The following is a 144,179-nucleotide window of genomic DNA, read 5'->3' as shown; positions in this document are numbered from 1 at the left end:
GAAATGTTACTGGGGCCTGCCCCTACTGATACTACTGAAATGTTACTGGGGCCTGTCCCTACTGATACTACTGAAATGTGACTGGGGTCTGTCATACTGCTGCCAATGAAATGTTACTGGAGTCAGACTGCACTGCTGGAACTGAAATGTTACTGGGTTCTCTCCCTACTCTGTGTACTGAAATGTTACTGGGGTCTGTCCCTACTAATACTACTGAAATGTTACTGGGGTCTGTATACACTGCTGCAACTGAAATGTTACTGGGGCCCGTACCAACTGATACTACTGAAATGTTACTGGGGTATGTCCCTAATGCTGGCAATGAAATGTTACTGGGGTCTGTCTGCACTGATGGAACTGAAATGTTACTGGGGCCTGTTGCTACTGATACAATTGAAATGTTACTGGGGACTGTCCCTTCTGCTGCCAAAGTAATGTTACTGGGGTCTCTCCCTACTGTTACTACCGAATTGTTACAGGGGTCTGCCTATTCTGTTGCTACTGAAATGTTACGGGGGTCTGCCTGTACTGATACAACTGAAATGTTACAGGGGTCTGTCTATACTGTTGCTACTGAAATGTTACTTTGGTCCTTCCCTACTGCTGCCAATGAAATGGTACTCGGGTCTCTCCCTAGTGTTACTACTGAACTGTTACTGGGGTCTGTCTATACTTATACTACTGAAATGTTACAGGGGTCTGTCTATACTGCTGCAAATGAAATGTTACTGTGGTCTGTCCCTACAAATACCACTGAAATGTTCCTGGGGGTCTGTCTATACAGCTGCAAATGAAATGTTACTTGGGTCTGTCTATACTGCTGCAAATGAAATGTTAATGGGGTCTGCCCCATCTGTTACTACTGAACTGTTACTGGGGTCTGTCTATACTTATTCTACTGAAATGTTACAGGGGTCTGTCTATACTGCTGCAAATGCAATAAAGAAAAAAGTTCCTCAGTGCTCACACCATGCAGTATATAAAAGTAAATGACTAAAGAGTTGTGAAATTTACTTTATGGAGGCCGCTATAGCAGAGGCGAATCCTAATCCAGGCTGACTTATCAGATGGCAATGGACACCAACGGCAATGGAGATATTTTCACGATTTTAATGTGTGCAATAAATAAATACACAACGCGTTTCGGTCGGATGGCCTTTTTCAAGTGTATTCTGCTGCAAATGAAATGTTACTGGGGTCTGTCCCTACTACTACTGAACTGTTACTGGGGTCTGTCTATACTTATACTACTGAAATGTTACAGGGGCCTGTCCCTACTGTTACTACTGAAATGTTACTGGGGTCTGTCCTACTGCTGCCAATGAAATGGTACTGGGGTCTGACTGCACTGCTGGAACTGAAATGTTACTGGGTTCTCTCCCTACTGTTTGTACTGAAATGTTACTGGGGTCTGTCCCTACTAATACTACTGAAATGTTACTGGGGTCTCTCTGCACTGCTGGAACTGAAATGTTACTGGGTTCTCTCCCTACTGTTACTACTGAAATGTCACTGGGGTCTGTCTGCACTGCTGGAACTGAAATGTTACTGGGGCCTGTCTGCACTGCTGCAACTGAAATGCTACTGGGGCCTGTCTCTACTGATACTACTGAAATGTTACTGGGGCCTGTCCCTACTGTTATTACTGAAATGTTACTGGGGTCTGTCCTACTGCTGCCAATGAAATGCTACTGGGGTCTGACTGCACTGCTGGAACTGAAATGTTACTGGGTTCTCTCCCTACTGTTTGTACTGAAATGTTACTGGGGTCTGCCTGTACTGCTGGTACTGAAATGTTACTGGGGCCTGTCTGCACTGCTGCAACTGAAATGTTACTGGGGCCTGTCCCTACTGATACTACTGAACTGTTACTGCGGTCTCTCTGAACTGCTGGAACTGAAATGTTACTCGGTTCTCTTCCTACTGTTTGTACTGAAATGTTACTGGGGTCTGTCTGCACTGCTGCAACTGAAATGTTACTGGGGCCTGTCCCTACTGATACTGCTGAAATGTAACTGGGGCCTGTCTGTACTGTTGCTACTGTAATGTTACTGGGGTATGTCCCTACTGATACAAGTGACATGTTACTGGGGCCTGTCTATACTGCTACTACTGAAATGTTACTAATACTGGGCTCTGCCCATACTGCTTCTTCAGAAATGTTACTGGGGCCAGTCTATACTACTACTACTGAAATGTTACTAATACTGGGCTCTGCCCATACTGCTGCTACAGAAATGTTACTGGGGCCTGTCCAAACTGCTACTACTGAAATGTAACAATTACTGGGCTCTGCCCATACTGCTTCTACGAAAATTTTACTGGGGTCTGTCTATACTGCTACTACTGAAATGTAACAAATACTGGGCTCTCCCTAAAATGCTGCTACGGAAACGTTAAACGGATCTGTCTATACAATTATTACTACTGAAATGTTACTGGGGTCTGTCAATACTGCTGTAAATGAAATGTTACTGGGGTCTGTTCCTACTGCTGCAAATGAAATGTTACTGGTGTCTGCCTATACTGTTACTACTGAAATGGTACTGGGCTCTGCCTAGACTGCTGCTACTGAAATGTTACTGGAGTCTGTCTATACTGTTGCATATGAAATGTTACTAGGGTCAGCCTACACTGCTGCTATAGAAATGTTAAAGGGGTCTGTCTATACTGTTACTACTACTGAAATGTTACTGGGCTCTGTCTGCACTGCTGGAACTGAAATGTTACTGTGGCCTGTTCCTACTGATACTACTGAAATGTTACTTGGGTCTGTCTCTACTGCTGCCAATGAAATGTTACTGGGGTCTGTCTGCACTGCTGGAACTGATATGTTACTGGGGCCTGTCGTACTGATACTACTGAAATGTTACAGGGGTCTGTACCTACTGCTGCCAATGCAATCTTACTGGGGTCTGTCTGCACTGCGGGAACTGAAATGTTACTGGGGCCTATCACTACTGATGCTATTGAAATATTAGTTTGGTCTGTCCCTACTAATACTACTGAAATGTTACTGGGGACTGTCTGCACTGCTGGTAAAAAAAAAGGTTACTGGGGCCTGTCACTACTGATACTACTGAAATGTTACTGAGGTCTGTCTGCACTGCTGGAGCTAAAATGTTACTGTCGTCTCTCCCTACTAATAGGACTGAAATGTTACTGGGGTCTGTCCCTACAAATAATACTGAAATCTTACTGGGTCTGTCTGCACTGCTGGAACTGAAAAGTTACTGAGGCCTGTTCCTACTAATACCACTGAAATGTTACTGGGGTCTGTCTCTACTGCTGCCAATGAAATGTCACTGGGGTCTGACTGCACTGCTGGAATACAAATGTTACTGGGGTCTCTCCCTACTGTTAGTACTGAAATGTTACTGGGGTTTGTACCTACTAATACTACTGAAATGTTACTGGGGTCTTTCTGCACTGCTGGAACTGAAATGTTACAGTCGCGTGTCTCTACTGATACTACTGAAATGTTACTGGGGTCTGTCAGTACTGCTGCCAACGAAATTTTACTGGGGTCTGAGTGCACTGCTAGAACTGAAATGTTACTGGGGCGTGTTCCTACTGATACTACTGAAATGTTACTGGGGTCTGTCCCTACTGCTGCCAATGAAATGTTACTGGGGTCTCTCCCTACTGTTACTACTGAACTGTTACTGGGGTCTGTCTATAATGTTGCTACTGAAATGTTACTTGGGTCTGTCTCTATTGATATAACTGAAATGTTACAGGGGTCTGTCTATACTGTTGCTACTCAAATGCTACTGGGGTCTGTTCCTACTGATACAACTGAAATGTTACAGGGGTCTGTCTATATTGTTGCTACTGAAATGTTACTGGAGTCTCTCCCTACTGTTAGTACTGAACTGTGACTCGGGTCTGTCTATACTTACACTACTGAAATGTTACAGGGGTCTGTCTATACTGCTGCAAATGAAATGTTACTGAGATCTGTCCCTAGTAATACTACTGAAATGCTACTGGGGTCTGTCTGCACTGCTGGAACTGAAATGTTACTGGGGCCTGCCCCTACTGATACTACTGAAATGTTACTGGGGCCTGTCCCTACTGATACTACTGAAATGTGACTGGGGTCTGTCATACTGCTGCCAATGAAATGTTACTGGAGTCAGACTGCACTGCTGGAACTGAAATGTTACTGGGTTCTCTCCCTACTCTGTGTACTGAAATGTTACTGGGGTCTGTCCCTACTAATACTACTGAAATGTTACTGGGGTCTGTATACACTGCTGCAACTGAAATGTTACTGGGGCCCGTACCAACTGATACTACTGAAATGTTACTGGGGTATGTCCCTAATGCTGGCAATGGAATGTTACTGGGGTCTGTCTGCACTGATGGAACTGAAATGTTACTGGGGCCTGTTGCTACTGATACAATTGAAATGTTACTGGGGACTGTCCCTTCTGCTGCCAAAGTAATGTTACTGGGGTCTCTCCCTACTGTTACTACCGAATTGTTACAGGGGTCTGCCTATTCTGTTGCTACTGAAATGTTACGGGGGTCTGCCTGTACTGATACAACTGAAATGTTACAGGGGTCTGTCTATACTGTTGCTACTGAAATGTTACTTTGGTCCTTCCCTACTGCTGCCAATGAAATGGTACTCGGGTCTCTCCCTAGTGTTACTACTGAACTGTTACTGGGGTCTGTCTATACTTATACTACTGAAATGTTACAGGGGTCTGTCTATACTGCTGCAAATGAAATGTTACTGTGGTCTGTCCCTACAAATACCACTGAAATGTTCCTGGGGGTCTGTCTATACAGCTGCAAATGAAATGTTACTTGGGTCTGTCTATACTGCTGCAAATGAAATGTTAATGGGGTCTGCCCCATCTGTTACTACTGAACTGTTACTGGGGTCTGTCTATACTTATTCTACTGAAATGTTACAGGGGTCTGTCTATACTGCTGCAAATGCAATAAAGAAAAAAGTTCCTCAGTGCTCACACCATGCAGTATATAAAAGTAAATGACTAAAGAGTTGTGAAATTTACTTTATGGAGGCCGCTATAGCAGAGGCGAATCCTAATCCAGGCTGACTTATCAGATGGTAATGGACACCAACGGCAATGGAGATATTTTCACGATTTTAATGTGTGCAATAAATAAATACACAACGCGTTTCGGTCGGATGGCCTTTTTCAAGTGTATTCTGCTGCAAATGAAATGTTACTGGGGTCTGTCCCTACTACTACTGAACTGTTACTGGGGTCTGTCTATACTTATACTACTGAAATGTTACAGGGGCCTGTCCCTACTGTTACTACTGAAATGTTACTGGGGTCTGTCCTACTGCTGCCAATGAAATGGTACTGGGGTCTGACTGCACTGCTGGAACTGAAATGTTACTGGGTTCTCTCCCTACTGTTTGTACTGAAATGTTACTGGGGTCTGTCCCTACTAATACTACTGAAATGTTACTGGGGTCTCTCTGCACTGCTGGAACTGAAATGTTACTGGGTTCTCTCCCTACTGTTACTACTGAAATGTCACTGGGGTCTATCTGCACTGCTGGAACTGAAATGTTACTGGGGCCTGTCTGCACTGCTGCAACTGAAATGCTACTGGGGCCTGTCTCTACTGATACTACTGAAATGTTACTGGGGCCTGTCCCTACTGTTATTACTGAAATGTTACTGGGGTCTGTCCTACTGCTGCCAATGAAATGCTACTGGGGTCTGACTGCACTGCTGGAACTGAAATGTTACTGGGTTCTCTCCCTACTGTTTGTACTGAAATGTTACTGGGGTCTGTCTGTACTGCTGGTACTGAAATGTTACTGGGGCCTGTCTGCACTGCTGCAACTGAAATGTTACTGGGGCCTGTCCCTACTGATACTACTGAACTGTTACTGCGGTCTCTCTGAACTGCTGGAACTGAAATGTTACTCGGTTCTCTTCCTACTGTTTGTACTGAAATGTTACTGGGGTCTGTCTGCACTGCTGCAACTGAAATGTTACTGGGGCCTGTCCCTACTGATACTGCTGAAATGTAACTGGGGCCTGTCTGTACTGTTGCTACTGTAATGTTACTGGGGTATGTCCCTACTGATACAAGTGACATGTTACTGGGGTCTGTCTATACTGTTGCTACTGAAATGTTGCTGGGGTCTGTCCCTACTGCTGCCAATGAAATGTTACTGGGGTCTCTCCCTACTGTTAGTACTGAACTGTTACTGCGGTCTGTTCATACTTATACTACTGAAATGTTACAGGGGTCTGTCTATACAGCTGCAAATGAAATGTTACTGGGGTTTGTCTATACTGCTGCAAATGAAATGCTACTGGGGTCTGTCTATACTTATACTACTGAAATGTTACAGGGGTCTGTCTATACTGTTGCTACTGAAATGTTACTGGGGTCTGTTCCTACTGATACAATTGAAATGTTACAGGGGTCTTTCTATACTGTTGCTACTGAAATGTTACTGGGGGTCTCTCCCTACTGCTGCCAATGAAATGTTACTGGGGTCGCTGCCTACTGTTAGTACTGAACTGTTACTGGGGTCTGTCTATACTTAGAGTACTGAAAGGTTACAGGGGTCTGTCTATATAGCTGCAAATTAAATGTTACCGGGGTCTGTCCCTACTGTTACTACTGAACTGTTACTAGGGCCTGTCTATACTTATACTACTGAAATGTTACTGGGGTCTGTCTATACTCCTGCAAATGAAATGTTACTGGAGTCTGTCCCTACTAATACTACTGAAATGTTACTGGGGTCTGTCTCTACTGCTGCCAATGAAATGTTACTTGGGTCTCTCCCTACTTTTACTACTGCACTGCTACTGGGGTCTGTCAATACTGTTGCTACTGAAATGTTACTGGGGTCTGTCTCTATTGATACAACTGAAATGTTACAGGGGTCTGTCAATACTTTTGCTACTGAAATGCTACTAGGGTCTGTTCCTACTGATACAACTGAATTGTTACAGGGGTCTGTCAGTGCTGTTGCTACTGAAATGTTACTTGGGTCAGTTAGTACTGAACTGTTACAGGGGTCTGTCTATACTTATACTACTGAAATGTTACAGGGGTCGGTCTATACAGCTGCAAATGAAATGTTACTGGGGTCTGTCTATACTGCTACAAATAAATGTTACTGGGTCTGCCATACTGTTACTACTGAGCTGTAACCGGTGTCTGTCTATACTTATACTACTGAAATGTTACAGGGGTCTGTCTTTACTGCTGCAAATGAAATGTTACTGGGGTCTGTCCCTACTAATACTACTTAAATGTTTCTGGGGTCTGTCTGCACTGCTGGAGCTGAAATGTTACTTGGGCCATTCCCTACTGATACCACTGATATGTTACTGGGGTCTGTCTCTACTGCTGCCAATGAAATGTTACTGGGGTCTGACTGCACGGCCTGAACTGAAATGTTACTGGGGCCTCTCCCTACTGTTAGTATTGAAATGTTACTGGTGTCTGTCCCTACTAATACTACTGAAATGTTACTGGGGTCTGTCTGCACTGCTGGGACTGAAATGTTACTGGGGCCTGTTCCTCTTAATACTACTGAAATGTTACTGGGGTCTGTCAGCACTGCTGGAACTGAAATGTTACTGGGGCCTGTTCCTACAGATACTACTGAAATGTAACTGTGGTCTGTCCTACTGCTGCCAATGAAATGTTACTGGGGTCTCTCCCTACTGTTACTACTTAACTGTTCCTGGGGTCTGTCTTTACGGTTGCTACTGAAATGTTACTGGGGTCTGTCCCAACTGATACAACTGAAAAGTTACTGGGGTCTGTCTATACTGTTGATATTGAAATGTTACTGGGGTCTGTTCCTACTGATACAACTGAAATGCTACAGGGGTCTGTCTATACTGTTGCTATTGAAATGTTACTGGGGTCTCTCCCTACTGCTGCCAATGAAACGTTATTGGGGTCTCCCCCTACTGTTAGTACTGAACTGTTACTGGGGTCTGTCTATACTGCTGTAAATGAAACGTTACTGGGGTCTGCCCCTACTGTTACTACTGAACTGCAACTGGGGTCTGTCTATACTTATACTACTGAAATGTTACAGGGGTCTGTCTATACTGCTGCAAATAAATTGTTACTGGGGTCTGTCCCTACTAATACTATTGAAATGTAACTAGGGTCTGTCTGCACTCCTGGAACTGAAATGTTACTGGGGCCTGTCCCTATTAATACTACTGAAATGTTACTAAGTTCTGTTCCTACTGCTGCCAATAAAATGTTACTGGGGTCTGACTGCACTGCTAGAACTGAAATGTTACTGGGGTCTCTCCCTACTGTTAGTACTGAAATTTTACTGGGGTCTGTCCCTACTAATACTACTGAAATGTTACTGGGGTCTGTCTGCACTGCTGAAACTTAAATGTTACTGGGCCTGACCCTACTGATACTACTGAAATGTTACTGGGGCCTGTCCTACTGCTGCCAATGAAATGTTACTGGGGCCTGACTGCACTGCTGGAACTGAAATGTTACTGGGTTCTTTCCGTACTGTTTGTACTGAAATGTTACTGGGGTCTGTCCCTACTAATACTACTGAAATGTTACTGGGGTCTCTCTGCACTGCTGGAACTAAAATGTTACTGGGTTCTCTCCCTACTGTTTGTACTGAAATGTTACTGGGGTCTGTCTGCACTGCTGGAACTGAAATGTTACTGGGGCCTGTCTGCACTGCTGGAACTGAAATGTTACTGGGTTCTCTCCCTACTGTTTGTACTGAAATGTTACAGGGGTCTGTCTATACTTACACTACTGAAATGTTACAGGGGTCTGTCTATACAGCTGCAAATGAAATGTTTCTGGGGTCTGTCTATTCTGCTGAAAATGAAATATTACTGGGATCTGCCCCTACTGTTACTACTGAACTGTTACTGGGGTCTGTCTATACCTATACTACTGAAATGTTACAGGGGTCTGTCTACACTGCTGCAAATGAAATGTTACTGTGGTCTGTCCCTACAAATACCACTGAAATGTTCCTGGGGTCTGTCTGCACTGCTGGAACTGAAATGTTACAGGGGCCTGTCCCTACTGATACTACTGAAATGTAACTGGGGACTGTCCCTTTTGCTGCCAATGAAATGTTACTGGGGTCTCTCCCTACTGTTACTACCAAATTGTTATAGGGGTCTGTCTATTCTGTTCCTACTGAAATTTTACTGGGGTCTGCCACTACTGTTACTACTGAACTGTTACTCGGCTATGTCTATACAAATTCTACTGAAATGTTACAGGGGTTTTCTCTATACTGCTGAAAATGAAATGTTACTGGAGTCTGTCCAAACTAATACTACTGAAATGTTACTGGTGTCTGTCTGCTCTGTTGGAACTGAAATACTACCGGGGCCTGCCCCTACTGTTACTGCTGAAATGTTACTGAGGCCTGTCACTACTGATACTACTGAAATGTTACTGGGGTCTGTATACACTGCTGCAACTGAAATGTTACAGGGGCCCGTACCTACTGATACTACTGAAATGTTACTAGGGTATGTCCCTACTGCTGGCAATGAAATGTTACTGGGGTCTGTCTGCACTGCTGGAACTGAAATGTTACTGGGGCCTGTTCCTACTGATACAATTGAAATGTTGCTGGGGAATGTCAATTCTGCTGCCAATGAAATGTTACTGGGGTCTCTCCCTACTGTTACTACCAAATTGTTACAGGGGTCTGTCTATTCTGTTGCTACGGAAATGTTACGAGGGTCTGCCTCTACTGATACAATTGAAATGTTACTGGGGTCTGTCTATACTGTTGCTACTGAAATGTTACAGGGGTCTGTCTATACAGCTGCAAATGAATTGTTTCAGGGTTCTGTCTATTCTGCTGAAAATGAAATATTACTGGGATCTGCCCCTACTGTTACTACTGAACTGTTACTGGGGTCTGTCTATACTTATACTACTGAAATGTTACAGGGGTCTGTCTATACTGCTGCAAATGAAATGTTACTGTGGTCTGTCCCTACAAATACCACTGAAATGCTCCTGGGGGTCTGTCTATACAGCTGCAAATGAAATGTTACTTGGGTCTGTCTATACTGCTGCAAATGAAATGTTAATGGGGTCTGCCCCATCTGTTACTACTGAACTGTTACTGGGGTCTGTCTATACTTATTCTACTGAAATGTTACAGGGGTCTGTCTATACTGCTGCAAATGCAATAAAGAAAAAAGTTCCTCAGCGCTCACACCATGCAGTATATAAAAGTAAATGACTAAAGAGTTGTGAAATTTACTTTATGGAGGCCGCTATAGCAGAGGCGAATCCTAATCCAGGCTGACTTATCAGATGGTAATGGACACCAACGGCAATGGAGATATTTTCACGATTTTAATGTGTGCAATAAATAAATACACAACGCGTTTCGGTCGGATGGCCTTTTTCAAGTGTATTCTGCTGCAAATGAAATGTTACTGGGGTCTGTCCCTACTACTACTGAACTGTTACTGGGGTCTGTCTATACGTATACTACTGAAATGTTACAGGGGCCTGTCCCTACTGTTACTACTGAAATGTTACTGGGGTCTGTCCTACTGCTGCCAATGAAATGGTACTGGGGTCTGACTGCACTGCTGGAACTGAAATGTTACTGGGTTCTCTCCCTACTGTTTGTACTGAAATGTTACTGGGGTCTGTCCCTACTAATACTACTGAAATGTTACTGGGGCCTGTCTGCACTGCTAGAACTGAAATGTTACTGGGGCCTGTCCCTATTAATACTATTGAAATGTTACTAAGTTCTGTTCCTACTGCTGCCAATAAAATGTTACTGGGGTCTGACTGCACTGCTAGAACTGAAATGATACTGGTGTCTCTCCCTACTGTTAGTACTAAAATTTTACTGGGGTCTGTCCCTACTAATACTACTGAAATGTTACTGGGGTCTGTCTGCACTGCTGGAACTTAAATGTTACTTGGGCCTGACGCTACTGATACTACTGAAATGTTACTGGGGCCTGTCCCTACTGTTACTACTGAAATGTTACTGGGGTCTGTGCTACTGCTGCCAATGGAATGTTACTGGGGTCTCTCTGCACTGCTGGAACTGAAATGTTACTGGGTTCTCTCCCTACTGTTTGTACTGAAATGTTACTGGGGTCTGTCTATACTTACACTACTGAAATGTTACATGGGTCTGTTTATACTACTGCAAATGAAATGTTACTGTGGTCTCTCCCTACAAATACCACTGAAATGTTCCTGGGAGTCTGTCTATACAGCTGCAAATGAAATGTTACTTGGGTCTGTCTATACTGCTGCAAATGAAATATTAATGGGGTCTGCCCCATCTGTTACTACTGAACTGTTACTGGGGTCTGTCTATACTTATTCTACTGAAATGTTACAGGGGTCTGTCTATACTGCTGCAAATGCAATAAAGAAAAAAGTTCCTCAGCGCTCACACCATGCAGTATATAAAAGTAAATGAATAAATAGTTGTGAAACTTACTTTATGGAGGCGCCTATAGCAAAGGCGACTCCTAATCCAGAATGACTTATCAGATGTTAATGGACACCAATGGCAATGGAGATATTTTCACGATTTTAATGTGTGCAATAAATAAATACACAACGCGTTTCGGCTGGATGGCCTTTTTCAAGTGTATCCTGCTGCAAATGAAATGTTACTGGGGTCTGTCCCTACTAATACTACTGAAATGTTACTGGGGTCTGTCTGCACTGCTGGAACTGAAATGTTACTGGGCCTGCCCCTACTGATAGTTCTGAAATGTTACTGGGTTCTGTTCTACTGCTGCCAATGAAATGTTACTGGGGTCTGACTGCACTGCTGGAACTGAAATGTTACTGGGTTCTCTCCCTACTGTTTGTACTGAAATGTTACTGGGGTCTGTCTGCACTGCTGGAACTGAAATGTTACTGGGGCCTGTCTGCACTGCTGCAACTTAAATGTTACTGGGTCCTGTCCCTACTGATACTACTGAAATGTTACTGGGGCCTGTCTGTACTGTTACAAATGAAATGTTACTGGGGTCTTTCCCTACTAATGCTACTGAAATGTTACTGGGGTCTGTCTGCACTGCTGGTACTGACATTTTACTGGGGTCTGTCCCTACTAATACTACTGAAATGTTACTGGGGTCTGTCTCCACTGCTGGAAATTAAATTTTACTTGGGCCTGACCCTATTGGTACTACTGAAATGTTACTGGGGCCTGTCCCTACTGTTACTACTCAAATGTTACTGGGGTCTGTCTGCACTGCTGGAACTGAAATGTTACTGGGGCCTGTCTGCACTGCTGCAACTGAAATGTTACTGGGGCCTGTCCCTACTGATACTACTGAAATGTTACTGGGGCCTGTCCCTACTGTTACTACTGAAATGTTACTGGGGTCTGTCCTACTGCTGCCAATGAAATGTTACTGGGGTCTGACTGCACTGCTGTAACTGAAATGTTACTGGGTTCTCTCCCTACTGTTTGTACTGAAATGTTACTGGGGTCTGTCCCTACTAATACTACTAAAATGCACTGGGGTCTATCTGCACTGCTGGAACTGAAATGCTAATGGGTTCTCTCCCTACTGTTTGTACTGAAATGTTACTGGGGTCTGTCTGCACTGCTGTAACTTAAATGTTACTGGGGCCTGCCTGCACTGCTGCAACTGAAATGTTACTGGGGCCTGTCCTACTGATACTACTGAAATGTTACTGGGGCCTGTCTGTACTGTTGCTACTGTAATGTTACTGGGGTCTGTCCCTACTGATACAACTGACATGTTACTGGGGTCTGTCTATACTGTTGCTACTGAAATGTTACTGGGGTTTGTCTATACTGCTGCAAATGAAATGCTACTGGGGTCTGTCCCTATCGTTACTACTGAACTGTTACTGGGGTCTGTCCATACTTATACTACTGAAATGTTACAGGGGTCTGTCTATACTGTTGCTACTGAAATGTTACTGGGGTCTGTTCCTACTGATACAATTGAAATGTTACAGGGGTCTTTCTATACTGTCGCTACTGAAATGTTACTGGGGGTCTCTCCCTACTGCTGCCAATGAAATGTTGCTGGGGTCCCTGCCGACTGTTGGTACTGAACTGCTACTGGGGTCTGTCTATACGTAGACTACTGAAATGTTACAGGGGTCTGTCTATTTAGCCGCAAATTAAATGTTACTGGGGTCTGTCCCTACCGTTACTACTGAACTGTTACTGGGGTCTGTCCATACTTATACTACTGAAATGTTACAGGGGTCTGTCTATACTGTTGCTACTGAAATGTTACTGGGGTCTGTTCCTACTGATACAATTGAAATGTTACAGGGGTCTTTCTATACTGTCGCTACTGAAATGTTACTGGGGGTCTCTCCCTACTGCTGCCAATGAAATGTTGCTGGGGTCCCTGCCGACTGTTGGTACTGAACTGCTACTGGGGTCTGTCTATACGTAGACTACTGAAATGTTACAGGGGTCTGTCTATTTAGCCGCAAATTAAATGTTACTGGGGTCTGTCCCTACTGTTACTACTGAACTGTTACTGGGGCCTGTCTATACTTATACCACTGAAATGTTACTGTGGTCTGTCTATACTCCTGCAAATAAAATGTTACTGGAGCCTGTCCCTACTACTACTACTACTGAAATGTTACTGGGGTCTGTCCCTATTGCTGCCAATGAATTGTTACTTGGGTCTCTCCCTACTTTTACTTCTGAACTGCTACTAGGGTCTGTCAATACTTTTGCTACTGAAATGTTACTGGGGTCTGTTCCTACTGATACAACTGAAATGTTACAGGGGTCTGTCTATACTTTTGCTACTGAAATGTTACTGGGGTCTGTCTATACTGCTGTAAATGAAACGTTACTGGGGTCTGCCCCTACTCTTACTACTGAACCGTTACTGGGGTCTGGCTATACTTATACTACTGAAATGTTACCGGGGTCTGTCTATACTGCTGCAAATAAATTGTTACTGGGGTCTGTCCCTACTAATACTATTGAAATGTAACTGGGGTCTGTCTGCACTGCTGGAACTGAAATGTTACTGGGGCCTGTCCCTACTAATACTACTGAAATGATACTAAGTTCTGTTCCTACTGCTGCCAATAAAATGTTACTGGGGTCTGACTGCACTGCTAGAACTGAAATGTTAGTGGGTTCTCTCCCTACTGTTAGTACTGAAATTTTACTGGGGTCTGTCCCTACTAATACTACTGAAATGTTAATGGGGTCTGTCTGCACTGCTGCAACTTAAATGTTCCTTGGGCCTGTCCCTACTGATAATACTGAAATTTTACTGGGGCCTGTCCCTACTGTTACTACTGAAATGTTACTGGGGTCTGTCCTACTGCTGCCAATGAAATGTTACTGGGGTTTGACTGCACTGCTGGAACTGAAATCTTACTGGGTTCTTTCCCTACTGTTTGTACTGAAATGTTACTGGGGTCTGTCCCTACTAATACTACTGAAATGTTACTGGAGTCTCTCTGCACTGCTGGAACTGAAATGTTACTGGGTTCTCTCCCTACTGTTTGTACTGAAATGTTACTGCGGTCTGTCTATACTTACACTACTTAAATGTTACAGGGGTCTGTCTATACAGCTGCAATGAAATGTTTCTGGGGTCTGTCTATTCTGCTGAAAATGAAATATTACTGGGATCTGCCCCTACTGTTACTACTGAACTGTTACTGGGGTCTGTCTATACCTATACTACTGAAATGTTACAGGGGTCTGTCTATACTGCTGCAAATGAAATGTTACTGTGGTCTGTCCCTACAAATACCACTGAAATGTTCCTGGGGTCTGTCTGCACTGCTGGAACTGAAATGTTACAGGGGCCTGTCCCTACTGATACTACAGAAATGTTACTTGGGTCTGTCCCTCCTGCTGCCAATGAAATGTTACTGGGGTCTGACTGCACTGCTGGAACTGAAATGTTACTGGGGCCTGTTCCTACTGATACTACTGAAATGTAACTGCGGACTGTCCCTTTTGCTGCCAATGAAATGTTACTGGGGTCTCTCCCTACTGTTACTACCAAATTGTTATAGGGGTCTGTCTATTCTGTTCCTACTGAAATTTTACTGGGGTCTGCCACTACTGTTACTACTGAACTGTTACTCGGCTATGTCTATACTTATTCTACTGAAATGTTACAGGGGTTTTCTCTATACTGCTGAAAATGAAATGTTACTGGAGTCTGTCCAAACTAATACTACTGAAATGTTACTGGTGTCTGTCTGCTCTGTTGGAACTGAAATACTACCGGGGCCTGCCCCTACTGTTACTGCTGAAATGTTACTGAGGCCTGTCACTACTGATACTACTGAAATGTTACTGGGGTCTGTATACACTGCTGCAACTGAAATGTTACAGGGGCCCGTACCTACTGATACTACTGAAATGTTACTAGGGTATGTCCCTACTGCTGGCAATGAAATGTTACTGGGGTCTGTCTGCACTGCTGGAACTGAAATGTTACTGGGGCCTGTTCCTACTGATACAATTGAAATGTTGCTGGGGAATGTCAATTCTGCTGCCAATGAAATGTTACTGGGGTCTCTCCCTACTGTTACTACCAAATTGTTACAGGGGTCTGTCTATTCTGTTGCTACGGAAATGTTACGAGGGTCTGCCTCTACTGATACAATTGAAATGTTACTGGGGTCTGTCTATACTGTTGCTACTGAAATGTTACAGGGGTCTGTCTATACAGCTGCAAATGAATTGTTTCAGGGTTCTGTCTATTCTGCTGAAAATGAAATATTACTGGGATCTGCCCCTACTGTTACTACTGAACTGTTACTGGGGTCTGTCTATACTTATACTACTGAAATGTTACAGGGGTCTGTCTATACTGCTGCAAATGAAATGTTACTGTGGTCTGTCCCTACAAATACCACTGAAATGCTCCTGGGGGTCTGTCTATACAGCTGCAAATGAAATGTTACTTGGGTCTGTCTATACTGCTGCAAATGAAATGTTAATGGGGTCTGCCCCATCTGTTACTACTGAACTGTTACTGGGGTCTGTCTATACTTATTCTACTGAAATGTTACAGGGGTCTGTCTATACTGCTGCAAATGCAATAAAGAAAAAAGTTCCTCAGCGCTCACACCATGCAGTATATAAAAGTAAATGACTAAAGAGTTGTGAAATTTACTTTATGGAGGCCGCTATAGCAGAGGCGAATCCTAATCCAGGCTGACTTATCAGATGGTAATGGACACCAACGGCAATGGAGATATTTTCACGATTTTAATGTGTGCAATAAATAAATACACAACGCGTTTCGGTCGGATGGCCTTTTTCAAGTGTATTCTGCTGCAAATGAAATGTTACTGGGGTCTGTCCCTACTACTACTGAACTGTTACTGGGGTCTGTCTATACGTATACTACTGAAATGTTACAGGGGCCTGTACCTACTGTTACTACTGAAATGTTACTGGGGTCTGTCCTACTGCTGCCAATGAAATGGTACTGGGGTCTGACTGCACTGCTGGAACTGAAATGTTACTGGGTTCTCTCCCTACTGTTTGTACTGAAATGTTACTGGGGTCTGCCCCTACTAATACTACTGAAATGTTACTGGGGCCTGTCTGCACTGCTAGAACTGAAATGTTACTGGGGCCTGTCCCTATTAATACTATTGAAATGTTACTAAGTTCTGTTCCTACTGCTGCCAATAAAATGTTACTGGGGTCTGACTGCACTGCTAGAACTGAAATGATACTGGTGTCTCTCCCTACTGTTAGTACTAAAATTTTACTGGGGTCTGTCCCTACTAATACTACTGAAATGTTACTGGGGTCTGTCTGCACTGCTGGAACTTAAATGTTACTTGGGCCTGACCCTACTGATACTACTGAAATGTTACTGGGGCCTGTCCCTACTGTTACTACTGAAATGTTACTGGGGTCTGTGCTACTGCTGCCAATGGAATGTTACTGGGGTCTCTCTGCACTGCTGGAACTGAAATGTTACTGGGTTCTCTCCCTACTGTTTGTACTGAAATGTTACTGGGGTCTGTCTATACTTACACTACTGAAATGTTACATGGGTCTGTTTATACTACTGCAAATGAAATGTTACTGTGGTCTCTCCCTACAAATACCACTGAAATGTTCCTGGGAGTCTGTCTATACAGCTGCAAATGAAATGTTACTTGGGTCTGTCTATACTGCTGCAAATGAAATATTAATGGGGTCTGCCCCATCTGTTACTACTGAACTGTTACTGGGGTCTGTCTATACTTATTCTACTGAAATGTTACAGGGGTCTGTCTATACTGCTGCAAATGCAATAAAGAAAAAAGTTCCTCAGCACTCACACCATGCAGTATATAAAAGTAAATGAATAAATAGTTGTGAAACTTACTTTATGGAGGCGCCTATAGCAAAGGCGACTCCTAATCCAGAATGACTTATCAGATGTTAATGGACACCAATGGCAATGGAGATATTTTCACGATTTTAATGTGTGCAATAAATAAATACACAACGCGTTTCGGCTGGATGGCCATTTTCAAGTGTATCCTGCTGCAAATGAAATGTTACTGGGGTCTGTCCCTACTAATACTACTGAAATGTTACTGGGGTCTGTCTGCACTGCTGGAACTGAAATGTTACTGGGCCTGCCCCTACTGATAGTTCTGAAATGTTACTGGGTTCTGTTCTACTGCTGCCAATGAAATGTTACTGGGGTCTGACTGCACTGCTGGAACTGAAATGTTACTGGGTTCTCTCCCTACTGTTTGTACTGAAATGTTACTGGGGTCTGTCTGCACTGCTGGAACTGAAATGTTACTGGGGCCTGTCTGCACTGCTGGTACTGACATTTTACTGGGGTCTGTCCCTACTAATACTACTGAAATGTTACTGGGGTCTGTCCACTGCTGGAAATTAAATTTTACTTGGGCCTGACCCTATTGGTACTACTGAAATGTTACTGGGGCCTGTCCCTACTGTTACTACTCAAATGTTACTGGGGTCTGTCTGCACTGCTGGAACTGAAATGTTACTGGGGCCTGTCTGCACTGCTGCAACTGAAATGTTACTGGGGCCTGTCCCTACTGATACTACTGAAATGTTACTGGGGCCTGTCCCTACTGTTACTACTGAAATGTTACTGGGGTCTGTCCTACTGCTGCCAATGAAATGTTACTGGGGTCTGACTGCACTGCTGTAACTGAAATGTTACTGGGTTCTCTCCCTACTGTTTGTACTGAAATGTTACTGGGGTCTGTCCCTACTAATACTACTAAAATGCACTGGGGTCTATCTGCACTGCTGGAACTGAAATGCTAATGGGTTCTCTCCCTACTGTTTGTACTGAAATGTTACTGGGGTCTGTCTGCACTGCTGTAACTTAAATGTTACTGGGGCCTGCCTGCACTGCTGCAACTGAAATGTTACTGGGGCCTGTCCTACTGATACTACTGAAATGTTACTGGGGCCTGTCTGTACTGTTGCTACTGTAATGTTACTGGGGTCTGTCCCTACTGATACAACTGACATGTTACTGGGGTCTGTCTATACTGTTGCTACTGAAATGTTACTGGGGTTTGTCTATACTGCTGCAAATGAAATGCTACTGGGGTCTGTCCCTACCGTTACTACTGAACTGTTACTGGGGTCTGTCCATACTTATACTACTGAAATGTTACAGGGGTCTGTCTATACTGTTGCTACTGAAATGTTACTGGGGTCTGTTCCTACTGATACAATTGAAATGTTACAGGGGTCTTTCTATACTGTCGCTACTGAAATGTTACTGGGGGTCTCTCCCTACTGCTGCCAATGAAATGTTGCTGGGGTCCCTGCCGACTGTTGGTACTGAACTGCTACTGGGGTCTGTCTATACGTAGACTACTGAAATGTTACAGGGGTCTGTCTATTTAGCCGCAAATTAAATGTTACTGGGGTCTGTCCCTACTGTTACTACTGAACTGTTACTGGGGCCTGTCTATACTTATACCACTGAAATGTTACTGTGGTCTGTCTATACTCCTGCAAATAAAATGTTACTGGAGCCTGTCCCTACTACTACTACTACTGAAATGTTACTGGGGTCTGTCCCTATTGCTGCCAATGAATTGTTACTTGGGTCTCTCCCTACTTTTACTTCTGAACTGCTACTAGGGTCTGTCAATACTTTTGCTACTGAAATGTTACTGGGGTCTGTTCCTACTGATACAACTGAAATGTTACAGGGGTCTGTCTATACTTTTGCTACTGAAATGTTACTGGGGTCTGTCTATACTGCTGTAAATGAAACGTTACTGGGGTCTGCCCCTACTCTTACTACTGAACCGTTACTGGGGTCTGTCTATACTTATACTACTGAAATGTTACCGGGGTCTGTCTATACTGCTGCAAATAAATTGTTACTGGGGTCTGTCCCTACTAATACTATTGAAATGTAACTGGGGTCTGTCTGCACTGCTGGAACTGAAATGTTACTGGGGCCTGTCCCTACTAATACTACTGAAATGTTAATGGGGTCTGTCTGCACTGCTGCAACTTAAATGTTCCTTGGGCCTGTCCCTACTGATAATACTGAAATTTTACTGGGGCCTGTCCCTACTGTTACTACTGAAATGTTACTGGGGTCTGTCCTACTGCTGCCAATGAAATGTTACTGGGGTTTGACTGCACTGCTGGAACTGAAATCTTACTGGGTTCTTTCCCTACTGTTTGTACTGAAATGTTACTGGGGTCTGTCCCTACTAATACTACTGAAATGTTACTGGAGTCTCTCTGCACTGCTGGAACTGAAATGTTACTGGGTTCTCTCCCTACTGTTTGTACTGAAATGTTACTGCGGTCTGTCTATACTTACACTACTTAAATGTTACAGGGGTCTGTCTATACAGCTGCAAATGAAATGTTTCTGGGGTCTGTTTATTCTGCTGAAAATGAAATATTACTTGGATCTGCCCCTACTGTTGCTACTGAACTGTTACTGGGGTCTGTCTATACTTATACTACTTAAATGTTACAGGGGTCTGTCTATACTGCTGCAAATGAAATGTTACTGTGGTCTGTCCCTACAAATACCACTGAAATGTTCCTGGGGGTCTGTCTATACAGCTGCAAATGAAATGTTACTTTGGTCTGTCTGTACTGCTGCCAATAAAAAATGCTACTGAGGTCTCTCCCTACTTTTACTACTGAACTATTCCTGGGGTCGGTCTATACTGCTGCTACTGAAATGTTACTGGAGTCTGTTTCTATTGCTGCCAATGAAATGTTACTGGGGTCTCTCCCTACTAATACTACTGAAATATTACTAGGGTCTGTCTGCACTGCTGCAACTGAAATGTTACAGGGGCCTGTCCCCACTGATTCTACTGAAATGTTACTGGGGTCTGTTCCTACTGCTGCCAATGAAATGTTTCTGGGGTCTGTCTGCACTGCTGGAACTGAAATGTTACTGGGGCCGGTCCATACTGATGCAAATGAAATGTTACCGGGGTCTGTCCCTACTGCTGCCAGTGAAATGTTACTGGGGTCTCTCCCAAATTTTACTACTGAATTGTTACTGGGGTCTGTCTATACTGTTGCTACTGAAATGTTACTGGGGTCTGTCCCTATTGATATAACTGAAACTTTATATGGGTCTGCCTATACTGTTGCTACTGAAATGTTACTTGGGTCTGTTCCTACTGTTAGTACTGAACTGTTACTGGGGTCTGTCCATACTTATACTACTGAAATGTTACAGGGGTCTGTCTAAACAGCTGCAAATGAAATGTTACTGGGGTGTGTCTATACTGCTGCAAATGGAATGTAACTGGGGCCTGTCCCTACTGTTACTACTGAAATGTTACTGGGGTCTGTTACTACTGCTGCCAATGAAATGTTACTGGGGTCTCTCCCTTTTTTTTACTACTAAACTGTTACTGGGGTCTGTCTCTACTGTTGCTACTGAAATATGACTGGGGTTTTTCTCTATTGATAAAACTGAAATGTTACTGGGGCCTGTCCCTACTGTTACTACTGAAATGTTACTGGGGTCTGTCCTACTGCTGCCAATGAAATGTTACTGGGGTCTGACTGCACTGCTGTAACTGAAATGTTACTGGGTTCTCTCCCTACTGTTTGTACTGAAATGTTACTGGGGTCTGTCCCTACTAATACTACTAAAATGCACTGGGGTCTATCTGCACTGCTGGAACTGAAATGCTAATGGGTTCTCTCCCTACTGTTTGTACTGAAATGTTACTGGGGTCTGTCTGCACTGCTGTAACTTAAATGTTACTGGGGCCTGCCTGCACTGCTGCAACTGAAATGTTACTGGGGCCTGTCCTACTGATACTACTGAAATGTTACTGGGGCCTGTCTGTACTGTTGCTACTGTAATGTTACTGGGGTCTGTCCCTACTGATACAACTGACATGTTACTGGGGTCTGTCTATACTGTTGCTACTGAAATGTTACTGGGGTTTGTCTATACTGCTGCAAATGAAATGCTACTGGGGTCTGTCCCTACCGTTACTACTGAACTGTTACTGGGGTCTGTCCATACTTATACTACTGAAATGTTACAGGGGTCTGTCTATACTGTTGCTACTGAAATGTTACTGGGGTCTGTTCCTACTGATACAATTGAAATGTTACAGGGGTCTTTCTATACTGTCGCTACTGAAATGTTACTGGGGGTCTCTCCCTACTGCTGCCAATGAAATGTTGCTGGGGTCCCTGCCGACTGTTGGTACTGAACTGCTACTGGGGTCTGTCTATACGTAGACTACTGAAATGTTACAGGGGTCTGTCTATTTAGCCGCAAATTAAATGTTACTGGGGTCTGTCCCTACTGTTACTACTGAACTGTTACTGGGGCCTGTCTATACTTATACCACTGAAATGTTACTGTGGTCTGTCTATACTCCTGCAAATAAAATGTTACTGGAGCCTGTCCCTACTACTACTACTACTGAAATGTTACTGGGGTCTGTCCCTATTGCTGCCAATGAATTGTTACTTGGGTCTCTCCCTACTTTTACTTCTGAACTGCTACTAGGGTCTGTCAATACTTTTGCTACTGAAATGTTACTGGGGTCTGTTCCTACTGATACAACTGAAATGTTACAGGGGTCTGTCTATACTTTTGCTACTGAAATGTTACTGGGGTCTGTCTATACTGCTGTAAATGAAACGTTACTGGGGTCTGCCCCTACTCTTACTACTGAACCGTTACTGGGGTCTGTCTATACTTATACTACTGAAATGTTACCGGGGTCTGTCTATACTGCTGCAAATAAATTGTTACTGGGGTCTGTCCCTACTAATACTATTGAAATGTAACTGGGGTCTGTCTGCACTGCTGGAACTGAAATGTTACTGGGGCCTGTCCCTACTAATACTACTGAAATGATACTAAGTTCTGTTCCTACTGCTGCCAATAAAATGTTACTGGGGTCTGACTGCACTGCTAGAACTGAAATGTTAGTGGGTTCTCTCCCTACTGTTAGTACTGAAATTTTACTGGGGTCTGTCCCTACTAATACTACTGAAATGTTAATGGGGTCTGTCTGCACTGCTGCAACTTAAATGTTCCTTGGGCCTGTCCCTACTGATAATACTGAAATTTTACTGGGGCCTGTCCCTACTGTTACTACTGAAATGTTACTGGGGTCTGTCCTACTGCTGCCAATGAAATGTTACTGGGGTTTGACTGCACTGCTGGAACTGAAATCTTACTGGGTTCTTTCCCTACTGTTTGTACTGAAATGTTACTGGGGTCTGTCCCTACTAATACTACTGAAATGTTACTGGAGTCTCTCTGCACTGCTGGAACTGAAATGTTACTGGGTTCTCTCCCTACTGTTTGTACTGAAATGTTACTGCGGTCTGTCTATACTTACACTACTTAAATGTTACAGGGGTCTGTCTATACAGCTGCAATGAAATGTTTCTGGGGTCTGTCTATTCTGCTGAAAATGAAATATTACTGGGATCTGCCCCTACTGTTACTACTGAACTGTTACTGGGGTCTGTCTATACCTATACTACTGAAATGTTACAGGGGTCTGTCTATACTGCTGCAAATGAAATGTTACTGTGGTCTGTCCCTACAAATACCACTGAAATGTTCCTGGGGTCTGTCTGCACTGCTGGAACTGAAATGTTACAGGGGCCTGTCCCTACTGATACTACAGAAATGTTACTTGGGTCTGTCCCTCCTGCTGCCAATGAAATGTTACTGGGGTCTGACTGCACTGCTGGAACTGAAATGTTACTGGGGCCTGTTCCTACTGATACTACTGAAATGTAACTGCGGACTGTCCCTTTTGCTGCCAATGAAATGTTACTGGGGTCTCTCCCTACTGTTACTACCAAATTGTTATAGGGGTCTGTCTATTCTGTTCCTACTGAAATTTTACTGGGGTCTGCCACTACTGATACAATTGAAATGTTACTGGGGTCTGTCTATACTGTTGCTACTGAAATGTTACAGGGGTCTGTCTATACAGCTGCAAATGAATTGTTTCAGGGTTCTGTCTATTCTGCTGAAAATGAAATATTACTGGGATCTGCCCCTACTGTTACTACTGAACTGTTACTGGGGTCTGTCTATACTTATACTACTGAAATGTTACAGGGGTCTGTCTATACTGCTGCAAATGAAATGTTACTGTGGTCTGTCCCTACAAATACCACTGAAATGCTCCTGGGGGTCTGTCTATACAGCTGCAAATGAAATGTTACTTGGGTCTGTCTATACTGCTGCAAATGAAATGTTAATGGGGTCTGCCCCATCTGTTACTACTGAACTGTTACTGGGGTCTGTCTATACTTATTCTACTGAAATGTTACAGGGGTCTGTCTATACTGCTGCAAATGCAATAAAGAAAAAAGTTCCTCAGCGCTCACACCATGCAGTATATAAAAGTAAATGACTAAAGAGTTGTGAAATTTACTTTATGGAGGCCGCTATAGCAGAGGCGAATCCTAATCCAGGCTGACTTATCAGATGGTAATGGACACCAACGGCAATGGAGATATTTTCACGATTTTAATGTGTGCAATAAATAAATACACAACGCGTTTCGGTCGGATGGCCTTTTTCAAGTGTATTCTGCTGCAAATGAAATGTTACTGGGGTCTGTCCCTACTACTACTGAACTGTTACTGGGGTCTGTCTATACGTATACTACTGAAATGTTACAGGGGCCTGTACCTACTGTTACTACTGAAATGTTACTGGGGTCTGTCCTACTGCTGCCAATGAAATGGTACTGGGGTCTGACTGCACTGCTGGAACTGAAATGTTACTGGGTTCTCTCCCTACTGTTTGTACTGAAATGTTACTGGGGTCTGTCCCTACTAATACTACTGAAATGTTACTGGGGCCTGTCTGCACTGCTAGAACTGAAATGTTACTGGGGCCTGTCCCTATTAATACTATTGAAATGTTACTAAGTTCTGTTCCTACTGCTGCCAATAAAATGTTACTGGGGTCTGACTGCACTGCTAGAACTGAAATGATACTGGTGTCTCTCCCTACTGTTAGTACTAAAATTTTACTGGGGTCTGTCCCTACTAATACTACTGAAATGTTACTGGGGTCTGTCTGCACTGCTGGAACTTAAATGTTACTTGGGCCTGACCCTACTGATACTACTGAAATGTTACTGGGGCCTGTCCCTACTGTTACTACTGAAATGTTACTGGGGTCTGTGCTACTGCTGCCAATGGAATGTTACTGGGGTCTCTCTGCACTGCTGGAACTGAAATGTTACTGGGTTCTCTCCCTACTGTTTGTACTGAAATGTTACTGGGGTCTGTCTATACTTACACTACTGAAATGTTACATGGGTCTGTTTATACTACTGCAAATGAAATGTTACTGTGGTCTCTCCCTACAAATACCACTGAAATGTTCCTGGGAGTCTGTCTATACAGCTGCAAATGAAATGTTACTTGGGTCTGTCTATACTGCTGCAAATGAAATATTAATGGGGTCTGCCCCATCTGTTACTACTGAACTGTTACTGGGGTCTGTCTATACTTATTCTACTGAAATGTTACAGGGGTCTGTCTATACTGCTGCAAATGCAATAAAGAAAAAAGTTCCTCAGCGCTCACACCATGCAGTATATAAAAGTAAATGAATAAATAGTTGTGAAACTTACTTTATGGAGGCGCCTATAGCAAAGGCGACTCCTAATCCAGAATGACTTATCAGATGTTAATGGACACCAATGGCAATGGAGATATTTTCACGATTTTAATGTGTGCAATAAATAAATACACAACGCGTTTCGGCTGGATGGCCTTTTTCAAGTGTATCCTGCTGCAAATGAAATGTTACTGGGGTCTGTCCCTACTAATACTACTGAAATGTTACTGGGGTCTGTCTGCACTGCTGGAACTGAAATGTTACTGGGCCTGCCCCTACTGATACTGCTGAAATGTTACTGGGGCCTGTCCCTACTGATAGTTCTGAAATGTTACTGGGTTCTGTTCTACTGCTGCCAATGAAATGTTACTGGGGTCTGACTGCACTGCTGGAACTGAAATGTTACTGGGTTCTCTCCCTACTGTTTGTACTGAAATGTTACTGGGGTCTGTCTGCACTGCTGGAACTGAAATGTTACTGGGGCCTGTCTGCACTGCTGCAACTTAAATGTTACTGGGTCCTGTCCCTACTGATACTACTGAAATGTTACTGGGGCCTGTCTGTACTGTTACAAATGAAATGTTACTGGGGTCTTTCCCTACTAATGCTACTGAAATGTTACTGGGGTCTGTCTGCACTGCTGGTACTGACATTTTACTGGGGTCTGTCCCTACTAATACTACTGAAATGTTACTGGGGTCTGTCTCCACTGCTGGAAATTAAATTTTACTTGGCCCTGACCCTATTGGTACTACTGAAATGTTACTGGGGCCTGTCCCTACTGTTACTACTCAAATGTTACTGGGGTCTGTCTGCACTGCTGGAACTGAAATGTTACTGGGGCCTGTCTGCACTGCTGCAACTGAAATGTTACTGGGGCCTGTCCCTACTGATACTACTGAAATGTTACTGGGGCCTGTCCCTACTGTTACTACTGAAATGTTACTGGGGTCTGTCCTACTGCTGCCAATGAAATGTTACTGGGGTCTGACTGCACTGCTGTAACTGAAATGTTACTGGGTTCTCTCCCTACTGTTTGTACTGAAATGTTACTGGGGTCTGTCCCTACTAATACTACTAAAATGCACTGGGGTCTATCTGCACTGCTGGAACTGAAATGCTAATGGGTTCTCTCCCTACTGTTTGTACTGAAATGTTACTGGGGTCTGTCTGCACTGCTGTAACTTAAATGTTACTGGGGCCTGCCTGCACTGCTGCAACTGAAATGTTACTGGGGCCTGTCCTACTGATACTACTGAAATGTTACTGGGGCCTGTCTGTACTGTTGCTACTGTAATGTTACTGGGGTCTGTCCCTACTGATACAACTGACATGTTACTGGGGTCTGTCTATACTGTTGCTACTGAAATGTTACTGGGGTTTGTCTATACTGCTGCAAATGAAATGCTACTGGGGTCTGTCCCTACCGTTACTACTGAACTGTTACTGGGGTCTGTCCATACTTATACTACTGAAATGTTACAGGGGTCTGTCTATACTGTTGCTACTGAAATGTTACTGGGGTCTGTTCCTACTGATACAATTGAAATGTTACAGGGGTCTTTCTATACTGTCGCTACTGAAATGTTACTGGGGGTCTCTCCCTACTGCTGCCAATGAAATGTTGCTGGGGTCCCTGCCGACTGTTGGTACTGAACTGCTACTGGGGTCTGTCTATACGTAGACTACTGAAATGTTACAGGGGTCTGTCTATTTAGCCGCAAATTAAATGTTACTGGGGTCTGTCCCTACTGTTACTACTGAACTGTTACTGGGGCCTGTCTATACTTATACCACTGAAATGTTACTGTGGTCTGTCTATACTCCTGCAAATAAAATGTTACTGGAGCCTGTCCCTACTACTACTACTACTGAAATGTTACTGGGGTCTGTCCCTATTGCTGCCAATGAATTGTTACTTGGGTCTCTCCCTACTTTTACTTCTGAACTGCTACTAGGGTCTGTCAATACTTTTGCTACTGAAATGTTACTGGGGTCTGTTCCTACTGATACAACTGAAATGTTACAGGGGTCTGTCTATACTTTTGCTACTGAAATGTTACTGGGGTCTGTCTATACTGCTGTAAATGAAACGTTACTGGGGTCTGCCCCTACTCTTACTACTGAACCGTTACTGGGGTCTGTCTATACTTATACTACTGAAATGTTACCGGGGTCTGTCTATACTGCTGCAAATAAATTGTTACTGGGGTCTGTCCCTACTAATACTATTGAAATGTAACTGGGGTCTGTCTGCACTGCTGGAACTGAAATGTTACTGGGGCCTGTCCCTACTAATACTACTGAAATGATACTAAGTTCTGTTCCTACTGCTGCCAATAAAATGTTACTGGGGTCTGACTGCACTGCTAGAACTGAAATGTTAGTGGGTTCTCTCCCTACTGTTAGTACTGAAATTTTACTGGGGTCTGTCCCTACTAATACTACTGAAATGTTAATGGGGTCTGTCTGCACTGCTGCAACTTAAATGTTCCTTGGGCCTGTCCCTACTGATAATACTGAAATTTTACTGGGGCCTGTCCCTACTGTTACTACTGAAATGTTACTGGGGTCTGTCCTACTGCTGCCAATGAAATGTTACTGGGGTTTGACTGCACTGCTGGAACTGAAATCTTACTGGGTTCTTTCCCTACTGTTTGTACTGAAATGTTACTGGGGTCTGTCCCTACTAATACTACTGAAATGTTACTGGAGTCTCTCTGCACTGCTGGAACTGAAATGTTACTGGGTTCTCTCCCTACTGTTTGTACTGAAATGTTACTGCGGTCTGTCTATACTTACACTACTTAAATGTTACAGGGGTCTGTCTATACAGCTGCAAATGAAATGTTTCTGGGGTCTGTCTATTCTGCTGAAAATGAAATATTACTGGGATCTGCCCCTACTGTTACTACTGAACTGTTACTGGGGTCTGTCTATACCTATACTACTGAAATGTTACAGGGGTCTGTCTATACTGCTGCAAATGAAATGTTACTGTGGTCTGTCCCTACAAATACCACTGAAATGTTCCTGGGGTCTGTCTGCACTGCTGGAACTGAAATGTTACAGGGGCCTGTCCCTACTGATACTACAGAAATGTTACTTGGGTCTGTCCCTCCTGCTGCCAATGAAATGTTACTGGGGTCTGACTGCACTGCTGGAACTGAAATGTTACTGGGGCCTGTTCCTACTGATACTACTGAAATGTAACTGGGGACTGTCCCTTTTGCTGCCAATGAAATGTTACTGGGGTCTCTCCCTACTGTTACTACCAAATTGTTATAGGGGTCTGTCTATTCTGTTCCTACTGAAATTTTACTGGGGTCTGCCACTACTGTTACTACTGAACTGTTACTCGGCTATGTCTATACTTATTCTACTGAAATGTTACAGGGGTTTTCTCTATACTGCTGAAAATGAAATGTTACTGGAGTCTGTCCAAACTAATACTACTGAAATGTTACTGGTGTCTGTCTGCTCTGTTGGAACTGAAATACTACCGGGGCCTGCCCCTACTGTTACTGCTGAAATGTTACTGAGGCCTGTCACTACTGATACTACTGAAATGTTACTGGGGTCTGTATACACTGCTGCAACTGAAATGTTACAGGGGCCCGTACCTACTGATACTACTGAAATGTTACTAGGGTATGTCCCTACTGCTGGCAATGAAATGTTACTGGGGTCTGTCTGCACTGCTGGAACTGAAATGTTACTGGGGCCTGTTCCTACTGATACAATTGAAATGTTGCTGGGGAATGTCAATTCTGCTGCCAATGAAATGTTACTGGGGTCTCTCCCTACTGTTACTACCAAATTGTTACAGGGGTCTGTCTATTCTGTTGCTACGGAAATGTTACGAGGGTCTGCCTCTACTGATACAATTGAAATGTTACTGGGGTCTGTCTATACTGTTGCTACTGAAATGTTACAGGGGTCTGTCTATACAGCTGCAAATGAATTGTTTCAGGGTTCTGTCTATTCTGCTGAAAATGAAATATTACTGGGATCTGCCCCTACTGTTACTACTGAACTGTTACTGGGGTCTGTCTATACTTATACTACTGAAATGTTACAGGGGTCTGTCTATACTGCTGCAAATGAAATGTTACTGTGGTCTGTCCCTACAAATACCACTGAAATGCTCCTGGGGGTCTGTCTATACAGCTGCAAATGAAATGTTACTTGGGTCTGTCTATACTGCTGCAAATGAAATGTTAATGGGGTCTGCCCCATCTGTTACTACTGAACTGTTACTGGGGTCTGTCTATACTTATTCTACTGAAATGTTACAGGGGTCTGTCTATACTGCTGCAAATGCAATAAAGAAAAAAGTTCCTCAGCGCTCACACCATGCAGTATATAAAAGTAAATGACTAAAGAGTTGTGAAATTTACTTTATGGAGGCCGCTATAGCAGAGGCGAATCCTAATCCAGGCTGACTTATCAGATGGTAATGGACACCAACGGCAATGGAGATATTTTCACGATTTTAATGTGTGCAATAAATAAATACACAACGCGTTTCGGTCGGATGGCCTTTTTCAAGTGTATTCTGCTGCAAATGAAATGTTACTGGGGTCTGTCCCTACTACTACTGAACTGTTACTGGGGTCTGTCTATACGTATACTACTGAAATGTTACAGGGGCCTGTCCCTACTGTTACTACTGAAATGTTACTGGGGTCTGTCCTACTGCTGCCAATGAAATGGTACTGGGGTCTGACTGCACTGCTGGAACTGAAATGTTACTGGGTTCTCTCCCTACTGTTTGTACTGAAATGTTACTGGGGTCTGTCCCTACTAATACTACTGAAATGTTACTGGGGCCTGTCTGCACTGCTAGAACTGAAATGTTACTGGGGCCTGTCCCTATTCATACTATTGAAATGTTACTAAGTTCTGTTCCTACTGCTGCCAATAAAATGTTACTGGGGTCTGACTGCACTGCTAGAACTGAAATGATACTGGTGTCTCTCCCTACTGTTAGTACTAAAATTTTACTGGGGTCTGTCCCTACTAATACTACTGAAATGTTACTGGGGTCTGTCTGCACTGCTGGAACTTAAATGTTACTTGGGCCTGACCCTACTGATACTACTGAAATGTTACTGGGGCCTGTCCCTACTGTTACTACTGAAATGTTACTGGGGTCTGTGCTACTGCTGCCAATGGAATGTTACTGGGGTCTCTCTGCACTGCTGGAACTGAAATGTTACTGGGTTCTCTCCCTACTGTTTGTACTGAAATGTTACTGGGGTCTGTCTATACTTACACTACTGAAATGTTACATGGGTCTGTTTATACTACTGCAAATGAAATGTTACTGTGGTCTCTCCCTACAAATACCACTGAAATGTTCCTGGGAGTCTGTCTATACAGCTGCAAATGAAATGTTACTTGGGTCTGTCTATGCTGCTGCAAATGAAATATTAATGGGGTCTGCCCCATCTGTTACTACTGAACTGTTACTGGGGTCTGTCTATACTTATTCTACTGAAATGTTACAGGGGTCTGTCTATACTGCTGCAAATGCAATAAAGAAAAAAGTTCCTCAGCGCTCACACCATGCAGTATATAAAAGTAAATGAATAAATAGTTGTGAAACTTACTTTATGGAGGCGCCTATAGCAAAGGCGACTCCTAATCCAGAATGACTTATCAGATGTTAATGGACACCAATGGCAATGGAGATATTTTCACGATTTTAATGTGTGCAATAAATAAATACACAACGCGTTTCGGCTGGATGGCCTTTTTCAAGTGTATCCTGCTGCAAATGAAATGTTACTGGGGTCTGTCCCTACTAATACTACTGAAATGTTACTGGGGTCTGTCTGCACTGCTGGAACTGAAATGTTACTGGGCCTGCCCCTACTGATACTGCTGAAATGTTACTGGGGCCTGTACCTACTGATAGTTCTGAAATGTTACTGGGTTCTGTTCTACTGCTGCCAATGAAATGTTACTGGGGTCTGACTGCACTGCTGGAACTGAAATGTTACTGGGTTCTCTCCCTACTGTTTGTACTGAAATGTTACTGGGGTCTGTCTGCACTGCTGGAACTGAAATGTTACTGGGGCCTGTCTGCACTGCTGCAACTGAAATGTTACTGGGTCCTGTCCCTACTGATACTACTGAAATGTTACTGGGGCCTGTCTGTACTGTTACAAATGAAATGTTACTGGGGTCTTTCCCTACTAATGCTACTGAAATGTTACTGGGGTCTGTCTCCACTGCTGGAAATTAAATTTTACTTGGGCCTGACCCTATTGGTACTACTGAAATGTTACTGGGGCCTGTCCCTACTGTTACTACTCAAATGTTACTGGGGTCTGTCTGCACTGCTGGAACTGAAATGTTACTGGGGCCTGTCTGCACTGCTGCAACTGAAATGTTACTGGGGCCTGTCCCTACTGATACTACTGAAATGTTACTGGGGCCTGTCCCTACTGTTACTACTGAAATGTTACTGGGGTCTGTCCTACTGCTGCCAATGAAATGTTACTGGGGTCTGACTGCACTGCTGTAACTGAAATGTTACTGGGTTCTCTCCCTACTGTTTGTACTGAAATGTTACTGGGGTCTGTCCCTACTAATACTACTAAAATGCACTGGGGTCTATCTGCACTGCTGGAACTGAAATGCTAATGGGTTCTCTCCCTACTGTTTGTACTGAAATGTTACTGGGGTCTGTCTGCACTGCTGTAACTTAAATGTTACTGGGGCCTGCCTGCACTGCTGCAACTGAAATGTTACTGAGGCCTGTCCTACTGATACTACTGAAATGTTACTGGGGCCTGTCTGTACTGTTGCTACTGTAATGTTACTGGGGTCTGTCCCTACTGATACAACTGACATGTTACTGGGGTCTGTCTATACTGTTGCTACTGAAATGTTACTGGGGTTTGTCTATACTGCTGCAAATGAAATGCTACTGGGGTCTGTCCCTACCGTTACTACTGAACTGTTACTGGGGTCTGTCCATACTTATACTACTGAAATGTTACAGGGGTCTGTCTATACTGTTGCTACTGAAATGTTACTGGGGTCTGTTCCTACTGATACAATTGAAATGTTACAGGGGTCTTTCTATACTGTCGCTACTGAAATGTTACTGGGGGTCTCTCCCTACTGCTGCCAATGAAATGTTGCTGGGGTCCCTGCCGACTGTTGGTACTGAACTGCTACTGGGGTCTGTCTATACGTAGACTACTGAAATGTTACAGGGGTCTGTCTATTTAGCCGCAAATTAAATGTTACTGGGGTCTGTCCCTACTGTTACTACTGAACTGTTACTGGGGCCTGTCTATACTTATACCACTGAAATGTTACTGTGGTCTGTCTATACTCCTGCAAATAAAATGTTACTGGAGCCTGTCCCTACTACTACTACTGAAATGTTACTGGGGTCTGTCCCTATTGCTGCCAATGAATTGTTACTTGGGTCTCTCCCTACTTTTACTTCTGAACTGCTACTAGGGTCTGTCAATACTTTTGCTACTGAAATGTTACTGGGGTCTGTTCCTACTGATACAACTGAAATGTTACAGGGGTCTGTCTATACTTTTGCTACTGAAATGTTACTGGGGTCTGTCTATACTGCTGTAAATGAAACGTTACTGGGGTCTGCCCCTACTCTTACTACTGAACCGTTACTGGGGTCTGTCTATACTTATACTACTGAAATGTTACCGGGGTCTGTCTATACTGCTGCAAATAAATTGTTACTGGGGTCTGTCCCTACTAATACTATTGAAATGTAACTGGGGTCTGTCTGCACTGCTGGAACTGAAATGTTACTGGGGCCTGTCCCTACTAATACTACTGAAATGATACTAAGTTCTGTTCCTACTGCTGCCAATAAAATGTTACTGGGGTCTGACTGCACTGCTAGAACTGAAATGTTAGTGGGTTCTCTCCCTACTGTTAGTACTGAAATTTTACTGGGGTCTGTCCCTACTAATACTACTGAAATGTTAATGGGGTCTGTCTGCACTGCTGCAACTTAAATGTTCCTTGGGCCTGTCCCTACTGATAATACTGAAATTTTACTGGGGCCTGTCCCTACTGTTACTACTGAAATGTTACTGGGGTCTGTCCTACTGCTGCCAATGAAATGTTACTGGGGTTTGACTGCACTGCTGGAACTGAAATCTTACTGGGTTCTTTCCCTACTGTTTGTACTGAAATGTTACTGGGGTCTGTCCCTACTAATACTACTGAAATGTTACTGGAGTCTCTCTGCACTGCTGGAACTGAAATGTTACTGGGTTCTCTCCCTACTGTTTGTACTGAAATGTTACTGCGGTCTGTCTATACTTACACTACTTAAATGTTACAGGGGTCTGTCTATACAGCTGCAATGAAATGTTTCTGGGGTCTGTCTATTCTGCTGAAAATGAAATATTACTGGGATCTGCCCCTACTGTTACTACTGAACTGTTACTGGGGTCTGTCTATACCTATACTACTGAAATGTTACAGGGGTCTGTCTATACTGCTGCAAATGAAATGTTACTGTGGTCTGTCCCTACAAATACCACTGAAATGTTCCTGGGGTCTGTCTGCACTGCTGGAACTGAAATGTTACAGGGGCCTGTCCCTACTGATACTACAGAAATGTTACTTGGGTCTGTCCCTCCTGCTGCCAATGAAATGTTACTGGGGTCTGACTGCACTGCTGGAACTGAAATGTTACTGGGGCCTGTTCCTACTGATACTACTGAAATGTAACTGCGGACTGTCCCTTTTGCTGCCAATGAAATGTTACTGGGGTCTCTCCCTACTGTTACTACCAAATTGTTATAGGGGTCTGTCTATTCTGTTCCTACTGAAATTTTACTGGGGTCTGCCACTACTGTTACTACTGAACTGTTACTCGGCTATGTCTATACTTATTCTACTGAAATGTTACAGGGGTTTTCTCTATACTGCTGAAAATGAAATGTTACTGGAGTCTGTCCAAACTAATACTACTGAAATGTTACTGGTGTCTGTCTGCTCTGTTGGAACTGAAATACTACCGGGGCCTGCCCCTACTGTTACTGCTGAAATGTTACTGAGGCCTGTCACTACTGATACTACTGAAATGTTACTGGGGTCTGTATACACTGCTGCAACTGAAATGTTACAGGGGCCCGTACCTACTGATACTACTGAAATGTTACTAGGGTATGTCCCTACTGCTGGCAATGAAATGTTACTGGGGTCTGTCTGCACTGCTGGAACTGAAATGTTACTGGGGCCTGTTCCTACTGATACAATTGAAATGTTGCTGGGGAATGTCAATTCTGCTGCCAATGAAATGTTACTGGGGTCTCTCCCTACTGTTACTACCAAATTGTTACAGGGGTCTGTCTATTCTGTTGCTACGGAAATGTTACGAGGGTCTGCCTCTACTGATACAATTGAAATGTTACTGGGGTCTGTCTATACTGTTGCTACTGAAATGTTACAGGGGTCTGTCTATACAGCTGCAAATGAATTGTTTCAGGGTTCTGTCTATTCTGCTGAAAATGAAATATTACTGGGATCTGCCCCTACTGTTACTACTGAACTGTTACTGGGGTCTGTCTATACTTATACTACTGAAATGTTACAGGGGTCTGTCTATACTGCTGCAAATGAAATGTTACTGTGGTCTGTCCCTACAAATACCACTGAAATGCTCCTGGGGGTCTGTCTATACAGCTGCAAATGAAATGTTACTTGGGTCTGTCTATACTGCTGCAAATGAAATGTTAATGGGGTCTGCCCCATCTGTTACTACTGAACTGTTACTGGGGTCTGTCTATACTTATTCTACTGAAATGTTACAGGGGTCTGTCTATACTGCTGCAAATGCAATAAAGAAAAAAGTTCCTCAGCGCTCACACCATGCAGTATATAAAAGTAAATGACTAAAGAGTTGTGAAATTTACTTTATGGAGGCCGCTATAGCAGAGGCGAATCCTAATCCAGGCTGACTTATCAGATGGTAATGGACACCAACGGCAATGGAGATATTTTCACGATTTTAATGTGTGCAATAAATAAATACACAACGCGTTTCGGTCGGATGGCCTTTTTCAAGTGTATTCTGCTGCAAATGAAATGTTACTGGGGTCTGTCCCTACTACTACTGAACTGTTACTGGGGTCTGTCTATACGTATACTACTGAAATGTTACAGGGGCCTGTACCTACTGTTACTACTGAAATGTTACTGGGGTCTGTCCTACTGCTGCCAATGAAATGGTACTGGGGTCTGACTGCACTGCTGGAACTGAAATGTTACTGGGTTCTCTCCCTACTGTTTGTACTGAAATGTTACTGGGGTCTGTCCCTACTAATACTACTGAAATGTTACTGGGGCCTGTCTGCACTGCTAGAACTGAAATGTTACTGGGGCCTGTCCCTATTAATACTATTGAAATGTTACTAAGTTCTGTTCCTACTGCTGCCAATAAAATGTTACTGGGGTCTGACTGCACTGCTAGAACTGAAATGATACTGGTGTCTCTCCCTACTGTTAGTACTAAAATTTTACTGGGGTCTGTCCCTACTAATACTACTGAAATGTTACTGGGGTCTGTCTGCACTGCTGGAACTTAAATGTTACTTGGGCCTGACTCTACTGATACTACTGAAATGTTACTGGGGCCTGTCCCTACTGTTACTACTGAAATGTTACTGGGGTCTGTGCTACTGCTGCCAATGGAATGTTACTGGGGTCTCTCTGCACTGCTGGAACTGAAATGTTACTGGGTTCTCTCCCTACTGTTTGTACTGAAATGTTACTGGGGTCTGTCTATACTTACACTACTGAAATGTTACATGGGTCTGTTTATACTACTGCAAATGAAATGTTACTGTGGTCTCTCCCTACAAATACCACTGAAATGTTCCTGGGAGTCTGTCTATACAGCTGCAAATGAAATGTTACTTGGGTCTGTCTATACTGCTGCAAATGAAATATTAATGGGGTCTGCCCCATCTGTTACTACTGAACTGTTACTGGGGTCTGTCTATACTTATTCTACTGAAATGTTACAGGGGTCTGTCTATACTGCTGCAAATGCAATAAAGAAAAAAGTTCCTCAGCGCTCACACCATGCAGTATATAAAAGTAAATGAATAAATAGTTGTGAAACTTACTTTATGGAGGCGCCTATAGCAAAGGCGACTCCTAATCCAGAATGACTTATCAGATGTTAATGGACACCAATGGCAATGGAGATATTTTCACGATTTTAATGTGTGCAATAAATAAATACACAACGCGTTTCGGCTGGATGGCCTTTTTCAAGTGTATCCTGCTGCAAATGAAATGTTACTGGGGTCTGTCCCTACTAATACTACTGAAATGTTACTGGGGTCTGTCTGCACTGCTGGAACTGAAATGTTACTGGGCCTGCCCCTACTGATACTGCTGAAATGTTACTGGGGCCTGTCCCTACTGATAGTTCTGAAATGTTACTGGGTTCTGTTCTACTGCTGCCAATGAAATGTTACTGGGGTCTGACTGCACTGCTGGAACTGAAATGTTACTGGGTTCTCTCCCTACTGTTTGTACTGAAATGTTACTGGGGTCTGTCTGCACTGCTGGAACTGAAATGTTACTGGGGCCTGTCTGCACTGCTGCAACTTAAATGTTACTGGGTCCTGTCCCTACTGATACTACTGAAATGTTACTGGGGCCTGTCTGTACTGTTACAAATGAAATGTTACTGGGGTCTTTCCCTACTAATGCTACTGAAATGTTACTGGGGTCTGTCTGCACTGCTGGTACTGACATTTTACTGGGGTCTGTCCCTACTAATACTACTGAAATGTTACTGGGGTCTGTCTCCACTGCTGGAAATTAAATTTTACTTGGCCCTGACCCTATTGGTACTACTGAAATGTTACTGGGGCCTGTCCCTACTGTTACTACTCAAATGTTACTGGGGTCTGTCTGCACTGCTGGAACTGAAATGTTACTGGGGCCTGTCTGCACTGCTGCAACTGAAATGTTACTGGGGCCTGTCCCTACTGATACTACTGAAATGTTACTGGGGCCTGTCCCTACTGTTACTACTGAAATGTTACTGGGGTCTGTCCTACTGCTGCCAATGAAATGTTACTGGGGTCTGACTGCACTGCTGTAACTGAAATGTTACTGGGTTCTCTCCCTACTGTTTGTACTGAAATGTTACTGGGGTCTGTCCCTACTAATACTACTAAAATGCACTGGGGTCTATCTGCACTGCTGGAACTGAAATGCTAATGGGTTCTCTCCCTACTGTTTGTACTGAAATGTTACTGGGGTCTGTCTGCACTGCTGTAACTTAAATGTTACTGGGGCCTGCCTGCACTGCTGCAACTGAAATGTTACTGGGGCCTGTCCTACTGATACTACTGAAATGTTACTGGGGCCTGTCTGTACTGTTGCTACTGTAATGTTACTGGGGTCTGTCCCTACTGATACAACTGACATGTTACTGGGGTCTGTCTATACTGTTGCTACTGAAATGTTACTGGGGTTTGTCTATACTGCTGCAAATGAAATGCTACTGGGGTCTGTCCCTACCGTTACTACTGAACTGTTACTGGGGTCTGTCCATACTTATACTACTGAAATGTTACAGGGGTCTGTCTATACTGTTGCTACTGAAATGTTACTGGGGTCTGTTCCTACTGATACAATTGAAATGTTACAGGGGTCTTTCTATACTGTCGCTACTGAAATGTTACTGGGGGTCTCTCCCTACTGCTGCCAATGAAATGTTGCTGGGGTCCCTGCCGACTGTTGGTACTGAACTGCTACTGGGGTCTGTCTATACGTAGACTACTGAAATGTTACAGGGGTCTGTCTATTTAGCCGCAAATTAAATGTTACTGGGGTCTGTCCCTACTGTTACTACTGAACTGTTACTGGGGCCTGTCTATACTTATACCACTGAAATGTTACTGTGGTCTGTCTATACTCCTGCAAATAAAATGTTACTGGAGCCTGTCCCTACTACTACTACTACTGAAATGTTACTGGGGTCTGTCCCTATTGCTGCCAATGAATTGTTACTTGGGTCTCTCCCTACTTTTACTTCTGAACTGCTACTAGGGTCTGTCAATACTTTTGCTACTGAAATGTTACTGGGGTCTGTTCCTACTGATACAACTGAAATGTTACAGGGGTCTGTCTATACTTTTGCTACTGAAATGTTACTGGGGTCTGTCTATACTGCTGTAAATGAAACGTTACTGGGGTCTGCCCCTACTCTTACTACTGAACCGTTACTGGGGTCTGTCTATACTTATACTACTGAAATGTTACCGGGGTCTGTCTATACTGCTGCAAATAAATTGTTACTGGGGTCTGTCCCTACTAATACTATTGAAATGTAACTGGGGTCTGTCTGCACTGCTGGAACTGAAATGTTACTGGGGCCTGTCCCTACTAATACTACTGAAATGATACTAAGTTCTGTTCCTACTGCTGCCAATAAAATGTTACTGGGGTCTGACTGCACTGCTAGAACTGAAATGTTAGTGGGTTCTCTCCCTACTGTTAGTACTGAAATTTTACTGGGGTCTGTCCCTACTAATACTACTGAAATGTTAATGGGGTCTGTCTGCACTGCTGCAACTTAAATGTTCCTTGGGCCTGTCCCTACTGATAATACTGAAATTTTACTGGGGCCTGTCCCTACTGTTACTACTGAAATGTTACTGGGGTCTGTCCTACTGCTGCCAATGAAATGTTACTGGGGTTTGACTGCACTGCTGGAACTGAAATCTTACTGGGTTCTTTCCCTACTGTTTGTACTGAAATGTTACTGGGGTCTGTCCCTACTAATACTACTGAAATGTTACTGGAGTCTCTCTGCACTGCTGGAACTGAAATGTTACTGGGTTCTCTCCCTACTGTTTGTACTGAAATGTTACTGCGGTCTGTCTATACTTACACTACTTAAATGTTACAGGGGTCTGTCTATACAGCTGCAAATGAAATGTTTCTGGGGTCTGTCTATTCTGCTGAAAATGAAATATTACTGGGATCTGCCCCTACTGTTACTACTGAACTGTTACTGGGGTCTGTCTATACCTATACTACTGAAATGTTACAGGGGTCTGTCTATACTGCTGCAAATGAAATGTTACTGTGGTCTGTCCCTACAAATACCACTGAAATGTTCCTGGGGTCTGTCTGCACTGCTGGAACTGAAATGTTACAGGGGCCTGTCCCTACTGATACTACAGAAATGTTACTTGGGTCTGTCCCTCCTGCTGCCAATGAAATGTTACTGGGGTCTGACTGCACTGCTGGAACTGAAATGTTACTGGGGCCTGTTCCTACTGATACTACTGAAATGTAACTGGGGACTGTCCCTTTTGCTGCCAATGAAATGTTACTGGGGTCTCTCCCTACTGTTACTACCAAATTGTTATAGGGGTCTGTCTATTCTGTTCCTACTGAAATTTTACTGGGGTCTGCCACTACTGTTACTACTGAACTGTTACTCGGCTATGTCTATACTTATTCTACTGAAATGTTACAGGGGTTTTCTCTATACTGCTGAAAATGAAATGTTACTGGAGTCTGTCCAAACTAATACTACTGAAATGTTACTGGTGTCTGTCTGCTCTGTTGGAACTGAAATACTACCGGGGCCTGCCCCTACTGTTACTGCTGAAATGTTACTGAGGCCTGTCACTACTGATACTACTGAAATGTTACTGGGGTCTGTATACACTGCTGCAACTGAAATGTTACAGGGGCCCGTACCTACTGATACTACTGAAATGTTACTAGGGTATGTCCCTACTGCTGGCAATGAAATGTTACTGGGGTCTGTCTGCACTGCTGGAACTGAAATGTTACTGGGGCCTGTTCCTACTGATACAATTGAAATGTTGCTGGGGAATGTCAATTCTGCTGCCAATGAAATGTTACTGGGGTCTCTCCCTACTGTTACTACCAAATTGTTACAGGGGTCTGTCTATTCTGTTGCTACGGAAATGTTACGAGGGTCTGCCTCTACTGATACAATTGAAATGTTACTGGGGTCTGTCTATACTGTTGCTACTGAAATGTTACAGGGGTCTGTCTATACAGCTGCAAATGAATTGTTTCAGGGTTCTGTCTATTCTGCTGAAAATGAAATATTACTGGGATCTGCCCCTACTGTTACTACTGAACTGTTACTGGGGTCTGTCTATACTTATACTACTGAAATGTTACAGGGGTCTGTCTATACTGCTGCAAATGAAATGTTACTGTGGTCTGTCCCTACAAATACCACTGAAATGCTCCTGGGGGTCTGTCTATACAGCTGCAAATGAAATGTTACTTGGGTCTGTCTATACTGCTGCAAATGAAATGTTAATGGGGTCTGCCCCATCTGTTACTACTGAACTGTTACTGGGGTCTGTCTATACTTATTCTACTGAAATGTTACAGGGGTCTGTCTATACTGCTGCAAATGCAATAAAGAAAAAAGTTCCTCAGCGCTCACACCATGCAGTATATAAAAGTAAATGACTAAAGAGTTGTGAAATTTACTTTATGGAGGCCGCTATAGCAGAGGCGAATCCTAATCCAGGCTGACTTATCAGATGGTAATGGACACCAACGGCAATGGAGATATTTTCACGATTTTAATGTGTGCAATAAATAAATACACAACGCGTTTCGGTCGGATGGCCTTTTTCAAGTGTATTCTGCTGCAAATGAAATGTTACTGGGGTCTGTCCCTACTACTACTGAACTGTTACTGGGGTCTGTCTATACGTATACTACTGAAATGTTACAGGGGCCTGTCCCTACTGTTACTACTGAAATGTTACTGGGGTCTGTCCTACTGCTGCCAATGAAATGGTACTGGGGTCTGACTGCACTGCTGGAACTGAAATGTTACTGGGTTCTCTCCCTACTGTTTGTACTGAAATGTTACTGGGGTCTGTCCCTACTAATACTACTGAAATGTTACTGGGGCCTGTCTGCACTGCTAGAACTGAAATGTTACTGGGGCCTGTCCCTATTCATACTATTGAAATGTTACTAAGTTCTGTTCCTACTGCTGCCAATAAAATGTTACTGGGGTCTGACTGCACTGCTAGAACTGAAATGATACTGGTGTCTCTCCCTACTGTTAGTACTAAAATTTTACTGGGGTCTGTCCCTACTAATACTACTGAAATGTTACTGGGGTCTGTCTGCACTGCTGGAACTTAAATGTTACTTGGGCCTGACCCTACTGATACTACTGAAATGTTACTGGGGCCTGTCCCTACTGTTACTACTGAAATGTTACTGGGGTCTGTGCTACTGCTGCCAATGGAATGTTACTGGGGTCTCTCTGCACTGCTGGAACTGAAATGTTACTGGGTTCTCTCCCTACTGTTTGTACTGAAATGTTACTGGGGTCTGTCTATACTTACACTACTGAAATGTTACATGGGTCTGTTTATACTACTGCAAATGAAATGTTACTGTGGTCTCTCCCTACAAATACCACTGAAATGTTCCTGGGAGTCTGTCTATACAGCTGCAAATGAAATGTTACTTGGGTCTGTCTATGCTGCTGCAAATGAAATATTAATGGGGTCTGCCCCATCTGTTACTACTGAACTGTTACTGGGGTCTGTCTATACTTATTCTACTGAAATGTTACAGGGGTCTGTCTATACTGCTGCAAATGCAATAAAGAAAAAAGTTCCTCAGCGCTCACACCATGCAGTATATAAAAGTAAATGAATAAATAGTTGTGAAACTTACTTTATGGAGGCGCCTATAGCAAAGGCGACTCCTAATCCAGAATGACTTATCAGATGTTAATGGACACCAATGGCAATGGAGATATTTTCACGATTTTAATGTGTGCAATAAATAAATACACAACGCGTTTCGGCTGGATGGCCTTTTTCAAGTGTATCCTGCTGCAAATGAAATGTTACTGGGGTCTGTCCCTACTAATACTACTGAAATGTTACTGGGGTCTGTCTGCACTGCTGGAACTGAAATGTTACTGGGCCTGCCCCTACTGATACTGCTGAAATGTTACTGGGGCCTGTACCTACTGATAGTTCTGAAATGTTACTGGGTTCTGTTCTACTGCTGCCAATGAAATGTTACTGGGGTCTGACTGCACTGCTGGAACTGAAATGTTACTGGGTTCTCTCCCTACTGTTTGTACTGAAATGTTACTGGGGTCTGTCTGCACTGCTGGAACTGAAATGGTACTGGGGCCTGTCTGCACTGCTGCAACTGAAATGTTACTGGGTCCTGTCCCTACTGATACTACTGAAATGTTACTGGGGCCTGTCTGTACTGTTACAAATGAAATGTTACTGGGGTCTTTCCCTACTAATGCTACTGAAATGTTACTGGGGTCTGTCTCCACTGCTGGAAATTAAATTTTACTTGGGCCTGACCCTATTGGTACTACTGAAATGTTACTGGGGCCTGTCCCTACTGTTACTACTCAAATGTTACTGGGGTCTGTCTGCACTGCTGGAACTGAAATGTTACTGGGGCCTGTCTGCACTGCTGCAACTGAAATGTTACTGGGGCCTGTCCCTACTGATACTACTGAAATGTTACTGGGGCCTGTCCCTACTGTTACTACTGAAATGTTACTGGGGTCTGTCCTACTGCTGCCAATGAAATGTTACTGGGGTCTGACTGCACTGCTGTAACTGAAATGTTACTGGGTTCTCTCCCTACTGTTTGTACTGAAATGTTACTGGGGTCTGTCCCTACTAATACTACTAAAATGCACTGGGGTCTATCTGCACTGCTGGAACTGAAATGCTAATGGGTTCTCTCCCTACTGTTTGTACTGAAATGTTACTGGGGTCTGTCTGCACTGCTGTAACTTAAATGTTACTGGGGCCTGCCTGCACTGCTGCAACTGAAATGTTACTGAGGCCTGTCCTACTGATACTACTGAAATGTTACTGGGGCCTGTCTGTACTGTTGCTACTGTAATGTTACTGGGGTCTGTCCCTACTGATACAACTGACATGTTACTGGGGTCTGTCTATACTGTTGCTACTGAAATGTTACTGGGGTTTGTCTGTACTGCTGCAAATGAAATGCTACTGGGGTCTGTCCCTACCGTTACTACTGAACTGTTACTGGGGTCTGTCCATACTTATACTACTGAAATGTTACAGGGGTCTGTCTATACTGTTGCTACTGAAATGTTACTGGGGTCTGTTCCTACTGATACAATTGAAATGTTACAGGGGTCTTTCTATACTGTCGCTACTGAAATGTTACTGGGGGTCTCTCCCTACTGCTGCCAATGAAATGTTGCTGGGGTCCCTGCCGACTGTTGGTACTGAACTGCTACTGGGGTCTGTCTATACGTAGACTACTGAAATGTTACAGGGGTCTGTCTATTTAGCCGCAAATTAAATGTTACTGGGGTCTGTCCCTACTGTTACTACTGAACTGTTACTGGGGCCTGTCTATACTTATACCACTGAAATGTTACTGTGGTCTGTCTATACTCCTGCAAATAAAATGTTACTGGAGCCTGTCCCTACTACTACTACTGAAATGTTACTGGGGTCTGTCCCTATTGCTGCCAATGAATTGTTACTTGGGTCTCTCCCTACTTTTACTTCTGAACTGCTACTAGGGTCTGTCAATACTTTTGCTACTGAAATGTTACTGGGGTCTGTTCCTACTGATACAACTGAAATGTTACAGGGGTCTGTCTATACTTTTGCTACTGAAATGTTACTGGGGTCTGTCTATACTGCTGTAAATGAAACGTTACTGGGGTCTGCCCCTACTCTTACTACTGAACCGTTACTGGGGTCTGTCTATACTTATACTACTGAAATGTTACCGGGGTCTGTCTATACTGCTGCAAATAAATTGTTACTGGGGTCTGTCCCTACTAATACTATTGAAATGTAACTGGGGTCTGTCTGCACTGCTGGAACTGAAATGTTACTGGGGCCTGTCCCTACTAATACTACTGAAATGATACTAAGTTCTGTTCCTACTGCTGCCAATAAAATGTTACTGGGGTCTGACTGCACTGCTAGAACTGAAATGTTAGTGGGTTCTCTCCCTACTGTTAGTACTGAAATTTTACTGGGGTCTGTCCCTACTAATACTACTGAAATGTTAATGGGGTCTGTCTGCACTGCTGCAACTTAAATGTTCCTTGGGCCTGTCCCTACTGATAATACTGAAATTTTACTGGGGCCTGTCCCTACTGTTACTACTGAAATGTTACTGGGGTCTGTCCTACTGCTGCCAATGAAATGTTACTGGGGTTTGACTGCACTGCTGGAACTGAAATCTTACTGGGTTCTTTCCCTACTGTTTGTACTGAAATGTTACTGGGGTCTGTCCCTACTAATACTACTGAAATGTTACTGGAGTCTCTCTGCACTGCTGGAACTGAAATGTTACTGGGTTCTCTCCCTACTGTTTGTACTGAAATGTTACTGCGGTCTGTCTATACTTACACTACTTAAATGTTACAGGGGTCTGTCTATACAGCTGCAAATGAAATGTTTCTGGGGTCTGTTTATTCTGCTGAAAATGAAATATTACTTGGATCTGCCCCTACTGTTGCTACTGAACTGTTACTGGGGTCTGTCTATACTTATACTACTTAAATGTTACAGGGGTCTGTCTATACTGCTGCAAATGAAATGTTACTGTGGTCTGTCCCTACAAATACCACTGAAATGTTCCTGGGGGTCTGTCTATACAGCTGCAAATGAAATGTTACTTTGGTCTGTCTGTACTGCTGCCAATAAAAAATGCTACTGAGGTCTCTCCCTACTTTTACTACTGAACTATTCCTGGGGTCGGTCTATACTGCTGCTACTGAAATGTTACTGGAGTCTGTTTCTATTGCTGCCAATGAAATGTTACTGGGGTCTCTCCCTACTGTTAGTACTGAACTGTTACTGGGGTATATCTATACTGTTGCTACTGAAATGTTACTGGGGTCTGTCCCTATTGATATAACTGAAACTTTATATGGGTCTGCCTATACTGTTGCTACTGAAATGTTACTTGGGTCTGTTCCTACTGTTAGTACTGAACTGTTACTGGGGTCTGTCCATACTTATACTACTGAAATGTTACAGGGGTCTGTCTAAACAGCTGCAAATGAAATGTTACTGGGGTGTGTCTATACTGCTGCAAATGGAATGTAACTGGGGCCTGTCCCTACTGTTACTACTGAAATGTTACTGGGGTCTGTTACTACTGCTGCCAATGAAATGTTACTGGGGTCTCTCCCTTTTTTTACTACTAAACTGTTACTGGGGTCTGTCTCTACTGTTGCTACTGAAATATGACTGGGGTTTTTCTCTATTGATAAAACTGAAATGTTACAGGGGTCTGTCTATACTGTTGCTACTGAAATGTAACTGGGGTCTGTCTGCACAGCTGGAACTGAAATGTAACTGAGGCCTGTCCCTACTAATACTACTGAAATGTTACTGAGGGTCTGTTCCTACTGCTGCCAATGAAATGTTACCGGGTCTCTCCCTTCTTTTGCTACTGAAATGTTACAGGGGTCTGTCTATACTGTTGCTACTGAAATGCTACTGGGTCTTTCCTTACTGCTGCCAATGAAATGTTACTGGGGTCTCTCCGTACTTTTGGAACAGAACTGTTACTGTGGTCTGTATATACTTATACTACTGAAATGTTACAGGGGTCTGTCTATACAGCTGCAAATGAAATGTTATTGGGGTCTGTCTATACTGCTGCAAATGAAATGTTACTGGGGTCTGCCTGAACTTCTGGAACCAAAATGTTACTGTGGCTTGTCCCTACTAATACTAATGAAATGTTAGTGGGGTCTGTCACTACTGCTGCCAATGAAATGGTACTGGGGTCTGACTGCACTGCTGGAACTGAAATGTTACTGGGTTCTCTCCCTACTGCTTGTACTGAAATGTTACTGGGGTCCGTCCCTACTAATACTACTGAAATGTCACTGGAGTCTGTCTGCACTGCTGGAACTGAAATGTTACTGGGTCTTTCCCTACTGCTGCCAATGAAATGTTACTGGGGTCTGTTCCTACTGCTGCCAATAAAAAATGTTACTGAGGTCTCGCCCTACTTTTACTACTGAACTATTTCTGGGGTCGGTCTATACTGCTGCTACTGAAATGTTACTGGAGTCTGTTTCTATTTCTGCCAATGAAATCTTACTGGGGTCTATCCCTACTGTTAGTACTGAACTGTTACTGGGGTATATCTATACTTATACTACTGAAATGTTACAGGGGTCTGTCTAAACAGCTGCAAATGAAATGTTACTGGGGTCTGTCTATACTGGTGCAAATGGAATGTTACGGGGTCGGTCCCTACTGTTACTATTGAAATCTTACTGGGGTCTGTTCCTACTGCTGACAATGAAATGTTACTGGGGTCTATCCCTTCTTTTACTACTAAATTGTTACTGGGGTCTGTCTCTACTGTTGCTACTGAAATATCACTGGAGTTTGTCTCTATTGATAAAACTGAAATGTTACAGGGGTCTGTCTATACTGTTGCTACTGAAATGTAACTGGGGTCTGTCTGCACAGCTGGAACTGAAATGTAACTGAGGCCTGTCCCTACTAATACTACTGAAAGGTTACTGAGGGTCTGTTCCTATTCCTTCCAATGAAATGTTACCGGTTTCTCTCCCTACTTTTACTGCTGAACTGTTACTGGGGTCTGTCCAATCTGTTGCTACTGAAATGTTACTGGGGTCTGTTCCTATTGCTGTCAATGAAATGTTACTGGTGTTTCTCCCTACGGTTAGTACTGAACTGTTACTAAGGTCTGTCATTACATATACTACTGAAATGTTACAGGGGTCTGTCTATACAGTTGCAAATGAAATGTTTCTGGGGTCTGTCTATACTGCTGCAAATGAAATGTTACTGGGGTCTCCCCTACTGTTAGTACTGAACTGTTACTGGGGTCTATCTTTACTTATACTACTGAAATGTTACAGGGGTCTGTCTATAGAGCTGCAAATGAAATGTTACTGGGGTCTGTCTATACTGCTACAAATGAAATGTTATTGGGGTCTGTCTCTACTGCTGCCAATGAAATGTTACTGGGGTCTCTCCCTTCTTTTACTACTAAATTGTTACTGGGGTCTGTCTCTACTGTTGCTACTGAAATATCACTGGAGTTTGTCTCTATTGATAAAACTGAAATGTTACAGGGGTCTGTCTATACTGTTGCTACTGAAATGTAACTGGGGTCTGTCTGCACAGCTGGAACTGAAATGTAACTGAGGCCTGTCCCTACTGATACTACTGAAATGTTACTGAGGGTCTGTTCCTATTCCTTCCAATGAAATGTTACCGGTTTCTCTCCCTACTTTTACTGCTGAACTGTTACTGGGGTCTGTCCAATCTGTTGCTACTGAAATGTTACTGGGTCTGTCCCTATTGCTGTCAATGAAATGTTACTGGTGTTTCTCCCTACGGTTAGTACTGAACTGTTACTGAGGTCTGTCATTACATATACTACTGAAATGTTACAGGGGTCTGTCTATACAGTTGCAAATGAAATGTTTCTGGGGTCTGTCTATACTGCTGCAAATGAAATGTTACTGGGGTCTCCCCTACTGTTAGTACTGAACTGTTACTGAGGTCTGTCATTACATATACTACTGAAATGTTACAGGGGTTTGTCTATAGAGCTGCAAATGAAATGTTACTGGGGTCTGTCTATACTGCTACAAATGAAATGTTATTGGGGTCTGTCTCTACTGCTGCCAATGAAATGTTACTGGGGTCTCTCCCTACTTTTACTACTGAACTGTTACTGGAGTCTGTCTACACTGTTGCTAATGAAATGTTACAGGGGTCTGTCTATACTGTTGCTATTGAAATGTTACTGGGTCTTTCCCTACTGCTGCCAATGAAATGTTACTGGGGTCTCTCCCTACTGTTGGAACTGAACTGTTACTGTGGTCTGTATATACTGTCTATATAGCTGTAAATGAAATGTTACTGGGGTCTCTCTATACTGCTGCAAATGAAATGTTAGTGGGGTCTCTCCCTACTGTTACTACTGAACTGTTACTGGGATCTGTCTATACTTATACAAGTGAAATGTTACAGGGGTCTGTCTATACTGCTGCAAATGAAATGTTACTGGGGCTTCTCCCTACTGTTAGTACGGAAAAAACACTGGGTTCTGTCTATACTGTTGTTACTGAAATGTTACTGGGGTCTATCCCTACTAATATTACTGAAATCTAACTGGGGTCTGTCTGCACTGCTGAGACTGAATTGTTACTGTGGTCTGTCCCTACTGCTGCCAAGGAAATGTTACTGGGGTCTCTCCCTACTGTTAGTACTGAAATGTTACTGGGGTCCGCCCCTACTAATACTACTGAAATGTCACTGGAGTCTGTCTGCACTGCTGGAACTGAAATGTCACTGGGTCTTTCCCTACTGCTGCCAATGAAATGTTACTGGGGTCTGTCCCTACTGCTGCCAATAAAAAATGTTACTGAGGCCTCTCCCTACTTTTACTACTGAACTATTCCTGGGGTCGGTCTATACTGCTGCTACTGAAATGTTACTGGAGTCTGTTTCTATTGCTGCCAATGAAATGTTACTGGGGTCTCTCCCTACTGTTAGTACTGAACTGTTACTGGGGTATATCTATACTTATACTACTGAAATGTTACAGGGGTCTGTCTAAACAGCTGCAAATGAAATGTTACTGGGGTCTGTCTATACTGTTGGAACTGAACTGTTACTGTGGTCTGTATATACTGTCTATATAGCTGTAAATGAAATGTTACTGGGGTCTGTCTATACTGCTGCAAATGAAATGTTAGAGGGGTCTCTCCCTACTGTTAGTACTGAACTGTTACTGGGGTACATCTATACTTATACTACTGAAATGTTACAGGGGTCTTTCCCTACTGCTGCCAGGGAAATGTTACTGGGGTCTCTCCCTACTTTTACTGCTGAACTGTTACTGGGGTCTGTCCAATCTGTTGCTACTGAAATGTTACTGGGGTCTGTCCCTATTGCTGTCAATGAAATGTTACTGGTGTTTCTCCCTACGGTTAGTACTGAACTGTTACTGAGGTCTGTCATTACATATACTACTGAAATGTTACAGGGGTCTGTCTATACAGTTGCAAATGAAATGTTTCTGGGGTCTGTCTATACTGCTGCAAATGAAATGTTACTGGGGTCTCCCCTACTGTTAGTACTGAACTGTTACTGGGGTCTATCTTTACTTATACTACTGAAATGTTACAGGGGTCTGTCTAAACAGCTGCAAATGAAATGTTACTGGGGTCTGTCTATACTGTTGGAACTGAACTGTTACTGTGGTCTGTATATACTGTCTATATAGCTGTAAATGAAATGTTACTGGGGTCTGTCTATACTGCTGCAAATGAAATGTTAGTGGGGTCTCTCCCTATTGTTAGTACTAAACTGTTACTGGGGTATATCTATACTTATACTACTGAAATGTTACAGTGGTCTTTCCCTACTGCTGCCAAGGAAATGTTACTGGGGTCTCTCCCTACTGTTAGTACTGAAATGTTACTGGGGTCTGTACCTACTGATACTACTGAAATGTTACAGGGGTCTTTCTGCTCAGCTGCAACTGAAATGTTACTGGGGTCTGTAACTACTGTTACTACTGAAATGTTACTGGGGTCTGTAACTACTGTTACTACTGAAATGTTACTGGGGTCTGTCTGCACTGCTGGAACTCAAATGTTACTGTGGTCTATCAGTACTGCTGTCAATGAAATTTTACTGGGGTCTGTCCCTATTGATACTACTGAAATTTTACAGGGGTCTGTCGGCACTGCTGGAACTGAAATGATACTGGGGTCTGTCCCTACTGATACTACTGAACTGTTACTGGGGTCTATCCCTACTTCTGCAACTGAAATGGTACTGGGGTCTTTCCGACTGATACTACTGGAAAGGTACTGGGGTGTGTCCCTACTGCTGCAACTGAAATGGTACTGGGGTCTGTCCGTACTGATACTACTGAAATGTTTCTGGGGCCTGTCAATACTGCTATTACTGAAATGTTACTAATACTGGGCTCTCCCTATACTGCTGCTATGGAAATGTTACTGGGGCCTGTCTATACTGCTGCAACTGAAACATTACAAATACTGGGCTCTTCCTATACTGCTGCTACAGAAATGTTACTGGGGTCTGTCCATACTCTTACCACTGAAATGTTACTATTTCTGGGCGATGCCTATACTGCTGCTACTGCTATGTTACAGGGTTGTGGAAACGGAGGCTTCCCAAAGACATGATGGTGGTGAGGCCATGCTACTAGGTCCCCAGGAGCGACAATTTTTCAGCAACGCGGTTACTGGGAAGGTGCATATAACCACGGACACGTTGACAGGACACGTACTGCCTTAAAAACATCCCCCTCCTCCTCCTCCTCCTCCTCCAACAATAAAAAACATTGTTGGCAAATGCTTTCGCAGTGGTCCGTCTGGCAGTAGTCCAAGAATTTCACCTTAAATGACACAATAAGAAAGCCACCCACCACTAATCCCCCTGCCACAGCCCACTTTATCCTGGCCACATTCCGAAAACCAACTAAATAAAACCGTGCTAATAGGCCCACACTCCACAACTTAATCCTGGCCACATTCCGAAAACCAACTAAATAAAACCGTGCTACTATGTCCACACTCCACAACTTCATCCTTGCCACATTCCGAAAACCAACTAAATAAAACCACGCTACTAGGTCCACAGTCGCAACAATTTTCCACCAACGCGGTTACTGGGAAGCTGCATATAACCACGGAGACGTGCACAGGACACGTACTGCCTTAAAAACATCCCCCTCCTCCTCCTCCAACAATGAAAACATTCTTGGCAAATGCTTTCACAGTGGTCCGTCTGGCGGCAGTTCAAGAATTTCACCTTAAACGACACAATAAGAAAGCCCCCCCCACCCCACCCCCGCCATGGCCCACTTAATTCTGGCCACATTTCGAAAACTAAATACATAAAACCGCGGTACTAGTCCGTTATCCCTAGCTGAAGCTTTCAGCCGACTGGTAGAGCAATGGTGGCTTCCAACTTGTTGGTAATGCTAAGTCCAAAGATAAGCGTACAGCTGAGGTCGGAATACAGGTGACTATAGTACACAGCATCCCTGCAGGGCAAGGGACAGAGTAGCAGCAGGCACCGATCCTTGGTGGAAGCAGGCCAGCTGAGAACCACGTACTCCCTGAATAATTTTAGACTGACTGATGATGAGGCCTTTACTTGTGATCATCTTTGGTAATTCCTAAGAAAGATCCGTGGTAGTAGCCGGAAACTTGGATTGCTATTTGCTAACACTTTGAAATGGACAACAGAAAACATGAATGAAGCCTTTCCATATTTCAGCTTGAGATGAGGAGTGCAGACTTTCAGTACCTTGAGTATCCTTGTCATTGCAATCAAATGCCCCTCTCTTGTCTCAGAAAATACTAGCTTTTCCACATAGTTGTTGTCTATCTGTCTATACTGTTACTGTTACTACTGAAATCCCACCAATACTGGGCTCTGCCTATACTGCTGTTACGGAAATGTCAATACTGTTACTACTGAAATGTAACTGATACTGGGCTCTGCCTATACTTCAGCTACTGAACTGTTACTGGGGTCTGTCTATACTGTTACTACAGAAGTATTATTATGGTCTCCCTAGACTTCTGCAACATAACTGTTAGTGGGGTCAGCTTATACCTTTGCTACAGCAGTATTACAGGGGTCTGTGCATACTATGGGTGCACTAAGTGTTCCCATCGCGGTATTCAATGTATATGGCCCCCCCCAAAAAACCCCAGACTGAATAGGCATGCAGTGTGGCCTGAAGCCCACCTATATTTAATGTGACGTGAGCTCTGCTGTCCTAGGCACTGCAATGGGATTTATTTATGTACCGCCGGTGGGTTCCAGGGAGCCACCCGTGCTGTGAGTGCACACGGAATTCCCATTGGGAGTTGTACCTGCCTGTGACTATTTATTAAAAAAAAACAGTCTGAATGGGGCATACAGTGTGGGCCAAAGGCCACCTGTATTTAATCTGACGTTAGCTCAGCTGTACAGGGCACTACAATGGGATTTATTTATGTACCGCCGGTGGCTTCCTTGGGCCCACCCATGCTGTGGGTCCACACGAACTTCCCATAGGGGAGTTGTAACTGCCTGTGTCTATTTATAAAAAAAACCCAGTCTGACTGGGGCATGCAGTGTGGGCCGAAGCCCACCTGTATTTAATCTGATGTTAGCTCTGCTGTCCAGGGCACTGCAATGGGATTTATGTATGTCCCGCCGGTGGGTTCCAGGGAGCCACTCGTGCTGTGGGTGCACACGGAATTCCTATTGTGGAGTTGTACCTGCCTGTATCTATTTATAAAAACCCCAGTCTGACTGGGGCATGCAGTGTGGGCTGAAGCCCACCTGTATTTAATCTGACGTTAGCTCAGCTGTGCAGGGCACTGCAATGGGATTTATGTATGTCCCGCCGGTGGGTTCCAGGGAGCCACTAATGCTGTTGGTCCACACGGACTTCACATAGGGGAGTTGTACCTGCCCGTGTCTATTTATAAAAAACACCAGTCTGACTGGGGCATGCAGTGTGGGCCAAAGCCCACCTGCATTTTTTCTGACGTTAGCTCTGCTGTCTGGGGCACTGCAATGGGATTTATTTATGTACCGCCGGTGGGTTCCAGGGAGCCACCCATGCTGTGGGTGCACACGTAATTCCCATTGCGGAGTTGTACCTGCCTGTGACTATTTATAAAAAAAAAACAGTCTGACTGGGGCATGCAGTGTGGGCCGTAGCCCATCTGTATTTTATCTGACGTTAGCTCTGCTGTCCAGGGCACTGCAATGGGATTTATTTATGTACCGCCGGTGGCTTCCTGGGACCCACCTATGCTGTGGGTGCACACGGAATTCACATAGGGGAGTTGTACCTGCCTGTGTCTATTTATAAAAAAACCCAGTCTGACTGGGGCATGCAGTGTGGGCCGAAGCCCACCTGTATTTAATCTGACGTTAGCTCAGCTGTGCAGGATACTGCAATGGGATTTATTTATGTACCGCCGGTGGGTTCCAGGAAGTCACCCATGCTGTCAGTCCACACGGAGTTGTACCTGCCTGTGTGCCGAAGCCCACCTGCATTTTCTCTGACGTTAGCTCTGCTGTCCGGGACACTGCAATGCGATTTATTTATGTACCGCCGGTACATTGGGTGAATTTAGTACATTGGCTGAATTTAGTGGAGGTTGGGACCGCTCACGTCCTACCCATCCCCAGAATAGCGGTCCCCAGCTCGGTGCTGGTATCTGCGGCATCGGCACTAAACCTTCCCCCTCCTCCTCCTCCTCCTCCTACGCAACCTCTACCTCACAATTAAGATGTGTCAGCAGCACGTCGCCAGCAGTCGGTGTCGTGCGGCACGGCAGCACAGCGGTGGGCAAGCGTCAGCAGGCCGTGCTGAAACTCATCAGCTTAGGAGAGAAGAGGCACACGGTCCATGAACTGTTGCATGGTCTGACATAGCAGACCGACCGCTGGCTTTCGCCACTGAGCCTCCAACCGGGCATGGTCATGTGTGACAACGGCCGTAACCTGGTGGCAGCTCTGCAGCCACACGCACGTGCCATGCCTGGCCCACGTCTTTAATTTGGTGATTCTGCAGTTTCTGAAAAACTACCCACACTTGTCAGACCTCCTCGGCACGATGCGCCGGGTCAGCGCACATTTCCGCAAGTCCAACACGGACGCTGCCACCCTGCGGACCCTGCAACTTCGGTTTAATCTGCTAGTGCACCGACTGCTGTGCGACGTGCCCACACTGTGGAACTCTACGCTGCACATGTTGGCCAAGCTGTATGAGCAGCGTAGAGCTATAGTGGAATACTAACTCCAACATGGGCGGCGTAGTGGGAGTCAGCCTCCTCAATTCTTTACCGAGGAGTGGGCATGGATGGCAGATATCTGCTAGGTCCTTGGAAACTTTGAGGAGTCTACCCAGATGGTGAACGGCGATGCTGCAATCATTAGCGTCACCATTCCTCTGCTATGCCTGTTGAGAAGTTCCCTGCAAAGCATAAAGGCTGACGCTTTGCGGTCGGAACAGGAGACGGGTGAATACAGTATGTCGCTGGATAGTCAGAGCACCCTCATGTCTATATCTCAGCGTGTTTCGGAGGAGGAGGAGGAGGGGGAGGAGCCTGAGGAGGAAGAGGGGGAAGGACAGCTGGGCCCACTGCAGAGGGTACACATGATGCTTGCATGTCATCTGTTCAGCGTGTATGGCCTGTGGAGAAGGAGGAGGATCCTGAAAGTGATCTTGCTAGTAAGGACAGCCATGTGTTGCGTACAGGTACCCTGGCACACATGGCTGACTTCATGTTAGGATGCCTTTCTCGTGACCCTCGCGTTAGACGCATTCTGGCCACTACGGATTACTGCTCGACTCACAGTATAAGGAGAACCTTTCGACTCTCATTCCCGAAGAGGAAAGGGGTTCGAGAGTGATGCAATACCACAGGGCCCTGGTGGACAAACTGATGGGAAACTTCCCATCTGACAGCGCTAGTGGCAGAAGGCGCAATTCCGAGGGTCAAGTAACAGAGGAGGTGCCGAAATCAGGCAGCATGTTCAGCGCACGCAGGAGAACACTCTCCAAGGCCTTTGCCAGCTTTATGGTTCCCCAGCAAAACTGTGTCACCACTCCCCAATCAAGGCTGAGTCGGTGGGAGCACTGTAAAAGGATGGTGAGTGAGTACATAGCCGATCGTACCAACGTCTAACGTGACGCCTCTGCTCCGTGCAACTACTGGGTGTCAATGCTGGACACGTGGCACAAACTCGCGCTGTATGCCCTGGAGGTGCTTGCTTGCCCTGCCGCTAGCATCTTGTCAGAGAGGGTGTTTAGTGCAGCTGGGGGAATCATCACGGATAAGCGTACCCGCCTATCAACTGACAGTGCCGACATGCTAACACTCATAAAGTTGAACATAGCCTGGATTTCCTCAAACTTCTCTTCTCCACCAGCGGAGAGCAACGTTACCTAAACATTCTTTTCGCTGCAACCACGGATGCAAGCATTGTTCTCTATCACCGTAAAAAAGGGACATTTACCTGTGTCAATCTGTGTATGATATTAGTCCTCCTCCTCCTGCTCCTCCTAAAACATCATGTCATCACGCTGAACTGCCAATTTTTCTGTGGCGCAAAAGGCTCATATAACTTTTTTCAAACAATATTCCTACGTTTCTAGCTAAAGCATTGAAACTTCAACATGAACCAATTTTTTTAACAGGGATGCCTCCAGGCTCAGTTACAAATTAAGCCACAGTAAGCTAAAAGATTAATGGGTTTCATCTGCCCTCTCAGTTGAGCAATTTTTCTGGGGTACATTTGTACTGTTGGTACACTAATTTTTTGGGCCCTCGCCTACACTGTAATCCAAGTAATTTTTCTGGCCCTCACCTACACTCATGGTACACCAATGTGTCAGGGGTTGGCCTACACTCTTGCTACAGAAATGTAACTCAGGTCTGCCTGCCTATACTTCTGCCACAGTACTGTTATAGGGGTCTGCCTATATTTCTGCAACAGAAATGTTACTTCGGTCTGCCTATACTTCTGCTCCTGAAATGTTACTGTGGTCTGTCTATACTGTTACTACTGAAATGTTACTAATACTGGGCTATGCCTGTACTGCTGCTACGGAAATGTTACTGGGGTCTGTCTATACTGTTACTACTGAAATGTTACTAATACTGGGCTCTGCCTATACTGCTGCTACTGAAATGTTACTGGGCTCTGCCTATACTGCTGCTACGGAAATGTTACTGGAGTCTGTCTATACTGTAACTACAGAAATGTTACTAGGGTCTCCCTAGACTACAGACCATAGCGGGTCCTGTTCATGGTGTCTTGGCCTTGTAATGCCACCTCCTCTAAACCCTCCCCCTCCTCGTCCTCCAAAAATAAAAATATTATTGGCAAATGCTTTTGCTGTCGTCCGTCTAGTACTGTTACTACTGAAATGTTACTGGGCTCTGCCTATACTGCTGCAACTGAAATGTTACTGTGGTCTGTCTATACGGTTACTACTGAAATGTTACTAATACTGGGCTCTGCCTATACTGCAGCTACGGAAATGTTACTGGGGTCTGCCTATACTGCTGCAATTGAAATGTTACTGGGGTCTGTCTATACTGTTACTACTGAAATGTTACTGGGCTCTGCCTGTACTGTTGCAACTGACATGTTACTGGGGTCTGTCTATACTTTTACTACTGAAATGTTACTAATACTGTGCTCTGCCTATACTGCTGCAACTGAAATGTTACTGAGGTCTGTCTATACTGCTGCTACTGAAATGTTACTGGGCTCTGCCTATACTGCTGCAACTGAAATGTTACTAGGGTCGGTCTATACTGTTACTACCGAAATGTTACTGGGCTCTGCCTATACTGCTTCAACTGAAATGTTACTGGGGTCTGTCTGTACTGTTACTACTGAAATGTTACTGGGCTCTGCCTATACTGCTGCAACTGAAATGTTACTGGGGTCTGGCTATACTGTTACTACTGAAATGTTACTAATACTGGGCTATGCCAATACTGCTGCTACTGAAATGTTACTGGGCTCTGCCTATACTGCTGCAACTGAAATGTTACTGGGGTCTGTCTGTACTCTTACTACTGAAATGTTACTGGGCTCTGCCTATACTGCTGCAACTGAAATGTTACTGGGGTCTGTCTATACTGTTACTACTGAACTGTTACTAATACTGGGCTATGCCTATACTGCTGCAACTGAAATGTTACTGGGGTCTGGCTATACTGTTACTACTGAAATGTTACTAATACTGGGCTATGCCTATACTGCTGCTACTGAAATGTTACTAGGGTCGGTCTATACTGTTACTACTGAAATGTTACTGGGCTCTGCCTATACTGCTTCAACTGAAATGTTACTGGGGTCTGTCTGTACTGTTACTACTGAAATGTTACTGGGCTCTGCCTATACTGCTGCAACTGAAATGTTACTGGGGTCTGGCTATACTGTTACTACTGAAATGTTACTAATACTGGGCTATGCCTATACTGCTGCTACTGAAATGTTACTAGGGTCGGTCTATACTGTTACTACTGAAATGTTACTGGGCTCTGCCTATACTGCTTCAACTGAAATGTTACTGGGGTCTGTCTGTACTGTTACTACTGAAATGTTACTGGGCTCTGCCTATACTGCTGCAACTGAAATGTTACTGGGGTCTGGCTATACTGTTACTACTGAAATGTTACTAATACTGGGCTATGCCAATACTGCTGCTACTGAAATGTTACTGGGCTCTGCCTATACTGCTTCAACTGAAATGTTACTGGGGTCTGTCTGTACTCTTACTACTGAAATGTTACTGGGCTCTGCCTATACTGCTGCAACTGAAATGTTACTGGGGTCTGTCTGTACTCTTACTACTGAAATGTTACTGGGCTCTGCCTATACTGCTGCAACTGAAATGTTACTGGGGTCTGTCTATACTGTTACTACTGAACTGTTACTGGGCTCTTCCTATACTGCTGCAAATGAAATGTTACTGGGGTCTGTCTATACTGTTACTACTGAAATTTTACTAATACTGGGCTATGCCTATACTGCTGCAACTGAAATGTTACTGGGGTCTGGGTATACTGTTACTACTGAAATGTTACTAATAATGGGCTCTGCATATACTGCTGCTACTGAAATGTTACAGAGCTCTGCCTATACTGCTGCTACGGAAATTTTACTGGGGTCTGTCTATACTTATTCTACGGAAATGTTACTGGGGTCTGTCTATACTTTAACTACTGAAATGTTACTGGGGTCTACCTAGGCTTCTGAAACATAACTGTTAGTGGGCCCAGCTTATACCTACAGGAAAATTACAGGGGTCTGTGCATAGTATGGGTGCACTAAGTTTTCCCATTGTGTTGTTTTACATATCTGACCCTAAGAAAAAACCCAGACTGACTAGGGCATGGAGTGTGCGGTGAAGCCAACCTGTATTGTATCTCACGTTATCTTAGCTGTCCGGGGCACTGCAATGGGATTTATTTATGTACCGCCGGTGGGTTCCAGGGAGCCACCCATGCTGTGGGTGCACACAGACTTCCCATAGCGGACTTGTACCTGCCTGTGACTATAAAAAAAAGCCAAACTGACTCTGCCATGCAGTGTGGGCTGAAGCCAACCTGTATTTTATCTGACGTTAGCTCAGCTGTCCGGGGCACTGCAATGGGATTTATTTATGTACCGCTGGTGGGTTCAAGGGAGTCACCCATGCTGTGGGTGCACACAGACTTCCCATAGCGGAGTTGTACCTGCCTGTGACTGTTAATTAAAAAAAAAAAACAGTCTGGCTAGGGCATGCAGTGTGGGCCGAAGCCAGCCTGTATTTTATCTGACGTTAGCTCAGCTATCTGGGGCACTGCAATGGGATTTATTTATGTACCGTCGGTGGCTTCCAGGGAGCCACCCATGCTGTGGGTGCACACAGACTTCCCATAGCTGAGTTGTACCTGCCTGTGACTATGAAAAAAGGCCAGACTGACTCTGGCATGCAGTGTGGGCTGAAGCCAACCTGTATTTTATCTGACGTTAGATCAGCTGTCCGGGGCACTGCAATGGGATTTATGTACCGTCGGTGGGTTCCAGGGAGCTACCCATGCTGTGGGTGCACACAGACTTTCCATTGCGGAGTTGTACCTGCGTGACTATTATTAAGAGAATCCCAGTCTGACTAGAGCATGCAGTGTTGGCCGAAGCCAACCTGTACTTTATCTCACGTTAGCTTAGCTATCCGGGGCACTGCATTGGAACAAACAAGAGGAGCGATACAGCGCTAATGAGATGTTCACAGCTACACTAGCATTGGAGTCCGCTCTAGGCCCGTGATTGCTGAGGGTTTGTGCAGAGGCCTTTATCCTGGGTGTAGTGAAAGTCCGCTTCCTGCCTAGGATTTCAGAACCTGTTGGCCGAGGCATATGTCCCGGGGAAACTGCAACTGCGCAAGGTTGGGGCTGTGCAACTTTTTCCTGGCTAATCCAGTCATTGGAGTGGTGAAAGGAAAGGTAACTGATTTACTGAGCCCGTCGCAGATGAACTAGCATCGAAGTCCGCTTCATGCCCGCATTTGCTGAGGGTGTGGGCTGAGGCCTATGTCCCGGGGGAAGTGCAAGTACGCCACGTTGGGGCTGTGGAGCTTTTTCCTGCTAATTCAGTCATTGGAGTGTTGAAAGGAAAGCTAACTGATTTAATGAGCCGGTCGCAGATGAACTAGCATCGCAGTCCGCTTCATGCCTACGATTGCTGAAGCTGTGGGCCGAGGCCTATGTCGTCGGCGTGGTGCAAGTCTGCCATGTTTGGCCGCTATGATTTATTAATTGTTCATGTCTTGGGTTGCCTAGGACCCACCTATGCTGTTGGTGCCCACTTAGTTCCCATCGCGGTATTTGACCTGTCTGGCACAAAGACACTGACTGACATGGGTAGGGGGCAGAGTGCAGATGGCTTTCCCCTTGCGGTGTCGATTGAGCTATGCGACACCTAGACAGAATGTGTGGGCACCTGGATTCCCCATAGCTATGTAACTCATGCCCACGTTTGCAGCTCCTGGCGGAGGTGGCACAGGATTGGAATGAAGATCGAACGTCAATTTCTCATCGATTCTCTACAGCATTGTGGGCTATTGCCCCGCCCCTTTTAAGGTGGGTTGCTACCTGGCCCTGTCAACCCTCTGCAGTGTGTTCCTCCGATTCCTCCTCATGGCAGACGCACTTATAAATAGACATGAGGGTGGTGTGGCTATGAGGCCAGCGTGTGGCATGAGGGCAGGGGGGGGGGGGGATGGGCAGCATGTAACCCAGGAGAAGAGGCAGCGGTGTGTCCCGCAGGTAGTGATTGTGCTTGGTTGGAGGTAGTGTGATGCTTAGCTAAGGTGTGCCTTGCTAATGAGGGTTTCTCCGAAGTAAAAATTGTTAGGGGGGGGGGCCCACTCTTGCCGCTATTGTGGCTTAATAGTGGGACCTGGGAACCTGAGATGCAACCCTGCATGTAGCCCCTCACCTGCCTTATCCGTATCTGTGTCGTTTCCATCACTTCCTTAGGTTTTGAAGATTTGCACAAATGAAAACCTTAGCGAGCATCGGCGATATACAAAAAATGCTCAAGTCGCCCATTGACTTCAATGGGGTTCGCTACTAGAAACGAACCCTCTAGCATCGCGGAAAGCTCGACTCGAGCAACAAGCACCCGAGCATTTTGGTGCTCGCTCATCTCTAGTTATTACTCATACCCTCCCCAAAGCAGCGTTACATCTGTATTTTCCTCTGACTGCTCCGCTGGGCAGCTCCTTGGTATTACGTCTTCAGGTAACTTGTCTCCACATTTCCTCACATGTTTTCCCTCAGGATTGTTCTCTCTCACAGCATTGAGTAATGGTTTTTACCGCCAGTTTTCTTCCCATTGTTGGCCCCTCCAACTTCCTGTCTCACTCCCTGAGGATGATGGGAGATGTAGTCTTCTCCCCTTCTTTCCCTCCCAGAGAGGCTCATGACAGAATTCCCCTCACATAAGGTCTGCTGGTGTAGCATCTCTCGAAATAGTATTTTACCTGCACTGTTAACTAGAGATGAGCGAATCTACTCTTTTCGAGTATTTACTTGATCGAGCACCGCGATTTTCGAGTACTTCAGTACTCAGATGAAAAGATTCGGGGGCACCGGGGGGCGAGGGGAGGCGTGGCGGAGAGGGGGTAGCAGCGGGGAACAGGGGGGAGCCCTCTCTCTCTCCCTCTTCCCCCCACTCCCCGCTGCAACCCCCACTCACCCACGCCGCCCCCCGAATCTTTTCGTCCGAGTACGGAAGTACTCGAAAATCGCGGTGCTCGGGCAAAAAAGGGGCGTGGCCGAGTAGGCTCGCTCATCTCTAATGTTAACCCTTTTGTGACACAGCCTAATTTGGACGTAAGAAAACGGGTTTGGTGCCATCTCAGCGTTTGTTTTTTGCTTGGCGAACTGTCGTTTTACCTTTTTTGCGTACATAGAATGTATTGAATAACTTTCATTATATTTTGCTGAAGGGCAAGAAGAAAACATCAATTCTGCCATTTTTACAGAACTAAGCATACAGCATAAATGACATGATTCATTTTTTTCTGCAGCTCTGTACGATTACCATGTTTTTTTAATAAACACACTTTCATTGATAAGTATTTTTTTCAAATCACTGCATTAAAAGCCCAATAACTGTTTTATCCTCCCATGGATGGAGGTCTGCGAGGGCTTGTTTTCTTCAGTAACGAGCTGTAATTAGTACTACTACAGTTTTCAGGTATGTGTAGTTTTTATGATAAATTTTATAGCATTTTTTGGGAGGCAAAAATAAACAAAAAAGCTGCTTGGCTTTTTTTCTGCTTTTTTAAGTGCATGCTCTCAAAGATAAAAAGTATGTATCATTTATTCCACAGGATATTGAATTCAATGGGCAACTCGAGCATTTTTGTATGGGACCGATGCTTTGCATAGCTGATAACTTGTCAAACACCAGAAAACATCAGACAGTCATGTAAACACCACAGAAACGGATAGGGAAGGGCAGGGACAACATGCATGGCTGCATCTGAGGCTTCCAGGTTCCACTATTAGGCCAAAATAGGGGCAAGAGCCTGGCGGTCACCCCCCTAACTATTTACTTGGGACAGACCATAAGAAACAAGGCATACATGCTGGCACATCTTAGCTAAGCACCACACTAGCTGCAACCAAGGACAATCACTGCCTGCGGGTGACACCGCTGCCTCTTCTCCTGGGTTACATGCTGGCATTGCTGTCCCACCCCCCGCACAACCCGGCGTCCACAGCACACACAACATTTTCCCTGCACAGTATTCAGCTGGCCTCATGCCACACACTCACTTTATAGCCACACCACCCTCATGTCTATTTCTAAGTGCATCTGCAATGAGGAGGAGCGGGAGGCATACACTGCAGAGGGTTGGCAGGGCCAGGCAGCGACCCTCTTTGAAAGTGTGGGCGATAGCCCAGAATGCTGATGAGAATTGATGATAAATTGACGTACGATCATCATTCCGATCCCGTGTCACCTCCGTCACAAAATTGTCAGGAGCCGCAAACGTGGACATAAAGGGGACTCAGGTGCCAGCACTTCTGCACATCTCCATGATGCAGCAGCACATACTAACACCAAGGACTGGTTTGAAGCAGGAGGTATCACAAAAGTAGCAACCACACGTATACAGTGACCCTGTGAACGTCTCATGAAATCAGTTCATTCTGTGTAGGTGACAGATAATTACAGATAGACAAACACCGTAATGGAAAATCTTTGTGCACCCACAGCATTATTAACGGACAGTATTACACATGAAGAAATCAGAGTGCCCATACAAGGCCGAGTTTCCCCCCGTCAAGGACCTCAGCCTTGGCCCACATTTCTGTCCAATTCATTCTTTGTATGCGCCAGATAGCTGAACAACGCAATGGGAAAGCCTTTGTGCACCCACAGTATAGGCGAGCCCCTGGAACCTAGGGACAGAATTAAACAGGTAGAAAAGAGAGTGCCCAAACATGACAGAGTTTCACCCCACCAAGGACCTCAGCCTTGGCCCACATTTCTGCCCAATTCATTCTGTGTTTGTGTCAGATAGCTGAACAATGCAATGGGAAAGTCTTTGTGCACCCACAGCATAGGCGAGAACTTGAAACTCAAAGACAGTACTAAACATGAAGAAAAGAGAGTGCCCAAACCCTGCCCAGGACCTCAGCCCGCACTTTTGTCCAAGTCATTCAGTGTATTAGTGCCAGATAGGTAAAATGACACAATGGGAAAGCCATCTGGACCCTAGCCAAGTCAGTCAGTGTAATTGTGCCAGACAGGTAAAACTCTGCAATGGGAAGTCTTTGTGCACCCACAGAATAGGCAAGCCCCTGGAACCCAAGGAAAGTATTAAACATGAAGCAATTACAGTGCCCAAACATGGCAGAGTTTCACCCCACCCAGGACCTCGGCCTCTGCCCATACTCTCAACAATCGTGGGCATAAAGCGGACTCGGATGCCAGTTCAGCTGTGAAGTCTCATTAATTCAGTTATGCTTCTTCTGATTGGTCCGAACAAGTGTCTCACATAACTGTGGTAACACGAGAGATAATACATAGTGCCCAGCACTAATCCCCAGACTCCCAGAAGGGGGAGGAGGTGGCATAATAAGCCCGAGAAACCATGACCGAGGTAGCACCCGCAATACTCTGTGTGGGAAGCACGTGAGCGGGCCCAGGGTCAGGCTCGGCCCCAGCCTCCACCTTGTGTGACCCAAGGTGCCGTGAGTTACATAGCAATGGGAAATTCATGTGTCCCCACACACTTCATTCTGTGTATGTGTCAGATAGCTAAACACCGGGCTGGGAAGTCATTCAGTGTATTATTGCCAGATAGGTAAAACACCACAATGGGAAGTCTTTGTGTACCCACAGCATAGACGAGCCCATGAAACTCAAAAACAGTATTACACATGAAGAAATCAGAGTGCCCACATGGCAGAGTTTCACCCCGCCAAGGACCTCGGCCCACACTTCTGTAATTCTGTGTATTTCTGCCAGATAGCTGAACACCACTATGGGAAACTTTTGTGCACCCACAGTATTGGCGAAACCCTCAAACCTTTCTGTAGCAAGTATATAGGCGGACCCCCCAAACCTCTTAGTAGCAAATGTATAGGCGGACCCCTGAAACTTTTCTGTTGCAAGAGTATAAGCAAATTCCTTATACATTAGTGTACCAAGAGTATAGGCGAAAACCTGAAAAAGTTTGTTTGCCAAGAGTATGGGCGAGGGCAGGAAAACTTTGTTGGCTAAGACTATAGGCAAGGAGCTGAATAATTGGTGTACCAAGAGTATAAATGTACCCCTGAAAAATTGGTGTACCAAGAGTACAAGTGTACCCCTTAACAATTGCTTAACCCCGAGGGCAGGTGAAAGCAATAAACATTTTTTAAAGATGCAGCTCATTGTCACTTTATTTGTAACAGACCCTGGAGGCAGCCCTCTGAAAACATTGGTTTTAAGAAAGCCTTTTGGCCCGCAAAAAAATTCGTAGTTCAGCGTGGTGACATGCTGTTTTAGGAAGAGGAGGAGGAGTAAGTTCCGAAAGGGATAGACAAAGCAACTTTTCCCCTTTTTTGGGGTTAGAAAGAGGAGGCATATTTCTTGTATTGCAGCTAAAAGAACCATTATGTTCCGCTGCTTTCCACTGGTGGAAAAGAGAAGTCTGGGGAAATCCAGCCTTTGTTCATCTTTATGAGTGTAAGCATGTCGGCGCTGGCAGTTGACAGGCGGGTACGCTTATCCGTGATGATTCCCCCAGCTGTACTAGCCACCCTCTCTGACAAGATGCTAGCGGCAGGGCAGGCCAGCACCTCCAGTGCGAGAATTCATGCCACGTGTCCAGCTTTGACACCCAATAGTTGTATGTAGCAGAGGGATAACAGAGGATTGTGGTACGATCAGCTATGTACTCCCTCACCATCCTTTTACATTGCTCCCTCCGACTCAGCCTTGACTGGGGAGTGCTTACACAGTCTTGCTGGGGAGCCATAAAACTGGCAAAGGCCTTGGAAAGTGTTCCCCTGCCTTGCTGGACACGCTGTCTGATCCTTGCGCCTCCACTGCTAGTTGGCCCTCGGAATTGCGTCCTCTGCCGCTAGCGATGTCAGATGGCAACATTAGCATCACTTTTTCCACCAGGGCCCTGTGGTATTGCATCACATTTGTACCCCTTTCCTCTTTGCGAATGCGAGTGGAAAGGTTCTCCTTATACCATGGGTCTAGAAGGGTGTACACGCAGTAATCTGTGTTGGCCAGAATGCATCTAACGCGAGGGTCACGGGAAAGGTGACCTAACATGAAGTCAGCCATGTGTGCTAGAGTCTGATTACGCCACACATTGCTGTTCTCACCAGGAGGATGACTTTCAGGATCCTCCTCTTCAGCCCAAACATGCTGAACAATTGAGAGGCAAGCAGCATGACTACCCTCTGCATGTGGGCAGCAGTCTCTCCTCCTCCTCCTCACCCTCCCCTCCTCTTCCAAAACATGCTGAGAAATAGATATGAGGGTGGTTTGGCTATCAAGCGTCATACTGTCATCGACCTTAATGTTCAGCAGCAAACTTCTCAGCAGGCAAGGCAGCGGGATGGAAATGCTAATGTTGGCTGCATCGCTGCTCACCATTTGGGTAGACTCCTCAAAGTTTCCGAGATCCTGGCAGACGTCTGCCATCCATGCCCACTCCTCTGCAAAGAACTGCGGAGGCTGACTACCACTGTGCTGCCCATGTTGCAGCTGGTGCAGCGTAGAATTCCAACGCGTGGGAACGTCGCACAGCAGTCGGTGCTCTTTACTGAGGAGTGGTCATGGGTGACAGATATCTGCTAGGTCCTTGGAAACTTTTAGGAGTCTACCCAGATGGTGAGCGGCGATGCGGCAATCATTAGTGTTATCAACCCACTGCTTTGCCTGCTAAGAAGTTCGCTGAAAAGCATAAAGGCCGACACTTTGCGGTTGGAACAGAAGACGGGGGATGACAGTATGTCACTTGATAGCCAGACCACCCTCATGTCTATATCTCAGCATGTTTTGGAGGGAGAGAGGGAGGGGGAGGAGAGGAGGAGGAGGGAGAAGGGACAGTTGGGCGCACTGCAGAGGGTACCCAAGCTGCTTGCCTGTTCAGCGATGTGTTACGTACTGGGGCCCTGGCACACATGGCTGACTTCAAGTTAGGCTGCCTTTCCTGTGACCCTCGCGTTAGACGCATTCTGGCCAACACAGATTACTGGATGTACACCCTTCTTGACCCCCGGTATAAGGAGAACCTTTCCACTCTCATTCCCGAAGAGGAAAGGGGTACGAGAGTGATGCAATACCACAGGGCCCTGGTGGAAAAAATGATGCTAAACTTCCCATCTGAAAGCACTAGTGGCAGAAGATGCAGTTCAGAGGGCCAAATAGCAGGGGAGTAGCGGGAATCAGGCAGCATGTCCAGCGCAGGCAGGGGAACACTCTCCAAGGCCTTTGCCAGCTTTATGGCTCCCCAGCAAGACTGTGTCACCACTCCCCAGTCAAGGCTGAGTCGGAGAGAGCACTGTAAAAAGATTGTGAGGGAGTATGTAGCCGATCATACCACCGTCCTACGTGATGCCTCTATTCCATACAACTATTGGGTGTCAAAGCTGGACACGTGGCACCAACTTGCGCTGTACACCCTGGAGGTTCTGGCCTGCCCTGCCCCTAGCGTCTTGTCAGAGAGGGTGGTTAGTGCAGCTGGAGGAATCATCACGGATAAGCGTACCCGCCTATCAACTGACAGTGCCAACATGCTAACACTCATAAAGTTGAACAAAGCCTGGATTTCCCCAGACTACTCTTCTTCGGAAAGCAGCAGAACCTAATGTCCTTTTTGCTGCAACAAGAGAAAAATGCATTCTCTATCATACTATACTTTTGCTACAGAAATGTTACTGTGGTCTCACCTATACTTTTGCTACAGAAATGTTACTGGGGTCCGCTTATACTTTTGCTATAGAAATGTTACTGGGGTCCGCCTATGCTCTTGGTACACCAATGTTTCAGGGGTTCGCCTACACTCTTGCTACAGAAATGTTAGAGGGGTCTGCCTATACTTCTGCGACAGGAATGTTACTGGGGTCGGCCTATACGTTTGCTACATAAATGTTACTGGGGTCTGCCTATACTTTTGCTACAGAAATGTTACTGGGGTCTGTCTATTCTTTTGCTACAGAAATGCTACTGGGGTCTGCCTATACTTTTGTTACAGAAAGTTTACTGGGGTCTGCCTATACTTTTGCTACAGAAATGTTACTGGGCTCGGCCTATACTCTTGGTACACTAATGTTACTTGGGGTCGGCCTATACCCTTGGTACACCAATATTTCAGGGGTTCGTCTACACCTTTGCTACTGAAATGTTACTGGGGTCCGCCTATGCAGTTTCTACTGAATGGTTTGAGGGGTTCACCTATACTTTTGCTACAGACATGTTACAGGGGTCTGCCTATACTTTTGCTACAGAAATGTTACTGAGGTCCGCCTATACTCTAGGTACACCAGTGTTTCAGGGGTTCGCCTATACTCTTGCTACAGAAATGTTACAGGGGTCCGCCGATGCAGTTTCTACTGAATGATTTAAGGGGTCCGCCTATACTTTTGCTACAGAAATGTTACTTGGGTCTGCCTATACTTTTGCTATAGAAATGTTACTGCGGTCTGTCTATACTTTTGCTACAGAAATGTTACTGGGATCTTCCTATACTTTTGCTAAAGAAATGTTACTAGGTTTTGCCTATACTCTTGGTACAGAAATGTTACAGGGATCTGTCTATACTGTGGGTGCACAAAGACTTCCCATTGCGGTGTTTTACACATCTGGCACAAATACACTGACTGACTAGGGTAGAAATGTGGGCCAAGGTCCTTGGCGGAGTGAAACTCTGCCATGTTTGGGCGCTCTGATTTCTTCCTGTGTAATACCATCTTTGTGCACCGACAGCATAGGCGAGCCCAAGGAACTCAAAGACTTCCCATTGCGATGTTGATCTATCTGACACCCACACAGAATTAATTGTGTGGGGACACATGGATTTCCCATTGCTAGGTAACTCTTGGCAACTTGGGTCACACAAGGTGGAGGCTGGGACCGAGCCTGACCCTGGGACCGCTCATGTGCTTCCCACACACAGTATTGCTGCATTGTGGAGATGTGGAGAAGTTGTGTAGAGTCCTCTTTATGCTCACGTTTGCGGCTCCTGACAATTTTGTGATGGAGGTGGCACAGGATTGGAATGATGATCGTACGTCAATTTATCATCAATTCTTAACAGCATTGTGAGTTATCGCCCACACTTTCAAAGAGGGTCGCTGCCTAGTCCTGCCAACCCTCTGCAGTGTGTGCTTCCGGTTCCTCCTCATCCAGTACGCACTTATAAATAGACATTAGGGTGGTGTGGCTATAAGCGAGTGTGTGGCATGAGGGTAGCTGAACGCTGCTCAGGGAAACTTTTGTGTGCGCTATGGATGCAGGGGCATGCGTGGACAGCAATGCCAGCATGTAACCCAGGAGAAGAGGTAGCGGTGTCACCCGCAGGCAGTGATTGTCCTTGGTTGCAGTTAGTGTGGTGCTTGAGTAAGATGTATGAGCACATGTGCCTTGCTAATGAGGGTTTGTCCAAAGTAAATTGTTAGGGGGGGTGACGCCAGACTCTTGCCCCCATTTTGGATTAATAGTATGACGTGGGAGCCTCAGATGCAGTATGCTGCCCCTGCCCTTTCATATCCGTTTCCGTGGTGTTTCTATGACTTTCTGATGTTTTCTGGTGTTGCACAAGTCATGACCTATGCTGAGCATCGGTCCCATACAAAAATGCTCGAGTCGCCAGTTGACTTCAATGGGGTTCGTTACTCGAAACGAGCTCTCGAGCATTGCGAAATGTTCGACTTAAGCAACGAGCACCCGAGCATTTTGGTGCTCGCTCATCTCTATTTGTTAGTGATGAACTTTAGTGTAATATAGGTATATGCTTCCTGGACGCCATTGACTGGCAAACAGTTTCTGTAGTAACCCATTGGACCTCTAGGATTACATAGCGAAGGGTCAATGGTGTCACAAAGGTAGCACTCTGCGAATGTTTTACTGTACGTTGATCACAACATGATAGGGTTAACACTAGGGATCCATGTTCTTGCAGTTAGTTATATTTGGTACATAGTATATTAGCTATACATTCTACATGTTTAGGGAACATATATATATATATATATATATATATATATATATATATATATATATATATATATATATATATATATATATATGTGTAATCAAATTTGTCAATATAGCAAAAGGGGTCAAGAAGGGACCCTGGTAACTACAGGCTGGTAAGTCTTACTTCAATAATTAGAAAAAATATTCAAGGGGTTTCTGAGAGACGCCATCCTAGAATACCTCAATGAGAACAACGGAATAACTCCTTACCAGCATGGGTTCATGAGGGGTCGATCATGTCAGACCAATCTGATCAGCATCTACAATGAAGTAAGTTCTAGGCTGGACCTAGGAGAGTCTGTTGATCCTGTATTTCTGGACCTCTCTAAAGCAACGAGCACCCGAGCATTTTGGTGCTCGCTCATCTCTATTTGTTGGTGATGAACTTTAGTGTAACATAGGTATATGCTTCCTGGACGCCATTGACTGGCAAACAGTTTCTGTAGTAACCCATTGGACCTCTGGGATTACATAGCGAAGGGTCAATGGTGTCACAAAGGTAGCACTCTGCGAATGTTTTACTGTACGTTGATCACAACATGATAGGGTTAACACTAGGGATCCATGTTCTTGCAGTTAGTTATATTTGGTACATAGTATATTAGCTATACATTCTACATGTTTAGGGAACTTATATATATATATATATATATATATATATATATATATATGTGTAATCAAATTTGTCAATATAGCAAAAGGGGTCAAGAAGGGACCCTGGTAACTACAGGCTGGTAAGTCTTACTTCAATAATTAGAAAAAATATTCAAGGGGTTTCTGAGAGACGCCATCCTAGAATACCTCAATGAGAACAACGGAATAACTCCTTATCAGCATGGGTTCATGAGGGGTCGATCATGTCAGACCAATCTGATCAGCATCTACAATGAAGTAAGTTCTAGGCTGGACCTAGGAGAGTCTGTTGATCCTGTATTTCTGGACCTCTCTAAAGCATTTGACACAGTGCCGCATAATAGGCTGATATATTGAAAACAAAGATCTGATATAGGCTGATATATAAAATGAGACAGCTCGGACTGGGTGAAAATGGGTAAATTACTGGCTCAGAGATAGAAAACAGAGGGGAGTAATAAATGGTTCATACTCTGATTGGGCCACCATCATCAGTAGGGGGCTACAGGGTTCAGTATTAGGCCCCATTCTGTTTAATATATTTATCAACAACCTGATAGCGGGGCTTCACAGTAAAAAATCAATATTTGCAGATGATAGAAAATTATATAAGACAATTAATACAACAGAGGAGAATGTACGGCTACAAAAGGACCAAGATAAGCCGGGGGCTTGGGGAGAAAAAGGGTAAATGAAGTTCAATGTGGATAAATGTAAGGTTCTGCACATGGGCAGGAGAAACGGATGTCTCCAGTATACACTAAATGGGGTATTGCTAGGGAAAAGTGAGATGGAAAAAGATCGGGGGTGGTGGAGCCTGGATGCCGAGCGGCATGGTAGTGTGAGAGCAGCGCTCCCGATAGTAGGCTTCTCCCGAGACCCATAGCAGCGGCAGACATACAGCAACATGGGCAAAATCACAAAAAAACAAGGCAGCAGAACATCAGGGAACCCGCCGGACGTCTAAGGGGCAAGTGGATATGCAGCGTTTCTTCAGAGACCGGAGCGCTTGGCCCCCGCCCCCCCCCCCCCCTCCAAGATGGCGCCGGCTCGTGAGCTTGTTCCCGCTCCTAGCAGATGAGATGAAGAAGAGACCCTGTCAAAGGAGGAGGACAGCGAAGGGGTGTCCAGAGGCTTTATGAAGGAGCTAATAACACAAGCCCTGCGCCCCATCAGCTCTGACTTGGCTGAAATCAAAGAGGTGCTCAGGCAGCTGGGGCACAGAGTTAAAGATTTGGAATCTACTTCTGCAGCTATCTCTACCCATGCCATGAAGCTTGAGCAAGTGGTGAAGGACCAGCACTCACGCACACCTGAATAGGGTGCTATTGATGCAGGAAGACCTGGAAAATAGAAATCGCCGCAACAATGTGCGCATCAAGGGTCTTCCGGACACCTTCACGGGTGAGTGCCTTCCTAACATTGCGAAATAAATTTTCAACACGTTACTAGGCGCGGATAGAGCTTCCACGATATGCATTGAAAGAATACACAGAGCTCTTAGGCCCCCACCTAGTGCGTCTGAACCACCTAGAGACGTCATTTGCAAACTGCTACCCTTTCCTGACACAGCAGCTGTATTGAGAGCTACTGGAACCCACAAAGATTTAAAATATGCGGAGACCCCGATACAAATTTTCCAGGACTTGGCACCCTCCCCATTAGCAAAACGCCGCGTTCTACGCCCACTGCTGGATGTCCTCAGATCCATGGAGATAAAGTATGCGTGGCTCTTCCCCTTCGGACTTAGCATTATGCACAGCGGCAAAAGAGTGAGCGTGCGTATGCCCGAAGATCTTCAGAACCTGTGGAAATTGCTGGACATTGATCCCATAGAGCTCCCGAGCCGGCAATCGCTCCCTGAACCTCCTCAGCTACCCCATCTGGAGAACCCGGGGAGGTGGCTGGTTGCGGGTAGCTCTAAATCCCCAAAAGGCAAAGGAAGATCGGTGAGAATGTGAGACGACAGATCTGTTATCCGGCGAGACTAGACACCGTTCGTCTCCCACCCAGAGTGGTCCATCTTACCTTGGGCCCCATAATGATGGAGTGACATGCTCCCCTATCCAGTTTTACTACCCCACAGAGGAGACTCTGGAAGCCCCGAGGACACTTAAATACCCAGGCCGTACCACTCCTCCGGAAGCGAACTGGAGACTATACGTTCCCCCCCCCCCCCTCGGGGGATTCACCCGAATAATTACACTCCTTTGTTTTCTCGCTTTGTGCCCGTTAACTTTTTCTTTCTCTTCTAGTAGTGCATAAATTGTTCTATTTGATGTTCTACACGATTTGTTCCTTGTTGAACCTGTCTGCCATAGCAGCATGCGACTGGGGAGCCCACCCAGTCACTTTCGCTCTCCCCCCTGTGGGTCGAGGGTGCTGCCTGTCTGTCCAGGCAGTGAAAAATTATTCTGACATCTCTGCAGGGTCTACGACTCTGTAGGATCTTAGTAATCTGCCCCCAAGTGGTCCGGGGTACTGGGTCCTCTGACCCCCCCCCCCCCCCCCCCCCTGGCCCACGCCTGTTTAAATTGATCAGTGGTATTTTTCTGCTGACTTAGTGTTGTTTACTTATTGTTTTGCTAATTATCTTTTATTTGTACCCTTCTGTGTCTTAATTTTTCCCTACCCCCCTCCTTCCTCTACCCCTTCTAACCCGTCCCCTCCTGATACCCTTGGGTGCTGCGTGGGGTGATTGGCAGCTGTCCACACCGCTCTTGGTACGCAACTCACTGTAACTATGTCTGACATTTCAACTCCCTCATCTATAGCTCAAGAACATCAGTATGAACGGACTCCGTCTCACGTCCTTTAATATCAGGGGCCTGAATGCACCACTCAAAAGGCATAACCTGGCGCTTCTTCTGAAAAGGTATGACACCAAAATTCTTTTCACACAGGAAACGCATTTCAAGGGCCACAAACACATGGACTTACCAGGAAAACAATTCCCTAAGGCCTTCCATAGCACTCACCCCTCGTCGGCCTCGAAGGGAGTCTCCATTTTCTTTCACAAATCGATTAATTTCGTAGAGGAGGCTCAATTCAGAGATGACGAGGGTAGAGTCCTTTTCATCGGAGGGTCTCTAAATAACGTTAAACTGACACTAGCTAACATATACGCCCCGAACGCTGACCAGGTACCCTGGCTTTTAAAACAGCTGGAGATATTAAAACACTTTAGAACAGGCCAGACAATTTTGGCGGGCGACTTTAATGTGACCCTCAACCCGCTGGATTCATCTTCCGGTCATTCCCAGACTTCACAGTCTAGACTAAGAAAACTCGGTAGGACTCTGCAGGAAATGGGACTAGTTGACGCCTGGCGTACATTACATCCGTCAAGGAGAGACTACTCATTTTTCTCCCCGGTACACTCTACGTTCCAGAGATTGGACTACGTTCTGGTCTCCTCTGATCTCCTCACTTCCCTGATTAAGGTTGACATCGATACAATGTCAATCTCTGACCACGCACCAGTACACGCGACCCTCAGAGCGCCAACCCCGCTCCCTCGGGAGTGGAGATGGTCTCTTAATGCCTCTTTACTGGACTCACCTGAGGAGAGGGAGCATTTATCCAAATTACTTGAGGAATACTTCCTCTTGAATTCATCAGACAAGATAGAGACACCAATGGTTTGGGAGGCTCACAAAGCCTACATGTGGGGCCTCCTGATTGCCCTGCGCACACGCATCAAAAAACGCTTACAAAAGGAAATCGACTAAAAATTAACGCAGATAGCAAAAATGGAACTGACAGCGAAACTCTCCCAAACAAAACAGAACTTGAATAATCTGTCGGCTCTAAGGGCAGAATTGAGATTCGTCATAACAACAAGATTTAATAAAAAACAAATGCAGTTTAAGCATAAGGTGTATGCGCAGGGCAACCGAGGGAGCAAGCTGATGACCGCGCTGATTAAAAAGACCAGGGCGAGGAATCAGATTAGCTCCATCAAATCTACCTCTGGTTTAACAATGACCTCATCCAAGGACATAGCATTAGAATTTCAGAGCTACTACTCCAACCTGTATAATTTGAAGGGTCCCCCGCAATCCGGGGCTCCGGATGATCCAGTCACCCTGATAGACAAGTTCCTATGCCATCTTAACATTCCCAAACTAAATCTTGCAGATGCATCTGCCTTGACTGCTCGGGTCACCCAACCCGAAGTAGAGAAATTGATAGCTTCATGCCCCCCAAACAAAAGCCCCTGCCCGGATGGCCTTCCCATTCAATATTATAAAGCTTTCATGCCTGTCTTAAAACCAAGACTGACGGACCTATTCAATAATCTATTAGATGGGGCAGCCCTGCCGAGACAATCTCAAGAGGCCCATATAAGCCTGATTCATAAGGAAAATAAGGACCCAGAGTTATGTGGAAGCTATCGCCCAATATCCCTGATCAACTTAGATATGAAATTATGGGACAAGCTACTCGCCAGAGGACTTGAGCCTCTCATGCCTGGTTTGATTGATACTGAGCAGGTGGGCTTTGTCAAGGGAAGGGAGGGGAGAGACAACTGCATTAGATTACTCCATGCAACCCGCTATGCACAACACCATAAGATTCCACTAGCCTTAGTAGGCACGGACGCGGAAAAGGCTTTTGATCGAGTAGACTGGCGATATATGGAAAGCGTCTTATATCATTTTAACTTCCCGTCGGAGTTTATCCGAGCAGTGTTCTCTCTCTATGCGTGCCCCTATGCTAGACTCAAAATCAATGATATCCTCTCTCCCCCCTTTGATATAAGAAATGGTACTCGGCAGGGCTACCCCCTCTCTCCCTCCCTTTTTATTCTGGCATTGGAACCAATGCTATTGAAGGTCAGACAGGACCAGACAATCCGAGGACTGTCGCCTGACAGCCAATCCCTTCACACAGCGGCATTTGCTGACGACATCGTCTTTCTAGTAACTGACCCACATAAGAGCCTTACGCGTCTTATAGATTTACTGGAGGAGTTTAGTGCCGTATCCAACTTTAAGATCAACTTCGCAAAATCGACAGTGCTGAATGTATCTATTCCCGAGAACCAATGTAGGCTTTTAAGAACCAATTCCCCATTTACATGGTCGTCCTCCTCGTTGGACTTCCTCGGCATTAAGCTGTCCAAGCATGCAGAGGACCTATACAAAGAAAACTTTACCCCCTGCTGAGCCAAATTAAACATCTCCTCAAATCCTATGATGTGCCATTCATATCATGGTTTGACAGGAAAAATATTATCAAATCATATATACTACCTATCATTTTATATAAAATTAGAATGATCCCAATTCACCTCCCAGCCAACTTCTTCAAGAGAAAACGCTCGGCTTTTTCGAGCTTTGTGTGGAGACAGAGGAGACCGAGACTGGCACATAAACTGCTGACTAAGAGGCGCGCCGAGGGAGGTATTGATCTCCCGGATACGTACGACTTCTACCGAGCGTCTCAACTACGTTACTGGATAGACTTGTCACAGGGCCGCAGAGACACTCTTTTGTCCACGCTGGTGGAGGGTTACAGTGGCGCCACATTGTCGGAGGACCTTTGGCTCCCATCGGGGTCCCGCTATAAAACGAAAGCTTTCAACCCGTTACTCAGAGGTGCCTGCGGGGTGTGGGACGAGCTGAGGGTGGACCTTGCGCCGCTCCCCTCTTCCCATCCTTCCATTATACAATATTATCAACACGCTAGGTCTCCCACCGGACCTGAGTACTGCCTCGGTCTGGAAAAGATTCAAATCATCCACGATAGCTGACCTTCAAGCTCTAGCTAGCAATCTTCAGCCAGCAATCATTTTAAACAGGCTATTACCATCTGAAAAATTCTCCTTTCTACAGAGAGCCCATGTACTGGGGATATTCAAGAAATTCCTCCTAACATTTAGATCCACTAGGCCACGGACCGCCTTTGAGAAGGCCCTGACCGAAAATAAAGCCTCCCTCAGGAAAATCTCCTTTCTGCGGAAAAACTGTATAACTCCCCTCTCATTTTGTAAACCAGCATTTCTTACCTCGTGGGAAAGGAAGTTGAATATTGTACTCTCAGCAAGCGAGGTAGAGGCGATCCTAAAAACCTCCTTCGGGAGATCTCCTTGCATACTCGCTCAGGAATCACATTATAAACTATTAGCCAGATGGTACCGGACCCCCCAATGGCTACATGACCACAACCTCGCAACCCAGGGTTCTTGTTGGAGATGCGGGAGGGACATTGGATCATACTTACACCTGTGGTGGACGTGCCTATTAATAACCTCCTTTTGGAAAGAGGTAGAGAAAATTATTCAGAAACTGTACCCGAATTTATCCATCTCACCAGACATGGTCCTCCTGTGGAGACCGTCACACCAGTTTCACCCACTGAAGGACAAACTATTAGCCCTTCTATTTGATGCAGCTAAGTCCTTAATACCTTCTCTTTGGATGCAAAACACACACCCCTAGCTCAGACAATGGAAAGAAAAAGTTGATAACCTCTATAATTTAGAAGAGCTACACAGTTGGTCTACAAACTCCCACGATAAATTCACTCGAATCTGGGCGCCATGGATGAGACTTAGGTGACTGGTATGCTGGGACGAATGAGACGGTGCCCGTCTGCCCCTGGAAGGATGCCCATTATACACACCCTAATACTGCGTCAGGACTGCGACGGTAACAAGACGGCATCCTCTACGTCTAGAAGAAAGCAGGTTTCATCACCAACACAGGAGGGGGTTCTTTACTGTAAGTGCAGTGAGACTGTGGAGCTTTCTGCCTGAGGACGTGGTGATGTAAAAATCCATAGAGTTTAAGAGGGATTAGATGTCTTTCTAGAACACTATGATATCACAGGATATAGACATTAAATAATCAGCAGGGTTGTTGATCACAAATGTTGATCCAGGGATTACTCTGGCTGCCATTATGGAGTCAGGAAGGATGTTTTTTCCCTCCATAGGAACTAATTGACTTGCTGTTTTTTTTTTTGCCTTCCTCTGTACCAACAAAGGAGGGTGGGGGGTTGAAACAGGCTGAACTAGATAGACATTGTCTTCATTCAGCCTAACATACTTTGTTACTATGTAAATCTCTCATCTGCTTCTTCCCTCCAGTAAACGTGTTCTTGTGTTGAGGTCCTGTCTCCATAGGATAATGTAGCACTTTGGGAAGAATATACACCCTAAAAGTCCAGCACATGAGGTGAGTATGGCAAATATCTCCACAGCCACCATGTATTTCCCTCTGGTGCTCAGATAAGCTGGGATCATGGCAATCCAGACACTACAGAACACCAGCATGCTGAAGGTGATGTACTTGGCCTCATTAAAACTGTCCGGTAATGTCCGAGCTAAAAAAGCCATAATAAAGCTAACAGCCGCCAAGACCCCCATATAACCCAGGACAGAGTAGAACCCAATAACACAACCTTCATTACACTGCACAATGATCTTTCTCTGATAGGAATGAGTGTCCAGCTCCAGGAAGGGGGGCGCTAGAGCCAACCAACCCATACAGATTATTACTTGGATGGATGTGCAAAACACCACCAAAAAATTAGTCCACTTGCTTCCAATCCAGTGTTTCCAGAAACTGTCAGGCTTGGTGGCTCTGAAAGCAATGGAAACCATGATGGTCTTGGCCAAGACACAAGAAACGGCTACTGTGAAGAGGATTCCAAATGAGACCTGACGTAGTATGCAAGTGAGGTCCACGGGATGTCCAAGGAACGAGAAGACACAGAGGAAGCTCAGCATGATGGAGACCAGAAGGAGGAAGCTCAGGTTCCTGTTATTGGCCTTCACGATGGCCGTGTCTTGGTGCAAAATAAAAGCAACAAGAATCATGAATGTAAGGAAAGAAAATATAGTAGAGACCAGGGAAATAACCAGGACCATTGTGTCATCTGTGTAGGAGAGAAATTCCAGCCGCTTTGGCACACAATGGTCCTTCTTCTTGTTGGGCCAATCAAGGTTTGTACATTTCATGCAGGTTTCACTGTCTGGAAAATCAAAAAATAAAAACCATAAATATTCAGTATCTGAAGAATCATCAATATATCGTTAGTCCATAATCATCAGTGGAGCACACCTATGCGTAAGGTTTTCATACCTGTAATGTTGGAGATTTCTCCTGAGAAGCACTGGACACAATTGTAGCAGCAGGTATGGATTTTGGAGTGGGAGACTTTACGAGTTCCTGGTAAACAGTTCTCTGAACATTGAGATGCAGGGATCTTGGGAGAAAGACAATTTACTTTGCATGAGTAAACTTCTAGAATGATCTATGTTTCCTGTGCAATAATTTTTTCACAGTCCATATAACCATATCCAATACTTTTCTATGATGGGCGTGTAAGGGATTGTACACCATGCTGGAATGTCTCAAATACTCGTTGATGTAAACAAAAATTTTTATTATTTGCGCGTGGAAGCACACAAATGTAATAGAAACCACATAGTCTTGTAGATATATCTTTTAACCCGTTGCAATCCAATATATATATTATATAACGTATGTATATATATATATATATATATTATATATATATATATATATATATATATACACACATACATATGAAAAGGCACAGACATGGCGTGATTAATAAAAACAATTAATTAAAACAATACTAGAACAGGATGAGTAGCGGAGTAAATATTTAACTCGTCTGGTGATTAGGGGTGAAAATTTTATGGTCTCTAAATTGGTGTTAGGGGGTCACCAGGCCAGAGTGTTATCTCTGCTATAGATTTCTCATATTCTCCAATGATGCATGAAGCCACTTACAATGTGGATTTCTGTCTTCAGAGTGTCAAAGATGGCTATAAATTCGCACTCCAAAATTCATCTGGGAGGTTGAGATTTAAAGTTGCCTTTTGATATAGTAACCTTCATATATTCTATGTTGTGTCTGTGGCTAGTAAAGTGCTCCGCCACAGGTAATTCAGTCTTTCCCTCTCTAATTGTGTGGTGATGAGATCTCATCCTTGCCAACACAACGGCTCCCCAAGAGGGCATTCACTGCACAGGATCAGGTACACAGCATTGGACATGGAACATGTGAATGTCCCTTGGATTTTGTAGTGCTGCTGTGTGTTGGGGATTTGTATCCTGTCCACGGTCCGTACATGTCAGCAGATCTTACAGCTCCTTACATTGCAGTGATAAGTTGCTTTTTGTGTGTCGGATGACAATGGACTCCTGATTATAAAGCTACTCAAATTTGCAGGTTGCCTGTAACACAGAGGGGAGAGTCCAGGAATATGGTGTTCAGATGGTCATTCTTGTGTAGGTATGGTGGAGTTTCTTTGGGGTTTTCCTTATCACCTCCGGATACGGATTGTAGGTCACAACTAGAGGTACACAGTCATTTCATTCCTTCTCTCTGTATTAGAGCAATTGATTCCTGGGTATCCTGGTGGCTCTTGTGATTTGGTCATCAATTGATGTGGGATGGTAGCCCCGATTTAAAAATGTTTTTTTTTTTTTATGATGGTATAGATGTACTTCTCTGTCTTTTTGGTTGAAGTAGATCCGGTTGTATCTGATAGCCTGGCTGTAGACAATCGACTTTTTGATGTGTTTAGGATGGAAACTGTCCCATCTGAGGTATGTGTGCCAATCAATAGGTTTTCGGCACAGGGATGTTTGTACTGAGTTGTTTAAAATTTTTATGGTGGTGTTTTATGGTGAGTAGCTTAATGTCAGGTTTGTCATGGGATGGAATGCCTTACATCTCATGGAATTGTATTAGTTCTTGGTCAGAGCTGGTCCAGATGATTATGATGTCATTAATGTAGCAGAAGTAGACAAATGGTTTGATGGAGCAGGAAGCCAGAAGGTCACTTAGCAGTTTTGACATGAAAAAGTTGGCGTATTGCGGTGCCATTTTACTGCCCATGACAGTTCCAGTGAGTTGCAGGAATATCTCTATTTCAAAATAAGAAAAGATTGTGTGTTGTTCATCCTCAAACACAATTATTTCCTCTTTTGGCAAATAGATATACCATGAAAGTTAGTATATTAAAAGGTATCTTCAAATCTCAATGTCATAGAAGAATTTTGTAGTACAGGTTTATAACTAGAGATGAGCGAACGTACTCGTCCGAGCTTGATGCTCGCTCGAGTATTAGGGTACTCGAGAGGCTCGTTACTCGAGACGAGCACCACACGGTACTCGAGTCAATTCCATTTCCTTCCCTGTATGTTTTGCACCATTTTCTGGCCAATAGACATGCAGGGAAGGCATTACAACTTCCTCCTGTGACGTGCCAGCCCTATCCCACCCCCCTGCAGTGAGTGGCTGGCGAGATCAAGTGACCGCGGAGTATATAAAGCAGTCCCGCCCGCTGCTCGCCTCAGACACACACTGGGAGAGATTAGGGAGAGTGCTGCTGCTATAGGGAGAGTGTTAGTGTCTACAAGAACCCCAACGGTCCATCTTAGGGCCACATCTGACCGTGTGCATTACTGTTGTGGCTGGTTGGGAGCAGTTTTGCACAATTTTTGTTTTTCATCTCGGGCTGAGCAGGCCATTACAGCTATAGCGTTCTCAGTCTGCAGTCTATTATGCAGAGTATAGGGGCAGTGCTGGTCAGGCAGGGATAGTGGTAGTGTACAATTCTGTCAACAAGTACCCCAAAAAAACTTCTCCTTAGGGCTACCTGTAAGTGTGTGCATTACTGTTGTAGTGGCTCACTATTAGCCAGCTAGGCCTTTCTGTAGCCCAGCGTATAATTTTTTCGGACCACAGTGTGCGTTACATAACCGCTGTGACCCTCCAAGTGCAGGCCAATAATTGCCAATTTTTTTACACCGCTGTGTGCGTCCCATCAACTTCACGCACAGCGTGCAGCAACAGCCACTGATAGAGCGAAAGACATATACATGCTATCTAGGCGGCTGTTTTAAAAAAAAAAAAAAAAATGAACAAAACACTCCTTAGGGCTACCTGTGCGTGTGTGCAGTTTACTGCGTGGCAGCTAGGAGTTGTACTTGCTCACTATTAGCCAGCTAGGCCTTTCTGCAGCCTAGCGTATAATTTGTTTGGCCTACAGTGTGCGTAACATAACCGCTGTCAGCCTCCAAGTGCAGGCCAATAATTGCCTAATTTTTTACACCGCTCTGTGTCTGCTGTATTCTGTGTAGGCCCAGAGGATGTGGCCGTGGACGCGGGCGAGGACGCGGAGGTTCAAGTGAGGGTGTGGGCACAGGCCGAGTTCCTGGTCCAGGTGAATCACAGCCGGCTGCTGCAGGATTAGGAGAGAGGAAAGTTTCTGGGGTCCCCAGCTTCATATCACAATTTATGGGTCCACGTGTTGGACCTTTATTACAAAATGAGCAGTGTGAGCAGGTCCTGTCGTGGATAGCAGAAAATGCATCCAGCAATGTATCGACCACCCAGTCTTCTACGCAGTCCACTGCTGCAACTCTGAATCCTCTCTCTGCTGCTCCTCCTTCCTCCCAGCCTCCTCAGTCCATGAAAATGACACATTCTGATGAGCAGACAGACTCCCAGGAACTGTTCTCGGGCCCCTGCCTTGATTGGGAAAAAATGGTTCCTCTCCCACCTGAGGAGTTTGTCGTGACCGATACCCAACCTTTGGAAAGCTCCCGGGGTCCGGGTGATGGGGCTGGGGACTTCTAGCAACTGTCTCAAGAGCTTTCAGTGGGCGAGGAGGTCGATGATGATGAGACACAGTTGTCTATCTGTGAGGTAGTAGTAAGAGCAGTAAGTCCGAGGGAGGAGCGCACAGAGGATTCGGAGGAAGAGCCGCTGGACGATGAGGTGACTGACCCCACCTGGTTCGCTAAGCCAACTGAGGAGAGGTTTTCAGAGGGGGAGTCAAGTGCAGCAGCAGGACAGGTTGCAAGAGGCAGTGGGGTGGCCAGGAGTAGAGGCAGGGCCAGAGCGAAGACTCCCGCAACTATTTCCCAAAGCACCCCCTCGCGCCAAGTCACCCTGCAGAGGCCTAGGTCATCAAAAGGTGTGGATGTTTTCAGTGAGAGCGCTGACGACCGATGAACAGTGGTGTGCAACCTGTGTCGCGCCAAGATCAGCCGGGGAGCCACCAGTACCAGCCTCACCACCACCAGCATGCACAGGCATATGATGGCCAAGCACCCCACGAGGTGGGACGAAGGCGGTTCACCGCCTCCGGGTCACACCACTGCTTCTTCCCCTGGGCCCCAACCTGCCACTCAGATCCAACCCCTCTCTCAGGACACAGGCATGAGTGCCTCCGGGCCTGCACCCATACCCTCACCTCCACTGTCCTTGGCCCCATCCAGCAATGTCTCTCAGCGCAGCATCCAGCTGACGCTAGCGCAGGCCTTGTAGCACAAGCGCAAATGCACCGCCACGCACCCGCACGCTCAAGCTTTAAACGTGCACATTGTGAAATTGATCAGCCTGGAGATGCTGCCATACAGGCTTGTGGAAATGAAGGCTTTCAAAAACATGATGGCGGTGGCGGTCCCACGCTACTCGGTCCCCAGTCGCCACTATTTTTCCCGGTGTGCTGTCCCAGCCCTAAACCAGCAATCTCCCGCAACTTCAATCGTGCCCTCACCAACGCGATTACTGGAAGGTCCACTTAACCATGGACACGTGGACAAGTACTGGTGAGCAGGGCCAATATATCTCCCTGACGGCACATTGGGTGAATTTGGTGGAGGCTGGGACCGAGTCAGAGCCTGGGACCGCACACGTACTACCCACACCCAGAATTGCGGGTCCTTCCTCCGTTCTGGTATCTGCGGTGGTCTATGCCACCTCCTCTAAACCCTCTCCTCGTCCTCCTACGCAACCTCTACCTCTCAATTAAGAAATGTTAATAGCACGTCGCCAGCAGTCGGTAGAGCGCGGCAGCACAATGGTGGGCAAGCGTCAGCAGGCCGTGCTGAAACTACTCAGCCTAGGTGACAAGAGGCACATGACCCCCGAGCTGTTGCAGGGTCTGACTGAGAAGACCAACATCTGGCTTTTGCCGCTGAGCCTCCAACCGGGCATGGTCGTGTGTGACAACGGCCGTAACCTGGTGGCAGCTCTGCAGCTCGGCAGCCTCACGCACGTGCCATGCCTGGCCCACATCTTTAATTTGGTGGTTCAGCGGTTTCTGAAAAACTACCCACACTTGTCAGACCTCCTTGGCAAGGTGCGCCGGGTCAGCGCACATTTCCGCAAGTCCAACACGGACGCTGCCACCCTGCGGACCCTGCAACATCGGTTTAATCTGCCAGAGCACTGGCTGCTGTACGACATGCCTACATGGTGGAATTCTACGCTCCACAAGTTGGCCAGGCTCTATGAGCAGCGTAGAGCAATTGTGTAATACCAACTCCAACATGGGCGGCATAGTGGGAGTCAGCCTCCCCAATTCTTTACCGAGGAGTGGGCCTGGATAGCAGACATCTGCCAGGTCCTCAGAAACTTTGAGGAGTCTACCCAGATTGTGAGTGGCAATGCTGCAATCATTAGCATCACCATTCCTCTGCTATGCCTGCTGAGAAGTTTGCTGCAAAGCATAAAGACTGACGCTTTGCGATCGGAACAGAAGATGGGGGAAGAGAGTATGTCGCTTGATAGTTAAAGCACCCTCATGTCTATATCTCAGCGCGTTTTGGAGGAGGAGGAGGAGGAGGGGGAAGAGACAGCTGGGCCCACTGCTGAGGGAACCCATGCTGCTTGCCTCCCATCTGTTCAGCGTGTATGGCCTGTGGACGAGGAGGAGGAGGAGGAGGAGGAGTAGGATCCTGAAAGTGATCTTCCTAGTGAGGACAGCCATGTCTTGCGTACTGGCACCCTGGCACACATGGCTGATTTCATGTTAGCCTGCCTTTCTCGTGACCCTCGCGTTAGATGCATTCTGACCACTACGGATTACTGGGTGTACACCCTTCTCGACCCCCGGTATAGGGAGAACCTTTCCACTCTCATTAACGAAGAGGAAAGGGGTTCGAGAGTGATGTAATACCACAGGGACCTGGTGGACAAACTGATGGTAAAATTCCCATCTGACAGCGCTAGTGGCAGAAGTCGCAGTTCCGAGGGCCAAGTAGCAGGGGAAGCGCGGAGATCAGGCAGCATGTTCAGGGGAACACTCTTCAAGGCCTTTGCCAGCTCTATGGCTCCCCAGCAAGACTCCGTCACCACTCCCCAGTCAAGGCTGAGTCGGAGGGAGCACTGTAAAAAGATGGTGAGGGAGTACTAAGCCGATCGTACCACCGTCCTCTGTGATGCCTCAGCTCCATGCAACTATTGGGTGTCAAAGCTTGAGACTCTTTATAATTTGGGATCCCACAGGCTCCAAATTGTCAGATCCTACAGAAATACTCTTCGGCTAAGGCTGTCCCATTTGCTTCAGTGACTCCGCACATATTGGAACATTGGACCAATATTCAAATTTGATATCTTTCTTTTATTTTGTCCCTGCTTATTTTAAAAATCTGCCTTGTTGTGTATTCATACTGCATTTCCTTATGCTCCCATGTTACAACCTTTTTTGTATATCTTTGTACATATCAGGTATCTTGCCCTGATAGACTTTTTCTAGATTAAATCTGCAATTTAGAAGTCTGCCTTGTGCATTTTAAAAATGAATCATAACGTCATAGATTATGTTCATAATTCATAGATCGTGTTTCAGTTTACAGATATCAAAACTGGTGGTGGCAGCGTGTATTTGTATGAGCATTGTAGAGATGTGGAGTGCGTTAGAATGGAATAGGTGGATGATTTGAGCTTTCGCTTTGCATGTGTGCATAAGCCTGGGAAAGCTGGGTATAAATTAGACAGTATTCTAATGACTTCAAGCTTTCAATACTGTTAGAATGATCGAGGACAGAGGCTCCTCTGGTCTGCTATGTGACAGATAGCATAAAACTTTCACATCCTTATTAGTGGACTCATCTACTCATCCTGTTCTGGTATTGACTTAAGTGCAAATTAATCACACCATGTCTGTGCACTTTCATGTGTATGTTTATAAATATTTATGCCTCTTCGGATCTGTTCCATTAAGCCTGAGAAAGAACCCTATGTAAATTTTAAAGCTTGCTGTAACATCATGTATTTTTGTTAGCCATTAAAAGGTCTCACATCTACAAGATTACTTGGTTTCTCTTGCTGAGAACAGTCATATTTTGCTAACATAATTCCAGACTTTTTTCTCTTTGCAAATATAATAATTACAGTCTCTAGAAGGGCACCGTAAACTAAATTTACAGTCTCTCAATTAAGTATGCCAAACCTGGCTGATGATTCCTGCCTAAACATTCTATGCCACTATGCGTGTAAGAGAGACTATTTCCTACCACAACACACTCCGCTTTTGCATTATTCACAGGTTTTAACCAGCCACTTGTACTTTATGTTGATGTCCTTGTGCCTCCATCTGATTCTAACATTAACGCTGACCACTCACAGCTGCATACATTTATGGTTGCAGGAAAAAGTAAGTGAGCCCTTTGTACACCCCTAGATCTCCACATTGATTACTAATAAAATGTCATCTCATAGTTAATTAAGTCACAATTATGGACAAAATCGGACTAAACTAAAAACACACATATATTTGTACATGTGCTTAAATTGTTATTGCTATAGGACCATCGTGAATAAACTTCTTCCTTCAGACTTGTGGATGATATTCCACAACATTTCTTGGTGATCCCGATGTGACTTCAAAAATTTCTACCCTTCAAAGAGAAATGAAAAGGGGTAGATAAGGGGAGATAAGCTGTAAGGGTCATTCTTACTTCAGTTTCCAAGTTTTACTCTTTAGCACAGTAGCTCTCCTATATACTAGCTCTCAGGAACCGTATACTCAGTTCTGGTGTGTTGGATCTCCTCACTAACTAGTCAGAGATACTTTGCACCTCTACTCTAATATAACATATACTGCTGTCTGACACGATGGGTTTATTTTCGCCTCCATCATATAGCACCATATGGTGAGTCAAGAGAAATGTTTTGTGGTTGACCCGGAAGATGGCTGATTATATCATTCTAGTAAGTGACCTATAACTGTGACCACAAGTCCAGGACCAGAGGATTTTTCAGGATTTATTAGCTCAGTCTTCCAGTCCAACTTCCCTCCTCTCTCTTTTCACTAGCGATCCTACATTTCTTGCCCAGATTACCATAGTCTCACCTCGCTGACCCTGTTCTTCCACAAGATCTGATCCGCTTTGATATTAAATGCAGCATCATTTTGTTTTGTTGTTGTAGAACCAATATATTTTACGAACACCGATCCATTCTGTGAACTCAGCCAATTCACGATGGAATATTGGGAGATGAAATCTCCATTGTCGTGGAATAACAGATTTCCAGTATTATCTTTCTGACTTCCCAGGTATCGGTGAAGCTGGAAGAATGAAGGAGGGAAATGTATCTGGTTATTTCCAGGAATCCCTTCACATATGTGTAATGTCTATTTGTGTTGAATATAAGGATTAAAGATGAGCGAACACCAAAATGTTCGGGTTCACGTTATTCGAAACGAACTTCCCGCGATGTTCGGGTGTTCGTTTCGAATAACGAACCCCATTGAAGTCAATGGGCGACCGGAACATTTTTGTATTTCGCCGATGCTCGCTAAGGTTTTCATGTGTGAAAATCTTGGCAATTCAAGAAAATGATGGGAACGACACAGCAAGTTCTCCTCTGCCACAGCTGTAACAGCTGTGGCAGAGAAGAACGATGTTAGCCCATTGAATTCAATGGAGCCGTCAATACAGCCGACTCCACTGAATGCAATGGGCTGCCGGCGATCGCGGGATGAATTGTCGGAAAGGGGTTAAATATATAAGCCCTTTCCTGCAATTCATCCAGAAATGTGTAAAAATAAAAAATATATATATACTCACCTGGTGCCGACAGACGGAGTTCAGCGCGGCAGGCTGCAGTTCTCCTGAACTGCTCTGAACAGCTGTGAGTAGTATTCAGCAGCCGGGGATTTAAAATCCCCGCCTGCTGAATAAGATGCCTCTGAATGGTCACAGCCTGACCAATCAGAGGCAGCCCTCACTCACCCATTCATGAATTCAGGAGAACTGCAGCCTGCCGCGCTGAACTCCGTCTGTCGGCACCAGGTGAGTATATATATATTTTTTATTTTTACACATTTCTGGATGAATTGCAGGAAAGGGCTTATATATTTAACCCCTTTCCGACAATTCATCCCGCGATCGCCGGCAGCCCATTGCATTCAGTGGAGTCGGCTGTATTGCCGGTTCCATTGAATTCAATGGGCAAACATCGTTCTTCTCTGTCACAGCTGTTACAGCTGTGGCAGAGAAGAAGGATTTGTCTTCTATATGTTCTCAATGGGGTTGGCGCTGCTGCCGCCGGCCCCATTGAGCGCATATAGAAAAGATTTCTCAGGGAAGAAAGTTAAAGTAACCCGAACATCCGAACATCGTGTGGTGTTCGTTACGAATAACGAACATCCCGAACACCCTAATATTCGCCCGAGCATCAAGCTCGGACGAGTACGTTCGCTCATCTCTAATAAGGGTACAAGCCAAAGAAGACACTTCTCCAGATAGGAAAGATGCCTTTCTGCAGACAGGCTGTTTTGGAGTGTTTGTGCCTTGTCAGTGCAGAGCAGGATATTGGTTCCTTGTGTGAGAGGCCTTGGATGTGGGTCTGAGGGGATATTGTTTCTTCTGAAGAAGCGCAAAGAGTCGATGTTACATTCATGTGTGAGAGGACCCTAAGACATAGTGTGACATGACAAGCAGTGAAGAACCTGTGAACTGTCTATATCATATATAGTATAGAAAAAAAGGGAAAAACCTTTATCCAGCTGTGCTCTGTCGCAGGACCTCAAGAGCATATAGGGAATAAGCTTCCACAACGGCCGGTAATAATGAGCCAAGTTTACTCCCATAAAAATAAAACAGAATAGTAACAGGTTTATAGTACCTCTACTATCGGGTAAGCAACGCGTTTCTGCGTCATCTGACGCCTTTATCAAGCATATAATCCTTATACCCAATCTCATATATATATATACAAAACATACCCTAATCAAAGATCCATATGGGGGACATCTGATTCCATCCCTTAACCACGCTAAACGCCATCAAAGCGTGTATGGGTGAAGGGCGGAAGCTAAAGTGGTTCCGCTTTCATCATCCAATGGATGCTGAAGCGCACCTGCGTTCCACATAGATAGCCTTCCATGCAATGTAAAAAAGATCCAAGTAATGCGTCATCACGCTGTAGAGGAGGACGCATCGTGGATGAGGTTATCACGCTCCTGAAAGGAGCGCGCGGGGCTTGTCAATGCTCTGTGTAAATAACAACGTGCCGCGTCATCACGCTCTGCTCCGAGGTCCGCAGTGACTTAATTAGTCACGCTTCAGATGGAACGCACGGAGCGTGTCAATGCACGCTATAGACTGACAGTTTAGTTAATTGATCATAGATGGAGCACACGATGCATGTCAGTCTGTAAAACACCCTGGATCTATTCCCATACGTTACAGATGTTTGGGAATTGCCCACATTATATGTCAATTATCTCTTTCAACAGCTGGTGATACATTAACTTAATTCCATACCTACAAACCCTATCTCCCAAATGGCAACTCCTGGTTCCCATGCAAAGGGTGATCAATAGATTATTCTAATAAAATATATATATAGGGGAATTAAGTCACTGCGGACCTCGGAGCAGAGCGTGATGACGCGGCACGTTGTTATTTACACAGAGCATTGACAAGCCCCGCGCGCTCCTTTCAGGAGCGTGATAACCTCATCCACAATGCGTCCTCCCCTACAGCGTGATGACGCATTACGTGGATCTTTTTTACATTGCATGGAAGGCTATCTATGTGGAACGCAGGTGCGCTTCAGCATCCGTTGATGAAAGCGGAACCACTTTAGCTTCCGCCCTTCACCCATACACGCTTTGATGGCGTTTGGCGTGGTTAAGGGATGGAATCAGATGTCCCCCATATGGATCTTTGATTAGGGTATGTTTTGTGTATATATATATATATATATATATATATATATATATAAGATTGGGTATAAGGTTTATATGCTTGACAAAGGCGTCAGATGACGCAGAAACGCGTTGCTTACCCGATAGTAGAGGTACTATAAACCTGTTATTATTCTGTTCTATTTTTATGGGATTTAACTTGCCTTACTATTGTGGAAGCTTATTCCCTATATGCTCTTGAGGTCCTGCGACAGAGCACAGCTGGATAAAGTTTTTTTCCTTTTTTTCTATACTGTACTATCCCAATTTTTTCTGCCAGAGAATTGGGGTTTTCTTTAGAGCTGCTGCTCTCCAAAAAAGTTTATATTGTGTAGGATATCAGACACACATATATTTTTTGGATGATACGGAGGATCCTGACTAAAGATACCTATTGAAGGCTTACTTGGATTCCAGGTGTAGGCGGGACACAAAAAAATTTTTTTTGCTGTTCCGCCCAACACCGGGTAAGTGGAGTGGATTCACTATCTATTATTTTACCCAAGTGCAAGGCGCTCTTCCTAATTTGTGTCTCTATATCATATATAAAGATTCCATGCAGATGACAAGTTTATTATTAGAGTTTATAATTAGAGATGAGCGAGCCCACTGGTCTGAGCTTGATGCTCGTTCGAGCATTAGGGTGCTCGAGATGCTCGTTACTCGAGACGAGCACCACGCGGTACTTGAGCCAATTGCATTTCCTTCCCCGCATGTTTAGCACCATTTTCTAGCCAATAGACATGTGAGGTAGCCATTACCACTTCCTGCTGTGACTTGCCCGCCCTATCCCACCCCACAGTAGTGAGTGGCTGGTGAGATCAAGTGATCGCGAGTACTTAAAGCGGTCCCGCACGCGACTCGCCTCAGACGCATGCTGGCAGAGGTTAGAGAAAGTGCTGCTGCTGACATAGGGAAAGTGTTAAACTAGGATCCAGTCTTCAAGAACCCCAACAGTCCTTCTTTGGGCTACTCATGCTTCATAGTGTGCATTACTGTTGTGGCTGGCTGGGAGCACACAGAGCAACACAGAGTGTTGGGGCACAGCCACTTTTATAGGGAAAGTTATACACTATACAGTCCTGATCCTCCGTGCCAAATACCCCAAAGCTCCTTCTTAGGGCTACATCTGACCGTGTGCATTATACTTGTGGCTTGCTGGGAGTAGTAGGGAGTGTATTACGCATCTAGGCCAGTTCCCAGCCTTTCAGTAATAGCGTTCTCAGGCTGCAGTGCCATACAACCAGCTCTCACCGTGAAACAGCACTCTAACATCTCCTAGCCTACTGCAAGTGACTTCATTTATACCACTCTGTGTCTGCAGTGCATTAGACAGAGGTCTCACCGCTAAACAGTACTGTAATATTTCCTGGGCCACTACAAAATATTTCAGCTCTGCCGCTGTGCAGAGTGTTCCACAATACCTTTTCCTTGGTGGGGTTGAAATAGCCGCAGTTACCAGCACTAGCCACTGGCTTTAGAGTCTTCTCCCACTCCACACAGCCTCTATAATCTACAAGTCCCTGCGAGCAGTAAATTACCCCTAGGTATCAGCGCAAGACAGCGGGTTACTTTTTCCTAGTCATAGCATAGAGCCTCCGCTATCTACAAGTCTCTGTGTGCGGTGAATTAAGCCACAGTTGTTAGTGCTGTACAGTGGGGTAATTTATTTGGCCCCTGCTATATTCTTAATCCGCCATGATGAGAAATAGGGGTAAGGGTCGAAGATGTGGACGTGGATGCGGATGTGGACGTCCAAGTGAAGGTGTGGGTACAGGCCGAGTTTATGGTCGTGGTGATTCACTGCCGGCTGCTGCGGGATTAGGAGAGAGGCAAGATTCTGGGCTGTCCAGCTTCATATCACAATTTGCGGGTCCGCGTGGCAGACCTTTATTGCAAACAGAGCAGTGTGAGCAGGTCCTGTCGTGGAATGCAGGAAATGCTTCCAGCAATGTATCGACCACCCAGTCTTCTACGCAGTCTACTACTCCTGGCCTAGGGACTGCAACTCTGAATCCTCTGGCTGCTGCTCCTCCTTCCTTCCAGCCTCCTCACTCCATGAAAATGACATATTCTGATGAGCAGGCAGACTCCCAGGAACTGTTCTTGGGTCCCTGCCATGAGTGGGAAAAAATGTTTCCTCTCACACCTGAGGATTTTGTCGTGACCGATGCCCAACCTTTGAAAAGTTCCCGGAGTCCGGGTGATGAGGCTGGGGATCTCCGGCAACTGTCTCAAGAGCTTTTTGTGGATGATGACACAGTTGTCTATCAGTGAGGTAGTAGTAAGGGCAGTAAGTCCAAGGGAGGAGCACACATAGGATTCAGAGGAAGAGCAGCTGGACGATGAGGTGACTGACCCCACCTGGTTTGTTAAGCATACCAAGGACAGGGCTTCAGAGGGGGAGGCAAGTGCAGCAGCAGGACAGGTTGGAAGATGCAGTGGAGTGGCCAGGGGTAGAGGCACGGCCAGAATGAAGAATCCCCCAACTGTTTCCCAAAGCACCCCCTCGCGCCAAGCCTCCATGCAGAGGGCTAGGTGTTCAAAGGTGTGGATGTTTTTTAGTGAGAGTGCGGACGACTGACGAACAGGGGTGGTCAACCTGTGTCGCACGAAGATCAGCCAGGAAGCCACCAGTACCAGCCTCACCACCCCCCAGCACCCCTGGGACTTGGACGAAGGCCATTAACCATCTACGGGTCACATCACTGCCTCTTCCCCTGTGCCCCAGCTTGCCACACTGATCCAATCCCCCTCCCAGGACACAGGCACGAGCGCCTCCGGGCCTGCACCCATACCCTTATCTCCACTGTCCTCCACTCCATCCAGCAATGTCTCTCAGTGCAGCGTTTAGCTGTCGCTAACAGAAGCATTGCAGCGAAAGCGCAAACACGGCGCCACCCACCCTCACGCACAAGCTTTAAACGTGCACATAGCCAAATTAATTAGCCTGGAGATGCTGTCGTACAGGCTTGTGGAAACGGAGGCTTTCAAAAACATGATGGCGGCAGTGGTCCCCCGCTACTCGGTCCCCAGTCGCCACTATTTTTCCTGGTGTGCCGTCCCAGCCCTACACCAGCACGTCTCCCACAACATAAATTGTGCCCTCACCAACACGGTTACTGGGAAGGTCCACTTAACCATGGACACGTGGACAAAGACTGGCGGGCAGGGCCACTATATCTCCCTGACGGCACATTGGGTGGATTTGGTGGAGGCTGGGACTGAATCAGAGCCTGGGACTGCTCACCTCCTACCCACACCCAGAATAGCGGGTCCTACCTCGGTGCTGGTGTCTGCTGCGTTTTATGCCACTTCCTCCAAACCCTCCCCCTTTTCCTCCTCTGCCACCTATACCTCTCAATTAAGAAGTGTGAGCACGTCGCCAACAGTCGGTAGCGCGCGGCAGCACAGCGGTGGGCAAGCGCCATCAAGCCATGCTGAAACTAATCAACTTAGGTGACAAGAGGCACACGGCCCCCAAGCAGTTGCAGATTCAGACAGAGCAGGCCAACCTTTGGCCTTCGCTGCTGAGCCTCCAACCGGGCATGGTCGTGTGAGACAACGGCCGTAACCTGGTGGCGGCTCTGCAGGTCGGCAGCCTCACACACGTGCCATGCCTGGCCCACGTCTTCAATCTGGTGGTTCAGCGGTTTCTGAAAAACTACCCCCACTTGTCTGAACTGCTCAGCAAGGTGTGCCGCGTCTGCGCACATTTCCGCAAGTCTACCAGGGACGCTGCAACCCTGAGGACCCTGCAACATCGGTTTCATCTGTCAGAGCCCCGACTGCTGTGTGACGTGCCCACTTGCTGGAATTCTATGCTGCACATGTTGGCCAAAATGTACAAGCAGCGTAGAGCAATAGGGGAAAACCAGCCGTAACATGGGCGGTGGAGTGGTAGTCATCCTCTGCAATTCTTTACTGAGGAGTGGGCATGGATGGCAGACATCTGCCTGGTCCTTGGAAACTTTGAGGAGTCTACCCAGATGTGACCGGCAGTGCGGTAATCATTAGTGTTACCATCCCGCTGCTTTGCCTGCTGAGAAGTTTGCTCCAAAACATAAACGTCGACGCTTTGCAGTTGGAACAGGACACAGGGGGTGACAGTATGTCACTTCATAGCCAGACCACCCTCAAGTCTATATCTCAGCATGTTCTGGAGGAGAGGGAGGAGCAGGAGGAGGAGGAGGAAGAGACAGCTGGGCACACTGCAGAGGGTACCCATACTGCTTGCCTCTCATCTGTTCAGCGTGTATGGGCCGTAGAGTAGAACAGGAGGAGGAGGATCCCGAAAGTCATCTTCCTAGTGAGGACAACGATGTGTTGCGTACTGATACTCTGCAACACATGGCTGACTTCATGTTAGGCTGCCTTTCCCATGACCCTCACCATTCTGGCCAACACGGATTACTGGGTGTACACCCTTCTCAACCCACAGTTTAAGGAGAACCTTTCCACTTTCATTCCCGAAGAGAAAAGGGCTACGTGAATGATGCAATACCACAGGGCCCTGGTGGAAAAAGTGATGCTAAACTTCCCATCTAACAGTACTAGTTGCAGAAGATGCAGTTCCGAGTGCCAAGTAGCAGCGGGGGCGCGGAGATCAGGCATCATGTCGAGCGCAGGCTGGAGAACACTCTCCAAGGCCTTTGCCAGCTTTATGGCTCCCCAGCAAGACTGTGTCACAACTCCCTAGTCAAGGCTGAGTTGGAGGGAGCACTGTAAAAAGATGGTGAGGGACTACGTAGACAATCGTACCACCGTCCTCCGTGATGCCTCAGCTCCATACAACTATTGGGTGTCAAAGCTGGACATGTGGCATGAAATTGCGCTGTACGCCCTGGAGGTGCTTGCCTGCCCTGCCGCTAGTGTCTTGTCAAAGAGCGTGTTTATTGCAGCTGGGGGAATCATCACGGATAAGCGTACCCGCCTGTCAACTGCCAGTGCCGACATGCTTACACTCAAAACGATGAACAAAGGCTGGATTTCCCCAGACTTCTCTTCTCACTGGCGGAAAGCAGCGGAACCTAATGATTCTTTTCACTGCAACAGGAGAAAAAACCATTCTCTATCACCAGAAAAAAGGGGGTATAAGCTTTGTCAATCACTCTCGGATATTATTACTCCTCCTACTCCTCCTCCTAAAACAGCATGTCATCACGCTGAACTGCCAATTTTTCTGAGGCCCAAAAGGCTCTGTTTATAAATTTTTTTTACAATTTTTAAAAGTTTCAAAAGTATTGATACTTTAACAGAAACCTATTTTTTTCACAGGGCTACCTCCAGGCTCTGTTACAAATTACGCAACAGCGAGTTATGGGTTTCACCTGCCCTCGCGGTTGAGCGATTTTTCAGGGGTGCACTTGTACTCTTAGTACACCAATTTTTCTGGCCCTTGCCTATACTGTTATCTAACTAATTTTTACGGCCTTCGCCTACACTCTTGGTAACAACATTTTTTCAGGTGTTCGCCTACACTCTTGGTACACCAATGTTTCGCTTATACTCTTGCTACAGAAATGTTAATGGGGTCTGCCTATACTCTTACTACAGAAATGTTACTGGGGTCCAACTATAATCTTGCTACAGAAATGTTACAGGGGTCTGCCTATACTTTTGCTACCAAAATGTTACTGGGGTCTGCCTATAGTTTTGGTACACCAATGTTTCAGGGGTCTTCCTATACTTCTGCCACAGGAATGTTACAGGGGTCTACCTATACTTCTGCTACAGGAATGTTACTGGGGTCCGCCTATACTTTTACTACAGAAATATTACTCGGGTCGAGCTACACTTCTGCTACAGGAATGTTACTCGGATCCACCTACACTTCTGCTACAGGAATGTTACTGGGGTCCACCCATACTCTTGCTACAGAAATGTTACAGGGGTTTGCCTATAATTTTGCTACAGGTATGTTACTGGGGTCTGCCTATACTTTTATTACAGAAATGTTACAGGGGTCTGCCTATACTTTTGCTAGAGGAATGTTACAGGGGTCTGCCTATACTTCTGCTACAGGAATGTTACTGGGGTCTGCCTATACTTCTGCTACAGGAATGTTACTGGGGTCTGCCTATACTTCTGCTACAGGAATGTTACTGGGGTCTGCCTATACTTCTGCTACAGGAATGTTACTGGGGTCTGCCTATACTTTTACTACAGAAATCTTACAGGGGTCTGCCTATACTTCTGCTACAGGAATGTTACTGGGGTCTGCCTATACTTTTACTACAGAAATCTTACAGGGGTCTGCCTATATTTCTGCTAGATGAATGTTACAGGGGTCTGCCTATACTTCTGCTACAGGAATTTTACTGGGGTCTGCCTATACTTCTGCTACAGGAATGTTACAGGGGTCTGACTATACTTCTGCTACTGTAATGTTACTGGTGTCCGCCTACACTTTTACTACAGAAATGTTACAGGGGTCTGCCTATACTGTGGATGCCCAAAGACTACCCATTGCAGTGTTTTACCTATTTGGTACAAATACACTGACTGACTAGGGCAGAAATGTGGGCTGAGTCCAAGGTCCTTGGCGGGGTGAAACTGTGCCATGTTTGGGCACTCTGATTTCATCCTATATAATACTATCATTGTGGACTGAAAGCATAGGCGAGCCCAAGTAACTCAAAGACTTCCCCTTGCGGTGTTGAGCTATCTGACACCTACACAGAATGAATAGTGTGTGGACACATGGATTTCCTATTGCTATGTAACTCGTGGCACCTTGGGTCACACAAGGTGGAAGCTAGGACCAAGCCTGCCCCAGGGTCTACTCACGTACTTTCCACACAGACTATTGCGGGTCCTAGCTTGGTCATGGTGTCTTGGCCTTGAAAGGCCACCTCCTCCTCTTACTTGGGGTCAGGGGATCAGCACTGGGCAACATGCATTTTCCCTTGTGTTACCACAGTTATCTGAGGAACTGGTTTGGGCCAAACAAAAGGAACGTTACTGCATTAATGAGACGGTCACAGCTACACTAGCATCCGAGTCCGCTTTATGACCACGATTACTGAGGGTGTGAGCCGTGGTGGAGGTCCTTGGCAGGGTGAAACTTCCTTGTTTGGGTGCTCTGATTTCTTTATGTGTAATACTTTCCTTGGTTTCCAGGGGCTCGTCTATGCTGTGGGTGCACATAGACTTCCCATTGAGTTGTATTACCTGTCTGGCCGAAACACACTGACTGACTATGGCAGAAATGTGGGCCGAGGCCAAGGCTCTTAGCAGGGTGAAACTCTGCCATATTTGGGTGCTGTGATTTCTTTAGGCGTAATATCATCTTTAATTTCCTTGGGCTCACCTATGCTGTGGGTGCACAAAGACTTCCCATTGCGTTGTATTACCTGTCTGGCACAAACACACTGACTGACTAGGGTAGAAATGTAGGCAGAGGCTCTTAACAGGGTGAAACTCTGCCATGTTTGGGCACGCTGATTTCCTCAAGTGTAATACCATGCTTGAGTTCCTTGAGCTTGCCTATGCTGTGAGTGCACAAAGACTTCCCATTGCTGTGTTTTACCTGTCTGGCACAAATACACTGACTGACTAGGGTAGAAATGTGGGCCGAGGCCCTTAGCAGGGGGAAACTCTGCCATATTTGGGTGCTGTGATTTCTTTAGGCGTAATATCATCTTTAATTTCCTTGGGCTCACCTATGCTGTGGGTGCACAAAGACTTCCCATTGCGTTGTATTACCTGTCTGGCACAAACACACTGACTGACTAGGGTAGAAATGTAGGCAGAGGTTTTTAACAGGGTGAAACTCTGCCATGTTTGGGCACGCTGATTTCCTCAAGTGTAATACCATGCTTGAGTTCCTTGGGCTTGCCTATGCTGTGAGTGCACAAAGACTTCCCATTGCGGTGTTTTTCCTGTCTGACACAAATACACTGACTGACTAGGATAGAAATGTGGGCCGAGGCCCTTGGCGGGGGTGAAACTCTGCCATGTTTGGGCACTCTGATTTCTTCATGTGTAATACTTTTCTTGGGATCCAGGGGCTTGGATATGCTGTGGGTGCACAAACACTTCCCATTACTTGTAGTAACCTTCAGTATAGACTGTGAGTTATCCAAAAAGAATTGTGGACCAATCTTGCAGAGAAAAATCAGCTCCTCACAGAGATTGATGAATGCATGGTGTTTTATGAGGCTCTGAAGATGATATATAGGTTTTTTTACACAGAATTCAAAGTCCCTTGCACGGTGTAGATGGTCTAACACTTCTAGAAGACAAGACATCTATCCTAAATCAGTGGTCAGCACCAACACATGGTACAGGACTCAGCAATACATTGCATCCCAAAACAGTCAGAGGAAACAGAACTTAATGAGATCCCCACCTTGGAGGAGACATCAAGGCTAGCAAACAGCTGAAAAGTGGCAAGGCAGCAAGAACTGCTGAAATTCCACATGAGGTTTGGGTACATGGTGGTTCAGTGTTACACACTAAAGTCCATCTGCTGTTTGTCTCCTGTTAAAGGGGTTGTCCTGCGAAAGCAAGTGGGGTTAAGTACTTCTGTATGGCCATATTAATGCACTTTGTAATATACATCGTGCATTAAATATTGGCCATACAGAAGTTATACACTTACCCCCTCCGGTGCTGGCGTCCCCGTCTCCATGGCTCCGTTTAATTTCTGTGTCTTCTGGCTTCTTTAGACGCGCTTGCGCTGTGCGGTCTTCTGCCTGGTGAATGGGGCCGCTCCGGCACGCTCGCGCCATAGAGCTGGTCTGCGCGTCGTCATCGTAGCTCAGCCTCCATCACGTGGTGCCGATCAGCCAATTAGGTGGCTGTATTGGCAGTGGAACGCAAGGAAGGAGAAGACAATCCATGGTGCACCATGGGAGAAGACCCGCGGTGCACCATGGGAGAAAACCGCGGTGCATCATTGGGAAAGTACCGGCGGCCATCTTTAAAAGAAGAAAAGAAGATTCTGCGCGAACTGGGAAGGAGGTAAGTGATTTTTTTTTTTTTTAATTTCAAACGGTATTGATTTTAACGGTGCAGAATGCGGGGGTAGGTTGAAAAAAAAAAATTGCATTTCGCCGCGGGACAACCCCTTTAAGAACAAAGCAAATTATCCCAGGACCACTGAGATGCCCTCATAATCACCCTATATCTAATATAAATAAGCCTACATGCTTTTTCTTGCACCGCACTTTGACCAGTCTGCCTCACCTTAGGACTTTTGTGTCATTCAATTCTTTAGATCTTGACCGCAGCCATAAAATCCAAACTTTGAGGCAAAACAAAACTTGAAATAGTGCTCCATAGTTTAGAAATCCAATAAGAGAAAAAAAAGAAAGGAGGTGGTAGATTGACTTACCAGGTGCCAGATGAGACACACCCTGCCCAAGGGGACCCACCGCCACCCAACATCCAAGAACGCATATATCAGTAACCCGATGTTCCAGTGGTATACCGGAGAGCCAGCTTGAATCAGTTAAGACTAGAGATGAGCGAGCACTAAAATGCTCGGGTGCTCAGTACTCGAGTCGAACTTTCCGTAATGCTCGAGAGCTCGTTTCGAGTAACGAACCCTATTGAAGTCAAACGGGGCCTCGAGCATTTTTGTATGGGACCGATGCTCCGCATAGGGGATGATTTGTGAAACACCAGAAAACCTCAGAAAGTCATGGAAACACCACAGAAACGGATAGGGAAGGGCAGGGGCAGCATGCATGGCTGCATCTGAGTCTCCCAGGTCCCACACTAAGCCACAATAGGGGCAAGAGTCTGGCGGTCACCCCCCTAAGAATTTACATCGGACAAACCCTCATTAACAAGGCACACCTCAGCTAAGCACCACACTACCTGCAACCAAGGACAATCACTGTCTGCGGGTGACACCGCTGCCTCTTCTCCTGGGTTACATGCTGCCCAACCCCCCGCACAACCCTGCGTCCACAGCACACACAAATTTTCCCTGCGCAGCGTTCAGCTGCCCTCATGCCACACGCTGGCTGCATAGCCACACCACCCTCATGTCTATTTATAAGTGCGTACTGGATGAGGAGGAACCGGAGACTAACACTACAGAGGGTTGGCATGGCTAGGCAGCGACCCTCTTCGAAAGTGCGGGCGATAGCCCACAATGCTGTTGAGAATTGATGATAAATTGCGTACGATCATCATTCCAATCCCGTGCCACCTCCGTCACAAAATTGTCCGGAACCGCTAACGTGGGCATAAAGGGGACTCAGGTGCCAGTACTTCTACACATCTCCACAATGCAGCAGCACATACTAACACCAAAGATTGGTTTGCAGCAGGAGGTGTCGCAAAAGTAGCCACCACAGGTATACAGTGACCCTGTGAAAGTCTCATGAAATCACTAACGCTTCCTGTGGATGCTCCAATCCAGTATCTCGGATAACTGTGGTAATTTGTAGCACGAGAGATAATACATGCCGACCAACGCAGATCCCCAGACCCCAAGCAGCAGGGGGAGGTGGCATAATAAGCCCGAGAAACCATGACCGAGGTAGGAGCCACAATACTTTGTGTGGGAAGCACGTGAGCGGGCCCTGGGTCAGGCTCAGTTCCAGCATCCACCTTGTGTGACGCAAGGTGCCGTGAGTTACATAGCTATGGGAAATCCATGTGTCCTCACACAATTCATTCTGTGTAGGTGTTAGATAGTTAAACACCGCAATGGGAAAGCCATCTGCACTCTGCACCCTACCCTAGTCAGTCAGTGTATTTTTGCCAAATAGGTAAAACTCCGCAATGGGAAGTCTTTGTGCACCCACAGCATAGGCGAGCCCATGAAGCTCAAAAACAGTATTACACATGAAGAAATCAGAGTGACCACACATGGCAGAGTTTCACCCCACCCAGAATCTCGGCCCACACCTTTGCCCTAGTCATTCTGTGTATTCATGCCAGACAGCTGAACACAGCTATGGGAAACCTTTGTGCACCCACAGTTGGGGCAAACCCCTCAAACCTTTCTGTAGCAATTGTATAGGCAGACCCCCTCAAACCTCTTAGTAGCAAGTGTATAGGCGGACCCCTGAAACTTTTCTGTTGCAAGAGTATAGGCGAATCCCTCAAACCTTTTATTAGCAAGTGTATAGCCGGACCCCTGAAACATTTCTGTAGCAAGTGTATAGGCGGACCCCACCAAACTTTTAGTAGCAAGTGTATAGGCGAACCCCTCAAACCTTTTAGTAGCAAGTGTATAGGTGGACCCCGCAAACCTCTTAGTAGCAAGTGTATAAGCGGACCCCTGAAACTTTTCTTTGCAAGAGTATAAGAGAATCCCTCAAACCTTTTAGTAGCAAGTGTATACACGGACCCCCAAACTTCTTAGCAGCAAGTGTACAGGCGAACCCCCCAAACCATTCTATAGCAAGTGTATAGGTGGACCTCCTAAACCTCTTAGTAGCAAGTGTATAGCCAGACCCCTGAAACTTTTCTGTTGTAAGAGTATAGATGGACCCCTGAAAATTTTCTGTTGCAAGAGTATAGGCCAGTGATGATGAACCTATGGCACGTGTGCCAGAGGCGGCACGCAGAGCCCTCCCTGATGGCACGTGCCACCTTCGGCCGCTCACCACGTTAGTGATTACTGGCAGGGGCCGCAGCTCCCTTGCCAGCGTTCACTCAGCAGCGCTGATCCCGGCGCACACAGTGTCGTCAATGTGCAGCCGGGATACCCCTCCCCTGCTGTCTCTCTTAGGTTCCACGGGAGCAGGGGGTTGAGGCGTCCTGAAGCACACTGTCATCACAGTGTGCACCCGGAATGGGCGCCAGCAGCAGCGCCGAGCAGAGTAGGAGGGGGTAAGTATATAGGTCTCGGTCTCACTATTACTACTGGGGCTGCTATGGGATGTCACCATTACTATTGGGGGCCGCTGTGGGGTGTCACCATTACTACTGGGGGCCACTGTGGGGTTTCACATTACTACTGGGGGCCGCTGTGGGGTGTCACCATTACTACTGGGGGCTGCTGTGGGGTGTCACTATTACTACTGGGGGCCGCTGTGGGGTGTCACTATTACTACTGGGGGCCGCTGTGGGGTGTCACCATTACTACTGGGGCTGCACTGGGGTGGGTCACTATTACCACTGGGGCCGCTCTGGGGGGTCACTATCACTGCTGGGATATGTTTACACGAGGTGAAAATGCTGCAGAATGTCCTCAGCGGAAATTACCATGGCAAATTCCACAGCATTTCCGCATCCAAAAGAAGTCAAAATCTGCACCTGGTCTATTTCCAAACGGCCCTGTTCTTTTAAGAACGATGGAGGTAAAAATCATATGTCGTCATAAGCCCCGCCCCCTGATGTGTTGCCACTTTGCAATAAATAAGTAGGCTTTAGGTTGCAGTTTGGGCACTCGATCTCTAAAAAGTTTGCCATCACTGGTATAGGCGAACCGCTCAGACCTTTTAGTAACAAGTGCACAGGCGGACCCCCAAAACCTCTTAGTAGCAAGTGTATATGCAGACCCCTGAAAAACTTTTCTGTTGCAAGAGTATAGCCGAACCCCTCAAACCTTTAAGCAGAAATTGTATAGGCGAACCCCTTCAACCTTTTAGTAGCAAGTGTATAGGCGACTTCCTCAAACCTTTTAGTAGCAAGTGTATAGACAGACCCCTCCAACCTTTTAGTAGCAAGTGTATAGGTGGACCCCCCAAACCTTTTAGTAGCAAATGTATGGATGGACCCCTGAAACCTTTCTGTTGCAAGAGTATAGCCGAACTCCTTAAACCTTTTAGTAGCAAGTGTATAGGCGGACCCCCCCAAACCTCTTAGTAGCAAGTGTATAGGCAGACCCCTCCAACCTTTTAGTAGCAAGTGTATAGGTGGACCCCCCAAACCTTTTAGTAGCAAATGTATGGATGGACCCCTGAAACCTTTCTGTTGCAAGAGTATAGCCGAACTCCTTAAACCTTTTAGTAGCAAGTGTATAGGCGGACCCCCCAAAACTCTTAGTAGCAAGGGTATAGGCGGACCCCTGAAACCTTTCTGTTGCAAGAGTATAGCCGAACCCCTCAAACCTTTTAGTAGCAAGTGTATAGGCGGACCCCTGAAACTTTTCTGTTGCAAGTGTATAGCCAAACCCATCAAACCTTTTAGTAGCAAGTGTATAGGCAGACCCCCCAAACCTCTTAGTAGTAAGTGTATAGGCAGACCCCCCCAAACCGCTTCGTAGCAAATGCATAGGCAGACCCCTGAAACATTTCTGTTGCAAATGTATAGGCAAATCCCAGAAACATTTCTGTAACAAGAGTATAGGTGAACCCTGAAAATTTTCTGTTGCAAGTGTACAGGTGAACCCCTCAAAGCTCTTAGTAGCAAGTGTATAGGCGAACCCCTGATTTTTATTTTTTTTTGCAAGAGTATAGACGAACCCCTCAAACCTTTTATTAGCAAGTGTATAGCCGGACCCCTGAAACTTTTCTGTTGCAAGAGTATAGGCGAATCCCTCAAACCTTTTATTAGCAAGTGTATAGCCGGACCCCTGAAACATTTCTGTAGCAAGTGTATAGGCGGACCCCACCAAACTTTTAGTAGCAAGTGTATAGGCGAACCCCTCAAACCTTTTAGTAGCAAGTGTATAGGTGGACCCCGCAAACCTCTTAGTAGCAAGTGTATAAGCGGACCCCTGAAACTTTTCTGTTGCAAGAGTATAAGAGAATCCCTCAAACCTTTTAGTAGCAAGTGTATACACGGACCCCCAAACTTCTTAGCAGCAAGTGTACAGGCGAACCCCCCAAACCATTCTATAGCAAGTGTATAGGTGGACCTCCTAAACCTCTTAGTAGCAAGTGTATAGCCAGACCCCTGAAACTTTTCTGTTGTAAGAGTATAGATGGACCCCTGAAAATTTTCTGTTGCAAGAGTATAGGCCAGTGATGATGAACCTATGGCACGTGTGCCAGAGGCGGCACGCAGAGCCCTCCCTGATGGCACGTGCCACCTTCGGCCGCTCACCACGTTAGTGATTACTGGCAGGGGCCGCAGCTCCCTTGCCAGCGTTCACTCAGCAGCGCTGATCCCGGCGCACACAGTGTCGTCAATGTGCAGCCGGGATACCCCTCCCCTGCTGTCTCTCTTAGGTTCCACGGGAGCAGGGGGTTGAGGCGTCCTGAAGCACACTGTCATCACAGTGTGCACCCGGAATGGGCGCCAGCAGCAGCGCCGAGCAGAGTAGGAGGGGGTAAGTATATAGGTCTCGGTCTCACTATTACTACTGGGGCTGCTATGGGATGTCACCATTACTATTGGGGGCCGCTGTGGGGTGTCACCATTACTACTGGGGGCCACTGTGGGGTTTCACATTACTACTGGGGGCCGCTGTGGGGTGTCACCATTACTACTGGGGGCTGCTGTGGGGTGTCACTATTACTACTGGGGGCCGCTGTGGGGTGTCACTATTACTACTGGGGGCCGCTGTGGGGTGTCACCATTACTACTGGGGCTGCACTGGGGTGGGTCACTATTACCACTGGGGCCGATCTGGGGGGTCACTATCACTGCTGGGATATGTTTACACGAGGTGAAAATGCTGCAGAATGTCCTCAGCGGAAATTACCATGGCAAATTCCACAGCATTTCCGCATCCAAAAGAAGTCAAAATCTGCACCTGGTCTATTTCCAAACGGCCCTGTTCTTTTAAGAACGATGGAGGTAAAAATCATATGTCGTCATAAGCCCCGCCCCCTGATGTGTTGCCACTTTGCAATGAATAAGTAGGCTTTAGGTTGCAGTTTGGGCACTCGATCTCTAAAAAGTTTGCCATCACTGGTATAGGCGAACCGCTCAGACCTTTTAGTAACAAGTGCACAGGCGGACCCCCAAAACCTCTTAGTAGCAAGTGTATATGCAGACCCCTGAAAAACTTTTCTGTTGCAAGAGTATAGCCGAACCCCTCAAACCTTTAAGCAGAAATTGTATAGGCGAACCCCTTCAACCTTTTAGTAGCAAGTGTATAGGCGACTCCCTCAAACCTCTTAGTAGCAAGTGTATAGGCAGACCCCTCCAACCTTTTAGTAGCAAGTGTATAGGTGGACCCCCCAAACCTTTTAGTAGCAAATGTATGGATGGACCCCTGAAACCTTTCTGTTGCAAGAGTATAGCCGAACTCCTTAAACCTTTTAGTAGCAAGTGTATAGGCGGACCCCCCCAAACCTCTTAGTAGCAAGTGTATAGGCAGACCCCTCCAACCTTTTAGTAGCAAGTGTATAGGAGAACCCACCAAACCTTTTAGTAGCAAGTGTTTAGGCGAACCCCTCAAACCTCTTAGTAGCAAATGTATAGACGGACCCCTGAAACTTTTCTGTTGCAAATGTATAGGTAAACCCCAGAAACATATCTGTAGCAAAAGTATAGGTGAAGTCCTGAAAATTTTCTGTTGCAAGAGTACAGGTGAACCCCTTAAACCTTTCTGTAGCAAGTGTACAGGCAGACCCCCCAAACCTCTTAGTAGCAAGTGTATAGGCCGACCCCTGAAACTTTTCTGTTGCAAGAGTATAGCCGGACCCCTCAAACCTTTTTGTAGCAAGTGCATAGGCGGACCCTTCTAACCTTTTAGTAGCAAGTGTATAGGCGAAACCATCAAACCTTTCTGTAGCAAGTGTATAGGTGGACCCCCCAAACTTCTTAGTAGCAAGTAAATAGGCGGACCCCTGAAACTTTTCTGTTGCAAGAGTATAGGAGAACCCCTCAAACCTTTTAGTAGCAAGTGTATAGGTGGACCACCCAAACCTTTTAGCAGCAAGTGTATGGGTGGACCCCCGAAAATTTTCTCTTGCAAGAGTATAGGCGAACCCGTCAAACCTTTTAGTAGCAAGTGCATAGGCAGACCCCCAAAACCTCTTAGTAGCAAGTGTATAGGCGGACCCCCCAAACCTCTTAGTAGCAAGTGTATAGGCGGACCCCTGAAACTTTTCTTTTGCAAGTGTACAGGCGAACCCCTCAAACATTGGTGTACCATGAGTATCAGCGAACACCTGAAAAAATTTGTTTGCCAAGAGTATAGGCGAGGGTAAGAAAAATTTGTTGGGTAAGAGTATAGGCGAGGGCCTGAAAAATCGGTGTACCAAGAGTACAAGTGTACCCCTGAAAAATTGCTTAACCCTGAAAGCAGGTAAAAGCCATAAACATTTTTTTTTTAATGTAGCTGTCGCTTTATTTGCAACAGAGCCTGGAGACAGCCCTCCGACAACATTTGTTTTAACCCCCGTAAAATTGGCGTTTCAGCACAATGACATGCTGTTTTAGGAGGAGGAGGAAGTTCCGAAAGGGATAGACCAAGTTACTTCTTCCTTTTTTGGGGGTTAGAGAGAGGATGCATATTTCTCCTGTTGCAGCTAAAAGAATCTTTAGGTTCCACTGCTTTCCACCGGTGGAGAAGAGAAGTCTGGAGAAATCCAGCCTTTGTTCATCTTTATGAGTGTAAGCATGTCGGCGCTGGCAGTTGATACCCCAGCTGCACTAAACACCCTCTCTGACAAGACGCTAGCGGCAGGGCAGGCCAGCACCTCCAAGGTGTACAGTGCAAGTTTGTGCCACATGTCCAGCTTTGACACCCAATAGTTGTATAGAGCAGAGGGATCATGGAGGATGGTGGTATGATCGGCTATGTACTCCCTCATCATCTTTTTACATTGCTCCCTCCGACTCAGCCTTGACTGGGGAGTGGTGACACAGTCTTGCTGGGGAGACATAAAACTGGCAAAGGCCTTGGAGAGTGTTCCCCTGCCTGTGCTGGACATGCTGCCTGATCCCCGCGCTTCCCCTGCCACTTGGCCCTCGGAACTGCGTCTTCTGCCACTAGCGCTGTCAGATGGAAACTTTAGCATCACTTTTTCCACCAGGGCCCTGTGGTATTGCATCACTCTCGTACCCCTTTCCTCTTCGGGAATGAAAATGGAAAGGTTCTCCTTATAACGTGGGTCTAGAAGGGTGTACACCCAGTAATCCATGTTTGGCCAGAATGCGTCTAACGCGAGGGTCACGGGAAAGGCAGCCTAACATGAAGTCAGCCATGTGTGCCAGGGTACCAGTACGCAACACATCGCTCTCCTCACTAGCCCATACGTGCTGAACAGATGAGAGGCAAGCAGCATGGGTACCCTCTGCAGTGTGGCCAGCAGGCTCTTACCCCTCCTCCTTCTCCTCCTCCCCCTCCTCCTCCAAACCGCACTGAAATATAGACATGAGGGTGGTCTGGCTATTAAGCGACATACTGTCATCCCCGTCTCCTGTTCCAACCACAAAGCGTTGGCCTTTATGCTTAGCAGCAAACTTCTCAGAAGGCAAAGCAGTGGGATGGTAACGCTAATGATGGTAACGTGGAATGAGGAAAATCCTGGGCGCTCCGGGCCGAGCAGCGTTTCCCAGAAAGCGGAAGGAGCAGGCCAGTTTCCCCTGATAGAGCCGACGTCGGTAAAGTAAGGACTCGCAAAACGTCACAACGAGCACCTTGTCGGGGCCAATGGGAAAGAGCTGTGGTCTTTGACACATTTTCTCAAAGTGCTGAGGAGTGGGGACGCACTCAGTCAATGCACCACAGCCTTCCCCCACCGCTGCCTCCCTTGGGGCAGAGCGACTGAGTCCCCCTCTTCCCTGCCAAGTCCCCACTCTGCTTGTCTGGCCGTGGGGCCAATGTGTGGCCATTTCAAGCCTGGGCTCCCCCTCCGAGAAGTCGGGCAAGGCTGAGGTGGGCGCCTGCCCATATCTGCCATGTGACCCCTTGTGAGCCCCTCTCCCACGCAATCGGTGCGAAGATGAGGCGACCGCTCCAAGCCTGGGCATCCCCACTGAGAAGCAGGGCAAGGTGGATGTGGGCGCCTGCCCGTCTCCGCCGTGTGACCCCCATGTGAGCCCCTCTCGCACGCAGTGGTGCGACGATGAGGTGACCGCCGCAAGCCCAGACACAAGCTCTGAGAAGCCGGGCAAGGTAGAGGCGGTGGCCCTCGCCCACCTCTGCCATGTGAGCCCCTGCGAGCCCCTCTCCCACACTGCGGTGCAAGGATGAGGCGGCCGCCCCAAGCCTAGACACCCCCTTCGAGAAGCTGGGCAAAGTAGAGGCGGGGGCCTGCCCGTCTCCACCGTCTGACTCTCTGTGATCCCCTCTCCCATGCAGTGGTGTGAGAATGAGGTGACTGCCCCAAGCCTGGGCACCCCCTCCGAGAAGCTGGGCAAGGTAGAGGCGGGGGCCCTCGCCTGCCTCTGCTAACCTTTTCTCGTGGGTTAGCTTAGCACGGCACGTCACAGCGCAAGAAGAACGTGTTCTCTCTCTCCTCCCAGAAAACGCTCTGAGAGGGCAGAGCATCATACAGCACTAATCTTGTGCATAATTCTCAAAACACATGCCATCTATGGCTGTGATATGACTATCACAGCCATCCATGTCTCCATGGACCAATCACAAGGGTCCCTGGTAGTTTCTATTTACAAAATATGGATTTGGCAGCTTTCTATATTTCCAGGTGCACTAAAACTTTTTGCTTTGGGGTGCAGGGGAGGGGCAGGGGGTTCAGGGGAGGGGCAGGGGGTTCAGGGGAGGGGCAGGGGGTTTAGGAGAGAGCCAGCTTGGGAGGCCGTCAAAAGGCATATTGGCGGTCGTTAAGGGGTGTATTTTTCAAAATAGGGTCATTTGTGTCGGTATCTATCATTCTGACACCTCTGAGCGTTTGCAAACTTGGCTTCGTGCAGGAAAACAAAATATTCCTCAAAATTTTAATAATGAATGTTAAATCTGTATGTCTCTAAGGGTGACTACCCACTAGCATTTTTTTCCCGCTGTTAATTCACTGCGTTTTTGTTTTTTTTCAAATATCAATGGGACTTTCTAATGTTAAAATGGTAACGCAGCAAAAACGTCAACTGCATTGAGATTTTAACATTACAAAGTCCCATTGACATCTGGAAAAAAAAACAACGCAGCGAATTCGCGAGTGGAAAAACGCTAGTGGATATTCACCTTTAAATGCTAAAAAAAAAAATAAACTAAAGTTTTGTAAATGCGCTTCCAGAATAAAGTTAAACACATGGAGTATATATCTTATCAAAAATCTGGACAGTATGTTTGCACATATTTGAGATATTGCAATTAAAAAAAAAAGACAATTTTTCCCCAATTTTCCCAATTGTGTTGCTTTTAACAAATGTACACAAGTTATATCAGTCTATTTTTACGACCAAAGTGAAGCACAATATGTGGCGAAAAAGTAATGTCAGAATCACTTGGAGATGCAAAACCTTTACGGAGTTATTCTATGTTACAGTTACACATGTTAGGTTTCCAAAAATTTGCCTGGTTATTAAGGTACAAGTAGGCTTGGTTACCAAGGGGTTAAATTAAAGGTGCCCACACACCTTCAACAGCTGTTGGCTGAATGATCATTGTGTCCCTCAGCTCTGTTGGGCTTGGCTGGGTGTTTACATCTTTAGGGGGGATAGGTCACAGCCATACAAACTTTCTTCAAGAGAACAAAAGGATCAAGCATTAAAATAAAAAAATCTTGCTATTTGTATAGCACCAACGTATTCTGCAGCACTTTCAGGTAATTATTTATTTATTTTACAGACCCCAGAAGGATGGAAGGCTGAGTCAACCTTGAGCCAGCCACCTGAACCACACAAGGATTGAACTTGCAACCTTCTAATTGTAGGTGAGAGCTTACACTCTGCACCACACAAGGCTCAGACATCAAGGTCCCTGATACTTTTTTTCTCCAAACTCATCTGTCAGAGGAAGTTGAGGAGCCCGCATAGAAATTAGAGATTTGTCTGGCCCAGCTGTAATAGGTGGATTGGATGACTAAACACTAATGTGTATGAGAGCCTTTACTGTGTACAATTACTACTATCACGGAGTATGTACATCGTACATATATCTCTGCCAACAGCTTGTGAATAAAGTGAATGTTAGGAGAGGGAGAACATCATTAGCAGTGCAATATAATGGCAGTAGGTACACAACGCCGGCGTATGTGCCAACGATCAACTATTCACAGTACAGTTGGGCATACATATCAGTTATACCATAAGATGTTTATGGGCACTCGCATTTTGCACTTACCATGTGACTGTACTTATGGAGATAATTTATCTCTGCAGATTGACAGTTCCTGGTGAGGTGTAGATCATGTAGAGCCTGAGCCAATATGTACACAGCTTTATAGACTCGGTCGGAGAGACCAGGGTCTTGGAAGTTATAAAAGTCTGTGACCCTTTCTGTCCCAGTACAGTTATGAAGAGATTTATTGTATGCAAACTGATGTAATTCATTCATTCGGGGATGTCTTGATAGACAGTGGACATTTACCAGCCAAATATGAACCAGTAACATGTCTTCTGGATGATTTACAGTCTGGAAACTTTCATAGAAGCTGCTCATATCTGGAAGAGGCAGCCGAGAAGGTTCAATAGCCAAACTCCCATTTAATGCTTCTTTGTGATGTTCTATAAGAGCTGCCATTAAAGCAAATGGAGGACCGAAGACCAGAGTCTTATCCCGCAACACAATTCGTAATGCGTGTAACCAATCTGCAAGGTATACAGAATACGTCCCACAGAGTATGATAACCTGGGCTGATGACTTGCTGATGATCTCCATGTTTTTTCTTTCTATCTCATGTATAGCATTTAAGCTCACACGCTTTACTTTTATGGTGTAGGCCACACAGATTTCATTCATGGTCAGATATTGTGTCAAAATCCGAATCTCCTCATTACCGCTGTCATCGTCTGAAGATACAATCCCAACCCATGTCCATCTAAAGAACTTCATTATCTTGGATAACACCAAACAACTGATCTGGGCACTTTGACTGGTCCTGTAAAAAGTTGGGTAGCGATGTCGATCATTTAAAACAGAACTTGTTGCCCCATAACTGATCTATAAAGAGTAATGATATAAAACAAGTATTAATGCCAAATAAACAGCCTAGAATCTAATGGAAAACCAAAAGAAATAGAAATGATTGCTGGTATGAAATAGCAGCCTAGCCCACACATAGGGCAGAACCTCCGCTCTTGGACTCTAACTGCAGATGGAAGAAACAGTAAATGAAGTCCATACATTTCTGCACTGATTATAAAATGTGGTCGGGTTGTATCTAAGTTACAATTATAGCCAGACACAATGGGGAACATTTTCTGCAAGGGCCGTTTGCACAAAAATGTCGTGACTTTTAAGCCTTCTGCGTCAGCCCTGCAACCTTCTTTGAAAAGTGGGTGCAGCTTGTTTGGAGGGTGTACCATGAAACTTATGAATAATTTATCCCAGACACTGGCCTAAGTTATGCCAGAAATGTGGGCCTGTTGGGAACAGGCATACATTTCTGTCGAGGCACACAGAGGATGGGAGTATGCACTGAGTGCCTAAAGAAGCATGTGTTTCATGTATTCAGCGCACCGTCCGCACGAGAAACTGTAACAGGGCCCCATAACTATAATGCTTTATTTATAGTATTGGGCTTTCTATATTGCCTTATGGCCCCCTAATGCTCCTTGGCCGAGGTGCAACTGCATCCCCTATAGTTATGCCCCTGCCTATAGTCCACCATCAGGGCTACAGGTCACGTCTCATCTTTTATTATTTTTAAATCATATTTATCTAGATCCTGGACACAGGGCATACGTTAAGGAGTTGAGACGACAAGATGCTGGCTTGTCACGGCGGCACTTACCACGCTCCCTTCCAGAGGACTGCATGTAGCCACAGCCAGGGCACTCCTGGGCTTCTTCCGGACACTCCTTGGAAAGGGATGCCCAATAAACATAGCGAACAGTGATTGAGGTGTTGTCATGGGTGACACTACTTTTCCGTTACACACTGGAATGACCTTTGGCAGAGAATAAATGAGCCACAGACAGATATAATGTACCTCAGGTCCATGGGAACAGTCAGGGCTTGGCGAAACTTTACTTGAAATGAACTTCCATCAGTACAAGGCAAAAAAAAATATTCCAAGTGCAAGCATTAAGACAGACTTGAGTAGAAGTACCTCCACACAGCGATCCCAGACTTCAGAACACCTGTGTGTTAACAATTGAAGATGTGTACCTCCACCCAGTGGTCCCAGACTTCAGGACGCTCAGGTGTGAACAATTGAAGAAGAGTAGCTCTACGTGGTGATCCCAGACTTTAGGAGGCTCATGTAGGAAGTTCAGAAATAACTAGAGTACCTCTGCACTGGGCCTTGGACAATTAGTCTCATGTTCAGCTCATGCTTTCTCTCTCTTTGGGGATCACTCCTCTAGCATTCATGGTCCTTTCACAATGGGAAACCTCTCCTCCTCTTCCATCTTCACCACATTAGGGTTAAAGGTACCCCCATGTTGCTCTGTGCTTTCCTCTCCTAGACTAGGAAGATGAACCCTGAATGGAACTAACTTTCCCGCTCTCAATCACACACATTTATAATCTCAGACACACCATGTGACAGGACATAAATTGCTACTTTTAAGGGACAGTCATATCCCAGTCTCATGCAAACAGTTAACCCATCACGTGCTGCAGCTGTGCAATACACATAGCACGATGACTTGACAGTTTTTGCACAGTTCATCAACATTAGACATAGCAAATATGATATTCATGGAGGGGGCAGGAAAGCATATGCTGTGCCACTACACAAGAACTTAAGCTTCATACAGCCAGGTGTTATGCTTCCATCCACTATTTAGCTTAGCTAACGTGGTCCTAGCCCTCTAGGTCCAGGAACAGCCTTAGCTGCGTAACCTGGTTGTTCTAAGCTAGCCTAGAAATGATTTTAGGGTGCGAGTACTCCTCAAAGGGACTTAGTTTTTGTGGTTATACTAACTACAAGGTGAAGGTTGATATAGAGCAGACATTGAGAAATGGGGGTCTAACATAGATAGTTTATTATCCCACCTCTCCCTCAGAGATTAATTTGAAAACCCAGTTATTTCTTCCTCTTTACTTCCTAACCGAGTCTCTGTATGACTATATTATTAGCCGAAGGTTGAGAAAACTCTCACTATTTAACTGCCTATTAGGACCGAGTATTCAGACAACCCCTTAGTTTGGGTCCTGTTACATATAGATCCTATAGTTGATTCCTCCCAAAATCTGGGAAGTTTTCATTGCCTTTTTCTCTATTGAGAGAATAGGTTCTGTAGGTTCCTGATGAGCTGTTGTTGTGGTGAAACACGTCAAACCATGAACCAACGTGTACTAAATAGAGATGAGCGAGCACCAAAATGCTCGAGTGCTCATTACTCGAGTCGAACTTCCCGCGATGCTCGAGGGTTCGTTTCGAGTAACGAACCCCATTAAAGTCAATGGGCGACTCGAGCATTTTTGTATATCGCCGATGCTCACTAAGGTTTTCATTTGTGAAAATCTGGGAAATTCACGAAAGTGATGGGAACGACACAAAAACAGATAGGGCAGGCAAGGGGCTACATGTTGGGCTGCATCTCAAGTTCCCAGGTCCCACTATTAAGCCACAATAGCGACAAGAGTGCCCCCCGCCCCCCCCCCCGCATTGTCAGCATAAAGATCGTTCTCCTCTGCCACAGCTGAATGAGCTGCCTCTGATTGGTCACAGCCTCACCAATCAGAGGCAGCTCTTACTCACACCCATTCATGAATTCATGAATGGGTGAGTGAGTGCTGCCTCTGATTGACAGCTGAGAGCTGCCCCTGATTGGTCCCTGCGCTGAGCCAATCAGAGGCAGCACTCACCCATTCATGAATTCATGAATGGGTGTGAGTGAGAGCTGCCTCTGATTGGTGAGGCTGTGACCAATCAGAGGCAGCTCATTCAGCAGGCAGGGATTTTAAATCCCCGGCTGCTGAATACTACACAGAGCAGTTCAGGAGAACTGCCGGCCGGATGCGGCTGAACTCCGGCTGCAGTGGAAAGGTGAGTATACATTTTTTTTTTTTTTTTTTTACACATTTTAGGATGATTTTCAGGTAAGGGCTTATATTTTTAAGCCCTTCCCAAAAATTCATCCTGAGATCGCCCGCAGCCCATTGCTTTCCAGAGCATCTCGAGCACCCTAATACTCGAACGAGCATCAAGCTCGGACGAGTATGCTCGCTCATCTCTAGTACTAAACCATGAATGAATTCACTCTGTAAAGTAAAAATCATTCTAGGTTACATTTGAAAATCACAAATCAACTTACTGTTTAATCCAAGGATCATATTTTAGATCTGTGTTGAATGAATGAAGGCAGTAAGACAATCCTGGCCCTGTCATTCTCAGTGTACTAACCTTACATTGTAACCCATTTACTGGTTGGCATGCCTTAAACCACATCTCTTTCCTTTTACCAATATTTGCTTTATGGGTCATTGTGTTCTGTATACTTTATAGGGATTCCTTCATCTTGGATACCAACAGGGGTTTGTCTATGTAGATTTATGTAATGTGTATGTCTCAAAGTTTACAGCCCTGCACTTTCCAAACTTCATGTGTGGGTACTACTCAGCTTCTGTATGTGTTTTCAGCCTGAATTTTTTAATAGTTTGACTACAATTTAGTTTTAAATATGTCTATTCTGCGATGGGCTGTAGCTGCAAATAAGATTTGCACAATATTGAGAAATGCTGGGCCATTTATCCTTGAAAATGTTTTACAGGTTATCATTATTTCTGGGATGCCTTGTGTGAGCATCCCTCTTCAGTTGATGTCCCAGCATCTCTATAACATTAAGGCCAGGATTGACTTTGCCATTCTAAAACATTTTTTTTTTTACCACCATTGTTTATGTTATCACTTGTGTACTTTGGATCCTTGCCTTGTTGCATCACCCTTCAGTTTGATCATTGTTTCCTCTGTGATCACATGCCAAAGCCACCAAAACCATGAAACCCCTCCATCATAGCCCTAAATCATGATACTTTCTCCACTGTAGCCCCAAACTATAGTAGAAAGTGAGGTCCACAGCAGTTTAAGTTGATGCATAAAAACGTATTTTATTCCTCCATGTAGATCGCCGCAATCTACATGGAGGACTAAAATACAAAGATTTTATGCATCAACTTATGCTGCTGTGGACCTCACTTTCTACTATATGTTGTTTATGTGGAACTGAGATCTGGGATGCCGATTCCGTGGCATTGCATGGGATTTTGGTCCTGCCTTTGTGGATGTTGAGTGAGTGCTGCCTGAAAAAACCTTTTGCTTCTATCATAGCCCCAAACCATGATGCTCCTTCCACTATTTGCTCCAAACCATGATCCGCCTTCCACAAGGCTCCACTGTTGGATGAGGTTTTGGTGTTGGTGTTGAGTGCTCTCTTTTCCTTCAAATATAACATTGTGCATTTGTACAAAAAGGTCCACTTTTGTTTCATCTTCCCAAATCGATGTAACTTTTTATCAAGTCTTAATAATGATTGGGAATAGGAAACCAAACCAGAAAAACAGCAGCTGTCTGTGGATGGTTTCCTGCCTTGGTTTTCTATTCCCAATTATTGTTAAGACTTGTGAAAAAGTCCCGTTAATTTGAAGGAATGCCACCCTCCTATAGGTGGCGCTGCAGAGGTATTTTTCCATATTCCTTATTTGGAAAATGGCATACTCAGTATAGACGTCATGGGTATCCTTATAATAACAAGGTATCACTGAAAGGATAATCAAACTACTAACGACCACTTGTCTGTGAGTATGTATATGGGTAGGGGTGTGGGAATGCAGGAATTGCACTTGAGCAGATGGGTTTTATTTCACAGTCTTATCTAACACAGACAACCTCCTCTTCATCATACACTAATCTATTACATGGACGACCTCCTCCTCCTGAAATACTAATCTATTACACAGACCTCCTGCTCCTCCGATATCTTACACAGACAACCTCCTCCTCTGCTCCAACTACCACACAGCTTCCCACTAGCACTGAGCCACTAAGTACCACACAGAAATGAGCCCAGCACCCACTCTTATGAAAGCTGTCTGAAAGGAAGTCTGTGTTACCCATAGGCACCATTCACAGTGCAGCTTTCATTTTACCTCAGCGGTATAAGAAATAGCCATTGGCAACAAAAATTACAGGAGAAGTCAGTGAGTATAAAAATAAATACACGGGTAACGCCGGGTAATCAGCTAGTAGGTGATAAACCATCAGATGTCGTATCAATAGTTTGTGTTAAATGTCATATAGTTTAAGCTTTGGTTGTATTGTTGTTATTAGGCCAAGATCAATAGACCTTACAAGCATCCGTTGTGGTACCCATCTAGTGACGTGATGAGCGGTAAACTCTTTTTATAACATCCATTAATTGACTCGTCTTTTGTAACAACCATTATTTGACCCTACGCATGTTTCAACCAAACTATCAGCGGTCCTATATCGGAAAGCACCAGTTTCTTTTTTGGTTCATTGATCCTTGGTACCTCATATCCTACTAGGAGTGGCCGTTCAGTGACAGTAATGTGGATGTAACAATTATAATACTAGCATAAAATGGATACGTAGAACTCAAATCTGATGTAAATGATGGAACAGGGAATCACCCAGCAGCTCGAAATATATGAGGAATACTAAAAAGTGCTAAGATCGGGTGTAGGAATGCGGGGGTTAGACCTAGAAGTTCATTGCATTTTGTGCTTATGGTTATAAATGTTACGTCCACATATAGGACCCCTGATGATACCATTAACGTGGTTGCAATGTGCGTAGTGTCAAACAACGGTTGTTATAAAAAGAGTTTATCGCTCATCACGTCACTAGATGGGTACCACAACGGATGCGTGTAAGGTCTATTGATAGTGGCCTAAGAACAACAATACAACCAAAGCTTAAACTTTAGGACATTTAACACAAACTATTGATACGGCATCTGATGGTTCATCACCGATGAGGTCGCATTCGCATGGTGGCATTTGCCAATAAACAGTGTGCTCTCACCTCCACGATCAATCATTATGATGCCAAGGGCCTGTGTCTGCAACACACATGATTTAATAAATGAAGGATCGCGGTGTGTATTACACAAATTATCACATTTTGTGCTTGGAAACCCATTAGAGGCCATTTTTGTATACGCCTATGGGGATAACCAACTACAAAAGGAGATCCAGCCATTTCATGGTGCGTTCCCCCCGTCCTCCCTTCTTTTGTGTCGTTTTTGGTTTTGTGTTTTTGGGTTTATGCTTTGCTTCATATTAATGTCATCACTGTTAGCTATGAGCAGTTCCTGATTTTTAATTCTAAGTATTAAAAGTCATATTTTATCATTATCCTTTCAGTGATACCGACCTATGCAGCTAAGATCCGAGTCTCAATGATCAATGAGAACCAGAAACATGTTTTTCTGACAGAGCTAAGGACATGAGGATGCCACCTACCTGTGAGTACCGGTATATGGCCAGTATTTGAGCCATGGACACCGTAGATACTGAACCCAGGTCTCCAATAAATCCGACTACATTCCTCTGCTCTCTACAACAATAATTGGGGACGGTCCTTCCGGGTCCTGATAAAATCTGTAGGACACTTCTCACAGATTTCTTGCTTTCGGAGCACGAGTCATATACATGATATCCCAGAGAGATGTTGGGTAGAATTGTCTGATCTCGGTTAATTTCCTCAATAGCGAAACGGAAAGTCAGAAGATACCTGTAGTACTGAGGCACGGGTCTGTGGAGATGAGATAAAGTGGTAGGAGATGAATGGAGGTCGTGTTGGCGACCATCTGATCAGTAAGTATTAACCCTACTGATATTTTTACCATTTTGATATTTTTATGTTCTATTGTGGAAAAACCTTCATGACAACTATGGATTCTAGATTTTCAGGAAATCAGATGGCTAAGGTTGTGTAGTTTTTATGGTGTGTAAAGATACACTGTGTGATGAAATGTTGCAGAAGGTTAGTCGCTGCATGTATTTTTAAGAATACTCCGCCATGTTTTAACGTATGATGTTCATGAAACTGTAATAGACGGAAGAACTCATACCCTTTTGTTTTATGCCATGTTGCCTGAGGGAATTCTTGAAGTTTCTGTACTGATTGTTTGTATCACGTTGGCAATTATCTGTTTTTGTTGGCTTTGCTATAACATCACCAAAAGTTCCCTGAGAGGCAAAGTGTGGTCTCCCCTGAACCCTCCGAAGTAATCTGTGTGATTGCTGGAAGATGCTGTAAAACTGTTCCAGGACAAGGAAGACTGTGTGTCCTCCTATAAAGTACTGTGTGATATAGTGTCCTGTATACTTCGTGAAGAATAGTGAGCATATGAAGATGGGGGCAGAACAGTCTAAAACTTATCTTACCCCTATCGAGATAATAAGAGAGAGGGCGGGGGAGGATATCAGTACACAAGCCTATAAAATATACAGACAAATAGGACTTAAAAAGGCGGGAACTTTCAATTATGAATTTTGGTCCCAATTTAAAAATAAAAATATTAAAATGCTACGTGACTTAAAGCTAGAAAAAGGTATCGAGGCCATAATAGACTTATCTAGGAAAGCCCAAGACGAACACTGGGACACGGAGGCCAGGGAAGGCATAGTTGTTCATTGTCCTCTGGCCCCTCCACCAACCCCGTCAATTCCTACGGGTCTTTATCCAAACCTTGCAGAAGAGCTTCCACCTGCCTACCCAACTCCCGCATCTTCTACGGCTCCCCCAGCACCGGACAATAATCCTTTCAGGGGTCCAGCTTGGGATTGTCCCAGATGCAGGCAGCAGAATCCCTGCTATCTGGAAGATTGTCTTGCTTGTGGGGGCCCCAGACCCCATGGACAATGTGTCCCCGGCAATAGGCCCCCTTCTAATGTTACCCACCAAATGTTCCCTGTAACCTCCACCACTACCACGGGAAAAGGGGTCACGGCTAACGTAGATGTTACTACGGCCGAAGAAGGAGCTGCAGGGGGAGCGCCCCCCCTTCCTTTACACAGACTGAACAGACTAAAACTGTCTCGTCATGGCGTCCCTGGTCAGTCACGGACCAAATGGCCTTATGCCAACAGTTACCAGACCCAGAGACTGAACCAGCAGCCTTCCGTAGAAAAATAGAAGTAATACAGAAAAATTACAATGCCGCATGGACAGACATGGACTGTCTGACTAAATGTCCCGATGGGTTATATGCTAACATTTCCACCCATTGTAAACTGGACGGGCCGCCACGGGATACACGCACCCTTGACAGCGGCAGAGTATTCTTAGACCACTTAAGTCCCTGGCTAGAAAAACAATCAAGAGACAGACAGGTAGCCTTAACCACCTGTAAGAAAGAGAAAAATGAGACTATTGATTGTTATTATGGGCGGCTAGAACAGTGTACCAGAGACATGAATCTACAAAATTGTCCTGATAACATACATGACACCTTGTTCACGGAAGCTTTTATGCAAGGCATAAAAAAGAGCCTGGCCAACAAAATCAAAGCTTTACAAGAAAGCGGTGGGCTTCGCCATGGATGATAAACGATCCGGTGGTGTGGCTGTTAAAAATTATACCATGGATGGTGACCGAGTACGCATAAGTGACCAGCCCCAACAGAGAGAGACCCGTAAATGCTTCAATTGCAGGAAACCCGGTCACCTGGCACGCAACTGTAGAGTCCCTAAACGCCCGCGAAATCAGCAGCCGCCCGTCGCCACACGCCAGCCACCAGACATGCCACCACCTCCGCCAGCCCCAGGAGGTTATGTAAATTATCAATTAAGGTCCGGCAATCCTGCCCCCATAGCCCTTATGGCAGCGGCTGAATGTGGAATACAGGTTTTTCAACCTCTAACTTTAGCGGGGGAGGAGGTGCTCTTTTTGATAGACGCTGGGGCTACTAAGTCTTGTATAAGTAGAAAGAAAGTTCAGGACCTTCAGCTACCATTATCTGACACTATACATGTGGCATTTGGTATTTCTGGCGATCCCACCCCGATGAGAGAGACGGAGACTGTGGAAGTCTGCTTTCAAGGGTCACGAGTCCTCACTCGCTTCCTGGTGTCACCTGCTGGGGATTGCATCATAGGAACCGATGTGATGGGACCCCTGGGGTGCTGCATACAGCTTCACCCTTCGGGTGAGGCTCATGTCAGCACCACTACGGCCGACCACCAGGTATTCTGTCTCATGGCAGCAGACTTGGTCACTCCGCCTCCTTCTTTTGCTGTCTATATGTTAACCCCAGAAGATGCACAGGTTCTTTCAGCAGTTCCAGAGACTCTATGGGCAAGGGGGAAGATGGACTTGGGGCATCTCCAAGTACCCCCGGTCATGGTGTACCTCAAAGATGGGGAAAAAGCCCCCATGATTCGCCAGTATCCTCTTGCCATGGCACAAGAAGACGCAATAGCCTCCACCGTCACAGAGTTATGTGCCTTGAATGCTTTAAAATCTTGTGTCTCCTCCGCTAACACGCCACTCTTCCCAGTGAAAAAGAAAGGAAAGAAGGGCGAGCCCGACACCTACTGTATGGTTCACGATTTAAGAGAAATTAACAAAGTAACTGTTTTAGAAACACCGTTGGTTTCCAACCCACATACTTTGTTGTCAACCGTACCTTCTGGAACTTGCTGGTATACAGTGGTGGATTTAGTAAACGCCTTCTTTTCAGTTCTATTGCACCCTGACTGTCAGTATTTGTTTGCATTTACATTCCGAGGGAAACAGTATTGTTGGACCGTCCTACCGCAAGGGACGCAAAATAGCCCCAATCAGATGTATGATGTTAGTGCTTGATGCTTGGGCCGCCCCGCCTGGAGTGGTCCTCCTACAGTATGTTGATGACTTACTGCTCTGTGCACCGGACAGGTCTATATGCATAGATGCTTCCCTAAGCCTTCTTTGTTTCCTTGCAGACAGCGGGTGTAAAGCCAGTAAAGACAAATTGCAGTTTTGCAAATCTCATGTTGTGTTTCTTGGTCACTGCCTAGGTTCTGGTACAAAACACCTCACGCCAGAACGTACCAAGGTGGTGGAGGACATGCCACTCCCTACCTCACATGCTCAGTTGCAGACATTTCTGGAGTTAGTTTCATATTGTCGGCCGTGGATTCGCTCTGCCTCCATGACCATGCAGCCTCTGTATGACTGCCTGGGTTCCAAGCCATTTGCTTTGACCCCGGAAACCGAGTCAGCTTTCCGTCAGCTGAAAATACAGATTACCAGTGCTCCGGCACTGGGCCTGCCAGACTATAACAAACCCTTTCAAATGTTCGTGACTGAGATGGCGGGACATGCTACTGCCGTCCTCACACAAGAGCATGGTGATAAAAAGCGCCCTGTAGCATACTACAGTGCAAATCTTGACACAGTAGCCAGGTGTTCACCCTCCTGTGTAAGAGCAGTTCTGGCAGTACAAACACTACTTGAGAAAGCCTCTGAGATGGTCCTAGACTACCCTCTGGTGGTTCTGACACCCCATGATGTACATGGAATTCTGACCCAGGTAAGCCGTAGACATCTGTCTCTTGCTAGACAGATTAAAATGGAACTTGCGGTACACTCTTCATCCAATGTCTCATTTCAACATTGCACCACCTTGAATCCGGCCACCTTATTACCATTAGGTGACACTGATTCAAATGGGGAAGTAAGTACAGGGGACCAGCTTTTTGCAAATTCCCAGACTGATGAGGAGGAGGCCTTTGACACAGAACACCAGCATGATTGTGCAGCGCTCATGGAGCAGGAAACAGCTGGGTTCGCACATGTCACTGACAAACCCCTCATAACCCCCCCCCCCCCCCTTGAAATGTTTGTGGATGGATCTAGATACCTGAATGAGAAAGGCGGTTTTGTGACAGGTTTTGCTGTAGTAACTCTGCAGGAGGTACTGGTAAGTCAACCACTGCCCCCACATGTGTCAGCACAAGAAGCGGAACTGTGCGCTTTGACTGAAGCCTGTAAACTAGCCGAGGGTGTAACTGCCAACATCTACACTGACTCCAGGTACGCGTTTGGTGTGGCACACGACTATGGGCCTATCTGGCGCGCACGGAGCTTCCTCACAGCTCAAGGCAAGCCGATCAAGAATGGAAAAGCTGTACGTTTACTGATGGAAGCTATCATGTTGCCAGAACAGGTAGCTATAATAAAAGTTAAAGCACACACCCAGGGTCAGTCCATGGAGAGCAAGGGCAACGAGAAGGCCGATAGAGCAGCCAAGGCTGCAGCCCTGCTGGACAGAGAGGACCGAGTGCGCAGGGTTAGTACCCGGCAAAGATCCTGCCCACCTGAGGACACCGGGGTACCTGCCGGCATTTCTTCTGTAGCCGCTTCTACCGAGGTGGTACTGAAGCCCACCAGAAGGGAAGAGGAGAGATGGGCCATGGCAGGAGGGAGGAAAGTGAAGGATGTGTGGATGATGAGAGAGAGAGCGTGTTTACCGGCTGCTGCCTATCCTAGTTTGGCGTCACTAGCCCATGGAAAGGTCCACGCCTCTCACAATGCCATGGTAGCTCTTGTGGATAAGGTTTGGTACGCTCCAGGGTTTGACAGGATGGCAAAGGCATATGTCAGGGCATGTGAAGTGTGTGCACTACACAACCCAGGGCAGGTTGTCAAAACTCCTAAGAAATGTACACCTCGGCCCTTGTACCCCTTTCAGAGACTACAGATAGACTACATCCAACTGCCCAGGTCAGGAAGGTATGAGTACGTGCTCGTCTGCATGGACCTCTTCTCTGGGTGGCCTGAGGCTTACGCAATGGGGAGTGCCACCGCTCAAGTCACCCCCAAGAAACTGGTGATGGAATTGGTGTGTAGATTTGGGGTGCCAGAAACAATTGAAAGTGACAGAGGAACTCACTTCACTGGTGAAATAATGCAGCAGGTAATGGCTGCTTTGGGGGTAGAGCAAGCTTTCCACACCCCCTACCACCCACAAAGTTCAGGGAAAGTTGAGAGACTAAATGGTATCCTGAAATTGAAGTTACAAAAAGCCATGGCTGAGACAGGGAAGCCATGGCCAGAGTGTCTCCCGATGGCCCTTTACTCTGTACGTACCACCCCCAATCGAAAGACAGGACTTTCTCCATATGAAGTACTGTTTGGCTCAGTGCCAAGATTAGGCCTGTACCATCCACAGGCTCTTCAGCAAGGATGTGATAAAGTTACTGAATATGTACAAGAACTATGCCGTAAGCTGAAAATAACACACGATCTAGTGTTTTCTTCAATTCCAGACCCTGATAACCTAGAAGGAACTCACTCCTTGCAGCCTGGAGATTGGGTGGTCGTAAAAAGACACATGAGAAAGGCTTTGGAACCTCACTTTGACGGACCATATCAAGTGCTGCTGACCACTCCCACTTCAGTTAAACTCGAAGGAAAAGCCACTTGGATTCACGCCTCCCACTGCAAGAAAGTGCCCGAGCCTGTCACAGAATGAAAGGGAGGGTTGCGGTCAGGAGACCAGGGTGGGATGCGGCACTTATGCCAGGGTGGACAATACTGGGTATTTTGACCCTGATATCTGCAGTTTGTCTTATTGGACTGTCCTTTTATCGGGATGCACCCCCACCAACGATCCATATTGAAAGAAGATGGACTGGATGGGCAGAAGGACACCCCAATATGTGGGAATACCTCACAAAAGACGTATTAAATATTTCCCACATGTGTATGCCCAACCTTCGGAGTGGGGAAGATATTTTGCGGACTTGTCTACTGTCTGTCCCCACTCCTGTAAAAACATTTCGCGATATATATTCAATAGTGCATAATGATAGCTATGTGGGAGATGGTAATGTTGTTCAAGAAAATACCTTCCTAAATGTATATGAATATTGTCCCCATTGCGATGCCATCGAACACACACTTTGGTCAAATATGACTCGGTTTCAGGTAAGGAATGTTGCTCCGGCTGAGGTGTGTTATAACTTCACATGTGATAAAAGGTATATTGGAGGGTGTGCGCCAGGGCACACAGTAACTAATGATTCCCAGATACTTTGTAACCGTACAAAGGAGCAATGCAAGAGAATACAGACCCCTATGCTCTGCAACTACACGGTCCGAAGCCCCAGTCATTTTAGGCATGTCAAACTGCCGGTGGGATGGGTCTTATCCTGTGGTAATCAAACCTATACATACATCCCTGGTAATATTTCAGGTGGACTGTGTGCATTGTCCAGGCTAAGTATACTAATGTACCAAAAACCTAACAGCCTGGGATCCATGAATAGACAAAGACGGGAGTTGAAGGGGCTAGATAGCAAGTGTGAAGGAACACCCACTTTACTGAGTTTTTCGGAACACAGGGCACTTGCTGTCAGTATTGTGGGTGTTCCCGGGCTGGCCCAATATAAGGCAAGAGTAATTAATGGCCGAGCATGTGATATGGTAAAAGGTCTGAATGCCACATCTCAGGCTTTGGATCTTCTTCTATTAGATATACAGGGAGTTAGAAAAGCAGCCCTACAGAACAGGGCCACCATAGATTACTTGCTACTTGCGCTAAACCACGGATGTGAGGAATTTGAGGGGATGTGTTGTTTTAACCTTTCTGATCACTCAGAATCCATACACCAAAGAATCAATAACTTAGGGAAAATAGCCGCCAGCATAAAACAAGATAAAGATCAGGGGTGGTTTAGTTTCCTCAATCCTGCAAATTGGTTCTCGGGGTTAGGAGGTTGGTTTATGGGGATCCTACAAAGTATATTACAAGTTGTGATGATTTTATTATGCATGTATATAGCTATAAAAATTGTAATCTCATGTGTCACCAAATGTACTGAAAAAGCTTTCTCTGCACCAATATGAAGTACGTGTTTATGGACTAGGAGTCGTGCTTGCCTTGACTCCATGTCCAAATGGGGGATTATGTACGGGGTTAATTATGTTGCTAAGCTATCAAAATAAGAATAAATAGTTGAAAAACAAAGTATGCTTTGGTTAGTGGAGATAGGAACCAGCTGGTTGAAAACTGATTTCTCCGAGCTTCTCAAGGTCTTGCTTATCTCCTGTAACTGGACGCAGCGGACCACGGACATCTGTGCTAGACTAACAGGATGTTCTGTCTCTAAGTTTTAGAAATAATAGCTCATTAAGAAAGAATATGTTTATGCAATAATATGCTGGCTGTAAGATAACCGCCTCCTGCATGTGCGATGGTCTATGGTCTATATAATCTGATGTGTTTGCTTCAATAAAGAAGAATTCATTCTGATTTCACCACACTGCATGTGGTGTCATTTTATGTCTTCTCCGAGTACTCGCTGATCAGACGCATTGATTTGGACCCGGCAACATTCGCAGTGGTCTCCCTTGAAAGACCCCCTAAAGTATCCACTTGTAGGTTAAAACATGGTGGCCATATCTCACCTATTTGAGGGCCTGCTAGGGAAATATGGCAGAAATGTTACATTGGTTTTCCATCTGGAAGATCTGTGCACATATTCAGCTAACCCTCAGTGAAGTCATGAAGAGGATGGTGGAGGTGGGACCCTCATAGACTTTAAAACAAAAGGGGGATCTTCCCACACTCACAGACTCAGGAGATGCATCTAAATGCAGAACTGTCCACCTTTCTACTCACTCCGCGCCCCAAGACTGTGTGAAACAGCTTCATAGACTGGTATTTTCTATTACTTTCTCCCTTTTTGCTTTCATATGTTGTGTGTCTGTGTTTCACAGTATATACCTTATTCTAAAAATAAATTTATTGATATTTGCTTAAAAACATTTACCACAATAGGGCACACCTAACATACAAGAACACAAAACAAATAACCATTTGGGCAATGAACCGAAGCTGCTGGCACTCACAATATATGTTTTGAAAACTAATGCCAACACTACTCCTTATCCTAAAGTGTGCTGCTGGGATACTCTCTCCAAGATAATACTAGGTGGGAGGCTCAAGTGAGAAGAAATACCTCTCTTGATACAGCCTAATCCAAGAGCACCCAGGGCAGTGTTAATTATTCAAATTTATGGAATCACTGCTCCATGTAAGGAGCTATAGCATATATTAATGCTTCTTGCGACTTGGAACTAAAGTATCTACTAATATGCAGCTCGGATAGTATATTCAGCCTCATGCGGGGGGCTTAATGATGGATTGCCCGCCTCTACTAATGCATCCAGGTCTAAATATGGAAGGCAAACATGGATAATTTTGAATTTATTGCATCAATGTTTTTTCTGCGCATATCATTATTTTTGCACCTTTCAAAACCCACAGGGTCTTTTTGCAAAATTGCAATTCAGAGGATCATGACTCCCTGTGTAAGTATATGTATATGTGTTATGACTCGAAACTTCGACGCGTTTCCCCATGGATCTCATAGATCATCAGGAAGTAATTGTCAGTGGCATAGCCAAAACTCAATTAGCTGCCCAGACTAATGAAGACAGACCATCTGCCAGCTAGTGTAATTTACAGAGAGCTGTAACACGATGGGGGCACACAGAAGAGCACATTTGTGCTAGGGGGAAGATACTAATACACACACGGGCCTAAGTGTTATGGGCTGCTGATAATATGGCGCCCAAATCACAGCTCCCGTAGTGTAGAATGTGCTAAGAGAGGGGGAGTGTTAGGGGCTGATAATAGTGGTGCACCCAAATCACAACTCCCGTAATATAGCATGCACTGTCTGAGAGGGAGTATTAAGATCTTGTAGGAGCCATAATATTGCAGGCTACTATGTTCTATGTCTCCAATTAACTGCTCCTATGGTGGCACCCAATTTGTTAGAAGGTGGAATAGTTGGTGATCCACCCTAATCCAGTAGATAGTGCTATGCCACCCTCGGTGCTACTAAGCCCCAGATTAACGCTAACTAGGGCTGCGAGTAAAGTCGCCTCTTAAAGATCACCCCCTCTATCAGAGATAAAAAATAAAAAAGTACTCATAGCCCGGATGGTGGACTAGAGTATCAACCGCCAAAGAGGAGTTGCAGGGAATATATGGCATTTGTGCTCCACCCATAGGAGGGGGTACATGATTGACACTCCCCCTCATTACTGATGTAAACAATGAACGATACAGGATCATTGCTCACTACCACCATGTCCCCTCTCATAGGTATTAGTAATGTTTGCAGTATAGAGAAACCCATTACTGTGGTGAAGATAAGACGTCCCTGAGTGTCCGGTCAATCGCCGCATAATGATCGCCATGATGACTGGTTATCAGACGTCAGTGGGAGGCCCGGCCCAGTTCAACCCATTTGTAAAATGGGAATTGCCGTGACGTCCTAACGGGTCACGTGATATGATCGTCTGTGTGCTGTGGTGACATCACTGTGCTGGGCATCCTGAGAGGCCACGTGACATGATCGGCGGCGTGACGTGATGATGTCACCACGCTCAGCGCCACTGATGACATGACAAGACCAGCGTGTTGTCATAGGAGACCCTGGCATATGCCAGAGGCAGGCCGGCCGTGTGATGACGTGATAGATGGATGAATCCCTGTTGGCCATCTTGAAAAAGGGTATGAACTCAGTTGATTTAGAAAATAGATGTTTGCCAACCAGAACACATTAATTGTGGAGGAAAACATTTCTGAGGGACTGTGAATCATAATTATGCTCCTACTATATGGCCAATACATGGTCAGTTACACCAAAGCGATTTGATATTTAAATGCTAGCATACAATGTTCCTAGTAGAGACAGAAGTGTCATCCTTCTATCTGAACCAGAATCGGTTACAAGATAATTCTTCTCAAATAAGGACACTTATAATAAAGTGTACATGCAGAAAGGTGGCATGCCAATACTTTTAATAAAAGAATCTAAATCATAAAATAAGTATTTGGAATTACTGCGTCCATAAAAGTCTGATCTATCAAAGTAGTGGCTTATTTACCCCAAATGGGGAACATCGTCCGGAAAAAAATAAAGAACCTCAAAAATGCACTTTCAGTCACCCTGTCTCCCAGAAAAAAATACAATAAGAAGCGATCAAAAAGTCGTATATATTCCAAAATGTCTGAAAAAAAAATTGTGCAACGAAAAAAAACTGTATAACTTTGGAATCGTAGTAATCATAGTGACCCATAGAATAAAGATGTCATTTTGGTGCAGTTTGTGCGCCGTAGAAACAAGATGCACTGAAAGATGGCGGAATGTTGTTTTGCCTTCTTTTTTTTCATTTTACTCCACTTACAGTTTTTTAAAAGTTTTTCAACACATTTTCTAGTACCATTAGCAAATACAACTCGTCCCACAAAAAACAAGCCCTCCTATGTCAATGGATAAATAAATGAGTTAGGATTTTTAAAAAGAGGGGCAGTGAAAACAAAAATGGATTATAAAAAGGGTCCGTGCCATTAAGGGGTTAATATAAGGTTGTTCCCCTTTAGCTATCTTAACTGTATCTTATGTAAATGAGTTGAACACAAATACAAATAATGTAACTGAAATAAGCCTCATCATGTCCTCATATGACCCCTCTATAGAGCTCAGGCTATGAGGCAGAGCATGGAGCGCCTACAGCTCTGGAGATCGGAGCCTACTGTACTTGGTCCCAGAAGTTCATTCTATACATCGAAGTGCTGGAATCTGATGACCGATGGAATGTTGTGCCTCCCTGCTGCAGAGGCCCAGATTTACCCAGTAATTAAAGGGGTTGCATTACTGCCTGTGAAGTGAAAGCATCCTACAATCCAGCATTACACATAGAAACCATATTCTGCTCACCTTTTATTCATTATCTTCTCCTTGTACAGCTGACCTATACAAACTTTCAAAGATGGCACCGCTGGGGTAGTACCCATGATGCACTGCTCTCTCTCCTCCTTAGCGGGCGCGGTCCCGATGATGGTGGTCACATGACTGGAAGACCGACGAGAGGTGCACGCTGAAAGAAAGCATCGTCATCTCCTGCTAGAGCTGTGACAGATGTAGCAGGAGGTTCCTTCATCTCCCCGGCATGTCCCCTCATCACTGGCCACTGGGACAGCACAGTCACATCATTGTGTCCCCGCACGACATTGTGTCCCCACAGTGCACCCCCACATAGTATAGTGCACCCACATGACCTTGCCCTCCCCCCACAGTGTGCCCCCAGATAACATAGTGCCCCCCACACATTGCCCCCACATGACATGGTGCCCCCACAGTGCCCCCCCATGCTTTACCTACATAGTTCCCCCACAGTGTGTCCCCACATAATAAAGTACCACCACACACTGCCCCCACATAGTGCCCCCGCATAACATGGTGCCCCCACAGTGCACCCCCACATAACATGATGCTCCTACACTGCCCCCACATAGTGCCACCACATGGTACTCCCACAGTGTCTCCTAACGGTGCCCCCCCCAGTGACCTCACATTACATAGTGCTCCCACATAACACGGTGCTCCCACAGTCCCTCACATGGTACTCTCACATAGTGCCCACACAATTGTAGCCACAGCAGCATCAGTGCCCCCACAATATAGCCCAAACAGCATCAGTGCCCAAATTATTATTGCCACAGCAGTAATAGTGCTCCATAAAAATACCCACAGCAGCATCAGTGCCCACACAATTGTAGCCACAGCAGCATCAGACCCCCGACAATTGTAGCCACGACCGCATAGGTTTCCCCACAATTATAGCCTCAGCAGCATCATTGCCCCACAATATAGCCCAAACAGCATCAGTGCCCAAATTATTATTGCCACAGCAGTAATAGTGCCCAATAAAAATACCCACAGCAGCATCGGTGCCCACACAATTGTAGCCATAGCAGCATCAGCCCCCGACAATTGTAGCCACGACAGCATAAGTTTCCCCACAATTATAGCCTCAGCAGCATCAGTGCCCCTACAATACTATCCCCAGTAATAGTGCCCCCAAAATTGTAGCCACAGCAGCATTAGTGCCCCCACAATTATAGCCACAACAGTAATAGTGCCCCCACAATAGTGGCCACGGGAGCATCAGTGCCCCCACAATTGTAGCCACAGCAGCATCAGCCCCCCACAATTGTAGCCACGACAGCATAGGTTTCCCCACAATTATAGCCACAGCAGCATCAGTGCCCCCACAATAGTATCCCCAGTAATAGTGCCCCCACAATAGTGGCCACAGGAGCATCAGTGCCCCCACAATTGTAGCCACAGTAGCATTAGGCCCCCACAATTGTATCAACAACAGCATTAGTTACCCCCAATCATAGCTCAGCAGCATCAGTGCCCCCACAATAGTAGCCCTAACAGCATCAGTGCCCCCACAATTATAGTCACAGCAGTAATAGTAACCCCACAATAGTAGCCCAAGCAGCATCAGTCCACCCCCCCACAACAAATTACTGTGACAGCACCCTTCCCCCATGACAAATTACTGTGACAGCCCCCACCCCCATGAAAAATTGCTGTGACAGCACCCTTCCCCCTACCCCCGCAGCAAATTACTGTGACAGCACCCCTTCCCTCACACTACAATTTACTGTGATAGCCCCCCACCCTGACAAATTACTGTGACAGCAACCCTCCCCCCACTACAAATTACTGTGACAGCAACCCTCCCCCCACTACCCCCACTACAAATTACTGTGAAAGAAACCCTTCCCCCCACCCCCACGACAAATTACTGTGACAGTCTCCCTGCCTGACAAATTACTATGACAGCCCCGCAAGAAAAATTACTGTGACAGCCCCTTTCCCCCGGCCCGACAAATTGCTCTGACAGCCCCCCTCCCCAGCACATAAACAGTAACATACATAAGCCCCCCATCCCAAACTTACCCTACAGCTGAGGACAGTTCACAGGGGCAAGCCGCTGTTCTTCCTCATCTTAAGGTCCAGACCGTCAGTGAGAGCCATGGGGTGAGTGGACTGTGCATGCGCGTGCATGAGACACTGCTGGAATTGCTGTATCCAAGGACATTGGACAGGTAAATATAGGGGGGGGGGGGGTACTTGATCAGGTAAGTATAGATGTATTTGTCACAGCGGGACAACCCCTTTAAGAATCGCTTCTCGATGTCGGAAGATATCTATATATATGAAGGTGAAAGCCCTCACTAACTGACTGACTGACTAACTAACTCGCTGACTGAATGATTTGCTGCCTGACTGACTCACTGACTCGCTGACTGACTGCTTGCTGACTGACTCACTGACTAACTGACTCACTCACTGACTAACTTACTTACTGCCTAACTGACTCGCTGACTGACTCACTCGCTGACTGACTGACTGACTGACTGACTAACTTAATAACTGACTGACTCACTAACTGACTAACTCGCTGACTGACTCCCTCACTGACTGACTGACTCGCTGACTGACTGACTAAGGGCTCCCACACACTTGCGTTTGCGTTTTTTGTTAAGGCGATTGTCAATGGGACTTTCTAATGTTAAAAACGCAACGCAGCGCAACTTGCGTTTTTGGTGCATTGCGTTGCGTTTTTAACATTAAAAAAGTCCCATTGACAATCACGTTAACAAAAAATGCAAACGCAAGTTTGTGGGAGCCCTCACTCACTCACTACCTGAGTGACTCACTGACTGACTCACTGTCTCACTCCTTGACTGACTGACTCACTCACTACCTGAGTGACTCACTGACTGACTCACTGTCTCACTCCTTGACTGACTGACTCACTGACTGACTGACTCACTGACTGACTGACTGACTGACTCACTGACTGACTGACTGGCTCTAACTGACCAAGTGACTTACTGACTAACTTGCTGACTGACTAACTCACTGCCTGACTGACACACTGACTGACAGCTCCCCCTGCTAACTCGCTGACTGACTCACTACCTGACTGACTCACTGACTGAATGACTCGGTGATAGAGATGATCGAGCACACTCGTCTGAGCTTGATACTCGTTCGAGTATTAGGGTACTCGAGTTGCTCGTTATTCGAGACGAACACCACGTGGTACTCGAGTCAATTGCATTTCCTTCCCCGCATGTTCCGCACCATTTTCTAGCCAATAGACATGCGGGGAAGGCATTACCACTTCCTGCTGTGACGTGCCAGCCCTCTCTCCTCCCCACAGTAGTGAGTGGCTGGCGAGATCAGGTGACCGCTGAGTACTTAAACTGGTCCCGCCTGCGGCTCGCCTCAAACGCATGCTGGCAGAGGTTAGGGAAATTGCTGCTGCTCATTCAGGGATAGTGTTAGCGTAGGATCCTGTCTTCAAGAACCCCAACGGTCCTTCTTAGGGCTACTCTTCATAGTGTGTATTACTGCTGTGGCTAGCTGGGAGCAGTAGTGCACCTTTTTTTTTTTTTTAAGCATCTCGGGCTGTGCAGGCCATTCCAGCTATAGCGTTCTCAGTCTGCAGTGTATTATGCAGAGTTTAAGGACAGTGCTGCCTATATAGGGAAAGTTATACAGCCCTCCTGATCCTCTGTGCAAGATTCCCAACAGTCCTTCTTAGGGCTACATCTGACCATGTGCATTATAGTTGTGGCCTGCTGGGAGTAGTAGTGCATTCATTTTTTATTACGCATCTAGGCCTGTTCCCAGCCTTTCAGTAATAGCTTTCTCAGCCTACAGTGCCGTACAACCAGCTCTCACCGTGAAACTGCTCTCTAATATTTCCTAGCCTACTGCAAACTATTTCAGCTATATTGTTCAATGTCTGCAGTGCATTAGACAGAGGTCTCACCGATAAACAGTACTGTAATATTTCCTGGGCCACTGCAAAGTATTTCAGCTCTGCCGCTGTGTAGAGCATCTCACAATACCCTTTCCTTGGTGAGGTTGAGATTACCGCAGTTACAAGCACTAGCCACTCGCTTTAGAGTCTTCTCCCACTCCATACAGCCTCTATTATCTACAAGTCTCTGCGAGCGGTAAATTACCCCTAGGTATCAGCGCAAAACAGCGGGTTAATTTTTTGAAGTCACAGCATAAAGCCTCCGCTATCTACAAGTCTCTGTGTGCGGTGAATTAAGCACAGTTGTCAATGCTGTACAGTGGGATAATAAATTTGGGCCCTGCTCTATTCTTAATCTGCCATGATGAGGAGTAGGGGTAAGGGTCAAGGATGCGGACATCCAAGTGAGGGTGTTGGCACAGGCCGAGTTCCTTGGCGTGGTGAATCACAGCCGACTGCTGTGGGATTACAAGAGAGGCAAGTTTCTGGGCTCCTCAGCTTCATATCACAATTTACGGGTCCGTGTGGTAGACCTTTATTACAAACAGAGCAGTGTGAGCAGGTCCTGTCGTGGATGGCAGAAAACGCGTCCAGCAATGTATCGACCAACCAGTCTTCTACGCAGTCCACTACTTCCGGCCCAGGGACTGCAACTCTGAATACTCTGGCTGCTCCTCCTTCATCCCAACCTCCTCACTCCATCAAAATGACATATTCTAATCAGGGAGACTCCCGGGAACTGTTCACGGGTCCCTGACATGAGTGGGAAAAAACTGGTTCCTCTCTCACTTGAGGAGTTTGTCGTGACCGATGCCCAACCTTTGGAAAGATCCCGGAGTCCGGGTGATGAGGCTGGGGACTTCCGGCAACTGTCTCAAGAGCTTTCTGTGGTTGAGGATGATGAGACACAATTGTCTGTCAGTGAGGTAGTAGTAAGGGCAGTAGGTCCGAGGGAGGAGCGCACAGAGGATTCGGAGAAAGAGCAGCTGGACGATGAGGTGACTGACCCCACCTGGTTTGCTAAGCCTACTGAGGACAGGGCTTCAGAGGGGGGGGGGGCAAGTGCAGCAGCAGGACAGGTTGAAAGAGCCAGTGGGGTGGCCAGGGGTAGAGGCAGTGCCAGAGTGAAGAATCCCCCAACTGTTTCCCAAAACACCCCCTTGCGGCAAGCCTCCGTGCAGAGGGCTAGGTGTTCAAGGGTGTGGATGTTTTTAGTGAGAGCGTGAACGACCGACGAACAGTGGTGTGCAACCAGTGTCGCACCAAGATCAGCTGGGAAGCCACCAGTACCAGCCTCACCACCACCAGCATGTGCAGGTATATGATGGCCAAGCACTCCACAAGGTGGGACGAAGGCCATTCACCGCCTCCAGGTCACACCACTGCCTCTTCCCCAGTGCCCCAACCTGGCACACAGATCCAATCCCCCTCCCAGGACACAGGCACGAGCGCCTCCTGGCCTGCACCCACATTCTCACCTCCACCGCCCTCCACTCCATCCAGCAATGTCTCTCAGTGCAGCGTTCAGCTGTCGCTAACACAAGCGTTGGAGCGAAAGTGCAAACACGCCGCCACCCACCCGCATGCACAAGCTTTTAACGTGCACATTGCCAAATTAATAAGCCTGGAGATGCTGCCATACAGGCTTGTGGAAACGGAGGCTTTAAAAAACATGATGGCGGTCCCCAGTCGCCACTATTTTTCCCGGAGTGCCATTCCTGCCCTACACCAGCACGTCTCCCGCAACATCAATCGTGCACTCACCAACGCGGTTACTGGGAAGGTCCACTTAACCACGGACACATAGACAAGTACTGGCGGGCAGGGCCACTATATCTCCCTAATGGCACATTGGGTGAACTTGGTCAGAGCCTGGGGCTGCTCACGTCCTACCCACACCCAGAATAGCGGGTCCTACCTTGGTGCTGGTATCTGCAGCGTTTTATGCCACCTCCTCCGAACCCTCCCCTCCTCCTCCTCTGCCACCTCTACCTCTCAATTAAGTATGAGCACATCGCCAGCAGTCGGTAGCGCGCGTCGCGTCAGCACAGCGGTGGGCAAGCGTCAGCAAGCCGTGCTGAAAATAATCAGCTTAGGTGACAAGAGGCGCATGGCCCCCGAGCTGCTGCAGGGTCTGCCAGAGCAGAACAACCTCTGGCTTTCACCGCTGAGCTTCCAACCGGGCATGGTGGTGTGTGACAATGGCCATAACCTGGTGGGGGCTCTGCAGCTCGGCAGCCCTACACACATGCCATGCCTGGCCCACAACTTCAATCTGGTGGTTCAGCAGTTTCTGAAAAACTACCCCCACTTGTCTGACCTGCTCGGCAAGGTGCGCCGCGTCTGCGCACATTTCCGCAAGTGCACCACGTACGCTTTCACTCTGAGGACCCTGCAACGTTGGTTTCAGCTACCAGAGCACCAACTGCTGTGCGACGTGCCCACATGCTGGAATTCTACGCTGCACATGTTGGCCAAGCTGTATGAGCAGCGTAGAGCAATAGTGGAATACCAGCTGCAACATGGGCGGCGTAGTGGTAGTCAGCCTCCATAATTCTTTATTGAGGGGTGGGCATGGATGGCAGATATCTGCCAGGTCCTCGGAGACTTTGAAGAGTCTACCCAAATAGTGAGCGGTGATGCGGCCATCATTAGTGTTACCATCCCGCTGCTTTGTCTGCTGAGAAGTTCGCTGCTAAGCATAAGGCCAAAGCTTTGCAGTTGAAACAGGAAACGGGGGATGACAGTATGTCACTTGATAGCCAGACCACCCTCATGTCTATATCTCAGCGCGTTTTGGAGCAGGGAGAGGATGTGGAGGAGGAGGGGGAAGAGACTGCGGGCCACACTGCAGAGGGTACCCATGCTGTTTGCCTCTCATCTGTTAAGCGTGTATGGGCTGAACAGGAGGAGGAGAAGGAGAAGGATAATCCTGAAAGTCATCCTACAAGTGAGAACAGCGATGTGATGCGTGCTGGGACCCTGGCATACATGGCTGAATACATGTTAGGCTGCCTTTCCTGTGACCCTCGCGTTAGATGCTTTCTGGCCCACACGGATTACTGGGTGTACACCCTTCTTGACCCGCAGTATAAGGAGAACCTTTCCACTCTCATTTTCGAAGAGGAAAGGGGTACGAGAGTGTTGAAATACCACAGGGCCCTGGTGGAAAAAGTGATACTAAAGTTCCCATCTGACAGCGCTAGTGGCAGAAGACGCAGTTCCGAGGGCCAACTAGCAGGGGACGCGCGGGGATCAGGCAGCATGTCCAGCGCAGGCAGGGGAACACTCTCCAAAGCCTTTGCTAGTTTTATGGCACCCCAGCAAGACTGTGTCACCACTCCCCAGTCAATGCTGAGTCGAAGAGAGCACTGTAAAAAGATGGTGAGGGAGTACATAGCCGATCATACCACCGTTATCCCTGATCCCTCTGCTCTATACAACTATTGGGTGTCTGCGCTGGACACATGGCACGAACTGGTGCTGTACGCCCTGGAGGTGCTGGCCTGCCCTGCCACTAGCTTCTTATCAGAGAGGGTGTTTAGTGCAGCTGCGGGAATCATCACGATAAGTGTACCTGCCTGTCAACTGCCAGTGCCGACATGCTTACACTCATAAAGATGAACAAAGGCTGGATTTCCCCAAACTTCTCTTCTCCAACGGCAGAAAGCAACAGAACCTAATGATTCTTTTCGCTGCAACAGGATAAAAATGCATCCTCTATCATCACAAAAAAGGGGGAATTAGCTTCATCAATCCCTCTCGGATATTGTTACTCCTCCTCCTCCTAAAACATCATGTCATCACGCTGAACTGCCAATTTTTCTGCCGTCAAAAAGGCTCTGTTTAAAAGTTTTTTACAATTTTTAAAAGCTTCAAAAGTTTTTATACTCTAACTGAAACCAATCTTTTCAGAGGGCTTACAAATTAAGTAACAGCGAGCTGTGTCTTTAAAAAATGTTTATGGGTTTCACCTGCCCTCGCGTTTGAGCAATTTTTCAGTGGTGCACTTGTATTCTTGGTACACCGAATTTCATGCCTTTGCCTACACTGTTATCTAACAAATTTTTCCGGCCTTCGCCTACACTCTTGGTCACGACATTTTTTCAGGTGTTCGCATATACTCTTGCTGCACCTATGTTTCAGGGGTTGGCCTACACTCTTGCTACAGAAATGTTACAGGGGTTCGCCTATACTCTGGCTACAGAAATGTTACTGGGGTCTGCCTATACTCTTGCTATAGAAATGTTACTGGGGTCCGCCTATACTCTTGCTATAGAAATGTTACTGGGGTCCGCCTATACTCTTCCTATAGAAATGTTACTGGGGTCCGCCTATACAATTGCTACTGAAACGTTTGAGGGGTCCACCTATACTTTTGCTATAGAAATGTTACTGTAGTTCTCCTATATTCTTGCTACATAAATTAGTATAAAAGTAAAAAATAAAAACTATCCCGCGCCTTGGCAGAAATGATGAACTTGAAAAAGACACATATTGTGTTGAAACGCGTTGTTTTAAAGAATAAAAAGAGATTGGTTTTCTGCCAAGGCGCGGGATAGTTTTTATTTTTTACTTTTATACTAAGTTATCCAGCCCGACCGTGCTTGCAAACACGGTGAAAGGATATCCCTGGACGCCACTCCAAAAAAGAAACATGGAGAAGCAAGAAACCTGCTGAAGGCAAACGTGGACAACAGGTGCAGAGGGGTTAACTCCTTCACCACCGGATTAACCCTTCTGGCACCGGGTAAGTCCACCTTTCATTTAGCTACAAAAGCATTTTTAAACTGCAAGTGAGGCGCATTTTAAAGTACATTTTCTATCTGCCTGTACTCTTGCTACATAAATGTTAAAGGGGTCCGCCTATAAACTTGCTACTGAAAGGTTTGAGGGGTCCGCCTATACTCTTTCTATAGAAATGTTACTGGGGTTCTCTTATATTCTTGCTACATAAATGTTACTTGGGTCCGCCTATACACTAGATACTGAAAGGTTTGAGGGGTTTGCCTATACTGTTACTACAAAAATGTTACTGGGATCCGCCTATATTCTTGCTACATACATGTTAAAGGGGTCCGCCTATACTCTTGCTAAATAAATGTTACTGGGGTCCGCCTATACACTTGCTCCTGAAAGGTTTGAGGGGTCCGCCTATACTCTTGCTATAGAAATGTTACTGGGGTTCTCTTATATTCTTGCTACATAAATGTTACTTGGGTCCGCCTATACACTTGATACTGAAAGGTTTGAGGGGTTTGCCTATACTGTTACTACAAAAATTTTACTGGGATCTGCCTATATTCTTGCTACATACATGTTAAAGGGGTACGCCTATACTCTTGCTAAATAAATGTTACTGGGGTCCGCCTATACACTTGCTACTGAAAGGTTTGAGGGGTTTGCCTAGACTCTTGCTACATAATTGTTGCAGGGGTCCGCCTGTACACTTGCGACTGAAAGGTTACGGGGTTCGCCTATACTCTTGCAATTGAAATGTTACTGGGGTTCGCTTATACCCTTGCTACAGAAATGTTACTGGGATTCGCTTATACTCTTGCTACATAAATGTTACATGGGTCCGCCTATGCTTTTGCTACAGAAATATTACAGGTGTCCCCCTATACTCTTGCTACATAACTGTTACGGCACTCTGCCCCCCGAGCGCCAAGTGGGATGCCCTGATCTTCCCGCACCCCACTGTCCCTGCCTACTTGCCTCGGCCCTGGCTAACCCCAGGCGGACAACTGGACGGCGGTCCCTGCCCTGGCTAGGGACCTGGCGGCTGACAAGCAGGAAACTACCTAATGGGGGGAACAGAGTGCCGACAGAGGAGGCAGATGAATCAGACCAACAAAACTTACAAGGCTGGAGATGGAACTCACAGGCAAACTGGCAGGGTGCTGGATAGCAACTAGTGCTGACTGGGCCAGACTAGATTAGAGGCAAACAGAACCAACAAAAACAGACTGAGTAATAGGGGACCAGAGGGAGCTGACCGACAACTAGGGACTGGCTGAGGAGAACCGCAGACAGACTGGCTAGGTGCATGCAGAACCAATAACTGGCAGTGAGCTCACTTCACTGCCAGTCTTTTAACCACAAGGTTCCGCCCAGGGGCGGAGAGTGGGAGGAGGCAACTCCACCCGCTGCTGTATAAGAAGCACAGAGGAGTGCGGGCGGCACCCTACGGGCGGGCACGCCCACGCCGCCGCCCACTGGCCAACCCAAGCTGCTGGGATGACCTCGACACAGGGCTCCAGGCTGCTGGAGCCGACGCCGGAGCGACGCGCGCCGACCGCCGGACCCCGTGCCGCGCCGCGCTGTATGGTAACATTACCCCTCCTCTGACGGGGGACCTCCGGGCCCCCGGAAACTCGACCAGGCTTATCCAGGCAACGGCTGTGAAAACGCTGTACCAACCCGAGAATGTGACCCTCCTGAGCGGACACCATGGACTGATCCTCAGGTCCATGACTTCGGTAGTCTGTGGCTGCCCCATTTCCTTCAGGGCCAACCGTTGACATATCGTCATGTTTCAGGTCGTCTTCCGAGTCAATGTCCAACCATTCGCCACTGTCTTTTGACCCATCCTCGCTACCAATGACGCTGCCTTCAAAATCTGAGGCATCTCTAACTTTAAAATCACTGTCATCTGAGCTATCATACTCCAAAAAACTCTTCCGGGCCCCCAAATATTGTACGGTTCCTGGCCCCCGGCAAGAATCCAGGACCTCCTGGGCCTTGTGTTCAACTTCATCACAGACCAGGGTGGGCGGCGGGGGACCGGAGGTGGGCATCACCGAAGAGACAACAGGTTTCGACAAGGACTTATGGCACCCCGTGCGACCCCTCCTTTTGCGATTTCCAGAGGACCGGTGCCCCTTCTGTCCCACCCTGTACGGCTCAAATACCGACCGACTCTCCTCACAATGCAACTGCATACGAGACCCCACCCCTTTCTTCCGTCCCCCCTGCAGCGCACCGGCGGCGACATCAGCAGCAGGACGGGCGGACGGGGTGTGAGGGTAAGTGATACCTCGGGGACTGAGTGCGGTATCGACTGAGCAGGGAGGAGGGGGAGCGCGATGGCTATGGCAGGACGGCCCCCACTGGGTTAGCTCCCCAGTGGCCCAATCGAATTGGGGGTTGTGCAACGCCAGCCACGGCATCCCTAGTACCATGTCTACCGACATTTTCTCCATCACCAGGAATGATAGACCTTCCGAATGGCGACCCCCCACCATGAGTTGTAACACTGGGGTCCTCCATCGTACCAAGCCCGAAGCAAGAGGAGTAGCATCAATGCTAGCAAAACGAATTGGCGTCTTCAGCGCCACAAGTTCAGCCCTCAGGGGCTCAACGAGACGCATGCTAATCAGGTTAGCAGCTGCTCCGGAATCAATAAACCCCTGCCCTAGGCGGGAGAAGTGCCGGAATCTAACCTGGCAGGGTATCAGAAGTCTAGGACGTACCTGAGGTCCTAGGCGACCCTCCCTGCAATCGCCTAGGACTGGAAGTCTTTCTGCCGATTCAGACTGTGGACGCTGAGGCCTCCCGGGGCAAGTTATCACCCGATGTCCAGCTTTCCCGCAGTAGAGACAGAGATGATGTAATAACCGAATCCGGCGTCGCTCCTTGGGGTCCAGCGGGTCCAGTTCCATAGGTTCGGGAACAGAGACTGGTACGGACAGGGAGGGAACAGGACAAATGACCTCCCTGACTCTATGGGTCAGTCTATCTTGCTTCCCAGCCCTGAGCCTCCTATCTGCCTTCACTGCTAACTCCATAGCCTCCTTTAAGGACCCGGGAACCGGATGGGAGATCAACAGTTCTTTGACCGCGTCCGAGAGACCTTGCATAAAAACGTCTTTCAGGGCGCTATCGTTCCATGCAGTATCGCCCGCATAGCGTCTGAAATTGGAGCAATAATCCTCCACACAAAACGACCCCTGGTGCAGCGCCAGCAACCGCGAAACCGCCAACCCCACTCGGTCCGGTTCATCGAAGATACCCCCGAGTTCCTGAAAAAAGGAGTCCACCGACTGCAGGGAGGGGGAACCCTCGGGAATGGAAAAGGCCCAGGTCTGGGCAGAGCCCCGCAGCAGGGACATTATAAGCCCGACCCTCTGGACCTCCGAGCCGGAAGAATGGGGACGCATCCGAAAAAACAGGCGACACGCCTGTTGAAAAACAAAAAACTTGTTCCTCTTCCCAGAGAACACCTCAGGAAGAGGGCACTTGGGTTCGGGACAGGTAAAGGCGTTCTACCCCTGCGACAACGCCCACTGCTCCTGGGCCACCATGCGAGCTGACAAATCCCGGATCACTGGCACCAGGTCTTGCAGCTGGTTTGCAAGGGCGCTGATCGCCGCCATGAAAAGAAAAACAATATTTTAAGGGCCAGTTATTATGTTACGGCACTCTGCCCCCCGAGCGCCAAGTGGGATGCCCTGATCTTCCCGCACCCCACTGTCCCTGCCTACTTGCCTCGGCCCTGGCTAACCCCAGGCGGACAACTGGACGGCGGTCCCTGCCCTGGCTAGGGACCTGGCGGCTGACAAGCAGGAAACTACCTAATGGGGGGAACAGAGTGCCGACAGAGGAGGCAGATGAATCAGACCAACAAAACTTACAAGGCTGGAGATGGAACTCACAGGCAAACTGGCAGGGTGCTGGATAGCAACTAGTGCTGACTGGGCCAGACTAGATTAGAGGCAAACAGAACCAACAAAAACAGACTGAGTAATAGGGGACCAGAGGGAGCTGACCGACAACTAGGGACTGGCTGAGCAGAACCGCAGACAGACTGGCTAGGTGCATGCAGAACCAATAACTGGCAGTGAGCTCAGGTCACTGCCAGTCTTTTAACCACAAGGTTCCGCCCAGGGGCGGAGAGTGGGAGGAGGCAACTCCACCCGCTGCTGTATAAGAAGCACAGAGGAGTGCGGGCGGCACCCTACGGGCGGGCACGCCCACGCCGCCGCCCACTGGCCAACCCAAGCTGCTGGAATGACCTCGACACAGGGCTCCAGGCTGCTGGAGCCGACGCCGGAGCGACGCGCGCCGACTGCGGGACCCCGTGCCGCGCTGTATGGTAACAATAACTGTTACTGGGGTCCGCCTATACACTTGCTACTGAAAGGTTTGAGGGGTTCGCCTAGACTCTTGCTACAGAAATGTTACAGGGGTCCACCTATACACTTGCTATTGAAAGGTTTAAGGGATTCACCTATACACTTGCTACAGAAATGATACTGGCATCCGCCTATACACTTGCTGCTAAAAGGTTTGAGGGGTTCGCCTAGACTCTTGCTACAGAAATGTTACAGGGGTCCACCTTTACACTTGCTATTGAAAGGTTTGAGGGCTTCACCTATAATCTTGCAACAGAAAAGTTTCAGGGGTCCACCTATACATTCCCAACTGAAAGGTTTGACGGGTTCACCTATACTCTTGCAACAGAAAAGTTTCAGACATCTGCCTATACTGTGGGTGCACAAAGGTTGCCCATAGCGCTGTTCAGCTGCCTGACAAATACACAGAATGAAGTGTGTGCGGACACATGGATTTCCCCTAGCTATGTAACTCACGGCACCTTGCGTCACACTGTCAGGGAAATTCTGCGTACAGCACCAATCAGGCCCACCCTAATGCCCCGCTGCCGGCGGTAAAGAAGAGACACCACACACGGAGGTCTGGTATAGTTCCTCACACGGGGACATAACTGCGCACTTTATTACAGATTACATGGGGTCTTATACCCTTTGGTCACGTCACTAGGAATGGGTGATGGTCTCATTGGCTCAAATTCACCGCATAACCATATCTGTGAAGTCCGCATTTCCGCCTGAGGCAGTGATAGTTGTATACCTAGTTAAACAGTCGTTATCTAGATACGGCGCTTCTGGGAAAACAGCCAAGCATGCGGCCTTCGTATCCGGGTCTGTATCATGTCTGAATTTCTGGACACATCTCTCTCAGCCTTGCAAACCTTTGGAATATCTGATGTAAGGCGACATATTAAAGGGGTTGTCCCGCGCCGAAACGGGGTTTTTTTTTTTTCAAACCCCCCCCCCCCCCCCCCCCCGTTCGCCGCGAGACAACCCCGATGCATGGGTTAAAAAAGAACACCGGAGAGCGCTTACCTGAATCCCCACGCTCCGGTGACTTCTTACTTACCTGATGAAGATGGCCGCGGGGATCTTCTCACTCGGTGGACCGCAGGGCTTCTGTGCGGTCCATTGCCGATTCCAGCCTCCTGATTGGCTGGAATCGGCACGTGACGGGGCGGAGCTACACAGAGCCGGCCTCCAGCACGTGCAGCCCCATTGAAAAAAGAAGAAGACCGGGACTGCGCAAGCGCGGCTAATTTGGCCATTAGACTGCGAAAATTAGTCGGCTACATGGAAACAAGGACGTTAGCAACGGAGCAGGTAAGTAAAAAACTTTTTATAACTTCTGTATGGCTCATAATTAATGCACAATGTACATTACAAAGTGCATTAATATGGCCATACAGAAGTGTATAGACCCACTTGCTGCCGCGGGACAACCCCTTTAAGTTTTTCTCATTTTAGCATTGAATAGAACTTGCATACAGGTATAAAAGCATAAAAAACACATGGCAATATATACATATACCCTCACAACACAAGGTGGAGGATGGAACCGAGCCTGACACAGGGCCCGCTCAGGTATTTCCCTCACAGAGTATTGCGGCTCCTACCTCGGTCGTGGTTTCTCGGCCTTATTATGCTACCATCTCCTCCTGCTTGGGGTCTGGGGATCAGCACTCGGCAATATGTATTTGCTCTCGTGTTACCACAGTTATCTGAGACACTGGTTTGGGCCAAACAAAAGGAGCGTTACTGAATTAATGAGACGTTCACAGCTGTACTAGCATCCGAGTTCGCTTTATGCCCATGATTTCTGAGGGTGTGGGCCGAGGCCGCGGTCCTTGGCAGGGTGAAACCCTGCCATGTTTGGGCACTCAGATTTTTTTTATGTGTAATACCGCCTTTGAGTTCCATGGAGTCACCTATGCTATGGGTGCACAAAGACTTCCCATTGCTATGTTTCACCTCTCTGGCACAAATACACTGACTGACTAGGCCAGAAGTGTGGGCCGAGGTCCTGGGCAGGGTAAAACTCTGCCATGTTTGGGCGCTCAGATTTCTTTATGTGTAATACCGTCTTTGAATTTCATGGGCTCGCCAATGCTGTGGGTGCACAAAGACTTCCCATTGTGGTGTTTTACCTAGGTAGCACAAATACACTGAATGACTAGGGCAGAAGTGTGGGCCAAGGTCCTTGGCGGGGTGAAATTCTGCCTTGTTTAAAGCACTCTGATGTCTTTGTGTAATACCGTCTTTGAGTTACATGGGCTCGCCAATGTCTGGCAGAAATACACTGAATGACTTGGGTTGGGTGTAGAAGGCTTCCTCCATTGCGGTGTTCTGCTATCTGACACCTACACATGGATTTCCCATAGCTATGTAACTCACGGCACCTAGGGTCACACAAGGTGGAGGCTGGGACCGAGCCTGACCCTTCGCCCAAATTACGACAGTTATCCAAAATACTGGATTGAAGCATTCACAGGAAGCAAAACGGATTTCATTAGACTTTCACAGGGTCAGTGTATACCTGTGGTGGCTACTTTTATGACACCTCCAGCTTCAAACCAATCTTTGGTGTTAGTATGCGCTGCTGAATTGCGGAGATGTGTAGAAGTGCATGCACCTGAGTCCCCTTTAGGGCAACGTTTGCGGCTTTTGTGACGGAGGTGGCACAGGATTGGAATTATGATCGTACGTCAATTTATCATCAATTATCAACAGCATTGAGGGCTATCGCCCCCACTGTGAAAGAGGGTTGCTGCCTGGCCCTGCCAATCCTCTGTAGTGTGTGCCTCTAGTTCATCCTCATCCATTAAACACATATAGATAGACCTGAGGGTGGTGTGGCTATGAAGCGAGCGTGTGGCATGAGGACAGCTAAACACTGCGCAGGGAATATTTTGTGTGCGCTGTGGATGCAAGGTTGTGAGAAGGGTTGGACAGCAATGCCAGCATGTAACCCAGGAGAAGAGGCAGCGGTGTTACCCGCAGGCAGTGATTGTCCTTGGTTGCAGCTAGTGTGGTGCTTGGCTAAGATGTGCCCGCGCGTGTGCCTTGCTTATGAGGGTTTGTCCGAAGTAAATTGTTAGGGGGGTGACGCCAGACTCTTGCCCCCATTTTGGCTTATTAATGGGACGTGGGAGCATCAGATGCAGCCATGCATGCTGCCCCTACCCTTCCCTGTGCATTTCTATGGTGTTTCCATGACTTTCTGATGTTTTCAGGTGTTTCACAAATCATCACCTATGTGGAGCATTGGTCCCATACAAAAATGCTCGAGTCTCCTATTGACTTCAATGGGGTTCGATACTTGAAACGAGCTCTCGAGCATTCTGAAAAGTTCGACTGCAGTACCGAGCACCCGAGCATTTTGGTGCTCGCTCATCTCTAATTAGGAGTACAAAAATATATATAAAATATTGGCTGGATTCGCCCGTTGCAACAGACTCACCAATATGTCAGGGTGCTCTGGTATATCCTATATCCTGGTAAGGCTATGAATATGTATGCACTGGTCCATTAACCCTTTGAATGCTGGGTTGCTTACCACCCTGTCAGACCCACCAGGGCAGGTTTTTTGAATGGTCTAATCATTTAATTTCAAATAATTTTGCAGTCGCATTCCAAGAGCCATAACTTCTTCATTTTTCCATTGACACGGATATAGGAGGGCTTGTTTTTTGCGTGACAAGTTGTACTTTTTGAAGCCATCATTTTTGGGTGGATATAATGTATTGCATAACTTTTGTAAAAAGATTTTTCCGGCATTCAGCGTACAGAATAAATAGTGTGATAACATTATTCTCTGAGTCACACGATTCCGGTGATACCAAGTTTATGCAGTTCTTTTATGTTTTGCTATTTTTGTACATTTAAAAAATTTTTTTTTCTTAAAGGTTTGCTTTTGTGCCTCCACATTCCAAGAGCCGTAT

The 144,179-nt window shown here is 46.1% G+C and overlaps 1 protein-coding gene across 1 annotated transcript; it reads right to left on the bottom strand.

The window, feature by feature from the left end:
• Window positions 1–76,724: 76,724 nt before the first annotated feature.
• Window positions 76,725–129,806, bottom strand: LOC136580280 (vomeronasal type-2 receptor 26-like; the record flags this gene model as incomplete). The annotated part of the gene is made up of 6 exons (XM_066580723.1): window positions 76,725–77,632; window positions 77,743–77,866; window positions 85,788–86,003; window positions 108,688–109,506; window positions 115,942–116,220; window positions 129,789–129,806. Coding segments are annotated over 6 exons (2,364 nt in total), but the record flags the coding sequence as incomplete, so codon positions are not given.
• Window positions 129,807–144,179: the final 14,373 nt, after the last annotated feature.

The sequence above is a fragment of the Eleutherodactylus coqui genome, chromosome 1, assembly GCF_035609145.1.
Source record: "Eleutherodactylus coqui strain aEleCoq1 chromosome 1, aEleCoq1.hap1, whole genome shotgun sequence".
NCBI lineage: Eukaryota > Metazoa > Chordata > Amphibia > Anura > Eleutherodactylidae > Eleutherodactylus > Eleutherodactylus coqui.
The sequence above is the reverse complement of the archived record's forward strand: the minus strand, read 5'-3'. Positions and strand labels throughout refer to the sequence as shown.